Source organism: Phoenix dactylifera, chromosome 17, assembly GCF_009389715.1.
Source record: "Phoenix dactylifera cultivar Barhee BC4 chromosome 17, palm_55x_up_171113_PBpolish2nd_filt_p, whole genome shotgun sequence".
NCBI classification, from domain to species: domain Eukaryota; kingdom Viridiplantae; phylum Streptophyta; class Magnoliopsida; order Arecales; family Arecaceae; genus Phoenix; species Phoenix dactylifera.
The window spans coordinates 11096048-11221534 of record NC_052408.1 but is presented as its reverse complement, the minus strand read 5'-3'; the positions used below and the strand labels follow the sequence as shown (position 1 = coordinate 11221534).

Genomic DNA, 125487 nt, shown 5'->3' with positions numbered 1-125487 from the left:
ATTCATGAAAATTGAGAATATATAAAAATTCCTCTTAGCATATATTATAGGTATTTTTGGTATTATATTCTATGATCTTGGATTTCTATGGTATACTAAATAGGTCACTTATGGATACTTAAAAAATTTTAATCATTAAACCATGACATACCAAATATGGTGATCTTGGATCAGTGGAGATTAGATTACCTTCGGATGAGGATAGTTAGTGATCTCAGATCATTATGGTGATCCATTTAGATCACCAAAAACCCCCTAGAAATTATAACGGCCAGCAAGTATAACGGCCAGCAGCCGTCCGATCAAGACGTCAAATAAATGTCACATGCGGTCAGAAACCCCATGCCACCGAGCCCGGGTTTGAGGCTGGAACTCTGCGATCGGACGGACTAGATTTGGGCAATGTGTGCCGGTGGTCCTCTCTTGATTTGGGACTCGCATGGTGGAGGAAAGTTCGTGTAGTCTGGTCCATGGCGTGTCCTATCCCGACAAAGCCCTTCTTATACTCTGAAAATTACAAGAGGACCATTGCTCGAGGAGAAGTGGAGAACGCGGTTCCGATCCCGGCTAACGGGCTCAGGGAATTATAGCAAGAGCATAGGGGAAACGGGTCTCGTTTCCCACGCCTGGACTTTGAGAGTGGGGCAGAGGTATTTTGGTAATTATGCAAAGATCAACGGATACGGTTGCAAATGGGTCGGATCATGAGTGACCTCGACCGAATTCGATTCTTTATTCACGTTCTAATTTAGGACTTAGACCAAACTCAATAAAAAAAATCGAGTCGGGTCGGATCGGGTATACCACTTCAATTTTTGACGCAACGAATCATTCGGGTTGGGTCCATGTATAATCCGAACCTAACTCAAAAAATTCGGTTCCAGATCAAGTCAGCCCATCTATGGCTTCGGAACTTGTTTCCATTCTTGCGAGCTGCAACCCGCCGGACCAAATATTTTTATAGATTCGTGTCGGATCGTAGAATTGAAAATTCAAAATTATCCAAATTGCAAATGGATCGGATCGAGTCAGGTCTGAATTCAATAAACCCAAACCCGATCCGAAAAATGGAACATGTCTAATTTAGACCCAACCCAGGCCCTCGGGTCTTCCAAAACATGTCGGATTGGGTTGGGTCGAGTATTGAGTCAATCCGACCTATTTGCAGCCTTAGTGGCAGGCAAATAGACATTTTTGGTAGCCCTAGCGGAAAGGATACGGCGTGGGTCACGACTTCAGTTTCTATAGTTACAAATGGTTAGTTGCTCCATTAGTTTATCCAACACTAAATAAAAATTAATTATTGTTCTAAAATTAACTGTTGAAATTGTACCACTATTACATTAAATGCGTCTTTATTTAGCTATCTAATGGCTACTAGAGGACAACTGTCAATTTTCATTTCCATTTTTTAATGCTAATTGTTAGTTTTCTTTTTCTAATGTTGTAGGGATTGCTGCAAGCAGGCACTGAAGAAACCCTACAGAAATTGTGGAGATATGAGAAGGCGAGAACATCATCCGGGTACGACCAGAGAAGTTGAAGTCGTCAACTCGATGAAGACCATGGAGCACATGGCATGGGTAATGGTCTTTTGGTTTAAGTCCTTAATTAAGTAACACCTAAGACAACAAAATGAATTCTAAAAGACTGAAGTTAGAGCTTACAAAAAAGGGGGGCAGTCAAAAATTAGTTAAACATCAAATAGACATTCACTTTAGAAAAAGTTGGGAATTTTTTATAGAGTAAAAAGCACCCAACTTGCTGATGGACTTTCGAAGAAGGGGTTTCTTCTTTTTTTTTTAACGCTCAAGATGAGAAGAAAATGTGAAAAGACTGCAGGCAAAACTTAGAAAATGTGAGCCAGTCAAAAGGTGGCTGTTTCATCTAAAAAAGAGATTCTCTTTAGAAAAATTGCATGACTCTGTTTGCGATCCATCCATCTAAGTCAATGACTGAGATCACGGTCAATAATCCGACTACCAGGTCAGGCTGACATCATTCAACGCTGGTGCTTGGTGTGTTTTTTTTTGCTGAAAAAAAAAAAAGAGGGAGGTGAGGAGAACCTCACCCTCTAGCAACCTTTAGTGGGCTCCCTCTCCACTGGAGAGTGTTTGATGCACATAAAACATTTTTTACTTATACTCTCTCCATCCGTAGTAGAGCCCTACCGGCATGGCAGCCCTATTTTTGTGTGAGTACGTCACACCAGCACCACCTAAGTAACGTTGGTACTTGGTGCTTTTGCCACCTTTACATCTCAATGTTTTTTCGAAGATTAGGCTGTTCAAGCAACTCATGCTTGAAGACCAGCTGAATGGAATGAGCCATAAGGACGATTAGATCTTCTCTGGTGCAAATTCTCGGAGCTCCGCATCGAGCAACCTACCCTTCGAGCCAGGAAGAGCCTGAAGAGGCATAGGGCAAAGAACGATGCTTTTCCGTTCGATATGCTCCGGATCGGGAGATTGAAACTGAGCATGATGTATTTATTGCCTAGAAAATTGATGTTAATGTCTGGTTATCCTTGTTTTTTATTTTCCGTGAAGTGAGATTAGGTAGGAAGACCTACCCACAGCCAAGGGGTGGTAAATAGGTTAGGCTGGGTTTCGGAAATGGATCGGGACAACTATCTATCAACTCAAATCAGATTCATATATTAAATGAGTTAAAATCCAAAATCGAACCTGATTTCTTTATTAAACAAGTAATCCAAATTTGTTTGTAGAAGTAGAACCCCATTTAATAAACATGTTAGCTTAGATTAAACATATTTTAAACAAGCTAAATATATCTTAAACAAATTAAATAAATCTTAAATGAGTCAGGTTGCAATTGTAACGGCTGGATCCAACTATTAAATATACCACAATCGATTTAACCCATACAATAAATGAATTAACTCGAGTTAATCTGTTTATCATCTAGGCCTGGATATGCCAAGCCTGAACTTGCTTAACTTTGAGGAAGATGCTGGTCGAGTTGGCCAACTGAATCGTAAACTGCATCTCTACTTGTAAGAGAGAGAGAGAAAACATTAGACCAATCTGAGACGGGAATTAAGTTTTATATTTAAGAAGGCCCTAGAATAATTGACATGGGGTTAAAATCTTGAAGTTAATGTCATTATCATAAGCCTGGTTATCCATTAAATCCGAGGCACGATCGCTTTAACGTGTAGACAAAGCGATGGCAGCATGAGAAAACGTGTTCGGCGCTTCCTGGAAACATAAGGGCAAAGTACATTCAGTCCGATGTTTCCTACCTACAGTCCCAGACACGGACAAAACTGCTGAAAAACTGACGTCAAAGCGAGGCAGGTCGTCATAGACTGTCCGTTTCCAAAGCTTTTCACTTATATTTGACTCCTTTCCAATAAATCGTGAATCACGATAAGACTTGAGTCATGGGCGTTCATATTGACGGGCCAAACCGGGATCCACGGTCACCGGCAAGGAATGCGCTCGGTCTCAAAAACTGCATCGATGCACTTTTCCTCTCGCATACGATGATTAGAAAAGGAAGAAAAAATTTTCTTAACCCAAATATCTAATATATATATTAGAAAAAAAATTATAAAAATATGGCATCCATGATAGCCAATGTGATCCACATGGTTCACGTCGAGTCTGATAATTCTTCTAAATCACATAGACACATCTTTATATTCTAATGGAGCCATATATTTGGTGGTATGCTGGATAGCTTTAATGCAGATCACGATGTTAGTCCAATATACGCGTAAAACCCAATGGTAAGATGCATTTATAGGGTGTACGTACGGTTTCCAACTAATGTGTATGGATTACTCAAAATCTTGGATCCAGCACACGAATTAAGAGCTTAGAGACCATGCGTGGAAGTCAATTGAGTTAACAAAGTAGCTAGCACTGGGCGGGTGTGATGCATGCAGAAAAATGCGAAAGTGCTTGACCGAGAGGCAGCCATTGATATTTATGAATTTAATTATAGTTAACGGTGTAATTAAATATAATATTATAATATTTTAGTTGTAGTGAATAATGTCAAAACATAATATTTTATCTACCGTATTAATGAATTATAATATTATCTTCACATCCTTGGCGCATGATATTGTATGGCAAATTTTGTTATCATATCATGATTGTGTAAAAATTGTTTTCGAGTTAGAAATATAATGTGGATAATAAGCACGTCCATTTTCTGAAACATTAATCCTTATATGCAGATAATATTTTAATTGTACCGAGTAGGATCATGCATCAAATAGACATACATACAGAGGTCAAAAATTTTTGTATGTGCACATTGCTTTCTATCAAGATCACACATATTTACAAAAATAATAATAATAATGCAGATGATCGAATGGTGTCTTATATGGCCAGATATATCGGTCTATATTATAGAATTTTTCAATAAATTTTTTGTTCAATTATTAAATATTTTAATTTTTGGATTTTCCACACATAATTCATCTGATTTATCAAAAATAAAATTCTTCGTAAGCAGCATGAATAACAGCAGCCCGTCTTGACGTGGACCTTTTTATCTGATCCACGCCAGATCTAAAATTTAGTGGGTCGGGCATGATCCATGATATGAGCAGACTTCAACACGTTTAAGTTTAGCTGCTCGGGGTCGGTCGCTTCGACCAATGGAAGAAGACATGATGAGCGGCCAGTCTGCCTTCCGATCTCTCATTTTCCCAAATTGGTCATCTGCCTCATCAAAATAACAGAAACAAAAAGAGCAAAGATGCAGCGTACCATACAGTAAGACCACGTGTCCTTTACTTTTTCATGAAAAATAAAAAGGAAAATAAAAGCTAAAACCTTCTCGATCGCCCTCTCTTGATCACCCTTGTACTGTCACGGTCACAACAAAGCTTTTTTTCGTGCTCAAATGTCGTCCATCGTATTGATCATCTCCTTTCGCTATAACAATACAGGACAAGGTATTTATATATATATAATCAAAAACATAATAAATAAAATTTTACAAAAAAAAAAAAAAATCAAACTTGCGAGTAGAGAAAGAAACTCCATCACCCTTCTATATAAAATCAATCCACTCACGAGCATGCTGCTAGATCATTATGAACCCTACCGACCCTACTCACCATTTAGAAGAACATTTTAAGCGTGCATTATTGGCCCTGTGAACCTCCTTCACTATATTAAATATATATATATATATATATATGTATATATTTGTTTTTAAGTTGCGGTCTATGTTAGCTACGTGTAGATGTTGAGCCTCAACCTATTAACACGAGTTCTTGTCCTTTGTGGATTAGGAAACGCGGGATATGCGTCCTGGATGTCCATCGTTAACCGAGAGGTGGGGAGAAAGTGGGCTTTTTAACCAATTCCCCCCCCCCCCCCCCCCCCCCCTCTTATATTATTATGTTCTCCTCTCTCCCAAAATTTATCATCTCTCTGGTATTATTTATTCCTGCAATCCTTTCCTCTATCATTTATTGATACTCGTTCATGATAATTCTTAGCTGACTGGTCTTATTTTCTAAGTGATCGTACCGTTCCATACAAGACAATGTGTGGGTTTTTTTTTACATATTTTCATTGATATACATGCATCAATAAGGGTAAATATATGCGTTCATCTTAACAACTGGGAAACATGATCCATCAAAATTCATGGTCGACTGCTATTTGGGATAAAAATTTGCATTCGTTTTTGTAAATATAAATATAGAGTTCTTCTGCTTGGCTGTCGAAATAAAATTGTTTTTTTTTTAATATTAAAAATTTGAAGAACGAAAGCAAGCTATAAATGTCATGGAGAGGGGAACTGGAAAAATGTAGTCCTCAAATTTTACTGCTCTTTTTTTTTTTTGATGAAAAGGAAAGCTTTTGCCATCCGTTTATTAAAGATTGTGGGCATCTACCGTGAAAGAAAATTCGAATTTTACTACTCAATTTGAAAGAGCGAAAGTAAATCATTCAAAGTTGGACTGCAATTTTTTAGAAAAAGCGGATGAAGCAAATCATTACCAAGTCAATGAATGCTGAGACGGCCGAGAGGGGGCTCGTATCACTCGCACCAAAGAAGGGTTCACCTTCCTTCCCTAGAAATCACCGTTGGATCACCGACGGCACATATCTCGAAGCACGCCGGGCTGCGTAACTCGGGCGTGCACAGATCTCATAGAGACTAGCGGACGATGGATTCGCGCGAAGGAAGCCAATCGTTGTTTCGGCGATGTATACACCCCCGGCCCTTTGAGAAGCAAGTATGGTTTTCGCCAACTTAGAGGGAGCGGCAGATCCATGGTATGCGAGCGGCCCTTTTTTTTTTTTTTTTCCTGCCGTCCTACCTTTCAGGTTTCATTCAGCCATTCACGACGACTAATAGAGGACACGACAATGGTCAGAAACTCAAATAACGACACCCCAAGGTGAATGCTATTTTTTTACTCAAGAAATAAAGAATGGTATTTTATAGTTTCCGTCCCTGTATTTTTGGATTCTGGATTAAACTTTACCGGCCAAAGAGTAAAATTAGTACACAATCAAGTTAACATATCTGCAAGCACCACCAGTTAAAAAAATGTAGAACACGGAAGCCCGTGAAGCTCCTCTCTCTCTCTCTCTCTCTCTCTCTCTCTCTCTCTTCTAGAAAATAATAATAATAGCAGTGAGGAATGCCCCTGATTACATTCTCAAAAAATAATTTAAAATTTTCATGCGTCAAGTTTGCTGAAAACTACGATCGAAATGTCGCGATAATTAGAGTTTGAATATAACAGCTGTTTATTTGAAAGAGGATGCATGCCAACGAATGAACCCCAAGATCTATCATTATTGTCTGAAGTCTTTGGAAATATATTTTGCGAAATTAAAACACGAAGCCCTCTCCTTTTTGGGTCGTAGGCGGCGAGCCACAGCCATCGATCGTATCCAGCGTTTGGGTGCAATGCCACATGTTATCAAAGGCACAGCATTATTTACCAAAAAAAAAAAAAAAGGCACAGCATTAGCCGTCGGTTGACCTGTACTTTGTTTGCCTGCCAGCTCGTCTTCTCCAATGATTTGCTTCCAATCGCCGATGGCATGATGGACGGACGGTCCACGAATTGGCTCCAACTTGTTTCTTTTTTTTTTTTGACTCTTTCTTTCGATGCTTTCAGTACTCAAAGAAGAGCTATGCGATAGGCCTCTTTCTTTGACTCGTGCTTCTCGACACATCAAAAAAAATTGATATGCAGACGACTGCTCGAAATCCAGCGTGTGAACACAAATTGTCCACATCTTTGAACCAGTTTCCATCTGCTTGCGGTCTCTAAACCTCCTCTTTCCCCGGCCGTACCTCACGTTTTTCTGGCCACCCGGCCATGAGTTGACATAACCAGCACACGCGGTTCGGATAATCTTTTTTAATGACGTGTAGACCCCGTCTGAAATATTGCCACCTTTTGCATCACACAAGTTCACACATACAAAGTACATGCCCCGTTTCAGTGTTCCCACTCCATCACCCTCCAAATCATGGTCCGGCCGGCCCAACTCTTAGGCAATTGAGACGGTCATCTAAGGTTCTGGCCCAAAAAAAGTCCACCGCAGAAAATGTCTCAAAGACAAAATAAAAAGAAAAAAATCTTCTTGTGAGTTCATCTTAGGCTGGTCCACTGCAGGAAATGTCTTAAAGACAAAACGACCTTAAGCTCTCAAGTACATTGGGCCGCTCCGGCCAATATCCACCATGATATTGGATGATTCAGACCATTGCATGATATCATTGCAAGGGTCGCCAAAATCTTAACCAAGGCAGGCGGCTTGCTAGCCAGTAGTTAGGCAGCACTTTGAATCATGATTCTGGGGCTGGATGTAAAGTTAAAGATTATCATTTAGAGCATGCTTTTGCGGATCGTGGGACAGCAATGGCGACGTAGGATAAGGCAGCCTTATAAACAAAAAATGTTGGACTGCTGAAGCCAGCGTCGGAAAGGTTTAGAAGAAAATTTTAGCAGATCTTCCTTCATGATTGGGATCAAACCGACATGGACCCTGTCCTTGATCATGCCCATGTTCTTGATTTAAGCTAGCTGGTGTGCAATACTAGCTTGTGCTGTGCTCGCATTCATTTCACTCGCGCATCATGTCAAAATTTTCCAATTAAGACTGATAGCCTAGCTGGCAGCCATTGTTGACGCTGCTTGATGTCACCGGACTACCTAAAATCGACAAAAAGCTATTTCTTGTTAAATAAAATTCAACAGAGTATTGAAAAAATAAAAAGTACAGAAGAGATGCTCCATATAATATTAACCGCAAAATATGCTGTTTAAATATATGGTTTAGGAAATATTTTTGAGTGCATTAAATTATACTATCCTTGCATATGTGAGTGATGGGATTTTTTTTTTTTTTTTTTTTTGCCTCTTGTGAGCAAATGATGGTCGAGGATTGCCTATGGTGCATGCGCCGACCATGCAGCCTATCGCCCCTATTAGTTTTTATAGTAGTGCATCGGTATACGTGTGCGATATGTAGGACCTATAGAAATTAGTGGTCATGGTTGGCAGTAATTTTATTTTTGTTGAAAAATAATATTTATAAGCAACATGATATAAGAAATTATATCCTATGAGATATCATATGCACTATATGGCTAATCAAAGATGCTTGCTTCTACTGGATCCATCCATCAAACACTTCTCGATCTTGATGATCGACCTAGACCTACAAGTACGGACACCATATAATACATACGGTGCAGGATATAACTTGTACCGTAAAACTACAGGTTGGAGAACCCGCAAGCAAACCGCGTCTCACTCAGCACTTTCAAGTGTCGGTCTGCATCAAAGTTGCATGCTTTTATAAATCAAAGAAAGGTTTGGTTGGGTAAATGACCACGAAAATTATTATGGAGTGGGCATTTCCGAGAATTTCCTGGCCTGTGAATTTCCCCACATTGTCCCTTGGATTCCTAACATAAATAGCCTAGGGTGTCCCAGCGTCGTCTACAGCGGGCTTGCATCGGAGCGAGCGAGAGAGAGGTGGTGGGAGGCAAGAAGACGAGCTGGAGTGAGACTCCTCAAGGACACATAAAGATGGTGAGAGCTCCATGCTGCGAGAAGATGGGTCTGAAGAAGGGCCCCTGGACTCCGGAAGAAGACCGGATTCTGGTCTCCTACATCCAGAGATACGGCCATGGCAACTGGCGCGCTCTCCCCAGGCAAGCTGGTCAGTTACAAAGGGAATATATGGTCCGTTAAATGTGTAAATAGAGGGATCAAAGGGATTAAAGAGCCAAAATGTTTGAATTTGCTTAAAGATAATCTTGAACAGAGATTCTAAGGATCTAAGCTTCTTCTCTTTTTTTTTTTTTCTTTTGGGGGAGGGGGAGAAGAAAAGACACGGAAATTGAGTGTTTGATGTTTGTAATTGGAATCGATAATTAGCAGTCTAACGTAGCTGCTCTCCTCTGCTCTTCAGGTCTATTGAGGTGTGGGAAGAGTTGCAGGCTCCGATGGACGAACTACCTCCGACCAGACATTAAGCGAGGGAACTTCACCAAGGAAGAAGAAGAGATTATCATCAACCTGCATGAAATGCTTGGAAATAGGTAAGCCTCGGTCCATTTCAGATTCCTACAAGCAAATTTTTGCAGAGTCGTGCGAACATCATGGAGGAAAGGGTTGTTCCTCCTTGTCGCTCATTAAAAAGAAACAGAAATTAATAAAAGTCGGAAAACCAATTGGTTCCAGCTCCAGCCGAAATTCATTCATTCTCGAATCGAGCTCGAGGTACCGGGCTAAGAGGTGGAGATTTGTGTTGGAACTTTTCTCTTGGAATCTCGTCGCCTTTTCCATACTTTTCCTTTGCTCCCAACCTCCTTAATCCCTCTTTTCTTTCCTCACTCTCGGAAGACAGAACCTGACAAGTTCGCTTCCTTCAAAAAATAATTCGCTTCCTTCAATAATAAGACAGCAAGCAAAGACCTCCAAAAGATTCTTTGGCTTCAGGTACCGTTGTACTCTTCCCATCCGCCAGCCGGTCACACCGACCGAGATCCTGGAACCACTTTGTTTGTACCAAATGATTTCCGGGGCTGGGACTTCAAATCTCAAATCTAAATACAAGATACGGAGCTGATGGCTGTGAATTATTTCTTTTATATAATATTCGATATGATCGAAAATTTCAGTCGAAACACCTGATCTGATCGCAGACTAACATGCGTGCCTGCCTGCCTTCTTTCATCCAGATGGTCTGCGATCGCAGCGCAGCTGCATGGACGAACAGACAATGAGATCAAGAATGTGTGGCACACCCACTTGAAGAAGCGAGTGAGTCCGAACCAGTTGGTCCAAAATTCCAACAGGAAGCGAAAGGCCGGCCAAGGTGATGCCATGGCTGGGATGGAATTCGGACCCGCCAAGTTGCAAGCGATTGCCATGGTGCCCGACGGGAAGCCAGGAAAGCCGAGCCCTGTGCCCGTGTCCCCATCCCCATCGCAGTCTTGCAGCGACATCTCCTCCTCAGCCACCACCAATTCATCCGCCATCATAGGAGAAATCGGCATCAAAGAAGAGTGCACGGATTCTTCGGCTGAACTCCCGGAAATGGACGACAGTTTCTGGTCGGAGGCATTATCAATTGAGAACTGTGACGCGCCCATGGATTACAACATGATAGCCGGTCCTCCTCCTAATTCTCTTAGTGATGCCTTCTCCACGTTCAGTCCGTCCAATTACAATGATGATGACATGAATTTTTGGTTGAAGCTCTTAATGGAAGCAGGAGATTTTCAGGAATTGCCTGAGATCTGGCAAGCATGAGAGGGAGACAGGAGGGCCTTTGCAGCCCATATTATAATGATTTTCTGTTATATATATATATATATATATATATATATATATATATATATATATATATATATAAAAGAGAAACGAAATTAACATTTTCTTTTGTACTTTTTGCATGATGGGAGATTTGGGGCTAGAAGAAATTTGCAAACACTCTCTAGTCATATACCCAAGCAGGAGAAGTGATAGGTAGACTACAAGATTGTAAAAGTAGCCTCTGGAGATTAGATGGGGTAGAGACTAACAATGTAAAAGAAGCTTTTCCTTTGAGAGAGAGACATTTGTATGATCTTACAGAATCTTATTCTGATTGTATGAGATTTCATCACATAGATGTGTATGCATACGCTGTTTGCTAATGCATTATGGGCATCCGTTTTTTTCACAATCAAGATAGGCTCATTGTTGGGAGTCCATTGCTTGCCCTGGTTATAGCTAAAATTAATTTTATATAATAAAATAATGATTAGAGTACATCACAGTTTGAATGTAACTCGTGTTCGTCTAATATAATTTCTTTGATAGAGAACTTGAGATTGTTCATTATCGAACTACAAAATAGCCTCCTTGAAGAGAGAGCCTCTAAATGCTACATGGAAGTCCTCAATTTACTATGATATGGAATCGGACAGCTAACTTTAATTTTCATTTGAGTCAAGGTCTGCCACTCATTTAATTCGAGATTAGCTAACTTTTTTTGACAAAGAGAGGCCATAACTCCTTCATTTGTCAACCAGCCAAATCTTTGTGAGGAAAGCATGACATCATCGTGCGGTCATGCTTTGTATTAATAATTGTAAAAAAAACATAAAATAAAGGGGATGGTTTTCGAATTTTAATTTTAGAATCTAGTTTCAAATTTCTAAAAAATAATGGCAAAAAGATAATCTCATGCGACCGGTAAATAAACTTCCTAGTATATTACGTCGAAGGTTATGGCTTTTATTTTAGTTTATTTTATTTTTTCAAATTTAGTGAACTTCATGGTTATTTGACAAAGATGGAATTCAACTTAGGTAGCTGTTGGATTAATGTGAGTTGGGATCCTCTTTAGTCCCTGGTTGGACATGTTGCAAAATGGAAGCTTTTGTAGAACTTTCGCGGTCGTGGATATGCACCATATCTATTTAGTAATTATCCGAGATATTTGAAGAGTAAAAGGAAGCGTGTGGCCCTGTGCTGAATTCCACTATGTGCGGTGCTTTTGCAAGTTTCCGATCCAAATCTTTCCACTCCAAAATGTCCTCTTCGTTCAAAAAGTTTCCAAGTAATTACAGCGCCTAACCTGATGCAATAGTGCCAACCCAGTTGAAGATGGGAAAAAACTTTTCGAGGTATTCCACCTTTAATTAACTCCTAGTGGGACGCCATCCGATTGGTATGGGTTTTGTGGCTGCTCGACAAAAGGAAAGGCTTTTCGGTATCTCAAGATGTTCTAGTTTTATGAGAAGAATGCCGAAGAGGCTCTAGCTCAACATACCCTCGATTGTTCGCAGCATATAGGGCCTATGAAGGCAAGAAATCCGATGACTTTCCCAATATTATAAAGGTAGGAGTTTCAAAGTTCGAGAAAGGAAAGTTACATATTGCTGATGCATTCTACGCCTAATATGAAACCCCTTTTTTCTGTGTGTTTTTCTGTAAACGTGAAGCCATATTGTTGCATGAGCGAAACAAAAACACAGGCTTACCCTTCCATTTCAAACATGTCGCTGTCTCCACCACAGGGTAGTGGGTTGAGCTACAAAGCACTACACTCCATTTTTCTTTAGTAGTTCTATTTATAATATTTAATAACTGACATTATTCGCAGCTGAGACGTGAACACGGCTGCACAAAACATGAGAAGTCACTTCTTCACCAGTCATGCTCCTCTGGTCATTGTTTGCAGTTGAGCTCATTTCTTCATTTCTTTAATAGTTTGCATCTCCTCCCCCCCTTCTCTCTGATTGACACTGATATAGTTGGGATGATCTCACAAAAGGAATACATCCTGAACTCCAAGACCAGCACCTTCACGAAGCATATGAAATGTATGTAGTCATCGACCGAGCGTTCAAGGAAACAGATGGCTGAAAGCAAAAGCGCCACTAAATCAAAGGAGTACTTGATGTTTTCTACGGAGTTTTCGTGCAGACGTAGTGGCCAATTTGTGGTCTCTCTCGAGACACAACCCTGGTTCTTTTTGTTGATGGATGGTATTCAATTAGAACCAGCACGGCGGCTTCTGATTTGGAAATTGGCTAGGCGAAGTCAAAGTGCCAGAACTCTTTCATAAGAAATTGTATGAATAAATTTGTAATGTTAGTCAAAGCCAGTTAATTCCAGTGATTAGTCCAGAGAGGAAACTACAATCATTGTCGCCATCCCAGCTGCAGCTGTAGGGTACGATAGCACTGGAGTGTGGTACTCTAACACGAGATGTGCCAAGAATAAGACAGGCTGGTTGGTGATCGTGGGCTGGGTCTAGTAGAATTTTGACAGAGTGATTGCAGCAGAAGTGACCTACATGGAATCGTCGAACCCTATCGTACATGCATTTAAAATTTTTAGACTTATTTCATTTACAGAAAAAAAATTTTCTTATTGAAATTTTCTGAGAATATGATCCTAAAAAAAATAGTCTTAGCATGCTTGGTTGATCATTAGAAAATGACACATTCTAGAGGGGCTCATATTTGGTTAAGAATCTACTTTTCGAAAAAAATTGTATGAAATACCTATCATACTCTTAATAAAAAGAAAATTCTTACCCATAGATTTTGATGACTTAATGATACTTTTGAAAAAAAAAATTTCAATTTCCAACCGGCGGAAAGTAGCTTTTCTATGCCTTATATGGGTTTTTCTTTTTCATAAAACATAAAAATTTTATTCCTATTGGAATGCTACTTTTCTACCTCTCTTTTTTGAAAACTCCAACCAGAATAAGAAATATTTTTTTTATTTTTCTGTTGACCACCCCTTTTTCACTTCTTTTCCCGCGAACCAAAAGTGTCCTTCAAGTTTTGACTCCCATGAACAAAGTTCATGTTTGTGATGGAAGTGAGACCTGAAGAGGATAGCCACCAAGGTGGTAGCCTGGTGGTAAGGGGGCAATAATTTCGCCCAAGTTGTCCGAGTTCGAAACGCACGGACGTCGATTAAATGCGGAAATCGAATGCCCCAAGCCCGGACGGCTTGTTGATAGTTATGCTTTCCTTCCACCTGTACCTGGGTGGTGCCAGGTGTGACGTACTCACCTTCGGGTTGGGAGGGTATGAGTAAAACGGTATCTACCCGCATCGAACATTTTCCTGGCAGGAGAGGGGCAGTGGGGGCTGCTACGCGGGGTGGGCTGGTCCCTTCCTCCCCCCTACCCCTTTTTTTTAGCAAAAAAAAAGAGAGGATATAAACCATATGACCAAGAACAGCTTGGGCTCATCCATTAACAAGCTGATCCTGAAGACTTGAGTAGAACCTCGGCCAGGTTAAGAGGAGGACATGTTCAGGCCTTCCACGACACACTGCTAACCGAATGCACCCCTACCAGCATTCATACGATCACTGATATTTGCTATTTGAACGTCTTGTCCGCCTGGGAGCAGTAATAAACAATAAAAATAAAGCGTGATCGACCAAAAGGAAACGAATCCTTGCTTATCAGGTCAGTTTCTTTAGTACCAGGTCGTCTGAGATGATTCGATTTCCGGGTGTGATTAAGAGCAGCCAATCGAGACCCAGCCCACCAACGCTTTGGCAGGGAAGTTCTCAGCCCCGATCTCATCAGCAGAACAATTTTTCCCTGAATCTTCGGTGGCTATCGATGGCCAAATAGTCGTTTAGTTATTTATCAAGCATTCTTCAAGTATAAAATGAGATGGAATTCAGAACAGAAGGCAATCACTTGATTCTTAGACTCACCACTCCCGTGAGTTGAAAGATTAAAGCTCATAAAACCAGTACCCAATGAAGAGAGGAAAAAACATGCGTGCATAAAAATCCATATCAGGTTCCACACGCACAAGAAGAAGTCCATATCAGGTTGTTTTGGTTCCATACAAGATCAGAACGCAGCTTGACCTCCTGGGATGCTATCACTCATAAGAAGCAACTGACGGGACAACAAAGAATTTCTTGGGGAAGAGATGTGTTAGCAATTATTTAAATTCCTCAAAATACATCTAGCTTTGAGTGAGGGCTATACAGCACAGAGAATTTGTTCCATCGATTAATTGCTTGCACAAACCAAAATCAGATATAAAACAGCAATTAAAGTAACTGTTATGCCTTCATTTTTATCCCCACACCCACGCCACCGGTTATGATGAACTGGTAAAAACAGGCTGGTCAACGTAATAACAAAAGTAAAGTCAAATAGGATAATTTTGCTTCTCAATGTTTCCATTGTCTTCATTTTCATTTATGGTTTTTCAACAAAAAAGCAAGAAAACAAACATCTGATCTAAAGACCACTGATGTAACACCACTACCCCCAGGAAAATTGCAATATCGAGAGAAACAACACCTACATCAAAGTTCATACAGGAGCAAATTAATTTATTCAGAAATCATAAAGGCAGTTACCACTCCAACAACAGAAACCCTTATTAAGATGAGGTAACCTAAGAAAGGCATGAATATGCAAGAGCCTTCTCCTCTGTCAGTTCCTGAGCTGTCGCATCCAATTTCTTCCTTGAGAAATCATCAATTGGAAGTCCTGAGTAGAAAACTCATATTAGTGGCTAAAATTTTCTTTTCCTCACATATGTAGTTGCAGCTTTCCTCACAAGTTGTACCAAGAGAACTACCACAGAACAAATAGACATACCTTGGACTATGTTCCACTCGCCGTCACGACACGTAACGGGGAAAGAATAAATGAGCCCAGCAGGCACACCATAGGAGCCATCAGAGTAAACACCCATGGAAACCCAAGTTCCCTATAACAGAAAGTTTCTGACATTTTTTAAGCAAAAATCGCCATGTGAAAGCCACATGAATCCGCAATGAAGATTTTTACCTCAGCAGTCCCAAGGACCCAATCACGTATGTGATCACAAGCAGCACTTGCAGCAGAAAGCGCGCTTGAAAGCTTTCGTGCCTTGATAATTGCAGCACCACGTTGTTGGACGGTGGTGATGAATTCTCGGTTCAGCCTATGAAGATCAGAGTTATGCAATTAGATTGTGTTACCACATATGAAACATATGCAAATAGTGATGGAACTTTTGGATCCGTATTTATACCAATCATCATCAGCAACAAGTTGACGAACAGGTGTCTCTCCACCTTGTGTTTTCACAGTTGCATGATTGACATCAGGGTACTGAGTGGATGAATGATTTCCCCATATAATGACATTCTTTACATCACTGACTTGAATGCTTAGTCGCTCAGATATCTGACCTAGTGCCCTGTTGTGATCTAGCCGTGTCAAGCAAGTTATGTTTTTCGCAGGAATGGATGGGGCAAACTCTTTCAAAATTAGGGCATTGGTGTTTGCTGGGTTCGCTACTACCAACACCTGCAGATAAGCATGATTGATTGTTGAATGAAAGTACGTAGAGTAAGGATCTAGATCCTTAAAATTAAAAGAACGTACGCAGAGAGGACAATAAAACTGGGGCACCGAATCATCAATAGAACTCTCAACAAAAAAGACAATCGCTTAATTGTGGCATAAAAAAATTATTAAAAACAAAACACATACTGCACCCCCAATGTTGCATACCTTACAGTTTGCAGCTGCATGATTTTTAAGGGCAGAGGCCTGAGACTTGTAGATGGAGACATTCTTTGACATCACATCTTTCCTTTCCATGCCCTCTTTCCTTGGGAAACCACCAACCATGACAGCTATATTGACCCCAGTGCATGCCTCAACAACATCCGTTGTGGCAACAACACCTAATATATCATTTGAGATTGTAATGTACTTTAAGCTGATAATTGATGGAGAAAGTGAAGGAGAAGATAGCTAATAACATTGGATTGTATACTTAGCTTTGAAAGATATTACCTTTCAGAAGAGGAAATGCAGCATCAACCAGCTCCATCTTAACTCCATTTAGAGCTTCTGCAGCAGGTGGAATGTCAAGCATGTGCAAGATAACAGGCTGGTCTGGTCCCAGCATTACACCCCGTGCAATCATAGGTACAAGTGCATATCCAATTTGTCCTGCAAACACAACAGTTTTAACAAAATACATCACGACTCAAAATGTTAATGAAAGAGAATCAACAGACTTTCCCACAGTTCACAAACAGAGAATGATCATCCGAGAATCTGACTTCTCCTATTTCTGAGGAACAGAAGTTTTTGTTGTGCATGTTTGTGTTCTTATTTGGTATTAATGTTAAACATGCAGCCTGACTTAATAAAGAAATTATGTGAATGAAGAAAGCAAGAAAATTTGTCTAATGGGATGAAAGGCAGCTTCATATGACATATGTTTGGCAAGAAAAGCTGATTCCGATTGTCAGCTGGTCTGCTTTCTTATTCGATAATTGAAACTTATATCCAAATTTGTCTATTTTACTCAAAAAGACATTCAGCCAGCTCCTATCTGTTTGTATACATTATAAGCTTACAGCTAAAAAAGATGAAAAAAATGCCCAGGATTTTCTCACTTCATAAACAACAATCTTGTTTAATAACCTGTTATAAATTATCTTGATCTTCAACAGAAAACAGCAGATAGCAGGTAACAGTACCATTTTCCCAAAGGTATGATGAGGCATGTCGTGAACCCACAAATAAAGACAAATCAATACTACACATAACATATCAAATGCATCATATCAATTCAGATGATCTCAGAAATTTAACATATTACAAATTTCTCAAGTTAGAAAAATTAAACAATCCTAAAAAGGGATATCATCGAGAAATAACGTAATGAGAATAGGTATCAGCAAGATAATGGGAGGGCTAATAAAACAAAAACACAAAGAGGAAACGTGAAAATGACAAAATGAAAACATGCAGATGGGAAAAAAGGGGGAGGGGACATGTTATCTCCAGCGAAGACTCAAGATTCAAAGAATAATGTCTGAACAGCTATCCAGGAATCTGCAGATCTTGTAAGAATGTCTTTAATCTAGAAACCAACGAACAAAAAGACTCTGACCGAAAACCTTCAAGAGTTAGAGAGACCGAGTTAGAGAGACCGGGGGAACAAAAGAGCATGACCAGGAAGATTTTGAACAACCTGAAGAGGACAAATTAGGCATAACCTCAAAGAAAAGGAAGACAAAAAAATCCACGTGTGGTTTGTCCGCTGCATTTTCTGCTGCAAATTCGAAAGCTTATTCTGACCATCCCAAATTTTAACCCCCCCAAAAAAAAAATCAATCAAAACTGAATCCACCTAGACCAAGGTCGTTTTGAGGGCTTTGAGGTTGGGCTGTGCCCAAATGTATTATATGTCCTAACACTGGGTCAGATATAGATGACCCATTATGCAACACAACCCAGCTCCAATAGCAATAAGAACTTGTATTAGTTTGCCAGAGCTGGTAAGTCCTGACATATCATTAGACAGCAGAAATATATCATGTCTTAAGAGAATACATAGTTAACTGCATATTAATTTGATTGAGGCAAGCTTTAGCATGTATTAAAATACATAATTTTCTGTTGATTTAATGAAAGGACACCAAATAGAGAAGATGCCATAGAGACAATACCCAAAATTTCCCAATGTATCACAATCCACAACCAAATATATGGATTTAGCTTCAATCTAGCCACACAATGACCAACCCAGCAGCCATGATGGTCTGAAATTATATTTCCGGATCCTATACAGACCACACTAAGATAAACCGGCTATTTCCAATGCTATTGTAAACTGACTCACAGGGGAATAAAATAAAATTCTCGTCAAAACCCTGGCCAACCTTTCAGGCTTCCGAGAAGCTGGAGAAAAAATAAATGAAAAGAAGATACTTCATGAAAAACTAAAATTGAAACAAAATAAGCATAATGCAACGGAAGAAGCAGCTCAGTCTATCATTTAATGGGGGGGAAATCCAGTTAAAAACATGCTAACATCGTAATGAAATATGGCACTTGATCTCAGCCATAACCATCCGGTCCTGTCTCGGCTATTTAGGTTCAGCATTTTTTCGCTTTTCCTTTCGTTTTTGGAGCAACATGGTTTGGTTACTTTGCCACCACCAAGGATTGAACCCGGGACCTCTCGTATGGGGAAGAGGGTACCAACCAGGTAAGCTAACTGCTTTCGGTCTATTCGCCGACAATAACCATGCAGATCTACCTGTGATGTCATTTCGAGTTAGCTACAAACTAGAAAGCAACACCAGACAAACGAAAATGCGAGATTTTGACAAGATCTAGACTTCCAATGAAATCGCCTGCATCTCAAATAACATAAGCTTAAAAAAAAAACGACAGTCCAGAGATATAGAACTCCCAGTGTCAGAACAAATAAAACAGAGAGAAACGAAACCCAGTTAATACATCAAAGCAACCACCACCGGATATCATCTCATTTAACTTGTTCGATCTCTGGTCTCATCGGATCAGTAAATAGAGATGCCTAAAAACAAAAACAACAAATATTTGAAGCGGATAATCAGCTGATCCACCCATTTGACTTCACGAGATCGCTTCTAAGCGTCACGATGGAGATGGTAAAAATGGCCAGATCCGAGATCCGATTGGATCCGATCGAAGTGGATCCTAGTGGGAGATCGGAGGAAGAGAGAGATGTCACCGACCTGCGGCGCCGGTGACGAGAACTCGAACGGGATCCTTCGCCATTGGTGCGGAGCGGCGTGGAGCTGAAGAACTTTCTAGAAGGACGCGAGGAGGAGATTGCGGCAGAAGAGACGACCTAGACGATGGGGCGAGAAGATATTTATAGAGTCCAGGTGTGGAGGTACACGAACGACTCCCTCGGCGTCTTTCGTGTTTCAGAATAACCCCGGCAATGCAAATAATTGCCGATGAACCACAAGATAAAGGGCATTTTACAAATATTCCCGTGTATAATTTTTATATACCGACTTTCTTTACATATTTTCGTGGTAGGTTTTTTTTTTCTGACCATTTTTTACTAGTAAACCAAAATATTATTTTACATAAACCAAAGTAGATTTTAATTGATAAAATGCCTACAAATTGTAATGTACAATAACACTGAATGAGTCAAGCACACACAAACTTCAAAAGGCTTCAGAATGCATGGCGATGAATTTAAATAAAATAAAATAAAATCATAATGAGCCCTTTTCAATATATTCATAAATTACATTAACTTCGTAACTTTATTGTAAATAGCTTACATCTAGTTTAGAAGTCACACAAAAATAAAAAAAATAAATATCATATGATGTTATTATAAGTGGATGTTAAATAGAATTGGTTCAGAAAAATAAGACCCTTTTCACAGCCTCTCCTTTTTTGCAGTAAATAAAAAATTACACTAAGCATCACATCAACCTTTAAACTTGTTAAACTATATATATAATAGCAATGCTCAAAATTAATAATAACTAAACTCAATAATATAAAATATATAAAAACAGTTTTTTTATAGGTCGGATAGATCATATACTTCTAGTATACATTCAATATTAAAAAAAAAAAAGTTTACTAATCTTACCACGACAAATGCATTGTGTAACATAAAAAATGAACATCCATCAAAATTAAAAAAAATCATTATTGACAAAAAAAAGGGAGATGTATTGATCAAGGAAACAAATTAAAAGTACGTAACATTAAATCTTGATTAAAAAATAAGAACCAGGCATAGTGAGAACTTGAATCTTATTGTAGAACTAGAGATATGTAGATAGAGATGGAGGAAGAAGCAAATTGAATTTAGATTTGCAGAGGATGGTGAGGAAAACCCAAAGCCGGAGTCTATGGTTGGACAATTAAATAGATTCTTAATCTAGAGTTTCTACCCATAAATAATTTGTGTTCTCCTTGCTACAAGCAACATCGTGATGGTCATAGGTTTTCGCAAATGGATAGATGTTGACATCAAGGTTGGCTTGAGGGCATCCTCGTCCAACGCCCATAAAATTTTTTATTTCTTTCCTTAACAAAAGAATTTTTTATATATATTTTTTAATTATTTTTCTATGGCTTCTAGTCGCGTTGGAATTCCATCAAGAGGTGCACTTTACTCCCAGACTTCTTTTCAAAAAAAAAGGCAGCTTAATAATTTATTAAGAATAGCACTTCACTCCCATTCTTGCAATGAATAGCATTACTTATACAGCACATATAAATAGCCATTAAGAAATAAATTCTATATAAACTTATCACATAGATAGCTATTAAGAAATAACTGCTATATGAACTTTCTCGTAAAATATTACCCATATGAAAACATTGTAATGGTTATGTTATGAAGTATATAAATATTATTGCAAAAGCTGTATAAGTTTGAAAAATAAAATAAATTATTAAAGAAGAGTGAAATCTAAATGATTTTTGTAAAGCTAGGCTAGGAATGTATTTTAACCCAAATACCTCTCTAGTAGAAATCATTGATGCACTTTTTAAAATGGAAATCAGCACTTTTGATAATAATCTTTGATGTATAAAATGCTTAGAGATTAAAAATAATTTATTTTAGAGGTACGTTGCTTGTGCATTAAGTGAGTATAAGAAAAATGAATGGTAGCAATATAGTTATTGAGCTAAAATATATTATACGCTACATAATTTATAAATATAAATTATTGATCATCAAATTCAGCTAATTTGGATACGTATGTACTATAAATCAAATGGAGATACGATAATATATTGTTAAAATAAAATTTTTTTCATTGATTAGATGTATAAGTAAAAATATCAAAAATACGTAATATTTATCTGTAGATATTTTATATACTATAAATGGTATCGATTTTTATTTTGAAAAAATATATTTTGAATATTCAAATGCATGCTAGCCTCACTCAATTTTTATATATTTTTTTTGTAAATTTTTTTAGGTTTTTTACATGAATACCTAAAATTCAAATTTACGTGAATACTCTCTTTTTATGTTCATTTTTGTACCTTTATAAAATACTATTTTTTACAAATGCCCCTAATATAATAGTTCTCCTAATAATAAAAACCATATATTTTAATTAAAAATAAAGCAAAATTTTGAAATTATTTTTTTTGCTTTATATCGCTATCGTCTTATAAATATTTTCTTTTACACATCTACCATTAAGAATATTTTAATCATTTTAATTTAACATTATTAATTTTTTAATGACGATAGATGGCGTGGGTATATATACAAAACTTAAGGATAAAAAAAATATATAATCGCAAAACAAGTGTTTTAAAAGGATATACATGCAAATATAAATTTGGAGAGGATACTTGTACAAAACCTGATATTTATCCTATGCAAGAAGAGTACTGGGTGCTGAGCATATATGCCTCGAGGGTGACTCCTCTATGGTGATTGAGTGGGTTCGTAGAGTGGATTGTTATGGGGATGGTTACACTCTGATTCATGAGATTCGTAGACTGGCCCAGGAGATGAGCTATTTTCAGGTACTAACATATGTTTTGGAAGACGAACAGCGCAGCTAACTGGGTCGCTTCCTTCGTTGCTCGACATTCCGGAAAGATCATTTGGACATCCGTAAAAAATATACCTCCTCCGTTGTACTCTTTAGTTTCTTTTGATCTGACAGGATGTGTTCATACTAAAGTTATATGAATTGCTGTTAAAAAAAAAAAAAAAAAAAAAGAAAGAAAGAAAGAAAAAAGAGGAGGGTATTTACGCAAAATAAACCCTAAAATTTTTACATATTCTCTCTGAAACGGAATAGAATACCAATCGGCCCTCCAGCGAGCCTAGAATGGCAATGCCACAGGACGTGGAAGTCCGTAACAAAGGCTCGCTGGCATCTTCTTTAAGCCGGGAAGACCGAATCTCGCAGCCATTCACCAAACAATGAGCCATCGGCGACGACCGGACTTACCTCCGTCGAGAACGACGGATCGGACCCCAAACCCCAAACTCGGCCGAGGAGAAGAAGGGGACAGAAAGGGAAAGATATCGTCGTCGTGGTCTTCGAGAGGGATCGCCTCCGCTTTCTTCTCGTCGGAGAGGAGGGTATGGGGGTTGTCGCTTGCCTTCCGAGCCACCAATTCGCTGCTGGTCCAGACCTACTTCAACCCGGACGAGCACTGGCAGTCCCTCGAGGTCGCCCACCGCATCGTCTTCGGGTATCTCCCTCCCTCCCAAGCACAGCTCTTCACTTCGATTCAATTCGATATGATTTGATTCGTATACTGATATTAGGTATGGGCATCTGACATGGGAGTGGAAGAGGGGGATCCGCAGCTATCTCCATCCTCTGGTATTCGCTCTGCTCTACAAGATCATGGCTTTCCTTCGCTTGGACACCCCATGGTTCATGGTAACTACTCTCTGCCTCTATTCTTTCTTCTCCTCTCCTAAAACAGGCCGCTTTCTTTGACAGATGGGGTTAGAGAGAGGGTTTCTTGGATTCAAGAAAGGGGTTAGATTCTCAGGCCTTGTTTGTCTCGGGCAGCTCATTTTAAAAATTCTTGCTTTCTCTCTTGAAGCGGGTAGCACGAGCTCTATCCTTTTATTCTTGAAACAGGCGGAGTGAATTTTTCCTCTTTTCTGCTAATTCGCAGATAATTAATTCTCTTCGAACTCTTTGACGTGCTGTTATTTTTTAACATCTGCTCGACTTTTTCTTTAGGTCAAGGCCCCGCGGCTTCTGCAGTCCTTATTTTCCTCGTTTGGCGATTTATACATGTACAAACTCTCGAAGCTCTTATTCGATGAGCATGTGGCAAGATGGGCCGTATCCTTTTCTGATTATTCTCTACAAATCCAACTAATGCATTCCTTTTTCTCTCCCATACATTCCTTTTTCTCTCCCATGACATTAGATACTGCAGTAGATGCTGTGCTTATCTTATTTGGTAAGGATTGTATCCTTAATTCCGTTGCGCAGTTCTTTTGTCAATTAGTGAACTGGTTCATGTTCTTCTGTATTACGCGAACATTATCAAATAGCTTGGAAACAGTGCTGACCATAATGGGACTGTACTATTGGCTCTCTGCCAGCTGTTCTTTGGAGGATGTTTCTACTGCATCGAGGAAATTGGCATTGTTTATAGCAGCATTAGCTTGTGCCATTCGGCCAACAAGTGCTATTACATGGTTCTATGTAGGGATGCTGGATCTAGTTGGACTGCAGTCAAGATTGGGGTTCCTCTTTCTTGAGGTAATCCCGATAGGGTAGGTAATTATTTTCTGTTAGTGTATGTTTACATTACTTATCATATTAGTTCTTCAAAACTTGAAGAATTTTCTACTTAAAAGTGTATTCTTTCACTATGCTATAACACAAAGAAACTTGGTATGAAACTCAAATTGAAACTGTGCTTGTACTTTGTTGAGTAGCTCAGTTTTTTTAAAGGATCAGTTGCTCTATGGAGTTACATAATTCAAGTTCAGTTCCTGCTTCACCAAAAATAGAATGAAAAAGGAAACAAAATTAAAAGGGATGTAAACCCGTGCCCGTTAACTAAGTTTATGGTTCAATACCGTTTTTATGGTAGATCCATAATACAATTTTCAATAGAAGGTTAGGGAGACACTTACAAATTAGTAAAATGGGAGATGGAATGTAGAGCCCAAGTCACATAAGATGCATGCTGTGCACAGCATTCTAAGCACAGAACATGTGGTTGTCTTATAATGTTTGCCTCGACCACCATGTTCATCTCTGGAAAACAGCGCCTAAAGAGAGTATCTCCACTGCATATTGTTTATGTTTATTAAAAATTTTTCTTGTCTCTCTCTTGCCGTCACTAATGTGATAGGATTCATGCGTCAATCTTATGCCAATCCTCTATTCTTTTGTGTCAAGGATCCAGGTTGGTGTTGGCTGCATCTTTTATTGATCAATTGCTATTAAGTAGTCTTAGGAATAGGACCCACTCTCCAAGCAATATAATGCCATTAAAAGTAGTAATTACCAAAGTATAATGCTTTTAAGTTTACCCTCAAAGTCTGATTGGTTCAACAACTTGTAAAATGTATTAGAAGATGTAGAAAATAGGACGAGCTGGATTAATACTAGATAATGTTAGCAGGGTAGATACTAAATAATGGTACTGAGCTGTGCATGATTATGTAGACCATGAACTCATTTTGGTTTGACAAACTAGGAGTGAGCACAAACTGCTTGGAGGCTCTACTCTCGAGGGCAACCATTTTAAATTTTTTGCAAACCATTTGTTTCTGTCACAAATTTAGATCTTGACTAGTTATAGATTAATAACGTATTGACAGTTAAGCTTCATGATGAATATAACATGTGTAATATTGTGCTGGAATGCTGAAGATAATAGTAGAGAACAATGGTTCTAATCATCCAAAATGGTTTTTAGCCTTAAATTTGTGGAAATTTAATTGAATTTAAGGTCTTGATCACAACCTATTGTCATGATATGAAGAAGGTGACTATATTTGCTATCTTGGAGCTATTGCACAGAAAAATATATGTAAACGATGTCATGCTGAGTAGAACATTAGTGGGATGGTTGAATCTTGCATGGAGGTAATATGAAGGGGAAAGTATTCTACCACGATGTAATTCTGGTAAAAAGTTAAATAGTTAGAATGTCGCGGTAAATATGATGCAGGTACATAAAAATAATATCATATGTATAAAATGCCAAAAGTGGTAAAAAATAGAATTTGAGCATCACAAGCAGTTAATGTCACCACTTCAATTTTGAAGTGATGGTGAACTTATTGAGATGTGATGACCTTGATTTGTGATGACAGAGAAAAATTAGGCAAGAGGGGGAAAATAAGTATGGATTGGTTGGAAAGAGGAGTTGATGGACCTAAGATAACATGTATGCTAAGTAATGTATTTATAAAGTGGAAACCAGTAGAAGTAAAGCTATGAGTTTATAAGCAAACATTTAGAGGGTGTTTGCATACGGATGATTGACTTTAAATAACTGGATGACAGCTGACAGTCCCCTGTGTGTCAGTTTTTACATATGCTACTTTTTTCTTTATTATAATTTATTATTCTCTTCTACTAAGTTTTTGATGTTAACAGGGTTCTAGTGGTTGCGGTTACATGTTTGTTTGATCGGTGGATGTACGGGTCATGGATATTTGTGCCTCTAAATTTTCTTAAGTTTAATTTCCTTTCTTCTGGAGGGGACTACTATGGAACTCACAAATGGCATTGGTACTTTACTCAGGGATTTTCAGCTATGCTTTTGACTTTCTTACCTTTTTCAATATATGGCATCTTTAAATCAAAGAAATGGAGGCTTTCAGGTCTAATTGCTTGGGTTTTAGGGGTTTATAGTATGCTTGGTCACAAAGAATTCAGGTACTGTTAGTTTCATAATTTATTGTTCATGTTAATTTGTTACAACATTCTTAACCTTGTTTTACATTCTCATTCCTCAATTGATAAACAGGTTGTGCATTACAGGTTTGTCCTGCCAGTACTTCCTATAGCTTTGATGTTTGCTGGCTATTCATTAGCAGTGATGTCAAAACCAGATTTTCCAGATCCGAAAAGAAGAAACAAATATTGCAATAGATGGCCGTTAAGAGTGCATCTGGCTGTTCTCTTCCTCATAATGAGCAATGTTCCAATGGCATTATATATGAGCATAGTTCATCAGGTAACACAGTACTTGTTGACGTGGGATATCTTTGTTTACTTTTCTTTTTCCTGGTTTCCCATTCTCTAAAGTTCAGTACAAACAGATTCTCTTTCATCGTATCATAGAAGTTCTTATTGGTGTCTTGAATGCAGTATGTGTTTCGTTTTGTTGCTGTTGTTGGGTCAGTTGGGTTGGGTTGGGGTTGCAATGTTTGTTTGTTTATTCTTACATTGCAAATTTGCCAGCCAGAGAGGAAGTGAAGATGTTATGTTCTATCTATCTAAAGAGGCCCATGATGGAAAGGTGAAGAGCATTCTATTCCTTATGCCGTGCCATTCCACACCTTATTACTCTACCTTACATCATAATCTGCCAATGCGCTTTCTGGATTGCACTCCAAGGTTATTCTTTTGAGCAATTTCTCAACCTTAATTTTGGTCGGAAATGCTTGCATATTGAGTATGAAAGTTTATCACTGGCTTAAAATTTTCTTTGTCTGCAGTGACGGTAAAGAGATCCCAGATGAGTCGGATCGTTTTCTGATGGATCCTGCTGGCTTTGCGACTGACATGTTTGGGAATTCATCTTCACCCAGTCACATAGTATTGTTCAGTTCTGAAGAAGGATCTTTAAGGGAGTTTCTGATATCACATTCCTTTAGAGAGGTAAAGTTACCACATGGAGCATACATTTGTACTTAATTTTTTTCACTAAATGAGTTAATTGCTTTTGCTGCCAGCGCTTGTCAGTTGACTGGAACAGACTATGCTGCTATTTAATAATCAATTACAGACGTCCATTATATTGCAATTTATGGATTTTAATAAGGATGGTCAATTACCAATAGTTGTACTAAAGCTTAATCCAGTGCTGGACTGTTAATTAATCAGTTGCATCACAGGGTAGGCTGGAACCTTCTGATGACTATTTTGTAGCATGTTTCTTCTTGAATTATTTGCTTCATAAGGTTTCAAATGTTCTTCACATTTGCAAATTTTTGTTTCTCCCTGGACTTCTATGACGAAGATTATGTGAATATATGATTTCTTAAATTAGTAATGCTAACCAATCTTGAGGAGAAATTTTAAATATGTTCCTCAGAGTTGCGATATCCAGACAAATCTGAAATACCCTTGTTGGCAATTTTTTAAAGTCTTACAATAAAGATTTCGTCCTCTTATTTTTTTCCCCGCAAATAACTGTTAACCTAAGGCACTTTACTTTTGGGCAGTCTGGATCAACAATCAATGATGGTCAGCCTACTTGGTATTGCTATTTTTGTGCATTATTTGCTTGTATTCCATAACATTTGGTGGTTTCAACAATTTGATTGCTTATAATTTGCCATATTCTGTTAACCTGTTGCCATTGAAAAACTTTTATGATGATTACTGGTTGTGCTGTTGGGATTTTTTCCCGTATTTAACTACCATTTCAATTTTTTTCCCAAAATTACATTTTTTTTACTCTCTTTTGTTTATATAGTGGCTGATTACCATGAAATCAGATGATCTGTTAGCTGCCTTATTTGAGTGACAATAAGTGAAAAAAGGACAAGGATATAATGACAAACCCCAAGTTGAACATTGTTGGAACCTGGCCCAACTAGCCCGTAAGTCGTCCACATCAGGAACGTTAAGGGCCATTTGCTTGGGTGACACATCCGCTTACAGGCAGATTTTTCCTTGGAGGTAGAATGATTAGGTAGTAGGGTTTGTAACTTTTGTGCCTTCATGGATTAATTTTATATATTTTTGATAAATCTGGTCGATTAAATACAGTAATGGCAACCAGAAGTGAAGGGAAAAAACATTGTAGCTACGAGGATAAGCTAAAGTTGCTTGACATGTTGTCGAGTCGGTCTTCTTCTTCCTTGATATCTTATTATTCCTTTCTTTTCTTTCCTCTTTGTCATGGTTGACAGGTGAGGAGGTTTTTCCATGCTCATTTCAAAGTGGACCGTGATCTTCAAGCATCTGTTACTGTATATGCTCTCGCAGATCTTGCGGTGACTTGATCGGTTGGTTCTCCATCAGCAGGCTTTTCTCGACTCTTCTAACTTTTTATCGCTTCTATTCATCAATTGGTACTTAACTGAGCTGCTTTATTCATTTTGAAGTCAGACTATCTCGACTGACAACAGGATGCAGCATGTCCCAGGATTCCGATTTAAAAATCATCTTTTTGTGCCAGGAAAAGTTTAGAACTATATTCTCAACATTTTTGTGTGGTTTATTTTCTGGGTTATCATCATGCACGATAAAAGCTTGCTTCTACCATTTTGACGTGTTTATCATGTTTCTCATCTTTTTTGCTAGTACATGTTAAGATTGCTTATTGAAGGTAAAAGACTTGGCTTGTTATTCCTTTGTTGGCACCAGGTACAAATATATGTGCACAAACAAGCATAGAATGCCAAACTTCACTACCCAAATCTCAATCCTGTGCTCTCTACAGGGGCTTCAAAATTTGTGCCAAAACTATGTAGTTTCCATACCAAATTCTCATGGTAGTTTACCACGCAACCCTAGCATGACTACTGGAGCAGCCATGAGTTTCTCGACTCTTCAAGCTCAGAACTCTCGGAGGGACATGCTGGGGTTTATTCAAGAAGAGTACAGCCCCTGTAGGGCTATAGTGTTGGGCCCCTGTCACCCACTCTGGGTTAAAGGTATATGGACAGGCTCAAAGGCCCAGGCAGCGGTAGCGAGGCTGATACCTCAAATTGGATGGTCAAATTCCTCGAGCACTTTTGTCATGCTGCATGAGCCGCTCTAAGTCTTGTGTGTAGCCTCGCCCGGGGCTGAAGAATGTATTTTGGCCATAGTTGCTAGCGGGAAGGATTTCCGAAATTTTAAAGCGGTGCATGGTAAGCAAGAGGCATATATATTGTGTGGTCGATTACTTAGCTAATGCATAGCTGCAGATGCAGGGTAGATGCCAATTTGGACCAAAAAAAATATATCCTTCTTTTATGTCTACCTTTGCCCTGTCTGATGCTTATGGTATTACTAATATTCAAATAAAAGTGAAAAAAAGGGTAAGGAAACGAGACTGGAGTGCCTAACATCATAATCTACCGCAACTGAATCGAGGTCGGAATGAAGAGATCACTGCCCCCCCTCCCCCTTTTTTATTCTTTATGGAAAGAGATCACTGCCCTGTAAGACATAGGTGGAATTTTATGAAAAAATATTGGACACTTCGACCTTATGCTAGATCTACCATATTGACCTCAAACATGAACCGAAAATAACGGCTTCGGCACTAGCTTCGAGCATCTAACCAACCAAAGTGAGCGACTTTAGTCTCAAGCGAGCAGGAGCCATCAGTAGAGAAGAACGATTAACACATATGGACAAGAACTAACAATTATAACAACCAACAGCTCCAGCAGTCCGCAGTCATGGCAGCACCACGGCATGCGCCCCACCAGTATTGCCCACTACCCACGTGGACAAGCTTCCATGCTGCAGTAGTATTACTGGCTGTTACCTGACCATCAGTGCACGCTACGTCAGCTCAAATAACAACAAAATGAGCTCTCTTATATAAAAAGGATAGCTGATAGCTCAGTTGCTCAGGGGACCTTAGGTACGGCACATGCAATATTTATTACTCACAAAGTTACACTTTTCTGAAATCTCTCTTTTTAATATTATTGCCTCTTTATTCTGATTTAGGCATCAAAGAATTTCTTGCCAAAAACTCTCCACTTCTTGCAGGCCATCAGCAGAGGAGATTAGCACCCGACACTCCAACGGGCATGCTCAGCTCGTCTTCTGCCCCAGCTTGGCGTATGAGTGAGATGGGCGTCATGCGAGCCAGGGTTGCTCGAGGAAAGGCTGGGCCACAACCGAGAACGGCAGCTGAGTGGGGCAAAGGGATGGCTTGAAATAATCATGATAAAAAAAACAATAGTCTATGCAATGGCCTCGAGGAGAAGGGGAAAAGGGGGAGGCGAGCTCCTCCATCATTTCTCGAGGATATTTTGTTTTGCTAGCAGAGTAGCAGGTATGCTCGGTCCAGAGACCTAGCTCGAGCAATATTCAAGAATGATTTTCCCTTGGATGGATGATATAAAAATGGTAGCTGGTCTTCGACAATCCATCAATTCCTTTCCTAACATCGTAGTAGAACCTTCTCATGTGCTTTGCGGAAACCCGAACGTACCGTGGAAGTAATCAAGTAGCTCTATGCCTGCTCCATTTTGATTCCATTCACAACCGACGCTAGCAGAATAATAACCTTATTAGAATGCTTCATTATCTTTCACTGATAGCAACACTTCTTTTTTTTATTCGTGCAGAAACAGTGATAGCAACAATTTTAATGGATAGAACAGCCATCAGCTTCTGGCAGATCATGATGATCCCTCCTCTCCTTCTTTTCTTTCTTTTCTTTCTTTCTTTTTTCTTTTTTTTAAAAACGGCAATTCATATAGCTCTAATGTGAGTACATCCTACTAGATCAGAAAAAAATAAAAAGTACAATGAGGGCGGAAGCTCTACTGTGGACATCCATAGAAACTCTCCGAAATGCCGAACAACATATGAGGCGACCCAGTCTGCTCACTACAAGAAAATACACTTTCAGCGACCACTTTCGGCGACTAAATGAATAGTGGTCGCTGCAAATAAGGCTATCTGCGACCAACATCCTTGTTAGTTACTAAATGATTGTCCTACACCGACTAAATGCATATTTGGTCGTGGAAAATCAAAACCAAGTTGGCAGGGTGGATGTAAAACTTTTGGCCACTAAAGTTTGGTCGCTGAAAATTAGGCTATTTGCGACCAACATCCTTGTTAGTTACTGAATGATTGTCCTACACCGACTAAATGCATATTTGGTCATGGAAAATCAAAACTAAGTTGGCGGGGTGGAGGTAAAACGTTTGGCAACTAAAGTTTGGTCGCTGAAAATAAAGCTATCCGCGACCAACATTCTTGTTAGTTACTGAATGATTGTCCTACATCGACTAAATGCATATTTGGTCGCAGAAAATCAAAATCAAGTTGGCATGAGTCCAATATTTCGCGCGGGCTGGAGGTAAAACTTTTAGCGACTAAATTTTGTCCTTAAAGATTCACCTCCAGTGACTAACAAAAATTTAGTCCAGAAAAACTTTTACGAATGACGCCTTTTTTCGATAAAAAAATTGGGCAGAAAGTTTGAATTTTTTAGTGACCAAACTTTTGGTAGTGGAAGGTTTCCGTAAAACCGAACGATGTTGCACTAGCCCCTGTAAGATGCTAATTTCTAAGTTCAAAAAAAAAAACTACTTATTTTCAAACGGTGTCGTTTAACATCTTAATTCACTTAGGCATATCCTCGTCTCTTCGGTTGAATCTCAATCCCACAACTTTTCTTCATACTTAAATTCTTTTTTATTTTTATTATTATAATATAATTTTAAAAGCTCGAGCTCGATGCTTGACTCCTTGTCAAATAAATATACGGATCGACAGGATACGCGGCATGCGGACGTGGGAACGGGAATCCGCTTAGAAATATATAGAATTCTTGGACATCCTACGGGCATGATATTTTTGAGTAATTATAAATTAAAAAAAAAGGTAAAAAGAGAGAAATCTAAAATGAAACTAATTAAGTGTGCTTGCCGCCCCACCCAGATACCTTCGATAGCCCAAATCCTAATCGCTCTCCAACCATTTCTCTTCAAATTTTTCGGTCTAAAACTACTAACCCTATATTCAATCTACCATTGAAGTCAAAAGGAGCGTATTGTTCTGGATCTGCTGATAAACATGACCAAAAGCTTAGATCGGACCCCATTCTGCCAGTTAGTACCATTCAAATTTGAGAATTCATATTCCAATGATTTTTAAACACAACGCTACATAGCTACAATGGATGTGACCTTCAATGCTTACCATTAATGCTATTAATTATATCTATAGGAAGAGAATTTTGTTTTACATTCAAAGAATGATGGCTTTTCATATAACTTATTTTCAAATAACTAAAATTCGTAGAATTCATGCCTCTTGTTTTCCTCCCTTCTATATCTTTTAGTTAGTGGGCATTCTTCCATGGGTTTAACACTAATATGACCACAATTAAACCATTTGAAACAGGGCAAAGAGTTTGTAAAGGCTCTTTTTGGAAAGAAAAAGGTTTGGGACCTTTTGTTTTAGATTTTGATCCCAAATCTGTATAAATTCTCAGCAAGATTAGATAGATCTAGCAGAATTCAACTCCACTTTGACACCCCCCCCCCCCCCCCCCCCCCCAATGGCTTCTATCATGATTCCACTTAAATAGCTTATCATATCCTTTTTTTATTGTTATTGGATCTGGTTTAGATTTGGATCTAAAACTAGATAACCAATAACTATTGTTATTGGGGTATTGGATACTAAAATCTTAATCAGCTCCCATTATGATCCAATATAAAATTCCCATTGAACAAACTTGCCCCTAATTGACCTCCTTACATGGCCGAAGAAATTAGCAAATGGGAATGGCACCAGTTGGATTTCTTCCGCTAGGGTTCCAGATTCACCTCTCTCACCGTCGGTTGATCCAGATTTGGGTGGAAATGTCGACGATGGAGCACCTCTTCATGCAGATTTTCAAGCGGAAGAACTGGATCGAGGACCAGCAGGCAGCAGATCAAGTCCCACGTGCAATCTCTGGCCTACAACCTCCTCGCCGACGGCGCCCGTCCTCCTCCTTGGCTATGGGCCATGGAGTCGGCTGAACCTGGTTGCCCTAATATTGAAGGTATTCGATTTCTTTCTCCCTCGCGTTGGGGTTCCTAGGATTTTGAGCCAATCCGATTCTTTCTGGAGAAGTTTCTAAATTTCTTCGAGATTTCTTATTACTGAATCGAGAGTTTGGGATTTAGGGTTTTGTTGTGAATTTAAAGGAAAGGGGGCTTTCTGGTTTTTGATTTGAACTCATTGTAGCCTAAAGGTTTCTTGAATTGGTCATAGGGTTTTCATAGGTTCAATATACTACTACGAATTTAAAGCTCTGGCATTCTGGTTCTTTCTTGTGTTTTACTTGGTGTCTGGAACTATGGTATTGTGTGTTTCCGGTGTAGTATGTCTTCCTCCTCAGATTCTTGAAATATTGGCCATAATTAGCTTGAATTGTTTCCGATAGTTGCCCGAGAGTTCTGATTAATATGTATTTAGCGCTGATTATTGTAGAAAGCAATCCTTTTTCTTAGTTCCTTTTGTAGGGTAGGTTTTAGGTGCTTGATCCAGGAATGTTTTCTTTAAATCTTTAATTTTTTGCTCATGTTGCACGGTTTTATAGGACAACTTGTCCTCTGGGTTACCGGAAGCCACAAGTATCGTTAAGTACTCAACACTGCTTGATTTTGTTCAGCACTGGATTTGGACAGCCGTCTATACCTCTCTGAGTACCGCTAACAGTTACGGTCATTACTCTTCAAAACTTGTGGTGCTTTGGATTCATAGTTTTATTGTTTTTCAGAATAATGCAGGAATGCATCGTTGAGAGCTCTGCTGTGCTGTAGCACAGACCAGTGTACCACAGGATGTGCCTCTTTTTGGATTACCTTTTCCCTGGCATCAAGGTTTTAGGAAAATGCAACAGAGTTGTGACACCCATTCTTTAAGTTTGATGAGTGTGTAGCTATTGGTGGCCTGCTGCCTTGAGTGAATCAGCAACGGACGATGGAGCATGATAGAAATGTGATCTAAATGCATCTGTTAGCCTAAGCCTTTATCCAGGTGCAAGACACCCAGCTTTGTATTGAGCCACTTTGTCTCACCATCTGAGCTAATAGTATGAACCTTATCCTTTTCTGTGCATGGTGATCCGTGTCAGGGGTGAAGCCAGACTGACCAGGTTTGTGCCTTAACCATTCCATACCATCGAACGTGACAACCCCCGTAAAAGCCAGAATAGTGGGTTAGTTGTTGAAGGGGACCACGAAGGGCAACCGATTGACTTCTACGGTTACTTGCAGCAAGTATTCTATATTAATGACACTGCAGAGAGACGTGGCAATTGGAAAGTTGTTCAAAGATTCAAGCATCGAGGTATATGGGATGTGTCACAAATGAGTGATTTTAGAACCCAATGATGTTGATTTAGGTACTTGTACTAGTTGCATTGATCATACTACATAATGATTTTACTTATGTTTTTAGGACAAGTTCAAAATCTCGGATGATTATCATGGCAATCTAGTAGCTCAGCAAGCTGTCCACAGAAAATGCTACAATATTCACAGAAATTGGAGGCACAATATGAAATTGCATTACAAGCATCTTAAGAACGTCTTAAATGTGGACCCTTATAGTCATCCATACGAACATGTGACTCAAGAGGATTGGTGCCACTTAGTTGACGATGTGTGGAAAAGCAAAGAACATAAGGTAACTTACATATTTAGTGCTTCAGAGTTTATAAGTAAAATATTTGATCATAATGTTTTTTTTAGATTTTTAATTTGTATTTTTTTTGAAGGTGAGATCAAAAGCTGGCAAAAAGAATAGGAAAAAGCTTGAGTACAATCATTGTTCAGGATCTCGGTCATTTGTTGCAACAATGACTATACCGGTAATATGTTTTTGAGTATGTACTGGCTATATTTTTAGTGAACTGCCTGTGAAACAGTCTATGGGATAGTTTTGGCTATTGTAAAATAGACAATTTGCTGCAAATAAATTTTTTATTCTAGTTTGCTACAAGTATATTTTTGGAATCCTTTTATGCAAGTAGATCTGACAGTTATTCTAGTTTTCTTATTATGTAGTGGCTATATGCTAATCTAAATTACACTTTGCAGCCGGAGTTTAATGGTTGTGAAAATCTTGAATTTCCAGAATTTTATAAGAAAACTCATACCAAGAAGAACAAAGAGTGGATTGATCCTATTTGCGCCGTAAAACATGTAGGTATCTAAAATCTCAATAATCATTTAAATTAGTTTCTGCTTTTGCAAGTTTATATACATTTAATTCTGTTGTTACCTTTGCATTGACAGTCAAAGATGTTGAGCTTGCGAGAAGAATCTTCCCAATCCGGTGTGTGATTAACATCAGAGGAGATGTCTAGGCAGGCACTTGGAAAAAGGAAGAGATACATTTTTGGATTTGGGGTTGGGCCGAAGCCCTTTTTATCTTTTTCCACACCTAGTCGTGTGTCACAAGACCATATTGGGGAGTTGCAGAAACTTAAAGCTGAGATGGAGGAGATGAAGATGGAGCGTGAGGAGCTGCGGAGGCAATTGGAGTAGGAGAGGAGAGAGCGTGAGGAGGAAAGGAAAGAGCGAGAGGAAGAACAGAAGCAAATTGCACATTTTACAAGTTTGGTGACAGAGTTCTTAAAGGAAAAGACTCAAACGCACAAGTCATCTATCCATCATGATAGGGCCATGTATTCAACTGGTGGTACAAATACTCGGTATGTATTCTCATTTATATTACGTAGGTTATTTAGAGATTTTGACTAAATTAAGCGAAATGTCATTGTGAACTTATACTTGAATTTTAGTTTATTATTTTCCACATGTGGTTATTAATTGTGTATTCTTTTTTCCTTTCTCAGATACATGGTGGAGTTATGAGCATGTGAAATCTAGTTTTTGGTACATGGATAGCTTTTGTTCAGATGATCATGGTGGAGTTGTCTACAAGCAGAATCCAGTTTTTGGTATAAGAATATTTTTGTCTACATGATGGTTGTTTGGATGAATAGCAAGATCAGATATTTTGGAATTTTTAATTTACATTTTGATGTATTTGGTGATGATTATCACCTTAACATATGGTATGAATGAAACATTGTGATGTATGGTTAATAGGTATGCTTGACTTTAGACTTATAGATGATGATATTTATAATAAATGATTATGGATTCTCCAACATTGTGTATACTTCTATTTGGATGAGCAAATGTATTGTGCAATATGGATATTGGATAAGCTGTGGTGGTTGTACTCGATTTGGAACGAGCCCAAAAATAAATATTAAGCTTATAATTTGAATTATTAATTAATTACAGGTTAATACTTTCTACCACCAAAAAATGTTCGTTGCCAATGCATTCTAATACATTCTACGACCAAACTATTGGTGGGGGAAGATAGACATTCAGTGACCATTTTTTTTGGTAGCGGAAGATACATTCCACGACCAACTATTTGGTCGGCATTGAAATTAGCGACAATAGATTTGGTCGCTGAAAATTTTCTTCGGCAACCAAACGTTGGTCGTTGTTGGTGTACCTAAGGTGACCACACAATATTGGTCACCAAAACCTTTTAGTGACTAGGGTTCGGCGACGAAAGGTATGCTAGTCGCGAAAAGGTTTCGGCGACCAAATATGGTTATTCGGCGACTAGAATCTTAGTCGCTGAATATGTATTTTCTTGTAGTGGCTGCCAGCCATGTTCGCCTTCCAAAATAAATGTGTTATCTGGTACTCACCCAGCTCCACAACCAGCCTTCACTGAGCTAGCATTGGCTTTCTAGCGGTTCAAGCCAAGAAGAAAGGATTTAAGGAGCTTAAAAGCCACATCTCAACCCATCCAGAAGGCAAACGCGGAAAGGCTCCAGTAGTTGTAGACGAACGTGAAAGAAGCTTCCCTTGTTGTTCCCTAGTCTTTTCATCTTTGCCTTCTGTTGTACAGCACGTCAGACTTTGCGATATGGACAATCATCGCACTTGTATGCAACATTGCACGTTGTAAAAATTTACTAAGTGTTCGGTACCCTAAATAGGTGATCTTAAATCTTGAGATAATCTAATTTTTGATGATCTAAGATTATCATGTTTGGCATGCTATTTTTCAATGACTAAAGATTCCAAAAAATCCATGAGTAAATTGTTTGGTATTCCATAAAAATTCAAGATCACTGATCATATAATACCAAAAATACCCATGATATAGTCCATAAAATATATTTATTTATCATATAAATATATTATAATAAAATATTAATATATTTATTAATATATTAATTATTAATATATTCAATAAAATATATTTATTGGTCCTAGAAATTATTAATACTATAAAGATATATATAATAATTGTTATTATAGAATTATTATTTTTAATTAGACTTATAATATATTATTTTTAGTATTGATATTTGTTTTGATTTAAAAAATAACGCAAATGGAAGTAACATATTACATATATAATTTAATTATATAAATATAAAGGATAACAATATATTTCCACTATAATTTATAATTATCATTGAATAATAAATTAATAATATGACAACAATATGATTAATAATATATTATAATATAATATATATCATAAATATAATATATATTATCAATATAATATACATAAAATTGATATAATATATTAACGATATATTGATATATCAATTTTTTTTGCTGAATTGAAAGGTATTTTTATCCTCAAATTTCAGCCCAAGATCACTGTTCTAATTACAGCTTTCAGAGCAATGATTTGTTTGTTGATAGTTTTAAAGTTATTATTCAGTATGATTCCTAAGTTTCTATTAATTCATAGTACATGTGTACAAATGTATGGTCATTAATATGATTTGAAATTTAGATCATGAAGGTTGACTTCACTAACATCAACATGACCATTTTTACTACCTCTTGTCTACTCTTTAAGTTGAGAAACACCAATTATCCAATTTGAAAGTATATAATCAAATTATAGTTGATAGGATAAAATTCATGTGATATTTTAAAAAAATCAGAGATAATGCTAACAAATACTCTTAATAATAAGGTCGTAAGAAAGAGTAAGTTTTAAATTTTTAAAAAGGTGATGTAAATTCTCCGAGCTATGATGATTAAAGGGAATTCTTATATCTAGAATAAAAAAAAAGGTGAGAAAGCTTGAAGCATTCTTATGGATGTCCACTAAAATCTAAAAATGTGAGACATCAAAATATTTTTAAATAAAATTTAGCTGAAGAATTCATTTTGGTTCAAGACTTCCTGAAAGATTAAAATAGAATGCAAAACTTATTTAAAGATGAAAATTTGAAATACGAGAAGCTTGATAAATTAAAGATTATATTGAGTTTAGAAGAAATTCCTAAATATGGTAAGGTTGATCTGATGAATGATTAATTAAATCTAAAAAAATCTAGAATAAGAGGAACCTAATCAGATAGATATTATGGCAAATTCAGAAAAGATTTTGATTCAAGAACCAATTGATTTTAAAGTTATTCAAGAAACATTTAAAAAATAATATAATTGATCTAGTCGTAAAGATCATATTGAGAAATCCTGTGATTGATGAGTCAAAGCTTGTAGATGAAGCATAAATAATGTAAAAATTCTATTTTCATCAAAAAAAGGATATAGAACTTTTATTTGATTATTTATGAAATGGAAGAGCTAGCCGGCTCTGGAGCTGCTCCAGTGGAGGTACGAGGCATCCTCTCAGGAAGTGTCGGACATTGTGTTTGCGGTGTCGGCAACGAGAGAGCCAAATTTTCCTATTCAACTTCATTTTTTTTATTTAAATATTTTCTTTTCTATATTATTTTCTTTTTTTTATTAGATTCTCATTCGTATTTTTTTTATTTGAAAATTTTCTCTCCTATATATTTTTTATTTTTTTCTGGTTTTTTTATTGGATTAGATCTACATCCGAAAAAGGTACCACTATGTTCTCAGCATCGAGATCTGCTTCATGTTCCCCAGAAAATCTTTATTTTATATTTTCCATTTATTGTTTTCTCTTAAATTTGGGGCCGTTGCAGGTTGGAATGAATCTCTCGCTTTATTTTCTATTATTTAATCTTACTATTTTATTTTATGGGTTATAATATTTTCTAATTTCACTAAACCATCTGTCCCACCACTGAACCAAACACCAAAAGATCCATGTAGTTAAGCAGACAAATGCTCCAGCAACAAACAGGAGATTTAACATCTGATGTTATTTCCTGCTTCAGAGACAGAAGTTGCCATACATAAAACTGACATCTCACCTCCTTGCACACCGGGCTTTATTTACGTAACCTCGTCTATGTATGGTAACAAAACCCGCCACACCTCCCCGGTGGCAACGCTAGTTGCTACATCAAGCATCAGCTCCTCCCTCAGACCTAGGAGCTGAAAAGATGGCCATCTCATCTCCCCTGCTGAACTTGACCCTCCTGGCTTCATTCCTGTTGATGCGGTAAGAGTTCATCAGCACCTCCTCCGGCATGCCTCGGAGAGCCGAAGCCTTCCCCACGATCGTGCTCACCATCGCGTTGTCGATGGTCTTGATCGAGGTAAACTCGAAGCCCTCGTTCCCTGCCTGTTTAATGACGGCAAAGTTCTGTGGAATGACCAAGAGCTGGCCCTGGCGGAGCTCGCCATCAAAAACGGTCTTCCCATTGTTATCGACAACCTGGACCCGGCCTCGTCCTCCAGTACAATACATCACACTGTGTGCGTTGATGTTCCAGTGTGGTGCAAGCATGGCATTCTACGTACAAACAAGGGAAGAAACACTTGTTAAAAATAAAATAAAATTAAAAAAAAAAACCGGTTGCTTTAAAAGATGTTCAATCCAATATAGACCAATGTGGGAATCTGTTACCTTATAGAGCACCACCCTCTCGGCACTCAATTGGATGAAGCTAAGCATGGGGAGCTTCTGGCTGTTGAGGGTGGTAATCCTTCCACCCCGCGGAGTGTAGACATCTGCATGTCTCGGGGAATCGATGTTCTCCCTACTCCTCATGGAGCACATGACCTCCTCCAACCCATTTGTGCCCCTTCCCTTTTCCTCCCTCTCCTGCTTCTCACTTGAGGGCCTCAGCACCTCAAGAGCCTTCTCCACGCGGACAATCTCCCCCCTCCGGTCATCCTCACCCTGGAGCTTCCTCGCCACTTCCCTATCAACCCCGATGGCCGCCGCGAGTAGCTCGGTGTCGAATCCGCTAAGGATGTCGCCCTCTGAGCTCTCTTCTTGTTCTTTCCTGGATTGCTGCTGGCTACTCCTTTGTCTCCCAGCCAGTAGGAATTGCTGCATGCGTTCCATCCGACGGAGTAAAAAGCTCAATTAATGCACTCTTGCTTTAACATGATAAGAGGCGCGTCTTTTTGAACTCGACGAATTAATTGATAAATGTTGATGCCAGCTGACTTACCCTATGGTTTTCATCGAGCTGATTGGCACTGTTGCTGATGTCCGAAACGGTGAAAGCTATCACTGGAGTATCGCCATCGTTGTAGCACCAGTGAGCAACTCCAGCGGCGATGGCGATGACGTCTCCCTGTTTGAAGTGGTGAATCCTCTGGTGCTCGTCTCTGGACATCCGGCTTTGCCCTTCATGGCCTTGCTGCTCGGATTCAGCTTGCTGGAAGGATTGGAACGTCTCTGGGCAGCCCGGGATCACTGTGCCATAAATACCCCTTCCTGCATGCATGCGCCAAAACAGACCATGCAACGCAATAGGATCAGCTTGTAAGAACCAAGCATTGGAAGATATAGACGAGGCGAGGGCCGGCATTGGAGAAGGAAGGCGAGCGAGCGCGATATTTGGTGTTGCAGCTTGTTATGTATATGATGAAACAACAAAGCAAAGAATAATTCAGGAGGAAGAAACAAGCCTTGGATGATATAGACGAGGCGAGGGGCGTTGGAGAAGGAGGGCAAGAGAAGGCCTCTAGGCTCGATGGTACGGCGGAAGGCAGCCACGCCGGCGCACTCGAACTGCGCATTGTTCTGGTCGTAGTACTCGGTGACGCCGGCCTCGGACCGCACTTCCCTGGTGGGCTCGAGGGCATTTAGCTTCTCAACGCGGCACTCGCTTTGTTCGCCAGATTGTCGCACGCTCTGCCATGGGCTCCTCCCGAACCGGGCCAAGGACGCACGACAGAGGAGCAGCAAGCATAGAGAAAATGGGAGCAAGGTGGCGGCCGAGGTTGCCATGGCCTTCAGTTGGGAGCTGGCTCTACCCTTGGCTATGGCTGGTATATTGCAGAGGATGGTTGGATGTGGGTTAGTGTTTTATAGGCGGAAAAAAGTTATTTTGGTTCGGACGCATGCGAGGGTGGTGCCTGCGAACTCTCCGCCACCTTTCGCCCATGCAAGCCCTCTAAAACTGAGGCTCGAGCTCGTGCTGCCGCATATTCAAATGGTGGAGGCTACGTGCCCGAGTTCTGAACCAAGAAGACATGGAGTCGAGGCCACGTATCGATTCTTGGCAGGTAGCGTCACGGGAGAGATGCCCGTCGCAAAACCAGCGGAGACGCGTGAATGGATACATAGCTGCCTTAATTTATCGACTCTTCCTAGGAATATTAATCGAGATTAATGCCTTATCCACCATGTCAGTTCCAAAAATCTGATCAATCCCTCCCAGTTCTCCTCTTCGCTTCTTCTTAATCCCTGATGCTCCTCCCACACAATGTTTGCCCCTGGTTCAAGGTATTTGGCGTGTGTCATGCTATGAATTATTCATGGTGCCCCTTTGGTGCATTAATTAGTTTTTCATTAGTTATGAAAATTAGTATATATGAGTTGTGAGCTGACCACACATTAGGGGCTCGTTTGGTTCGCGGAAAAAGAAGGAGGGAAAGTATGGTCAACGAGAAAGTAATGAGATACCTCTTGTTTGGTTGGAGTTTTCAAAGAAGAGAGAAGTAAAAGTTGTATTCTCATAGAAATATGATTTGCACATTTCATGGGAAAATCTTTCCCATGAGGCGGGAATTACTCTATTTTTACTTTTTTTCCAAAAAGTTCCTTCAGCATTAAAGAAGCATTAAAAACCTAATTTTTATTAGGAGCATAATAGGAATTATACATAACTTTCTTAGAAAAGTGGATGGGCAACCAAACATAAACACTTTGAAAATTTGTTACTTTTCCATGATCAACCAAACATGCCAAAAGTACTTTCCTAGGCATTCGCTTCCTAGGAATTTGTTTCCTAAGAATCATATTCCTACAAGAAAAAATGCTTTCCGCAAACCAAACGAGCCCTAGATGATCAATGACTAGCATGCAATTTTAAAGAGCCAAGAAAATTCCATTGTTAAGTCACTATACGAGCATCAAAATAATTTTAGAATTTTGTATTCCTCATGCATTTCCATTTCTTTTTACTAGTCTTACAATGATCTAACTAATATTTGTCAACCAACGAGACTAGAGAAAAATGGCTTTCATCCAACACCGGAATTAATCGATCATCAACAATTCCTGGACTGTGCCCCTTTCGTATTATGTCCACGAGTCTCTCCGTTCTTATCGCACAATGGGCCAAATTTGGCCCAGCTTCTTATGAGAATGTCACCTCTGTAATTAGTAGAAAACTTCTCCAAAGCCTTGGATGGTTTTGAACTTTAACTGTTTATAACAAGGGAGGCTAACATTCTGACCAGGCATTGAGAAGGAATAAATGCCTTCGATGTAACGATTTTTCAGATTATCTCCACAAGCAAGTGCCCATCGTGTGGAACATGCCCGGCCCCTTTTAGAGCCATAATTACAGTTAGTGAAAAAAACCTTAAATTTTACCAAAAAAAAAAAAAAAACTTTGAGGGGCTTTGAGCTTATAAAAATTCTCCAAAACATGGAGTTTAACATTCACCCGGGCATTAAAAAAAATATCAGACTTGCAAATGTGGTTCTTTGTAAAATAAAAGATATGAAAATAAAACAAATAAAAAAAACATGAACAAGTTGTAAGTGAAAAAATTTTAATACTAGAAAAAGGGATGTTCTCGTGGAGTCGTCCAAATTTAGATATTAATTAAAGAAGCACCTTCTTAGACTGAAATAGAAACCTCCTCCACTTGGAGGGGAGCATTAATTAGGGTATATATTGATTGGTTCAAACTTTTACTTAATGTTGAATAACAAAGTCCAAAAAGTAGGTGCATCTGCAATCAAACATAACAATTATTAATTTGCTTAAGATGACATATTCATACCATCCAGCCAAGCAATTAAGTAACTATCTGAATAACTCGTTGCTTTTATAGCCATTGCTCCATGTACAGGTTCAAGAAATTGATACGCGAGAAAAAAAGTTTGGCACAATAGAAAAAAGGAAAAAAAAAAAAAACAACTTGATAACAAGCTAGATGCACTTGCTACAACAAATAATCCGAAATAGAAGCGTGTATATCAAATTATAACTAAATAGGATTACAACTATTTTTAGATAATTAAAATATTTATTTCGAGAACTATATCAGTACGATAATGCTTGAAGCCATGGTACAAAAGAAAAGAAATCTGTACCGTTATGTTGAATTATTTACCAAAAAAAAGTACAGGGAATAAGCAAGTTTGGGTCGCAGTATGGGTATTATACTGGGGTGATATGGTACTTTCCGTACAATCTGGTAGGCTGGGTTTTCGGCGTCAAATCTGTGCATACGTATACAACAAGATCAGTATATTTGTTTTATTTATTTTGGTAAAATGCGAAAGATACAGCCCGAATTCTTGTTGTCGTCAAGCCGCCGTTAGACGGCAAGTTAGATGTTTGTTTGGAGCAGACCTACTGTTTCGTGAGGTGAGGAGCAAGGAGAATTTCCAGGACCGACCAATCGCGGGCTGGCGTCTTCAACCCAAGGGATGATAGGATTAGTAGGCTCGGCGGCTAGCGAGAAGCTCCCCATCCTTTGGTTCATCAAAATGAGTGCTGAGAGGGTAGTTCTCTACAGGGTAAGAAGAGAAATTAAACGTACCATGACAATTACGGCAAATACATATGGATTTTTTAATTTTGTTAACTTAAGCTGCATAAGCGGCAATCCAATCGATAATATTATTCGTCTTTCGGTAAACATGAATAGTCGAAAAGAAACATACTATTTTAAGAGTCCACGCATGTCATGGAACTGCGTCATTCCGCCAGCAGCGCTGCGCCGACTTCAAATTCACTCGATCACCATAGCCGAGCCCTTTTCAAGAAAAATATGGTCTGCACTCAGAACAAATCTTATTTAAGTGATGCCCTTTTATATGACTCCAATCTTGACAGGAGTAGTCAGCATGATTGTTGGGAAGGCATCGAAGTGGCATGTCGGATGAGGTGCACCGCACCACCGGAGATGATGAGGCCAGGAGGTTCCAGTCCAACCTAGGGGGTGAGACGGCCACTAGTCTTGCTCCTAGGAGGCAGCCAAGATTCGGAGTTTGATTGCAATTATAGGGTGTTGCTGCCCGTCGAGTGAACAAAGCCTGTGATGAGCACAAGGACCGGCACGTGTAAAACTGATGATCGTAAGTCGAGGCGCAATAATAATAAAAATCTTCCTCCGGCCAAGATCAAAACCCCGTCGTAGATGATCGCACGGTTATATGAAGCTCTTCTTAAATGACTAGAGGTACTGGCATCCGCAACTACACACGTGGTACCAAGGTTGCTTGGACACGTTTGACCGGCTTATCAACTATCAAAACAAATAAAAAAAAGTTTTTTTTTGTTTATTATTGTGATTTTGATTTAATGTCTTTCCTCCCATCCGACTGCCCCTTTCCGGCTCGACACCTGTTCGTTCTTTACGGCTGGAGCGATCGATCTTTGTCGTGCTTCTAACCCAGTAGCGAGGTATGTTCTTTTCTCGACCCTGATTTGGATTAGGTTTTCTAATTTTGTGGTTTTTTGGGTATATTCTTTTCTCAACCCTGATTTGGATTAGGTTTTCTATTTGTTTTGTTTTGTTTGTTTCCCGGAATTACAACGATTATTTTAATCGTTCTTTGGTTTTATCGTAAATCTGTCGGGGTTGCGATGAGGAAGATGCAATTTTTCGGCGGGATTTCTAGAACTTTTCGATTTAATTTTGGTCTTCGGAGGGGTTCCGAAAGAAGAATCGTCCAGTGTTTGGTGAACTTTTATAGATTGATTCTTTTGTTGTAGTCCGGATGGGGCTTTTGGGTGGTGAAGAGTTGTTAGGTCAAGATGGGATGAAGATTGATCCGTATAGGGCTTCATCGTATCGGTTTCTTTGCTACCTAGATACAAGGCGACGGACGGATGGATGGGTACCGTATAGAATAGGATCTTTTTTTTTTAAACCAAATATTGACCTCGATTGAGTTGATTTTTCTCGAAGTGAACGCAAAAGAGTTGATTGTAAAATCCCCAATACAACTGACCGATATGTTAATTCCTAACTTGTTGGCTCAAAAAGAACTGAACAGAAATCCAAAATTATTCTGAAACCCATAATAGGTTTTAGTAATTATTTAGTATGATTTGAGAATCCCGTCAATAGAGATTTTGAGATTTATGTTTTTAAGAGAATCTTGCACTTGCTTGACATCAATTTTGTTTGTCTCCTGTGCTCCATTTTGAGGACATCTAGCTGAAAGACTTGATTTGCAGGAATATATTGGTTGCGGAAACATTTTCTTTTGTTTTGTCATCTGAGCTTTCTTACTTCCTGTGGTCTGTGGTAACTTTTTTTTTGTTTTTGCATTTATTTAAATCAATGCTACTGTTTGCTACATGTGAATGGGATAAGTTTTTCCTGGCAAAAGCTGTGTGAAAGTGAAAATTCCGGGATTAGCTATAACAGCATAAATAGGCAAATAAAGATAGTTAACTGAAGAAACGGGAAGCACTCAATCATGGAAAATCCTTCAAGAAAATTTATCATATTTGGCTATCATTGTTGTGATGCTGACTAACCAATTACTGGACCCAAACCCACTTGCCTGAGTATACAATTCACATAAAACCCACTTGTTACCCAGTTAAGACCCTCTCCCGAAAATCCTGATGTGGCACCAGGTCTTGTTTCAGGCTTCATGTCGTGCCACATCAGCAGAGACAAGTGCCCTACTCGAGATGATTGATGACCGCCTGATGGAGCTGGAAGGTAGCCATTTCATTGGTAGTTGTGTTGTCATGGGGATTTTGGTCAAATATTTAAACAAGGAAGCAGGGGCTTTGCACATAAAAAGATGTGATTATTTCTAATCCGAAATTCTGCTTCTAAAAAAACATTTCCAGGACAAGTCGAGAAGCATAGTATTAGACGTCAATCTTATAACGAATTGCTTGGCTTCATTCATTGCAACGGTTTGAATCTAAGGATGTTTTACCAGCTCCAGATTCCCAACCAAAATTTACTAATGGTGAAGGTCTTGTGATTATCAGTTTCTGCATTATATTCACCAATTTTAGGACACATAAATATCACCATGTTTCTTCTGATATCCCAATTTTCTAAATTTCGAGTTTGAACCATAAACGAGAATGCTAGATTCAGTGTTAAATTTGTGGAGTTGGGATTTCTTCATTTTTGATGATTGTTACAGTTTTGTCTACAGATTGCTGAACAAGAGCTGACGAAGATTGTGGAGTTTGACTGGGGTTCTAGGAGTTTGTCTGCTTGGATTCGCATATATATTTTGCATTCATCTGTTCAGAATGGATAGGCTTAAGTTAGCAGCCTTAGGAGAGCGGTTGAAGATTGGAGGTGAGCGCCTGAAAATGGGAGGTGCTGAAATGGGTAGAAAAGTTAGTGGGAAGATGAAAGAGATTCTCCAAGGCCAGTCACAAGAGGCAAAAATGGTTGATGAAGCAACATCAGATAGCTTGGAGGAGCCAAACTGGGGTCTAAATTTGAGGATCTGTGGGTTGCTTAATAGTGATGAGTTCAATGGGTCTGAAGTTGTGAGGGCAATAAAGAAGAAGATTGCTGGCAAGAACGCTATAAGCCAAAAGCTGAGTCTTGATCTGTTGGAGGCTTGTGCTATGAATTGTGATAAGGTTTTCTCTGAAGTGGCTTCTGAGAAGGTGTTGGATGACATGGTGAGGTTGATTGATAATCCACAGACACATTATGCTAATACACAGAGAGCTTTGCAGCTGATCGAGGCATGGGGTGAGTCTGATGATCTTGGATATCTACCTGTTTTCAAACAGACTTATATGGTAGGTACTTCTAGATCTTATTTATTTGCCACATCTTACGAATTTTTCATATTATTGCATAACAATATTCATGGATGTCTTATGAATACTTTCTAATTCTGTATCATTTTTTTTTTTAAAAAAAATGTATTTGTTCATAATGAGAAGTCACCCTGTCTTAGTATGTTACGTATAGGGGTGGCAAAATATGACCCGACCTGTGTTCGATCCGCTATAAACAGGTTTGGGTTTGGCCTAAACAGGTTCAGGTCGTAAACAGGTCGACCCGTTTAACTAGTTTATTAATTGGGTTGGATACGGATTTTAGATGTCTGACCCGTTTAAACCGTTTAACCTGTTTTGTTGGGCAGGTTAAACAGGTCTAAACAGGTTAAACGGTTAAACAGATCTAAACAAGTTAAACGGGTCTAAACAGGTTAAATAGGTCGGGTTGGGCAAACAGGTTAAACAGGTCGGGTCGGATTGGGCAAACAGGTTACCTGTTTATTAAACAGGTTAAACGGGTCGGGTTGGGTTACCTATTTATTAAACATGGTAGGTTCAGGTTGTAATTTCTGACCTGTTTAATAAACAGGTCGGGTTCGGGTTTATGATTTTCTGACCCAACCCGCATGTGATCCGACCCGCATGTGACCCGATCCGTTTATGACCAGACCCGACCCGATTGCCACCCCTAGTTACGTATCTCATTTGTTAGTTGAGCAAATTACTAAGAACGGAGATTATAAGATTTTTATTAGCATGCATTACATGGTATTTTGTGCATGCTTTGCTTATGTCTAAAAGGTTATGCTAGTTTTTTCTCATTCATGTTTTATTGGTTAACCAAGCAAATTATCAAAAACAAGTTTTGTAAAAATGCTGTTTGCTTGGATCATTTGGATGGTTATTCAAGTATGATTTCACTATGTTCGGATGGCCTATGTATATGTAATATGTCCTCATTTTGTCTTAGGGTTAGTTACATACATTGTTTGTTTCTTCATCACTACCTTTTTCCATCCATAACAAGTAAAAAAATTAACTCATTTGACTTTGGATTCACCAAAAATATGAAGTCTCACACAATGAGTTTATCTGCTTAACCATGTTAATTACACTCTGCTTGTTGTCCTTTCATATTCTTTTCCACATTCTTTTGAGTATGTTTGAACAGAAATATTGGCTCAGCTTATTCCATTACTTTATCATCTATATCGACCTTATGTAACCATTGCTTCCTATTCAAAGCAATCCTTTGAAATGGCAATTTTCTTATACTCATATCTCAAGTGCTACAATCCATGGCCTATTTGGCCTTACCCATTGTCCATGTAGTTGAGTATCGACCTCGTCAAGGTCTTCTCTAGCCTATGATACATATGCAAACAAAGCAAACATTTTTTTATTGCTTTATTCTTTATTGTTTCGTGCCATGCATAAGCTTCCCTTGATATTCTTTCTCCCCCCCTCTCTCTCTCTCTTAACGTTCTCTTGTATGCATCCTATACATCCACCTTGATATTCTTTCTTGGTCAGTGCTGAGATGTGGGCTTCTGTAACAATGATCTCAACAATCATTCATTCGTTTCCTTATTTCAACTTATTTTTTAACAGTTTATTTAATCATGTCTAAACATCATGTGTCTTACATAAACTTTCTAAAGTTTGATTTTCATAATCCCGTTTCCTTGTATTTTCCATCCTCTACTCTATCCTATATATTTTTTTATAAATATTCCTAAGCGTCCTGCATAATTCTCTCTTTTGTTAAAAGCATGAGGCATGGAAGAGAGTAGCCTTCTTTTCTCAGTTTCTTTTCCTTCTCTTCTAACCCAACATTTCCTTTTTTATTTCCCTTTTCTCCATCTATACACTCATCATCTGTCTTAAATCTAACCTTCCCCAATCAGAAAACATTTTTGTTTTGCTTATTTTATGTTTAGCGTAGACAACTGGTAACTGCTTTTTTCTAAAGCATTTTTGCAGCATCATTTATGCTGCCGAGCCATAATCCTTCTACGCGAGACACTTGTTTTGTATCCATTTTTGTGTAATTTGATGCTTTTGATGGATTCAACGAAGCCCGAGTAGTCGGTTTCATGTCATGAGGGTATCTGCTTTTCAATGTTTTATTACTTGCTGATTGTAATCTTATGTGAAAATATAACTTCAGAGGACCTTCGATCATGATTGCATGTTCTCCTCAAGTGTAGATTGATTAAGAGCAGCTCCAAGGTGCAAGGATCTTTAAATCCTTTCTTCTTCTTTTTTTTTTTTTGATGAAAACGGGCATTTCATACAACACGGGTACGAATACACCCAATAGAGTCAGAAAACAAAAAGCCCTGAAGTGCTCCGGGCAACTCACTCTCCCCAGACCATAGGGTGCCTCCTGAGTGGCTCGCAACATATGCCGCCACCCAGTCGGCCGCCCCATTGGCCTCGCGATATACATGCATGGCCTGGAACGTAACCTCCCTCGCCATATCCCAAATGTCACGGATCAGAGGGTGAACTCCCCCATAGCTGCACGAGCCCTTTCGGACCCAGCTGATCACAGTAGCAGAATCTCCCTCTAGCAGGACTGAAGTCGCCTGAAGCACTCGCCGCACATAGCACATACCCATCCAGGCTGCCCGCAGCTCTGCCCCAGGAACCGAGGTGTCAAAAATCTGACAGCCCCCTGCCACCACCACACCAGAGCTCGGCCCCCTGATAACGAAACCAGCCCCTCCTCTCCTACCTCCATCCAAGACTGAGCCATCAAAATTGACCTTGAGGAAACTCGGGGGTGGGGGCTCCCAGGTAAAAAATACCCTATGTGAAGCTGCCGAAGCAGTATGGGGGCCCCAGATGTCCCGAGCTGTCAAAGGTCTATGGGCTGAATCTACATGTATAGTCTCAGCTGCCTGAGCACTGGCCCGCTCCATCACAAACCGCGGTGACGGCCTACCCTCGTCAAAGACACGGGCGTTCCTGGCCAGCCATATCTGATAAGCTGTACAAGCTGCCTTCAGCATTGTAAAAATGAAGTAACATAGTTTTGACCTATCTCATGAAAAGTTGACATGTAGGCAGTCCTAGTTATACCACCTGAGATTTTAACATTTTGTAATATAGGCTTACCAGGTTATTCATGTTCCTGAACAACATTTTCTTTTCTTCATGTATATATATATAGTCATCTTTTGGTCCTCCCACAAATAGAATTCAAATCATTGTAGCATTTTCTATTGTGCTGATCTAATGGTTTGCATCTGTCCAGAGTTTGAAGGCAAGGAGAGCACCAGGTACTATGCAGGATGATAATTCGGCTTCATTATTTTCCTCCTCTGAACCAGGCTTTAATGATCATTCATTGATTGGTCCCGAACATTATCCCTATGCCCACATGGATCACCAGAAGAGGGAGGCAGGTGAACTTGCCTATCACAGTGTGGCCCTTTCCATGGAAGAAAAGAAGCAAATTCTTGTGGTAACTCGGAACAGCATTGAGATTCTTTCTTCAATATTTAACTCTGAAACACAAGAAAAAGCCACCAAGGTATATATATTATCTCGCCATAATTTTTAGTCACTTGTATTCTACTGAGCTGCAGATAAACTTTTGTGGAACTAAGTCCAATTTGCAAAGTTAAACTCCTCCAGTCCTCTCAATTGGAGAACCACAGCTAAGTTTGGTCTGAAAACTCTCATATCACCCAATTGCTTTAAAATTTTGGCTGGACCATCCCAAATCTAACATCGAAAATCCATATGCAAGCACCAGAACGAAAATCATGCACAAGACGTATGTAGGATGAGCATGCATTGTAACATGTGGTTTAGTGTACTACTTAAATTTTAGGAGAGATCTGTCTGTACATCTTGTTGTCTTAGCTAACCAAGATTTTATATTGTGTTGGTCCCTCAATGCAGGATGATCTGATGCTGAGTATGGTGGCGAAGTGCAAAGAATCGCAACCTGTTATACAAAGGATCATCGAGAGCATTGGTGATGACGAGTCGATGTTGTTCGAAGCTTTGAATGTTCATGATGAGCTCCAACAGGCCCTTTCCAAGTATGAGCAGCTCAAGCATGCTGTTCCGCCAGAGGATGGGCAGACCCATGATGATTTGAGCACTTCAGGTGGGAAAAGTGATGCTTCAGATGAAAAGCTTTCCAAGTATGAGCAGCTCGAGCATGCTGTTCCGCCGGAGCATGGGCAGACCCATGATGATTTAAGCAGTTCAGGTGGGCGGAAAAGTGATGGTTCAGATGAGAAGGCATAGAAAAGTGAAGGCAGCGGTGACAGTCGGATGCGGCGAAGGAATGAATTCAATTTCCCGATCGGTCAATGATGAAGAGCTTCTGTATTTTGTATATAAGAGATGAATGTTTCGCAGGACAAAAACCATTTGCTTTCTCTGCATACTCTGACTGATTGTGAAATGAGATATCTTGCTTTTGTACTGCTAAATTGTTCGGAAATAGATCTTATTATAAAACAATATCAGGCCATTTAAACTTTGTTATGGTAATAACTGGTATTAAAAAATGGAAAGGAAGTTGAAAAAGAAATTATAGATAGGTAAGTTAAAAATAAAGATCTTATTTATAGAACGGCGACGGGGCAATCTTTAGTTTGTTATGTTAATAACTGGTATTTGGAAATAGGGTTTGGTTTAAAAAATGGCAATCGATCACGGTGGGACTCGAACCCACAATCTCCCGCTCCGGAGGCGAGCGCCTTATCCATTAGGCCACGCGATCACAGGATAATGTAGGTATAGCAACATATCTTTCATTATATTGTTTGTGGAGGCGCACGAAATCGGAGGAGAGACTTGTGATTCCTCAGGGTGTTTTGCTGATGGTGGAGGATGTACATTAGATTCATGCAAGAGGCCTGCCTGCTGGATATCCGAAAGCTCAGGTGCCATGCATGGTGGTGTAACATGTTTTACCGTCAACCGAACCCGCGGGTAGGAGATAAATTTTCATAAGAAGGTCCTTTACATGACTTCTGTTACGCGTTCCCATATTTAACCATTTTGGTGTGTTTGCGACAAACATAAGTGAATGAGAAGTAGGAACACTTGCAGATCACCTGGAGGTACCAAGCAAAATGCATGCATGGTGGCAGCAGCTATCTGCATGCAAAAGTTCACAGACCTCCTGACCCCCAATCGAGCAGCAGCAGAACAAATTCGTCAAAGTCCTCATCGAGATTCGAGAGCCGATCCATATAACCCGCCAAAAAGGAAAAAAGAAAAAATCTGAAGACGAAACCAAGGTGTGAGTCTAAGCTGAGGAATGAGTCACCTAATCCTACATTGCTTCATATCTAAACCCATGCAACTTCCACACGCGTAAAGCAGCTAGGCTTTCCCAACTCTTTAATTACCAAGGACGATATGCGGTAACTGCCACCCTACAATTCCAGCAGCCTCATCACCAACGGTCTTGGTGTTTGAACGGTTCAAGCACCCCTCAGCCGACCATCCTGCCTCCCCCTAACCCAGGCCTGATCAGTTTGGAATTCCACCGTTGGGCTCCCTACCAACAAAACCGAAGGGGACTCGCCGTGCTCTCCTCCCCCTCCTCCACCAACCATTCCCGGCTCCACCCGGCCTTGGCTTCCAATCTATCACCGGAAGCCATGGCATCGGGCATCCCATGCGAGACCACGCCCGAGGCGCCTAGGTCGGTCGATCCCCCCGAAGATCTCAGGCCTTGCGAAAGGAGAGCTCTGCATGAGTTCCGGGCGAGACTCGAGGATGCCATTGTCAGCAACCAGCAGCTTGTCAAAGCATCCGGCCGCGAGAAGAGCAAGAGCCGAGTCGCGTGCTCGGCGGACCCGACGGAGGATCCGCGCGAGGAATCCTTGTGGGGCATTCCGCTCTTACCAAGCCAAGGCCACGAGGGGACCGACGTGATCCTCCTCAAGTTTCTACGAGCAAGGGAATTCAAGGTCTCCGACGCATTTGCGATGCTCCAGAAGACCTTACGATGGAGAAGGGAATTCGGGGCTGACAGCATCTTGGAGGAGGAGATGGGGCTGCCCGAGCTCGAAGACGCGGCCGACGTGAATGGCACGGATAGGGAGGGCCACCCCGTATGCTACAGCATCTGCGGGGCGTTCAAAGACAAGGATTTGTATCGCAGGACCTTCGGGAGCAAGGAGAGGCGCGAGAAATTTGTGCGGTGGAGGGTTCGGTTCGTGGAGAAGGGCATCCAGGAGCTCAGCTTCAAGCCCGGGGGAGCGGGATCCTTGCTTCAAGTCATAGACCTCAAGGACTCCTGCAGCCCCGACATGAAGGAGCTCCGCAGCGCCACCAAGAAGCTCGTCTCCGTTCTCCAGGACAACTATCCGGAATTTGTCGTCAAGAATGTAAGACTGCAATTAATTGCATGGCTTATATGTTCTTTTTTAAATCATCAGAGCTACCAAAATGTCGTCTTATCCGAAGATTTAATCTCAAATCATAAGTACCAACCTGAACGATCTTGAATTCATGATACCATTGCTTGCACCGGTTGTAAACTATGATGCATTAGGCCTTTTTGCTATTGTATTGAAACTGGACCGCTCTCTCTCTCTCTCTCTCTCTCTCTCTCTCTCTCTCTCTCTCTATATATATATATATATATATATATATATATATATATATATATATATATATAGATATAATAAGATTTACGAACTTAAATGATTATATATATTGAGAAGGTGCATGTGCTTCGCATTTCTTCTTTTCATGGCATTCAAACTTCTTTTACAAGAAGTCTATGTTTAACACTGTCCTGCATTTTATAAATATAAAAAAACCCATGGCAATCCTTCAAAATCAGAGTCTCATCCTTTCTTTGGTAATTAAGAATCATCAATTTTCTTGCATTCATATACTCTAAACTGATTACTACCCCGTCTGTGTCTTTGGTGCAGATATTCATTAATGTATCACTTCGGTATTATGTTTACTACGCATTATTTTCTAACCTCATCAGTCCAAGAAGCAAGAGCAAGTTTATATTGGTCAGACCCTCTAAAGTTCTTGAAACACTCCTCAAGTAAGACTCGCAATTAATTGATTTATCTAGTGTCTTTATGGTGGAAAATTCATATATCTAATGGTGTATACTGCTAAAGGTTTATAGCCCCAGAGGAAATACCAGTACAATATGGTGGCCTTAAAAGGGAGGATGATGATGAATTTTCACCAGAAAAACAAGTCTCCGAGTTGGTCATAAAGGGTGGTGGTATGGCAACCATTGAAATTCCCGTAGTTGAGGTAATATGTTCAGTTAAATTTAAATTTAATATCTTATTTTCCATTTGCTTAAATTTAACCATGACAGCATCAGAATTTTAAATCACTTAGGCCAGCTTTCACATATGGAGTGTGATTGTATATTCGTGCATTTAACTTCTTCCCGTCTTTCTTCTTATTGTACGAATACCATCACGGTCAAGAGAGTAGTTGCTCTGGGCGAAGCGGGCTATAGCCCAGCGGCTCCCACACTCGAAAGTTTCCTCGTTTCGTAGGAGGTCCTGGATTCGGATCTTGGTACGGGTGTCTGCATGTGTTTTAGCCATGTAATTCCCATTGAGTTGCTCCCCGTGTTAGTTTAATAATAAAATTAAAGGGGAGATTGTTCGAGTTCACTCTGAAAAAAGGAAAAATGTTCTCTAAAGAGAGTACTAAAGATTGCATGAACAATGATGTCGTAAGTAATTGAACAGATAGTCTTGTTAATTAGGCTGCCCACAACCAGATTCCTTATAATATTAATGATGTATTGATCTTTTCCTTTATTTATTTATTTTTTTTTAATTGAACAGCCAGGAGTGACTGTTGTTTGGGACATCACGGTGGTAGGATGGGAAGTCACCTACAAGGAGGAGTTCATCCCAGATGATGAAGGCTCATATAGAGTCTTGATTCAAAAGGAAAAGAAGATCGAAGAGAGCGTGAGGAATTCATTCTACATCAATGAACCTGGGAAGGTGGTGTTGACAATAGAAAATCGTACGTACAAGAAGAAGAGGGTCCTCCACAGATCCAAAAGCAAGCCCACCATCCCCTTGTACAATTTGTTAAACCAAACTAAACATCCCATTGCATAATTTGTAATGAAACGTAATATACTTCTAACACCTTTTTTTTCCTTCGGTTTCTGACGAACCCACAATCGCACCGTACAATCTTTATGATCATTGTTTCCATCAAAAGAAAACGATGAAAAGAATTATGATCACATAGTATATAGCTTCAAGAATTGGTCCATTTAAAGTAATCTTTAGGACGCATTTTGTGTAGTCAATGCAGAGTCATCGAACAATCTTTGTGCAGAAACTGGATTTCAATATTACTCTTTATTATATTTACAATATTCAAGTAACTAGACATCCATAGACATTAACAAAAGGATGAAGACAGCAGCCACAATCAGTATCTCTGAATCATACATAAATTACAGCACCATACGAAAACGTGACCTTGTTCCTAGGTATAACATACAAGTCTATCCAACATCATACTTCAAATAACAAAATAAAATCCATCAGTTCACAATATGGAAGATCCAAACACGAGAAAATCTTCCAAGCTGCTCATCTGGCTTATTATGACAATTAGCATGTACCATATCTACGACATACTAGTACTCTACATGTCGCAACCACAAGCCAGCTTGCAACCCTTCTAACAAGCTGGGAACCACCCTCTCAAGCAAGAAATGCGGCCTCAGAATTAAAATCAATTCAATGACCTCATCAAGATTGAGTCAATGATTTCAAGAAAAAGCTAAAAACAACAGTGGAATTGACAACATGATTTCTTTCTCACAAATCATTCTTGTGAAGAGCCACATCTGTCATTCCTGCAAGTGCTTCTAAATCATCTCAGAAGTCTGATGCATACTGTTAAAAAGAAACCTCCATTCAGAACAAAATTGTGCCCAGCTCCTTACAAATTTAAACCACCAATAATTTCCGCATAATAATAGATTATATCATTCAGAATGGATGCTGGAACTAAAATGCATGAAAATTTAGATTATATTATTCAATTTCAATTTAACATCCAATTGATTCCTTAACTCCTTATCCAGTTAGCATTTTATTTAAACAAACTAGAGCTAAAAAAGGTAAAGAACCAGCAATCTTACCCCAACCAATCATCTGTAGCTGTGTCCCGTAAATCACAGTACCACATCAAAGTGTAGGTTGAAACAATTCATCATCAATATGAAAGCTATGCGGTACTGGGAACAGTTGTTGCAAGCAGAAGGGTCCACCCAAAAGCCAGATTGAAAATATATAAGAAATACTGAGACTTCATAATCCATATGGATAGGTAATAACCACTACATGCTTTACAATGAACTCAAACTAGGTGCTCCAGCATCAATCATTTGAAGTATAGTTGGAAGTAACAACTCTTTCCTCCGACAAAAATATTCACAAAATCATATTTACAGGTAATCCAGCTGTCCTGTAGGTGAGCTAGTAATACATAAGCACACTGGAACAATTGAAAGTCTCACAAACCCACCATAAATCCATGGAGATCTTCATGACTCCCTATACTTCGTTAGATCGAACGTTAATGTTCTTGAGCAGCTGCAAATAGCAGTCACATGTCCAGGAAAAAAAAATTCAATAAAAGCTACGTGATTGGCGAAAGCACAGGAAATACACTTGAAGATTACCTTCTTTCCGAGTCCCTATATACTCCAACCAATGCCTCAGCTTTGTCATAGAAGCTGTCCTTCAGTGATATCACAATGCTCTGAAACCCACATCCTCCGTCAGCATCTTGGTTGCCCCTAGCTCCATCACATGATTTTGACCTAATGAATCCAGCTACCTTGGCAACATTCAAGTTATCCAAGGCTGCATCAACCTCATCCAGTATAAAGAATGGAGATGGCCTATAACTGAAACAATTGTTCAAGAAACAAAGAGTGATTTAACTGCAATAATATGTTTGCTTACCTTTTAGATATAATGCCCTTTACAAGAAAAATAAGCACTCAATTTAGTTCAAAGAAATCGATATACAAACATTAATATGGTTTAAGAGTCCTCTGAGCAAATCAAAAATGACTCAAGAAAATTGACATACTGCATTGATAACTTTAAAAGGGCATCCTGACAGCCTCTGAGTTGATTGACGTATCACTCGGTGATAAGAAAGGAGTTTGCGAAATATTTTAAATACAGCTGTGTAAGGCCTACCCTATGAGCTAACAAAATTAAGAAGAAAATGAATTGACAGCATAAAATAAATTTTATAGAAGATACTGAAAAAAGAAAAAAGTACGTTCTGTTCAACCTAAAACAATGTTACTATGACACATGAAACCAGGAGATCAGCTGCCCGGAAGAATCCACAGAAAACATGAAAAAAAAAAATCTAACATAAGAGGCATTTATATCTTAGAGATGCATGTGTAAATAAAAATTTATGTTTATAATGAACCATCAGTTAGAGAAGACTGCCCTTAATTTTATAAAAAATATAAAACCTTTGCTCAATGTCATGTTAGAATATTAGAATTGTCAAAAAGCATATAATAAGTTTATTATTGGATGATTTGAGACGTATTATTTTCACATACTAAAACCCACAAGTTTAGAAGATCAAAATAGAAATTGCTTTAGATATATTATTTAAGCAGGAGGCAATGTTTGCTAATATACATGGAACAACAATTGATAATTGGGCGGCAAGCATGACAGGTGAACGTGCGAGCCAGCAGAAGCAGAACTTTCAGAACAAGCACTGGACATGGCATGGGGAGGGGGGAGAAGAGAGTAATGTCAGGGCATGGCCCACTATAGTTGTACTTGTCATTTGGCAAAAAATTCCAGCGAATAAATCAAAGAAAGCTAAACCACAACCTAGCCTAAGAAAATATACCTGTGAATGGAGAAAAGCAATGCAAGTGCTGCAACAGTCTTCTCCCCACCGGATAACTGCTCCATATCTCTGAAGCGCTTTGTAGGGGGCATGGCTGTGTATTTGATGCCATGTAAGAAAGGTTCGTCCTCATTTTCTAAGTTGAGGTATGCTGTTCCTCCAAGTGGGTGTGTATGACTCTTTGTTAATTGTTTGTAAATTTTGTCAATACTTTTAGATATATGATCAAATGCCTCCATAAACAGCTCATACCTGTACCATTGGGGAAAACTTCAGTTCACAGTAATATATGGCTATCAAATTCAGAAACACCATTAAATGATTTAGCATGTATATTACCAACAAAATTCAACCTTGTAGTCAAATGCAATGTCACTTACTAATCATTGAGAAGTGCAAGGCATTAATCTGAAATTACTTTCACACTAAATTTTAAATGTTATGATAAATAATATTTAAATTGGAAAACCAAAAGTTGAACTAAATATTTTAGTTCTTAAACAATACAATTATGAAGAATCTTAAGTAATTGATATAACATATGTGAATAAGAGTGCTACTGTTTTAAATGAACCTTTATGATGAATTTGAGCATGAACCGTTGTTTTGGTTCTCTCCCTCCCAATCAGACTGTAATGAGCATAAAGCAATTACTTCAGAGCTTCGTGTGCATATACAATTTTTTTCTTATTTAACTTTTCAATTATTTATCTCATAGTGGCTAAACTTTTTTTCAAAAACAAAATTTTATTTTATTGCTGAAAATTGTTTTTAGTACAATATTTTTTATGTAATCTTTTAATATTCATTGGTAGATCTACAATAATAATATCATGGAAGAGTTTTGCATTAAGTTACTTTCATCCAGCTCAAGCAAAACTAAAATGAGCAAACTTGCTGGATGCATAGCTTATGAAAAAAAAAATCCCCCATCAAAGTAACTTTTCTCAGAGCAAACATATAGATGCTCCCGTTGTTTTAACAAATCCTTATAAGGTCATCTGCTAACATGTGTAAATATACGTGTACCTACATGACTAAATTTTCAAAGAGAGAAACTGACAAAGAAACATTATCAAAAGTCATAAAGAATTTGGTTTATATGAAGATGCTATAAGTATGCTATATAGCTACATGTCATACCTCCTCTGCTTAATGGAATTATATCTATCAGATATCTCTTTCTCTTCTTTCCTGGCTGCTTCAAATTTTTCAATCACCTCCTTTTCTTTCCCTTGTAGAGCTTCATACTGATCTAGTGCTTTCAGGTTGGGTGCTGTTTGTTCAATTTCAGCCATTAAAGTATCCATTTTTTGTTTGAAATCTAACTCAAGCTTTTGTCGCTCAGAAGGTCTCATATCCTGCAAATACATTCTGCTTAACTGACTGTAGTCAAAAACTGGTCTAGTCACAGATGATCCAGTTTCCATTGGGTCATCAACTGTAGGGAGCTTTAGCTGCTCCAATTCACATTTCTCCACTACCTCTTGCTTACGTGATCTTAGCTGCTCAAGTTGCGTCTCCTGTTACCAAAACAGATTCTTGATTATAACAACAATTTAAAATTAATTTATCACAAATTTGTCGCATTATAATAATAATCTCATGATGCCTTAACTTTATATCCTGACCAGAAAGAAAAAGGTCCAGATCTTTACACGAAAACCTAGAAATGATACCAGGAACAATGGGTACAACATAAACCAGGCGCATCACGCTACCATAATGATAAAAGTATGCTAACTTGGTAGGAGTTAACCTTCGAATTTATCTGGCGCTTCAGTTTTCCTATACCTCCTGTAACACTTGCACTCTGCTTCTTTAGTTCTTCAATGACCTTTTCACACTCATCCGACTTGGATTTCCACTCTACAAAGGAAAAGTGTTTGTTAAATGAACAAAAGATAAACAAAAGGGAACCTGCTTGATTCCGATGATCAGTTGGCACATTAGAAAAAGATCTCAGGAAACAATGCTGGAAATGTCATGAGTAAGACTGATATTTAAACTAAAGTACTATGTGCTCAAAAAGATAGAACCAGAAAAGAATCAAAGCATCATTCATGTTTGAATTATAAGACTTGCCACAAGCTACTGCATAGAATTCACAAATAATGTCTAACAAATGATATATGACCTCACAGATCAACAAGAACCGTATGACAAAGAAGCACACAGGCACATTTCTAATGTCATATAGAGGTTGCTTGGCTGTCCAACAGTGCACACCAAAGTGTTACTTAAAAAACATGTAAATAAAAGGATGAGAATCACAAATTAAGTATCAGCATTCGTGCAGTAGCATCTGCACCATAGTACTTATGAACAAGTTGTAGCAGTTGAAGCAGTCAGCTAGTTTGCCCCGATTTGCCTATCTACAAATCAGAGAGAACTACTTGATGAGAAACAGTAGCAAGCCCTAAATTGTAACATGAGCATAGATGCATCAACTACTGAAATTCAAGATGAGGCCCATTGGTGTGTGTTAGCCAGTAATTGCGGGCGCAATGTCTTCTACAAGATTGAATTGAGAAGCCTAAAAAGGCAAACCCTACTTTACATAAACCAACTCTCATAGAGAAATCTGATGCATCTTACTCAGAAACAAGAAGAAAAGCAAGAAGGATGAGAAATACATGTCCTATGGACAGAGAGAAATATGTGGTGCTAATACAGAAAAACATTGAAGAGATAGGAAGAGAGAGAATGATGACAATACGAGTCCTTAAAATCTCCACTTTAATGACCAAAAGATAAAGATGCCCTCAAAAACAAGAGGGGATTTGTTTACACTTTAAGGAAGCAATCTTGCTAGAGATGATAATAATCTGTCTGCCATCATAATCTTCTTCATCTCCCTTTACTCATACATCTCCGTGTACATCTAATTTTGAAATGGCAGTTACCTGATTGGCATAAGGAATTTCGGCAGCAACAATAGTTTTAAATGCTGATTGCCAATTTTAAACTCTGTATGAATTAATGCAAAAAAAAAAAGCCTTCAGAAACTAGATTTCAAAGTTACACCATATAACAGAAGATTGCTTGAAGTTCATTATAACTTGCAAAAAAGAAGTACAAAGAGGACAGGCAGCTTCAATAACCACTATTGCAGAATAAGTATCATCTTCAGAGAATATGAATTTCTTAAGATGGAATTGTTGCAGAAACGCAAGTATTACAAATCCAGAAGTTGATATAAAATGAGACGTAAGGTTTAACAGTACCATCAACTTCAGCTTTCAGTTCTTCCATCTGATTTGCAATTTTCTCGGCCTCCAGCTTGGCATCAGACTCCTTTCTCTGTACATCTTTCAAGTCTTTATCTAAATAATCAAGAGAGGATACCAGCTTTGCAATTGGTGTCTTCATGTCCCGCTTTTGCTCATACTCCAGCCTGAAACACAAGTAGCACTGAATCTTCTAACTCCAACAAAAGTTAGTTTTTAGGAAATGCTTCTTATATCTGCAATCAACTAGGGATATAGAAAATCAATATTATATTTTTGAATATAACAATTTCACCAAATGGTCAAAAGATCTAATCTAAACCTAATAACTGCAAGTATTCAGAATATTTCTGTTGACAAATTGACCACAGAACTGTACCACCAGATGTATCTCTTTGAAACATGGATCTACTGGCCACAAGTTTAAAAATAGCCAGTTCAGTAAAAAGATAGAAACATCCCTGTTTATTTGCCAATAGATGTAAAAACTGAAACAAAAACACAAGAACAACTAGATTTTAAAGGCTATTGGATCTGAAACAAGGATAGAAAAATTGCTAGTTCTGACCATTGGAAAGATTAGGTGATCATACACACTAGCATTTTCCTAGTTCCAAGCCTTGTTTGTGTGTTTTAACCTAGAAACTGTATTAAAACATAGAAAATAATTGCATAAAGCAAAAATACACATATTGCACTGTTACAGGAAGGCATGCCTCCAAGAACCCACATGATTCTGATTTGACAGGATATAACAGCTTTTTTAAAATGTGGTGCATACTACAGCATATGCGCCCGCATATGCATATGCAGTCCCGTTATTGCACCACATTGCCTATATGCACTATTGTATATTCTCATACCACATATGGACCAAAAAGATGGTCAACTTAGCACGGCACAGCTAAACTTCACTTGCTTGGTATCATATTGCTGCATATGTGAGCCCACTTAGCATTCTGGAGCTACATATACAGCCCACTCTTATGTCGGCTCATGTAGGTGAAGTGCGTTCGAGCGGATGGCTAGGTTTGACATGGATTTTAGGTCAGCCTGATTCTGGTCTTAATAGTGCTAAAATGTTGATTATGCTGTAATTATTGCTATCGAGTGTTAGATACTGAATTATAAGCATTTGTATTGCTATTATTCATCCATAAGAATTACTCATTGTTATTGTTTTGGTTGTACGTAATATATTATATTTATTTTTAAATAGTTAAAAATGTAACTGTATAAGCACCCACATATGCAGCCTGCATATGCACTATATGGTCCCTTGACCACCAGCATACCGCAATCACTTTTTAAAACACTGACAGATACTCTGAATTGGATTTTGCTGTGCTTTACATATATTGACACTGCTAAAGTGAAGATAGTGAAAGGATACCCTGTGAATAAAACTATCCTAAACAACTAAACTTGTTTCATATTTCGTGACAACTAATCCATAGACCTCTAGCTCATTATGTACTCTGATATGTTTGTATATTATCCTATCAAAAAATGGTTGATAAAACCTGAACGGATTGTGCATTTAAGATCTACATGTTATAAATTAAGCATTATGACAGGAAGGTACATTAGTCAGAATAAATAGATAATAGGTGACTTATCAATTAAGTTGGATAATTTTAATATTAAACTTGATAATAATTCTAGTTTAAAAGCCCACCAAGCTTATCATTGTAATCTACCATATGGCTTTGGACCAACCAAGATTTCTCCATGATTTGTCAAAGCAAGAAAAAAGCCTTCGCAGCTGACCTTCCAGCACAAAGTCATATTACTGTCGAGAGACTGTCATCTTCTTGATCTATCACCTACTCTCATGACATGTTAGAATATGTTGCAAGTTTTTTACACCGCAAATTCTGGCCATACTAAGGAAATATTATCCCTAACAACTTTAAAGGGATATGAGTGTTCTTTGCATATTTATCATATAGGCTTACAAATTAAATATCTGTGGCAGCTTTGCAATGTATGGTAGAATGCCTTAACAAGATGAATCCAAAGCACAACAAACATTTGGATCAGACAATGTTATCAGTGCCAGAGAATGTAGTACCTGGAGGGATAGGGGAAGGGAGAGCAGGGGGTTCTACAACTGCGAGCCTCTCTTGTTTCTGTTCCTCTGTATGTCTTATATGATAAGTTTATTATGCTACTTGATACATAAGTGCAGATTGAGTAAGCAAATAAGGGTTAAGTTTACAAAGTGTATTCCACAAACATCACTCCAAGTATAATCCTCCAAATGTTCAATACATAATCAAAAGTTCCAGCTTGATTCTCCTCTTGGTCAGACTAACTTTTTGCATTGCTAGCATTTATCTATTTTTAGCCCACCCACTTTCAGAAAGCCCATCTCCATAAGATCCACACTAAGATGCACATTACCATCATCCTATGCTCATGAAAAGAAGCAAAGCTAAATTTACTTAAGTTTGCAAAGTAGAATTAGACAAATTCAACAAATATCCAGATATTTTCTACAAACATATATGGAAAATTGAAGCCCCATTTTATGATTTGTTTTGTAGATCTAATTACTCCAATCCATCTTGTATTCATAATCATCCTCTTTGCATATCACATCTTCATCTTGTTTGAGAACAAACATATTCTTGTAGCAATATTGCCACATAGGAAAGGTATGAAAAAATTACACTATCTAATAGCATTTCAGGTATATATTTACTGAATGAGCTATCCATGATGAATACAAGCTGTTGCTGTCGCTTTTCTATACAGTAAGTAGATAGCACAGAGCCACAGTAAGACCCAACCAGCTCGACTGGATTGAACTGCCTAAACTGTGATCTGGAAGCCTACAACAACCCAGGTTGACCCAATATTTGACCCATGCAGGTCAGTTATTAAATTGAAAGAAAAAATGAAAACAATTTAGTCAAGGAGCTCTGTTTGACCGGGTCTTAAGCTTCCATCCAACCAACTTTACACAGTGGCCTTTACTCTTTAGGGCTAGCCCTAGATCTCTACTCCAAATCCTCTCCCATCCCAAGCCGCAGCAAACACCAGCCAGTCATCACCGACGTCTGAGATCGCCTTTCCCCTGTTGTTGCCAGCTGTGGAAAAGGAAGGGTGGTTGCTTGGAACTTAAAGGACATCGGCTCCTCCTCGGATTCTTCTTCCCCTCTTCTTCTTCTTTCTTAGTATTTTAAGTTACTCCCTACCTGCATCCTTCTATGCTACAGAGAATAGAACAGCAATAGGCAGGGTCCTTTAACATCCCCTCCAAAGCAAAGCCACCACTATAAAAATGGTAAGAATGAAGGTATGATATGATTATTAGGTACTAATTTGTATAGTTTTGTACTAATTTTTTTATTACAGAAGATGTGGGAATTGATAATACCTCATTTTGATGGCATAAATATGACATGTAAGGGGATTATTATTATAATATCTTATATTGTAACATATTTTTATATTTTTACATTTTTAAGCATTTTTATTTTTTTAGTATTTACTAAATTAATTTATTTAATGTATTCATTTATCTGGGTTAATGGATCACCCATGGTCGACACATGGTTGAACCACTAGTGCACAAGACCACAACCCAGAAACCAAAACGGTTGATGTTCAGGCTGGCTTTTAGAACATTGGATAGCACACTGATAATCCTCATACTTGTTACAAGCATACTATCAATCAGAACTCATTGATGTGCCTCCACTATATAATGCATTTGTCTGAGTGGAATACATCACCTAAGGGGTTTGATAACCAAACACACAGAGTTTTCTCAGTATAAGTAGCAGACTTATAAAAGGTAAACGTATACTGATATACAAGCAAAATGGATTAATAACATAATAAAAAAAATCAGTACAGCAAAAGATACCATCTATAACTTGAAGAAATGAGGACAGTTAAATACATACTGATATTTCAGTTTTGACATCTGGTTGCTCAAGCTTAGCTTTCTCTCATACATTTCCTGAGCAGCCTTGAGCTGACTTTCTTCATACTCACGTATGTTTTTCACTCCAACAGACTCACTGAAATCCTTGTAAATTCGGTCAACAATCTCATTTATTCTCTTCTCAAGCTTTCGACTGTCTTCAGTTCTTTTAGCAACAAGACTTTTTAACTACACAGACAGATAGCCAGCCATTAAAAAAATGAAAAGGTGTATGCCTACTATCAAATGGAGAGCCAAAACATTCATGTTGGCAACCACCTTCTGAAGCTCAGGCTTTAGACGACTAATCTCCTCTTTTATATTTCTCCCTTCTCCTTTTAGTTTTAAGAGCTTTTCCTGGATATTTTTCTGCACATAGACTCATTCAGGTAAACCCAATATCCTGAATTCAAGAATTTACAAGTAGATGACTGCAACAAACGTACTTAAAGGCAAATATTTGCATAAAAACCATAAAATGTAACTACAAGATCCAGCTTTCTGGCAAATTAACAAACGGAGACAAAACTCCAGAACATCAATGGTGTTTTTGTTCAGAAAATCAGTATTAAGATGACTTATAGCATTTAAGAAAACCTTATAACAGAATATCTTCCATAAATAGCGCTTGAACTCTTGCATTACAAGTAAAAATGGGCTTCATAACATGCTTACCAGAACATGGTAAGTCAAAGGTCATAAATGATTTTATCAGGAGAAACCAAGATCTCTCTAGCTTTAGAAACAATCACCTGCAGATGGGATGCTCCCCTCATAATTATAAGATTTCCAGCATCAATACTCACCCATCTATGCTAATATTAGCAGGATAGTAGGGATGATAGAAAGAACATAGGCATAAAATCAAAATGAACCCCCATCCCCAGGAGAAACCATAGTGCTCCATCATTATGACACCAGTACACAACCATCCATGTTGAAAGAAACAAAGGCCCTAAAAAGGATGATAAGCAAGGACAATAGCCAGATGATCATCTTGACCTCAACCTGCATTAGCTTGTAGAAGCTGACATGCCACTTCCAAATACCAATCACAGATTTAAATTGAAGTTTTCAAACTTTAAACTCAGTATTTCATATGAAACAAAAACAAACCGGAAACCCATTCACCAAGGGGTTAACCTGAACAAGTCGCTTATTACAGATCTTAAATCAAAAAAAAAAAACCTATCCAAGTGCAGTATTTAATTTGAATAAAGGCATCAGAACTAGAATAGTGCAGAAGACTAAAGAAGATTGAAAAATTGAGGTTGTCAAATATGATCAGATAAAATTTTCTATCATGGAGTAAAATGGCCTGGGATAGGAAATGATGGTGACATGAACAGTGCAGTCCAACCATATTTGATAAAATAAAAGTTCTTGTTCTTGTTTTGTTCATAAAGAATGCTACCTTGAAAAATTAAGTCAGAGACTGGTTGTACTCTACTAAATGCTGAGAAGAAAGTATTACAACTGTCTTAGACAAATGCACATTCATTTACACGCGCGTGCATGCATACATTTACACGTGCACGCATGCATGCATGCACAGAGAGAGAGACAGAGAGAGAGAACACAAAATGGAAATTTTGATTATTAAAAAATCAAATAGGTGAAACAGCTATACGGATAATTTCTTGTCAAAAATAGGAATCTGAACATAGTAAGTACAACATGTTATGAGAGCAAAAAGTTAGATCATAAGCCTCCATTAATTTTTCTGTAAATAAAGAATCATGCAAGAGCAACACAAAATCATAAAAACTAAACTTGAAAAGGAACCAAGTTACTCCTCCCTACTTAGCATGTTAACTGAGAGTTGTCATTCTAGCTACCTCCTCAATATTCGAATATTGAATTTTCCTTTCAAGCCAACTGATCCTTTCTGATGCTTCTGACTCTTTTATCTGTAACTCTCTAACTGATCCAAGCGCTTCCAATTCAGATTCCCATTGATCTTTTTTCTTTTTAAGAGCTGTAAATACCAATTAACACTCAATAAGAAAAGATAAAACGGCAAACATGCTAAAAATAATAGGAGGATAACACATAATACAAACCCTCAATGGTACTATCATCCCATTTGTTTGACCTGGCTTCCATTCCACCACTTATTCCACCCGTCATTGTACCAGACTTTGTCAGGAGAATCCCATCAACAGTAACCACTGAATACACAAAGATCGTATCCATCAATAATAAGATTTTCAAGCAACGTACATATGGACTACATTAAAAAAAAAAAATTAATAAAGCATATTGCTGAGCATTTACCTTTGTACCTCTCGCCACTCCAGCTAAGAATCTTAGCTTCTTCAAGACCATCACAGACAAGGGTATTCCCAACAGCATACAAGATAGCCTTCTCCAAGGATCGATCGAATGTGAAATTGTTAAGCAGACAAAGCATACAAAACACTGTGACTCTTTCAATATACAAAGTAACATATTTTCAGATGAGATAGAAGTTGAAAATTTTAGAGTAGTTAAGCTTCACAAACACTTCAGTAAATGTATATGCCTCGGCATACATTCATTTCCCCAACATACACAAACTGTACCATGCTGTTCAACATCATACATCCATAGTAAAACATGTGTATTTTGGCAATTGACAGTTCTACTGACTCCCTATGCCACAACCATGCATAGAATCATCAAGCACAATTGCTCATATTACCAATTTCAGACCACCTGAATACCATATGATGAGATAAATGAGAAAATCAGTGCAAAAATACAATACAAATCAGTCTGCATGCAGACTAATATTCTTCTTACTTATATGACTATGGTTGGGTTTGTGAATAACCTGGAAAAACCCCAGGAGGAGAACCTAAAAAGCACCTTTTTAGGCACTTATTTCTCTTCAACAGCCAAACAGTTCTGTCAATTAAAGAGAAATAAGTACCTCAAGTTATTGCATCTTTGAATATCTGGGATAAACTTGCGCATGGCATTGAAAAGCTTAACATAACAGATTAACATGCCAGAGCTTTTTATTACTTGAAAAACAAGTAACAGGAACAAAAACTGAGGGCCCAATTGAGCTTCATGACCATTAAAATATTTTTTCAAAAAAAAAAAAGCAGAGAGACAAGTGAAGGGATAGATAAGAGAGATGGAAAGATAATGTGAAGTGGTGCTTTCGAAACGGTATGTGGTCTCAGAATTCTTAAGAGGAAACAAATTGACATGCAACATATAAAGTAGTTCAAGATGTTCAGCAATGAAAAAAAAACAAAAATATGAGCATGGTTGGATAAGAATGTTAAGATGGAGGCTTGGTAAAGGCAGGTAGAGGAGCACAGCTAGTTTTGAAGTGATAAAAAATCAATTGGGATGTTATGCACACCACAGCCAAGAGAAGAGGCATCATTAAGGAAAGTTCTCATTTATATGTTTAAGATTCCAAACCAAGGTCCGCAGTACCAGAACCGGCACTCGTGCCGATAGGCCGACAATACATATAGTACTGTGCTTTCCCATCCCAGCGCATACCGAAAAAGAAAAACTAGAGGGCGAGAGGGAGGGAGGGAGAGGAAGAGAGGGGGGCTCAGAAGCCCTCCTCTTTTCCTCCAGTTATCCACAAGCACTGCTAGGCAGAGCCCTATTTTGAACGAAATAGAGGCTCGGACGGGGGAACGAAGAGATGCCGGAGAGAGAAAGAGAGAGAGAGAGAGAGAGAGAGAGAGAGAGAGAAGGCTCGGAAACCCTCCTCTCCTCCAGTCATCCGCAGGGGGTCGCTGGGCGGAGCCTTTATTTAGAATGAAATAAGGGATCAATCCCATTCTTTTTATATATTTTTTTGCTTTTTTAAGTGAAGTTGACATAGGGTGTGCCGACTTCACTTAAAGAAACGAAAAAAAAAAGAATGGGTTCAAGCCCTTGTTTCGTTTGAAGCAGGGTTCCACCCAACGGAGCTTGCGGACGACCGAACGAGGGCTTCCAAGCCTCTCTCTCTCTCCTGCCCTCCCTCTCTCTCTCTCCCTCCTGCACTTCCTCTCTCTCTTTTTTCTTCTCTTTCCTTCTTCCTCTCCCCCTTCATAGCCCGTTTCTCATTTTGCTTACTGAAACCATCCTGATCCGCCGCCGGTACAGCTCGGTACGCCCCGAATCGAGAGGTTCGGGATGGTTCTACCATCCTTGTTCTAGACGGAGGAGACAAGGCCTACTGTTGTACAGGTGGAACTAGTAAAAAAGAATTTGGAAACATCACAACATGATTAGCGAATGAGGATTCCAAAGCCGAATCCAAAAAGTCAGAACAAGGCTTGAGAGTCGTGTTTCCCATTACAGGCACGAAAAGCACATACAGAACTTTCTTCTACTAGTGCCCATGCATATAAGCATATTATAAATATTCAAGCTTCAATAATAACAGAAAAGATAGTTACATTATAGAGATTCTTTACATAGATTAAAAATTAAAATGACATATGCAAGCATGATCTTTTTCAAAAGAAAGACATATACAAACATGACACCACCTCACATGAATATAATTTCCAACTTACCTGTATCATTAACCAAATATCAATATGTTCCATCAAAAAAAGTCAATATGAAAACAGAAATATATGCACATGTAGTCTTTTTTTTTTATCTTTCGCAAAACTTGAATGGATTCCAATTTGTAGGATATTGAATCACATCAAACACCAACTGTGCAGTTCCACCTAAAGTACGCAACTTCTCAATTATCGGCTTCACACGAACCGACTGTAAAGGGATGAATGTCTGAGGGGGAAGACGTTGTTCCTTCAAATACTAAAACCAAACAACATAAACATTAAGAAAATGGACAGTAATTTGCATGTGATATATGATATATATATATATAAGAACTATAAGAAAGGACATTATTGCATGCTAAAATAAGTTCCTCAGGTGATTATACAGCAAACTTTGCAAGACAAATAGATGCTCACCAAGAGTACCAAAAAAAAAATTATACAAAATAAAGATCACAATAGTAGGTGAGAAATATCAACAATATTATAGAGAAACTGGAATAGGGGCAGTCTCCATATTGCTCATAAATTAGTCAGAAAGCTGTAATTTGATAATTTGAAAATATAAGCAATATCAGCAAGTAATTCAGCAGAATGTCAAATACTTTCAACTTAAAGGAGCAAAAAGGAACTGAAATTTAGCTACTTAATTCACCAAATAACCCCATATAGTAAATAAATCTGGTCTAAAATTGCTTGTACGTAAAGCATTGTAGGAATAACCGGTACATTTGTAAGAGAACATGCCACGGAGAAGAATAGCATATTTTAATGAAGTCAGCCTATAACATTACCTACAGACACGGTAAATAGGTCATAAATCTCTTCCATATATTCAAGAACCATGAAAAATATTGATCAAATTAAAATTCAGCAAAACCTTGAGATATGTTCCAAGGGGAGCACATAAAAGCATTTATCAAGTCAATAAGGCCATTAAAGGATCTATAATTCATGATCAATGGTCCAATACCGTAACATTGTCATCCATATCAAGTTGAGAGTAGAAGAAACATGAAGAGGACACAAAAAATTTAGGACACAGCAATGTCAAATATGCAATGCAAATAGAATTATATCATGTTAGTTTATAAAGGACTATGCTTTGGCGCAACAGTAAGGTTGCTCCATTGTGACATCGGTGTCATGGGTTTGAAACATAGAAGCAGCCTCTCTGCACGTAGGGGTAAGGCTGCGAATATCTAACCCTCCCCAAAAACCATAATGGCTGCAGCCTTGCGCACTGGGATGCCGTTTCATAAAGGACTCTCACATGTTAAAGCAGAATAAGTCAGTTGTACAATTCCTGTTAGGCAAACCATAAAAAAAACTGCAAGCAAAAAATAGGATCAAACTAACAAGTAACAGGTGCAGAACCAGATGAGTAAATTAACATGAAATCAGCTGTCTTAAGACAAGCAAAAGTATATCACTGTAGACCAGGTTAAAAGTAATGAGCAGAAAAAATACCTCGATGCATTCTTTTCCTGTGTTCTCATCTTCTACCACTATTGCATCCATAAATTTACCCATAGCAACAGTAACAGCAAGGTTATACTTCTTTTGTGATGGCCTGCAGAGTTCGGTCATACGACCATGAACTCCTGGAAAGAGTCGTTTGAGACTTTGAATTGTTTCAGAAAGCCGGGCATCTCGCTCACTTTCATGCTTATCAGCTTTCAGCTCACGTAATTGTAGATCTATTTCATCAACCTTTTGCTTTAAATTCTGGTATTTTGTCCTGAGAATTAAAAAAAAAGGTATTGACCAAATAGCATAAACAATACACTGACAGAGACTAAACTTGGAAGTACAGAAAGATAAGCAGGAGCAAACAAAGACCTGCATAACATTGGTATATAAATGGAAATAACTTGGCATAAAGTTTGTTCTAACCCAGAAGTTTGGCGCTTTTTTGAAATCTCGTTCAGTTCCTTCTTGACCCGTACAAGCTCATCCTTATATTTTGCAATTGTATCTTGATTCTTCTTCAATCTTGTTTGCATTTGGTCCTCCTGTGACGATAGCTCCTGCTCACGATTAGTCAACTGTTGAAGATTTTCTTCCAAATTCTTTTGAGCTTCTACATCAGCATGTAGTTGCCTATCAAGAACCTCTTTCTCATCTCTCAGTTTTGCAGTTTTCATTCCAGCATCTTCCTTACTGCAGTATCAAATATAAATATGTTTCAGGCAAATTTATGAATTAAAAATCTTTAGGTTGCTGTTAGCAAGACAGAAAAAGGACAGCACATGCTGGTCATTATATCATCTCTTACCAGCAACAAATAATGCAATATAACTACAAACTAATCTGCAGATGCATATTTTCTTGATAAACAAGTGACAGCCTTAAATAATTGGAAATTGTGGCTTTTTAGCTCCCCTGTCTTATATGTCATAATGATATTTGGCTTTTTAGTTTCTCCATCTTATATAGATATAAGCAAGGCTTACAATCTCGATACTAGATACCGAATAGGTACATCACCGGTTCAGCATGGTATGGTTGGTACAATATGGTTCGCACCCCATGTCGAGACAGCTTCCGATCCTTTTTCTCGGTTTTTTTATCATGGGACGCCTGAAACCAGTCGGTACGGTATCGTACACACCCCAGTTTCAAACGGTATGGGGTGGTTCCACTCAGTTTAAACTGGTACGGCCCGGTTAACTCATATACCCAACTGAACCTAGGTATAATACGATACCTTAGCGGTACAGTACAGTAGGGGCCATACGGGTTAGTACAGAAGGCCTTGGCTACATATGCTACCTCATAACAAGTTTATATACAATAACATTTTCCTCGCACTCTTAGTGCCATTTTTTAGCATAACATAAAAAAATATGAAAGTACAAACTGAAATTCAATGAGATAACTCAAGAACAAAGAAACACCCTCCCTCGGAGAAATCCCAAAGGGGGAAAAAAACTCCTCTCACGAGTCCCTTCAGTGCAAACTAAATAAATAAGTAAAATAGAACTAACAAAACCCTCGTAGCAAAGCAATCTTTCTTCCTATCACAAAACACAAATTTGTCTGTTTGTATTTGATTTGTGCAATATCATTTACAAGTAGCATGTATCTGCCAATAGGATCCAACAGTACACATGGCATCAGTCTGCATTGCCGTGGACCAGCATGATTCTGCCTCAGTCCATCAATAATCACATGATGCTGTTTGCAGGATGCTATGTATGGCTCACATATTATACAATTTGTGCATCCAGGCTTCCACTAGCCACAGCTTCATATCTCTAAGTAGTTGTGTTGTTCCTGTAATTTGTATAAGAAAACCCTAAAGCTTCTAATTTTTGTTTCTAATCTACCTTATTAATAAAATGTCATTTCCCATTAGCCTATATGTTAAAACTTCTTCAGAAAAGGTAAACCAAAATCTTAACTTTAAATATCAACGATCAGCAGTGATACATATATGATGTAAGATGCAATTAACGTTTGAAATTCAGAAAAAGTCTCTTCCAAAATAACATAGATGCAAGAAAATGGTATATTAGATATTTGGATCTCCAAAAGTGCCATTTACCTATCACAGCATGTCAAACATTGGCATGAAAGAAAGCAAATGAAGACGCCTGCACTAAATAATAAAACAATTGCTCAAAAATTTCAGTAATTTTTGCAGCTATCATATCACCACATAAGAACTTCAAGGGTTGTGTCTTCTTCTGTTTCTTTCCAGGCTCCTCAGTTTATAAGTCACATTACAGTTGCTGATTAAACAAGAAAAATTATTATTTGGTAATGAATGATAATTTGGTTAAATGTATGTGAGCTTCTACTGTGCTATGAAAGCAAAACAATTGCTCAAAAATTTCAATAATTTTTGCAGCTATCGCATCACCACCTAATAACCTCGAGGGTTGTGGCTTCCTCTGTTTCTTTGCAGGTTCCTTAGTTTATAAGTCACATTACAGTTGCTGATTAGACACAAGAAAAATTATTATTTGGTAATGAATAATAATTTGATTAAATGTGTGTAAGTTTCTACTGTGCTATTAAAGCAAAACAAAATATTTAAAAAAAACAATAACAAGATATTGATTACTTTATGTAATGATATGAGAAAAATTAAAAACTTTAAAGACAACTTACATTCTATGATATTCCATGAGCTCGTTGTCAGCTAACTGAAGTTTTTCAACACCATCCTGGCCACGCTCATTTAGCTCACGAATAGCTTCAGTGACATCATGTAAATCCTTTTGTAGCCTTTGTATTTCTTTTGCATGCTTTCTTTGATCCTCTTTCTTTTTCTCCAGCTCTTTCTTGCTACTTTTTATTTTAGAATTAATGCGAGAGATTTCTTCTTTAAGTTTAAGCAGCTCTGGTTGCTGAAAAAAGAGGAATACTTTTTCATAAAAACTATAATTTGTACATAGGTGTATCATACCAGTAAAGTAAAAAATATAAAAATTCACTTTTACATCATGCAGCAGATAGAAGCTTGCATTGTTACTCTAGCATACTCTTTTGAAATAGATGCAGCACCTTGATATTACAATGCATAAATTATGATTATACAACAAATAATGTACTTTTAGATGTGCTATAATAAGAGCAAACCAACTAAAATTTAAAAAAAAATAGAGAAAGACAGGAAAAGTACCTGTCCTGGATGCAATCAAGGATTTAAGTGTTAGCACTTGGCACATCATGCATGAACCAGTATGTACCGTGCCAATGGTCCAAACTGGCAAGCGAAACAGCTGTGTACCCAGTTGTATGCCAACACATTCATTCACATGCATGCCTTCCATGAAAATATATGCCAAGCACTGGCATGGCATGGAATATGTTATGCCAGTACCCAACCAACACAGAACTGGCACATGATACCTCACCCCTTGGAGGTAATAATCTCTAGAGAGCATAAGGGGAAATTAATAAAAAATACATGAATTCTTCATAGCAAGGTTCCTACAGAATCTCAACAGCATTAGAAAGTCAAACTTCGCATTGTATGTAGAGACTCAGACTATGTTCTGCAAATATGCATTGAATAAAAGACAAAACATGATTAATGAATAATAGTTAATTCTGCCAAAAAGGGAAAAAAAAGAAAAGGAAGAGAGAAGTGACCACCTGAACCTACAAAAACAGAAATAAAAGTTTCCTGCTTTTATAATGTTCTCTTTTAGGAGTCGTGTTAGTTTCAACTTGTTTAAAGAAAAAAATATCTTATGTTGCTCTACTTATCAAAACATGTTGGTTTTATAAGTAAATAAAATTGCTTGTTTTCACAATAAGTAAATAAAAACAACCAGATCTTTGAACCATATAGCATGTATTGAATGGCATGCATGCTTCATTATTTATCAATCGATATCCAAAGGCATGCAGCAATATTGTTAAACAAAGAAATGAACAATATTTTTATTGATAAGGCTAATGATGAACTGTTGGGTGATTTGTCATCAAATTTCAAAGGAAATAGAAAAAAGGCAGTACAAGTGTCAAAAATGAAAGGCAGTTGAATTGAGCTTGTCGCGATGGGTAGCCCTTTCTAGCTGTCCCCACCATTCCATGTCCCCATGAATGAAAACCACTGCATAGTCTCATTTCACCCTTCGACGATGATACACTTCTGATCATGTGAGAAGGCATTCTCAATATGGAAACATAGACAAACATACATAGTAATACAACCTAAAAGAGATGTGTACAATGTAATAAATCTTGAAAGCATGGAATAAAGGAAATAGTTCGAGAACGAGAAAGAACAATAAAGAAAGAAGATAAAAGAAAACTTGACAAGAAACCTGACCAAATTAACTCAAAGATTGCTTACCTTCTTATCAAGCTCAAGCTTCTTCTTTGCAATCTTCTTTTCACATAGCATCATCTCTTTCAAATATCCAGCTTGTTCCTTCTTTTTAATATTTTCTTCAAAGTCAAATTCCTCCTGTGCCTTGAGAACTTCCTCTAGACCTTTTTTATCTTCTTCAAGTTCACCATTTATCTTTTCCACATCCTTTTCGATGTTAAAAAGTTGCCACAGAAAGTATTCTTTCTTCAATGATTTCTGCAGATGTTTAGAACAAAAAGAAAATTATATGAATCATATGATCTCAATGTAACTAAAAACAAAAGTTTTCCACCATGAATTTGTTTTTGCTACATGCCATGCAACTGAGGATGTAGTCATCAATCCCTAATAATTGAAGCACTCAAAAAAAGTGCCATAGAGATGACATGTAAGAAATCAAGAAATGCAAGAGAGTAAGTGATTAAATTCAAGCTTAAAGAGATGCATACACACTTGTAGATATTAGCACTACCCCAAATCACAATATAAGCATCCATGTCAATAAGGGTCAATATCAGTAAGACAGTAACAAATGTGGTCATAACTTTATATATGAGTCCCTTCTGTTTTATTTATTTATTTTCTAGTTCATCTACATGCTAGCATAAAGAAACAGACTAGAAAGGGAGAAGTGAGTGTTGTTATAAGGTGATCTATGGGTTATGTGGCAACAAGATGTGAAGAGTAGTTTTATATAAAATTTTAGAATGCTAAATGGGCCAAAGTATTAGAGATAAGAAGGGTGCACGCATATGAGATGCTTACCAGAACAAAGGACATTGGAATGCAAGAGTCAGGCAGGATTAGAAAAAGCTAGCTTACAATTGCAATTGTCATGTATTGAAATGGTAGATAATTTAGTGTCAAGATGACCATGCTGCTAAGGCATACAAGGATGTTACACACATAAAGTAAATCTCCTTGGACAAGTTTTCTTCATAAGCAGGATACACATGGTTATCCATGAACTGATCATCTAAAACCATATGGAACTTGTACTTGTGTATCAAATATATACAGTTGATATGTAAAGCTAGTAGACTTATCTCACTTCCATAGGCATTGGGCTGTTACATCTGTCAACCTGTTGAAATATCATGCTATTTTGATTCTTTGTGACTAACAAAAAGGATAGGTAGCTACCATACCATATAGACATAACGCCATAGAGATATTATCAAGATCAATAATGATTAGAGGCATGTTCAACAGAAGTGTTAGCTTGTGATCATTATCTTGAAGGGACATACAATGTATTACAAAGGTCCTAGGTTTGTGCAATACATAACCAATTATTGTACCATTGTAGAACAAACAAACTAGCCAAAACATTCTTTGCAAACCTAACTAGACAACAACTAAAGCTGATAAAAGTAATCTAATATAAAAGGTTAAATGAATCCGAAAGCAGCAGTTTTGGCACTGGAATTAATAAACTTGTACATGACTAAGTTTGTAATCAATATGAACCTGCAGAATTATGCCAAGGTGCTAGCAGATATGGATAGCTACAATCATGATTCTTCAACGGACCCCATCAAATAGATCTTTCATGAAAATAACAAGTTGGAAGTTATAGAAAGCATGATGATGCACAGTAGTAACTTATACCAGTTGCTCTTGCAGGCGCAAATGTTTTTCAGCCTCTTCCTTTTGTGCCTTCTTTTGCTTTCTCTCCATGACTACTGTTCTCTTCTCCTGATAAACAAGTGCGGATTTTTCTTCCGCTCTCGCCTTTCGTTCCTCCAGATCCTCATAGTCTTTCTTAAGTTCATCTGATCCAGATATTTGCTCAAGAAGAGCTGTAAGTTCCTTGGGGTTTTTGGAGGCAATTGACTCTACATCACCCTAGTCCACAAATAAACAAGGTATAAGTAACAACAATGTTATATGATTTAAAATGTAAGATGAAAGAATGGGCCATGCTTATAGTTCCAGATCTTTTTTGATGCAGCCTCCTTGGACAATTTTGAGACATAAAGATTTCAAATGCATCAGATTTGCATTCCATGAGGCTGTGTAAATTCCCACAAGTAACAAGATAATGTGCAACTTATTGAGGAATGGAGAGATCAGGGAGAAAGATCGATCAATCTTTTAACTTTTTCTGCAATGCTTCTGGCATGAAACTGGCAAAATTGTTTCCTCTGATTAAATGAGAAGAAAACCAAAATTTCAAACATCGCAACAGTAACCTAGGTATCAAACGAAAAAGTTGCTTTGATGATTATACTAAGCAATCTTTTATTTCAAAAGCGTTTGCTTTTATTTTTCAGCATTCAGAACCCCTCTCCAATGGGCTTGTTAAATGAATCTACTAATCATGTTTTGTTCAGACTTTGCAATGAGTTTCTATTTTGATTTATAAAAAAATGAGCATAAAATTTAAAAAAAAAATGTAAGAAAAATTGCTCTGACGGTTTTTAGCACCTGCTCCAAATTCCTTGATGAGATGTGCTAACTCGGAGATGGCTAAAAAATGAAATTTAGTGATACTATAAAGATGAACGCAAGCAATGGATGAGAGATGTAAGATTAGTACCTGAAAAACAAGAAAATTCCGTGCCTTTACAAGAATGCCAAGAGACCTCAACTTGGCATTATACTCGTCCCACATCACAATCCTCCCGTCAATCCGATACTCGCTACCACCGGCACCCGTGATGGTTCTTGTGAACTGGATCTCGGAGCCATTCCCCATGTGGTACACGAGCCGGACAAACGCCCTCCTTCCCTTCTGCTCCTTCTCCCGGTCATCAAAGGCATAGATCAAATCCTTGAGCTGCGCCCCTCGAAGCTGGACTGACCGCACCCCAAGCACGAAGCTGATAGCGTCCATGAGATTGGACTTCCCCGCCCCATTAGGGCCAATAATCGCGGTGAAATCATGGAAAGGCCCAATCGTTTGGAATCCCTTGTACGATTTGAAGTTCTCGAGCTCCAGACGGTGAATCTTCCCCGGAGAGATCAGAGACGGCATGGTTCTTGGAACGTGAAAAGCTGGAGTTATAAAAAGATTTTCGCCTCTAGCGCTACCAAGGACATTAGGTTTACGGTTTTGAGAAGAAATCTAGGTTTCTTCATGGGTTTGGAGGTCGAAAACTAAGGTTCTTGCAGTTTCCATGGCACCTAGGGTTTTAAATAGATGAAGAGTCTAGGGTTTTTCCGTAGAGATTTTGGAGAAAGGTTTTTTTCTTTTTTTTTTGGGGGGGAGATGATACGGGGGAAGAGATGGCCCAAAACCTCGGGAAAGTGAGACGGGAGTGGAGGGAGGGAGGGAGGGAGGGTCGGAAGGAAGGGGTAATAGTGGTAGGTTTCGACGGGAATATTCGAGGCGTGGGAGATGAACGCACCGGCTGGGACACGGGTTAGGAGCGATAAACGACGGGAAAATTGACGCATGACAGCTTTTATGCGGGCGCCCAGTTACCCAATAAAATATTTGGTCCTCCGACAATGCCGAATTCAGGCCCCCGCGCTGCCGTATTTTTGACTGCCTGTTCCCGCCCAACTCCAGACCCGGCCGCATATAATATTTTAACGCGGGTTTGGGACTGAAGCTGAATCGGCAGGTGCCACCGCTGTGACACCGTGATTTTTTGACGCATTGCCATGCGGGCGCCAAACGGAACCAAAAAGAACTTGGGAATTGGGGGAAAGGCTCCGGGGTTTGTATTTTGAACGTACAAACACAAATTCTATGCGAGAACGGGTGCTGGACTAAAATCATGTGGAGCCGGTGGACTTCGTGTACGAACCGGCATATGACCTGACCCATACGATGATGCAGAGTTCTTTTTTTTTTTCAAATTTATTCTATTTTGTTTATCTATTCTATTATATTTTTTCTCTAGCATTTCAAAAATAGTTTGAAAAGATGAAAAAAATTACACTCCTGTGTGTCGCGCGCGTTATAAGCTTGGATCCACTCTTTACCTTTTTATTAGAAAAAATTGATATGTATGTATATATATCAAAATTTTATAATGTGATCGCATTAGTATATTATATATGAGATATACAAATAAATATTACAGTGAACCACTCTTCCTCCATTTATTATGTATCTTATTAATCTCTAAGTTTTTATTGAATAAATTAATCAAGAACGAAATACTTCCAAATCTCACTTATGTTTCTATCAATTCTGATTATTTTTCATATTTCATCTTTTTTTCATGGCCTCTTTTATATTAAATAATCTAATTTTATGAGTATAGTAAATATTACTATCCTTGGTAGAACCGCAATGGAATCCTAAATCATCTACATAATTTCTGTTGAGAAGCTTATCAAAATATTTTTTTTATTTTTCTTTGATCTTATTTTTCCTAACTAAAATCTTTTGATATTCATCTATAATGCATCTAACCTGAGTCGAATCTCTAATTTTCATGTATTTTATTTTTGTAAAATATCTTTCTCCAAATTCTTAGTTTCTGACTTGCGCCCTAACTCTTCATACATCTCTCATGCTACTTTTAACTTCATTCTCAATTGTCTTATAATTTTTGTATGCTTCTATGTTTCTGCATTTAGATGGTCTCTTACAACTCTTGCTTTTAATCTTGATGCCAATTGAACTTTCTTATTCCCTTGCCAACTTTTCTTTATGGATGGTTTTTTTTTTCCTTTTAATTATCCTAATACTCATCTAATCACTTTGTTAATTCTATCAATCATCTTGTCCACATGGAATTAGATTTTTATATAGTTTTTATTTTTCTTTTTCCAACATTTGATTCTTAAAAGCCCATTTATTTCTCTTGTTGCAAATTCTTCTATCAAATTTTTATTTAGGTTGCGTTCGGTATCGTTATTACTTCTTTTCTTTTTTAATATGGGGAGAGAATGTCTATTTCTATGTTTTTCGATTTTTTGATAAAAAATGTTTTGTTCACTCTTTTTTTTAATATAACAAGGGTCGGCAATGTGACCGACAACGGAAGAGAGGGGGAGGGGATGGGGCTGATGTCAAGGTCAATGACATAGAAAGCTTGATATTGGATAGAGAGAGTCGAGGGAGCGACGAAGAAAAAAAAAATGGGTCGGCACAATGATGCAGTAAAAAATGAGAGATAGCTTGGCATCTAGTAAAAAGATGATGTCGAGGGAGTTTGGATGGAAGAAAATGGGTTGGAAGAAGAAGGGTAAAAACCTACTTTTAAAATTATTAGAAGTGAAAATTTTTCACTTTTATTTTTTCAGAATAATGGAAGATGTTTAAAAAAACAAAAATGGGGCAACCAAATATAATTTTCTCCATTAAATTTCATATTTTTGTTAAAAAAAATAAAGAAAAATACCATATGGGCCCTTAGTTTTTTTCTTCCATTTTCTTATTCATACATCTATATTGGATGGTTATAATTTTTCAATCTTTAAACAAAACTCAGTAAAAAAATTATATACAATACCCACTTTTAAATTTTACCAGATAAAAGTTATTATTTTTTAAAAATAAGTATTAGATAATATTTGTTATAATTTACCGTGAACTTAGAAGTAGTATTTTCTTTCGCATTGTTATTTTTGAATCCTTCATGCATGCAAATTTTTCAAAACTACACTATATTTTTCAATATGCCAATTCAAATCACCTTCGGATTTTTTTTTTCTACTAAAATTTTCTTGAATCAATTTTCCATAATTTTTTTTAAAAAATATTTGGTTGTATAATCAGATACTACCTCAAAGCATAAGTAATAAAAATATTAATAGGCTCCTCTCCCAAATGGAAGGCGGATGGGCACTTATTAAAGCATAAAGGCCTTTATTAAATGGAGAAAAAAAAAGAAGAGAAAAGTGTTGGCTTCTGCGGCTCACGGAAATATATGCGGGCATCCGCACCTCATGTTCCAGTATTGGTAATGATACGAGGAGAGGAGATGAAAGATAAGCCTCCTCCGGGGGTGGCGTGGAAAATCGTCCCCACGGCTTGCAGTTGGAGCAGAAATGGCATCGGCGGCGGGGTCTATGCTGCCGTCCTGCACTCTTCTCCTCCGCCGTGGCTTCGATCTTTCTCCTGGCGTTGGACGGAAGCGCCTCTCTGCCGTCGATGGCGGGAGGAGGAGGAGGCCCATGGCGGGGTCGCCCATCAGAGCGAAGCAAGGGGAGAGCCCATTGCAGTACCGGAAGCTCGGCGATTCGGATCTCCGGATAAGCGAAATCATGCTGGGAACTGTACTGAGCCCTGGTCTTTTTTCGGTTAATTTGTTCTCTGCGATTTTCTTTTGATGCTTTGATGAGTCGAGATTGTCTTTTTATCTCTTCCTTCTTCCCAAGAAACGGTAGGAACATGTGATTTTCCTCTCTCTTTTTTTGCACCCTTTTTCTTCTCGGACAAAGAAGTGGGAAGTCCTGATTCTTATGGTGCGTCTTTGTGACTTCTTTTATTCGAGCGAAGAAACTTTTTTGAGTGCGTCAAGATCGTCTTTTCTTCTTCCGCGTTCCTTCCCAACAAACTGTTAAAACAATATGGGTGCCTCAACATTGTATTTTTCTTCTTCCTGTTATCCTGGAATTAGTAGAGAAGCATGACTCCTCCCGCGCCCCTTTCCCCTTCTTACCAGAAACGGTATAAAAATATCATTATATTTTACATGCGATGCTGTATTTTTAGGTTAAAACTGTAGGTATCAGACTGCTGATAAGTTATTTATTTATTGTAACTATTGGGTGTGCCAGAGTGTTTTTTTTCCTTGCCAAGAAGTGGTATAGGTTTGATTTTTGACGCATGAGTAGTTTTGAAGCTTCGGAGAAAGAAAAAAAATCCAATGCTTTTACCTAAGATTTTCTTTTGATATATATTCTTTCAATTCGTTCTTCCAAGAAGCATAAAGAAGCTGTGACTTTAACTATGCTACTAATTGGTTCAAATTCTGTGAATTGGATATTTGAAATTGTTTTTGATTGTAATGTTGTCAGAACTGTTCTCCCTTTTCAAGAAATGGTAGAAGATTTTGGATTTGGTATTTGGGGATTAGGGTTCTGAGTTTTAGGTGGGAAAAGAGAATCCTTTGACCTTGCAAAGCTTGCCCTTTCTTTGTCATGAATTGTTTTTTTTTCTTTTAAATTTTCAGATGACATTTGGACAACAGAATACAGAGAAGGAAGCCCATGACATTCTTAGCTACGCATCTTGAGCATGGTATTAATGCTTTGGATACAGCAGAAGCAGTGAGTTCTTTATAGTAATCAATCTATTTTAGGCTGACGAATGATATGCATTTTTGTCTTAGAAAAAAATTAAAAATCACGTTGGTTGGTGTAACATTACTACAATGGCCTTAAGTGTGCTACTTTCCTTTTTTCCTTTTTAATGCCAATATGTCAAATACTGTTAGAGCATTGCAATTTCATCCCAGCATTTAATTAACGCTATGTTGTTCTGAGTTCATGATAATTTTGCATCCATAATCACATGAGTGCCCTCAATCTCTTCAACCAGGTTCTTCATAACTCTTTCAAATCATAACTTGCACTCTCTAACTTGTGTACTTCGTTAATTTTTCTTTGGCAAGTTTGCATTGTAGGTGTCATATAGACATCCTTCTCTAGTAGCCTGTTTAAAGAGCAGATATGAGTCAAGCATATAGGTTACACACTGGGTGATTGTTGCAGAAAGGTTATTTAATGCAGCATATAACTCTGGTTTGAACATCTTGCATATGCCGATCTTAATGTTTAGGTACAAGAATTGCTGGTTGTTGTGCTTATTTTGTGCTTCTGGAGAAATTTTGGCATTTGGGGTGTAATCACTTCTGACTCACTATTCTAGGCTCTTCTCCTTCCGCATTGCCTCTTAACATTGAAACTAAGGGTCATTTCATCATGTGTGAATGTCTTTCCTTTGGGGGGGGAATAGTTCATGGATATCATGGATATTTGTGTCAACTATCTGACATTCCGATGTCTTAAGCTTTCTATGTTCTTACACCATATGGACTATGACAATTTTTTTAGCAAGACTATATAACAAGAACACAGTTAGTGTGCATTGTCCAATTTAATATATCTTGTTATATGTATGTAGGTTTTGTTGTGGCAAATACATAATATGTACACTGCTGGCATATATTAACACTGTGGATGCCTGTATCATTTTCTATTCTGTAGTACCCAGTCCCAATGAGCAAGGAGACACAGGGAAGGACAGATCTTTATATAGGTAGCTGGATGAAGTCTAAACCACGTGATAAGGTATGTGCATGCCAAAGCTCATTAATTTGCCTTTTATTAGTGTCCTTTCTAGGGAAATAATTTATGATCTGGCTTTGCATGAGAGTTTCTGATGGAGAAATAGTGGAAATTGTTTTTGCTATTCCAGTTGAATTAGCAAAACAGAGACTGTTAAAAAACACCAACTTGATATATTTAAGAACTTTAGGATAAGCACGCTCTCAACAGTTCAAGCCATTTGGTGATGTGTCATATAACTTGTAACTGAGACTTATCTGATCTCTAAGTTTTCTTCTGTTTGGATGCTCAATTAAAATGCTTTGCAAGGTCAATGGAAAATTAAGACAGTTTTGGTAGATGAAGAATACTCTTTGAAATTCTGTACTGGAAATAGGCATTCGTAATATCATCCTGAACCATCATTGGTCATAGCTCAATACATATTTGGTATCAATATTTTTCTAACTAAGCTCAATGGAGATATTTAAGACATGAAACTCTAATCTACATCAATGGCTAGGACGTTCCCCCCAAAAGTATTTTTTTTCCTGTTTTTTCACTACTTTACCTCTGTATTACAGATGGATGCTAACTGATGATAGTTCTAAAAAAATTGGATAATTACATTTATGAGTCCTTATAATTATTGCTTTGTTGTGTTATTATCATCGGATACCACTGAAACCTAATCATGCCAAGGTGTTGTTTGCTAATGAAACTCAAAAAAAGGTTGTCGCAGTGCAAGAGGCTCCCTGCCACTGTGGAGTTCAGGGAGAATCAAATGTACGCAGTCTTAATCCTGCATGCAGAGAGACTGTTTTTGTGTTTCGAACTCGTGACAACCAGATCATAACATAGCAACGTTATCATTGTGCTAAGCCCCACCCTCTCTTCAAATAAACTTTAAAGGAGGAAAAAATTATGATACAATCACTAACATTTTGAACAAATGAGGCTGCATGCACCTAAGAGCATAACAGAGGTAATACTTTGAAATGGCTATGTTTTAAAATGGACATTGGATGGTTAGTCATGGGCAAGCTAAAGAAGCTGAACTGTGCCTTTCTGGAGGATGAAGTTACAGAAAACTGAAATTTGCCAATTTGATCACTCTTGATGAAAATCAGAGTTGACTCTGGTAAAAACGGGCATGCTGACCAGTTTGAAAGTTCTGGGGAGAAAGAAGACTTTAAAGACCGTAATAGAGATTATACAGAAAGATATGAAGACGCTGAACAAGATTTGAAGATCAAGGACGTAGCCTTGCTCAGAAAACTGGCGGAACAGGGACTTGGTTTATTGGCTGTTGTCCTGGTTAAACTAGCTGCAATATATCTCATTTTGTAGTCTTCTTGTAACTTAGAAAAATGCCTTGATTGTGGATTCTAGGATCTAGTCATTGTGTAAAATACTGTTGTTCAACTTATCTTGTTTACATTTTGCAATTTAGAAATTAGCAAGAAATAAAACCATAAACTCAGGCAAAAAGTTTTCAACTTTTGAGGACTTTGGGCTTTCAGAGTTTTGAGGTGTCCCTTGCTATGTTTTGATAGGTGATTTTGGCTACAAAGTTTGTGGTTACTCGGAGCGGTCAAGTTATATTCGTGACAATGCAAAGGTTTTGCGGGTTGATGCTGCTAACATAAGAGAGAGTGTAGAAAAGAGCCTTAAGCGCCTGTCCACTGACTACATTGATTTACTGCAGATACACTGGTCAGTCTTTTTATACAAACACTAACCCCCTTTATTAAATTGTTTTTAGAATGATATGCAGTATATATGCATGTGAAGGTCATCTGCATGTCATGTCAGCCAGAGAATACCCCTTTCTTAGGGTCATATTGAGGTCTTTTGTTGTGATTCATCTACATGTCGGCAGTCCTTCCTGCACTAGCATTTAGGCTTAGCACTGCTCCCAAATGAATCTCACATTATTCAGGTCGGAAAAAGTATACCTTGTTTGATGATCATGATTTTCTGCAGTTTTAGCAACATCTATCTAAAACTCTATCCTAAATTTGTGCCACATCACATCAATTTTCAATTTCTAGCAGGTTTCTTGTTAATTAATGATAGGTTACTTATGTTTCCTGTAAGATACATTTTTTCAGGTCATATATGTACACTATAAAATTATAGTCAGGTCATGTATAAATTCCACTGTGAGCTGAATGGTGTTTAAGGTATGGCTTCTATGCCACAGATTTTTAAATAAATTAAGATAACTACACAAGAGAAAAGAGAGATTCCAGTGTGTGGGGACTTACAAATGAAATTTGATAACAATATGGAAATTCTTTAATTTATAAAATTGATTTCATAGTTTTTAAAATAAATTATCATGGGTTTTGTGGGATTTTTTTTGGCAGTGTGTGACTATATGTCTTCGTATTTGTACTGGACATGTCTGGTTTACTAGTCTTCCAGCAATAGAATCTATATCCATTGCAGGGTTGCCCAATGCCCCAATGTAATGGTGGATGATCTTAGTTTTTATAATATTTTACTCTTGAAATTATATTGATTATTTGTTATATTGAACAACTTTATGTGCTTTAAAGATGGGGACATCTCATGTTTTTATCTGGTAAAGGGAGTCAAAACACATCCTGATACTTCTTATTGTTTATATTAGTTCCCCGGTTTGTTATTTTGACGAACCTGTATTTTTGATATCTATTTATATTTCTTCAGGCCAGATCGATATGTGCCATTGTTTGGCGACTTTACATATGACCCTGCAAAATGGAGACCCAGTGTGCCATTTGCTGAACAACTTAGGGCCTTTCAGGAGCTCATTGATGAAGGGAAGGTAATATCCGCGGAGCAATTTATGCTCAACATGCAAAATTTGTGATTCAAAATACACGACTTTGGTCAACTTAAGATTTATATTTTGTAGGGCAACTTGAAATTGCTAAAAAGCAAATGGAAGTATGACTAATAAAATTGCCTCATCGAGGAGGCAATCTGACTGTTTATGATCTATGACTCGGACTTGTGGAGATGAAGCAAATTGCTAAGCACACTCCCCATTTGACAGATTTGTTTGGTTTCTCTGTTTGAAACCATGTGTAGAATAAGTAGGGCACCGGTGCAAGCTTATTTTAAGTCGAAACTGTGGTGTTCCTCTCTTTTGAAAACATAAATTTGAAAATATCCAAAGCTTATTTATTGTTACTCCATCAATTTTGTCTTATCCAATCAAAGTTGGAATGATTGATGGAGGAAATTAAGAAGGCTCTCGTAGGAGGATCGAGCAGATTAATCATTGTAAACCTCATATATTGTCCGTTCAACATTGGTGCCAAAATCTTAGTCAAAGCGACTTTTGGCAAGAAAGGAGCCTGTGAGGAGACTTCGAAATGATATTTAATGGGCAGTGAGCGCTATCTTAACCTCATGCAACTAGAAAACAATTCCCCAAGTCCCCTAGGCCTGGAAATAATATAGATGAAGCCCATTGTGAGTCAGAAAGAATGAAATCATACATCGTCATCATTCATCAAAGTCTTAAGCTATATAAACGTGATGTGTTGTAAAATTCTCGTCTTTTTTGTACTATCAACAATATACTGGATTATGGACTCACCATTTAACCCTTTCGCCAAAACCATCTTCTCTCATAGAAGATCAAGAACCCTCTATTGCTATACCAAAATCCTTTCTCTAATTTCATGATCACATATTTGGGTCACCTATCTGTGAATTTCATGAAGTCATCCCTAGTCTTAGCAAAATGTATTAACTGTTAAGCTTTGGAGGTACTAAAAGAATTCTATAATCTACACTCATCTGCATGTCTCTGCAGGCTATCTTTTTGATTAGACATTTTGGGTTCTTCTGATATAATTGACAGTATGCATTGCCTGTATGTGATCCATAAGTATATATTAGCATTTAAGCACCTCTGCATATTCAGTTCCTAGCATTCAGGACTCCACCAAACTTAAGACTGGGCTGTAGATAAGGCTATAACCCATTTCTGAAAGCGAACGATTTGCTGTAGCTGAGCAGTTTGTTACCAGCCGTAACTGCCACTTGTTTATTCCGTAGAGATTCCTCACAACCTGGCTGTACTCAAAACACCTGCACCTTCTAAATATGCCATCATGAAGATTGTATAGCTGTACAACTGCAATATATAGCTGGTACAAACTGCAATAAGCATCGAACTGGACTCCAAAATTTCTGACCAGAATATCTGAGAGTTGCTACTTTATCATTATGTCCATGTCTTTCAGGTACGCTACATAGGAGTCTCAAATGAAACATCATATGGTGTTATGGAGTTCGCACATGCTGCAGAGGTTCAGAAGCTTCCAAAGATTGCCAGCATCCAAAATAGCTATAGTCTGCTTGTCAGGTGCCGTTTTGAAGGCAAGTCCTGTAAAATATTGATCTATAAATTCATATTAATTTTATAAAAAGAGGCTAATTTGGTCACCATTTTGTTTCATCATTCATTAATTGCAAGCTCAAAAAGCTTGCTTTATCATTCATCAATTCCTTCAGTTTAGCTGTCTGCCTCCATTGTATGACACTTCTTTCCAGTTTTGTTTGTGCTATTTGAAAGATAATGGTTGATAAAGGGCATTAGACGAAATGGTTATTTGAAGGACTCCAGATCATGCAGACATCACACTAAACTTTTCTATTACATTTTACACCTGCAGTTGATCTTGTTGAAGTATGTCACCCCAATAACTGCAACATTGGGCTCCTAGCATACTCCCCACTGGGGTGGTGGAGTCTCAGTGGGAAGTATCTAGGATATCAACTCTGAAGCTGCCAAAAAGGGGCAGGCTAAGCTTTTTCCCCAGGTACATGGCTCAGATACAAAAGCTTCATTAGCAAAGGTATGTCTTATGATACAAATTTATATGGAATATTTGTTCAGTATGTCTTAAAAACCACTATGTACATATGCAGCATTTTCTCTTTTCAATTATGAACATCTATTGGCAAAACTGCATTTTTTTTAAGAATATATGATTCCTTTGATTTTAATATGGCTTTTTATTGCACATGGTTTGGTAAATGAGGAAATTTCTCATCCATTCCCACAATAGAGAGGTGAAAAACCTATATAGCTGTCAAAGGGAAAACTAATGCTGCTGACAATCTTCATTACATACTGAAATGTTCCATACATCTTCGGAGCACATTTGAGCATGCACAAAAATCAGAACCCTGAGAAAAATGAAAACTGTTCAATTTTGTGGTTCAGACCATTCTATGTTTCCAGGAAGCAACTGCACTATATGTCCAGCTGGCCAAGAAGCATGGCCTGACCCCAGTCCAACTTGCCCTTGGATTTGTGCGGCGACCGTCCGTTCACAAACAAGTTCACTCATTGGTGGCAACCTTTGTGGATCAGCTGAAAGAAGACATCGATGCATTCATTACAACCATGCGGCCATTGCCACCTGAAGTTGTAGCTGGCATTGAGGATATCTTTAAGAGATACAAAGACCCAACAATTCTTTGAATAGCTGATGTTCTAGATTTTTTTAGATTTTTTTTTTTTTAAAAAAAGTTCTTTGACATTAGCAAGCCGGTAATGATTTGTCCCCTTCAAGAACGAGTTGCAGCTGCAACAGAATAAGGCCCTGTTTGCGGGGAGCTGTTAGGCAGTAGACGCTGTTGGAAGTAGAGCTGTCTGAAATAGAGCTGTTATAAAAGCTGTTTGTTATTTGGTAACTATATTTTTAAGTGCTGTGCACTTTAACATATGTTTGGTAAACAAACTGAGAAAGTACTTTTATATGACAAAATTACCATAAAGGACATTGCATAGTATATACAATAGAGCATGATAAAACATAACATATATTAATACATAATATACGATATAGTATAATATTACTGTAATATAAAATATTATTATTATAATATAGTAATATATATTGCATAGCATAGCATAATGATATATAATTATTAGAGTAAATTAATTTTCTATTATATAACATAATATTAAATTATTTAACATAACATATTAATGTATTATGATATAATGTATATATATTATATTTATAGTATATACATAATAAAGATATAAAATATTATATTATTAGTATTAATAATTTCTCATAATATAACAAATATTAAATATTTAAATACATATTAATGTATTATGATATAAGTAAATAATATAATATGTATAGTATAATACAATAATCAAGGTATAAAATAATATATTATAGTATAATTAATTTCTCATAATTTAACATAATATTAATTATTTACATTACATATTAATTATTATGATATAATGTAATATAATAATATATTTATAGTATAATACAACATAAATAACTATTATCTGTTTAATAGATTATCTCTTTATTTAACTATTTGCAATGGCGACAAATTCACCATACTTATCAATATCATAAGGATCAGATTATTTGCCACTCACTCATTATTTTTCTTTTTATTTATTTATTTATACGTTCATTCGCATATATATTTTTATTATGCATTTATTTATTATTATTTTATCCATTGAAATGTATTTATTTATTATCTTATTTATTCATTCATTCATTCATTCATTTATATAAAATTTATTTATTTATTTATTTTTCTTTCTTTCTTTTCATTTATTTATTTTCTTTTCTTCTTTTTTTCCTTTTCTTTTTTCTTCTCTTCTTCTCCTTCCTTCCTCTGCCCCTTCTCCGTTCTTCTCCTCCGCGGCGGCGGCAGCACCGGAAGGGGGCCAGGCCACGGCGGCCGCGGGAGGGGGCCGGGCCGTGGCCGGCGGCAGTCTCGGTGGCCGACGACGCGGAGGGGGTGCGGCCCTACGCGGCGGGGGAGAGGGACGGGGTGCGGCGGCGGGGGAGGGAGGGGTGCGGCACTGCAGCGGGGAGACACTGCAGCGGCGGGGAGAGGGAGGGGGTGCGGCGGCGGGGGAGAGGGAGGGGGTGCGGCACTGCAGCGGCGGGGGAGAGGGAGGGGTGCGGCGGCGGGGCACTGCAGCGGCGGGGAAGAGGAGGGGTGCGCGGCGGGGGAGAGGGACGGGGTGTGGCGGCGGGGGAGAGGAGGCACAGCAGCGCAGCGCGGCGGTGATGCGGGGGGGAGGTGGTGGTGCGGGTGGGTTGGGAGGTGGTTGGGAGAGGAACAGGGCCGGGGGGGGGGGGGTCGGTTGGGAGAGGACAGGCGGGAGGAACCTTTTTTGGGGAGGAATTTTTTTTTACATGGGGGTATTTTGGTCAAAAATACAGCTTCCGAAAAAGCTGAAAAAGCATTTTCGGAAAGCTCCAAATTGGAGCTTCCTTCCAAAGCTGTTTTAGCTTCCCGCAAAGCGAACAGCTTTTCAAAAATTACCAACACCATTTTAGCTAAAAGTACTTTTGGAGGGCCAAAAAAGTGCTTTTGGCCCTCCAAAAAGCTCCCCCAACAGGCCTAAGCCAGCAACATGACCTAGTTCATGCAGCTCATGAAGTACATGTTTGGTAACCCTAGAAACTACACGAAACAAATAGGCTTGTCAGTAAATGGGTTATTGGAGCATAAATGTCTTGATTTCTGTCATGGACAGTTCATGCAAATCTCATGATTTCACTCTTGCCTGTTAGCTTGGGCATTCATATTTATGATATTAGAAATGCAACTGATGCTGTGGCAATCCTAGGATGCGCCTAAGCGAGTCAGGGACGATTGATGGTGGTCTTCCTCCTCTAGAAGACCTTGCCTCGTGTCAAGAATACCGCAAAGGCGTCATGTTGTGCCAAGGAAAAGAAAAAATATCTAATTTTATTTACATATTTTTTTAATACGAAATTTGCATGAATATTTTTTAAATTTAATCTTTGCATGAAAAAATATAGAATTTTTTTTTTTTGCGTGTACCAACTTTAGAAAAAATATCACATAAATTCTAATATTTAAAAGCTATGTATATTATAAAAAAAGCAAAAATATATATAAAAAACAATAACACTTCTCTGGCTTGGTAAAGCAATGCTGTCGTATCTACCATCTACCGAATACTTCTATGATATATAATGAGAACTCTGGATGTATGGAGTCGGGCTAAAGTCCGGATATGCGGAAGCCGCACGGAAAAAATGAGCCCTTCCATGTTAATTAATGTGCTAATAAAATGTTTCTGCTTTGCTCTTATTCGTGGGGCTGCTATATTAATATTTTATATATAATGAACTTCGGCAATGGGAAGCCGACTGGACAAAGTGAGACCTCGCACGTTAATTTCCACCATAAAATATTTCTACGTTTGCTTTTACTGCTTATGAGCCTACTATATTTAATTAGTTCACCTTTTTTTCCATGCTTATATATAATTCTGAATGTACGTGAGATAAGGTATAATAGTTTGTCACGAAGGGAGGAGGGAAAAACACAAGCTTCGATATTTAACCAGGTGTAAAGGATTTTATACTTTTCTATTATAATAATAGACTACACTTCTGGATGGTTATGGTCTTTCAGTCTCATGACAAAGTGCTAATGCTATACATGCACAAAACTGGGTGCTGCTCTAAGCGATCACTCCTTTATTTTTAAGAAGCCTGCTCAAAGAGGGATGCCGTCTCGAGTCCTACTACTTCAAACATTAGATCTCAGTAAATATGTGAGCACAATCATACATATCAACACACATATCTGATAGTTCTCTGGTACTCTGTGTCACGCCCCGGACCCGATCGTGACACGGCCGTGCTATTGCCGACTATCGCCCACAGTAGCACGCAGCCTCACAGGGGTAACAGGTAGCCAAAAGGATTCAAACTATATATATGTTAAAAGTTTTGCAGTACAACCTTGAAGTTTGAAACCAAAAATACAGAACTTCTATGCTATTCAAATGTACAAAGTATATAAGCTTCTCCAAAAATAACGAAGCTCTGTAACAAAATAAAAACATATCTGACTGGCGGATCACTGGTGAGGATCTGAAGAGAAAACGAGCATAAACAGATTGTTGATGCTACACGGCTCAGTAAGTAATCCTGCATAATGCCTGACCGGATCAATCAGTAGGCTAAAAATGTAAAATTAGGGTTTTGAGAAGCTGACATGCATGTTATCTAATAATCATCATGGCGATAACCTGTAATGCAATTTAAACAAAGCAGTAGTGCAAATCACAAAAATTTTCATTATTATATGCATTATGAAACCGTGCCCCCGGCATGCCGTGGTCCTCTTTTCTCTCGGATGCTACTGCGAAGTCAAGACTCGACCACTGGGCGGGGCAGGCTCAGTTACTATTCAGCCACTGGCGGGGCAGGCTCAGTTACTATTCAGCCACTGGCGGGGCCAGGCTCAGTTACTATTCAGCCACTGGCGGGGCAGGCTCAGTTACTATTCAGCCACTGGCGGGGCAGGCTTCAGTTACTATTCAGCGCACTGGCGGGGAGGCTCAGTTACTATTCAGCCACTGGCGGGGCCAAGCTCAGTTACTATTCAGTCACTGGCGGCTCAGTGCATTCTCAGTAGGCTCTTTGAGCCCATTATAGTGCCTCTGGGCTAGCTAAGACTTTATAAACTTACATGCATGATTAAATATCGTATCATCATGTCGCATAATAGCCATAGCTTCTGGGATCATGCAAGTTACTTATGCATGTGAACATATCATGCATGAAACATATCTTCTTAAAAAATAGCTTAGAAAACATTAATAACATGACATGATCCATAACAGGATTAGACAGGTTACTTACATTCTTCAACTATATGCGTTCTACAATTTAAATTGTATAAAAAAACACTGTTCATCTTATAAAACTAATACAAAGATCTACGATAGATTAAGACAGATTACTTACATCAATTCGCTTCCAAATTGCTCAAAGGTCCAGGTGACAAATCCTTAATCACCTAAAAACAACATCATAGAGTTTACATTATTTTCCCCATTATTTATTATAAAAATCTTCTTAGTTCATCATACTATGAACTACTTGCTTGGGTCCTATCCAAGGATTTAGCCCAAGTCCAATTTGAAGCCTTTAGGGTTCGATTTAAAACCAAATTGGGTCCACATGGGTTGATTGGGGTTTTTAATTAAAGGATTGGGCCTTGTTTATAATTGGGTCCAACCTTTTCTAGCCAATTGGATCCTCTGATTTGGTCAATGTGGCTCATTTGGGCCTGAGTCAGGATTAGCCCAAGGTCAATTCGACCTTCTGTCAGTTGAATTGGGCTTAAATTGGGCCTAATTTACAATCAATTAGGGTCTGCTGAGACCAACTCAGCTTAATTGGATTCGGACCCAATTTAATTTGGGCTTAATTCAGTTCAGATTTGACCCAATTTGCAGTTTGGGCTCGTCCAGACTTAGCCCAATCTGATTGGGCTCGGGTTCAGGTTCAATTGGCTAAACCAATTTTCTTATTATTGAGCTTAACGGGTTTCGGACCCGAACCCCGATCCGTCCCGTTAGGCCGGACCCGTTAAGGGGCTCTTCTCTCTTCTTTTTTTTTTTCTTCTTTTCTTTTCCTTTTCCCTTTTTTTTTTCTTTCTTTTTCTTTTTCTTTCTCCCTCTTTTCTTTTCTTTTTCTTCTCTTTTCTAGAACCTTCCTGACTCTTCACTCCCTCCTCTCTTCACCCTTTCTCCTCCTCTCTTCTCCGACGAAGGCAGGACGGCGAGCGGAGGAGAGGACGGCGAGCAGAGGGGGCCGGGCCACGACCGGCGGCGTCCGCGGCCAGGCCCCGCGGCGTCCCCGGCCGAGCCTACGGCGCTCTCGGCCGCGCCTGCGGTCGACGCTCGTGTCGACGGTGCTCGCAGCCGAAGCCGGCGGCCACCGCACACGACGCCGAGCTGATGAGTCCCCTCTCCCTCTTTTCTTCTTTCTTTCCTTCTTTCCTTCTTTCTTTTCTTCCCGTTTTCTTTTCTTCTCTGTTTCCCCTCTCTTCTTTCGTAACCATAGAGGGGGGCGACCCCATGCCGGGGCTCGGAGGGCCGGATTGAGGTCGGTCGGCGGCTCCCGTGGCGCCTGCAGCAGCCGCGGCCCGTGGTCGCCGACCCTCTCTCCTTCCCGTGGAGAAGAGAGACCTCGAGGGAGGAACAGCCCGCGGCCGGACCAACGGCGCTGACGACGCTCGCGGCCGCACACGGGAGTCCCCTCTTCCCTCTCTCCTTTTTCTTGTGGGAGTCTCGCCACCACCTCTCGGCCGGCGGAGAGGTGGGGTCGGCTGGGGCTGACGGCCTTGAGGCCGCGCGTTGGTCGCCGGCACGGCAGACCGCGGCGCCCTTGGCTGCCCCTCCTGCCCTAGGGCGGCAGCGGCCGGGGACTGTCACCCGTAGGCGAGTCCGGTTGGGCTCGGCCCGGGTGGCAGCCAGGCCTGGGCTTGGGTTTCCTTGGTCCGGCCCGCGGCCCGTGGGGTCCGGCCTAGGATTTTGTTGTTGTCTTCTCCTTGCCCGATCTTTCTCCTTGTGCTGGTGTGCTCCCCTCTGTTCCATGGATGGAACAGAGAGGAGAACACCCCGCACCGGAGGGGTTCCTCCCCTCTTTCTTGCTTTAGTCTACTGGCAGTGTGCTTACCTTGACTTGGCTGAGTGGAGTTGGGCAGTGACCCTTCTCGGCAAGTTCCCTCCTTCCTCCCTTGGGCTGCGGGGCACCTTCCACCTCCAGCTCCAGGATCTAGCTCTCTGGTACCGAATATCAGAGGGTTAGAAGCTTAAGAGGGTATATCCAAGATTAGGGTTAGCAGGACTTAGGTCTATAAAAACTAAGCTTGTGATTTGACCCACAAGGAGAGGTGGCATCCTCTCCTTGCTCAGGGCTTCGGGAGCCACCAGCTACCCCCCCCACCTTGCTACCGCCCAGACCCCTCTTCAGGCCAGCTCGAGGCCCAGCTGCCGAGGAGGAGGGAGGTGGCGGGCTCCGGTTGTGCATGCCTGTGGGGGTCTCTCCGTTGGCCATCTGTGATCCTGTCTTTTCAGCCCTCGGGAAGATGGGAGCCTATTCTTTCTGGGCCTGCTAACCCTGCATCCTGGCCCAATACCCTCAAACTGGGCCCTACAGTATTGGGCTCGGACATTACACTCTGATACCTTCCTAGAATCTATAAAGCATGTCAAACGATACTAGAAATCTATCAAGATCTTACCTAGTCCTTTTCTTTCCCTTTAATTAAGAGGAGTTAATCCTCATGTTTTCTACTCAATATCCACTCCATCCTCGAGGGCTAACTCTAACTAGAATTGATTCCCTGCTTGCCCAAGCGGCAAGAAGAGAGCAAGCGCTTGATGGTGAGATAAGCTGCAGTTGGATGCCAAATGTCAAACTAGGGGAATGGGTAGACTTAACCACTCGTCGCCAATCCCTGACTAGCTAACCAACGGATATAATAATTAGTTTGGTTGGTGAATAGTAGCATGGTGAAAGGGAGAAGTAAGATGGTAATAGTATGTTAAAAACAAACAAACAAACAAAAAAAACCCCACGGATAAAGATGAAATCCCTTAACATACTTCTTGATGACAAATGTATGGCCAAAGAATTTGATTTTGGAGCGTCAATACCTACAGATGAGAGTGTATTTATTTTATTATGCTTGTCCAATGGACCATAAGGTTACTTGACTGGATCCTGAATGCCTACAGACCTGCCATTTAACATAAAAAAAGTGATCCTACAGCTTTGGGTACTTATCTTGGAGCTTATCACTGGAAAGAAAGCAATCATTCTGATGGATCTGAAGAATAGAAAAGCCCTGCACCATGATGAAAGAGAATAAACTTAGAGGCATGTTGGACCATCAACTCGTAGAGGAAGAATGATGAAGCCGCTTAAGAAATCTCTCAAACCTGCGGTGCAACGCCTCAATCTTAAGGGAGAAGAAGTCACAGACGCTGCAACTGCTACGAAATAACAAGTCCTAGAGAGAGAGAGAGAGAGAGAGAGAAGAGAGAGAGAGAGCTCGCCCGATGGAACTACAAGGACATCTGACAACTGATGCTATTGATAACATAGTCCATAGAAAAGAATGTATCCAATCTCTCTAACTTCATCTGTAGGCTTATATATGAAAAGCTTTCTGAAGCAATAAACAGATAGCACCCATATGCAAGAGTCTTGCAGCGTGTTTGCTCTACATATCATTTCGTTTCTGAGACGTACTATTTTGAACATGCGTTCGCTTTAGTGCAGCACATCCAATATGCAAATGTCTGTATGCAGTATGCTGTTTGCATAATTACATGCATATACTAGCATTTGGCTAGAAAAGCAAGGTACTTGTATCGCCCATCATTACACAACAAAGATGAACAGCAATCTCAATTCTACAAGCATTAACCATGCCGTACGAGATGCAAAATGAAACAGAAGCAGCAGGTTCTGGAGCTAAAAGCCTAGGAGGGAGGGATACCACTTCCACCAGCCAAAATAATCTGGCAGAATACTTATAAGTTGGTTCTTGCAACCTATCACACTACCATTCTGCTAGATCTGCTAGTACACCTATCCTCAAAGTAAGATTGTCATGTAATTCTAACCAAAATATTCCTTGTCTGTAAAATGCAAATGCGAAACAACAAACGATACTAAAAGAAAGATGGGGAGTATAGACTGGTAAATCTAATGATCCTAAATAATAGAGAAAGTAACTCTACATTAGAAACATTCTTCAAATGGAAAACATATCAAATCCATGAATAGACAAAACACTAAAGGAATTGACAAGAAAAGGCATACTAAGCAAAAGCCAGTACCTACCATGCAATTTGAAGGTGAGTCAAAAATGAGGTGTGCAGAACCATGCTGAGGGCGCAAAAAAGAGTTGAAAGGGGGGAAATGAAAGATACATCTGTCCTAGAAACAGTAACCTTCTGGCAGAATCCAAGGGAGGAAGAACTTCAGCTAGATTTAGCTATGCATGCATTTCTTGGACATTCATTACCCATATCAATTACCACTTGAACACGAATTATAATCTAAGATTAAGCAATAACAAATCGAATTATCCATCTCCATGATGTTTAATCTAAGATTAAACATCATGATGGTTTCTCTACAGAACAATTGATCCATTCTGTATGCATGATATGATGGTTTTCAGAAAAAAAATGTTGTCATGCCAAAATAAACTAGAAGAATGTCACAACAAAAAGGAGAAAACGCTTTAAACTTTGAACTATATTCAGTAGTAGGGACTGCAATCCATTCTACTAATCAACAATTTCGACATATCTCCCACCAGGAAGCCATCACTTCAACAGTTTAATTGATTCATCAAATCCATCAGAAAGCCATTTGACTGCAACAAAACCCATTATTCTTGGCCAAATCAGCATTATCTATAGAATATCAACAGGTATTGCAGTTTCAACCAGTAAAAGCAAAGGCAAACCAAAGCAGAACTTCACATGTACAACAGGATGGACGTCAGAGAGAAAATATGCAAAAGCAATCCAATTATTTGTTGATTTTGCCACCAAGTGATCAACTTCAAATCACAAGAAGCCATAACAGTGACTGAAACAAAACAGAAGGAGGATTCTCTCCCCAGCTGGAATTCCCGTGATTACCTCAAAAGTCAACATATAATGTTCTCTCCTCTCACTTTTTTGGTGCAGCGGCTCTCTCCCTCTCACTCGATGAAGCACCAATTGCACCATCCTTGGCCATCTTTGCCCAACCGCAGCTTCTGCCAAGTTGGTGATTTGTTTCCCAGATCTTTTGCAATAATACCACAGCAAAAACCGAACGCGTCAATAAGCAACAGGACCGAGACCCTGAGACGTTCACTATATTCAGTAATAGGTGATAAATTATGAGAGATTCCTGAACATCAGATCAACAAACTCAACATTTTTCATCACAAATAGGTGTCACAGAACCAGTTATGAATTCATCAAGTTCAACAGATAGCCGTCCATTTTCATTCCATAAAAACCACATCAATCCCACTCTAAATCATTATCCCAAATCTAGGAAAACAACAGCAATTAATCAAGCAACAGAGAACCGAACTCGCCATTGCTTCATCGAATCATCAAATTTCCGATGTTATATTGAGTCAAACAGCAAACATAATAAAATCGAGCCCTAAAATTCTCCAGAATGTTCACGAGATTACCTCAAGATTCGACCTTCTCTCTCCCGACGAAGAAGAAGCACCAGAGCCGGGCCGCCCTCGAGTCCCCAGAGCAACATCCCGTCGCCATGGTGGTGGTGGCGTCCCTTGAATTGCTTCCTCATGTCGTAGGCGTCCTCGCCGTCGGCGTAGTACTTGGCCTCGATGTCGTGGATCTTGAAGCCCAAGGTGGAGGTGTAGAGATTGAAGGCAGCGCGGTTGCTGCGGCGTACGTGGAGGGAGACGTACTCGGCACCAAAGACGGACTCCATAGCGTTCTGAGCGGCGGTCATGAGCTTGGTGGCGATGCCGAGCTTGCGGTGAGAGCGGAGGACGGCGAGAGAGGTGAATATGGCCGTGGCAGGGCTCGGAGGAGTCCTCCTCCATCTTGGCGAGGACGTATCCTACGATCCGCCCGCCGTAGTCCTCGGCGACGAAGAGGAGCTGCGGCCACGAGAGGAATGTGGTAGAGATAGTAACTTCATCTGGTAATTCTCCGGCAGGCCACATCAGGTTGCATGCCTGCAATCGCCAGAAGGTCCCTCGATCGTAGCTCGACGGATGCACACCATGGCCGCCTCTCGTCGGATTCCAGCAGTGTTAGGGTTCTCAATGGATCGAGTTCTCCGGTTAGGGTTTCGGCGCCGCGGAATAAGAAAGGGAAGGGGTTAGATTTGGGAATTTCTTCTAGTTAGGAGGAGGCCAACTTCGAGTTTATTCCGACCCCCGGCTTGAACCGGGTTTGGGTCAAGAATCTTCATTCGGCTTGGGTTGGGATAAGAGTAGAACCATTGATCTAAGATTTTCCCTTTTTCGGTAAAAGCCCATGAATAAATTCATTGCTAATAAATATAATGAACTACTAAGAAACTATGGCAATGTAAGAAAATTTAGGAGGATACCTGTAGGATTTTAAATAATTTTTGATCAGAAGCATATCTAACCCATAAAAAATGAAAAAAATTTAGAATGAGAAAAGCATATACTTCCAATTCAAACAGTTCTCCCAAGATGAAATGTGCCATGAAATTGGATGCTTGAGGAAATAACAAGCTCTTTACAATGCAATGCCGATATTAGGTTTCATATTATAATCAATTTAAAGATGCTAAGGTAGCTTAAATTGTACAATTTTAAGCATTCCTTTATGCATTTTTTTATGAATATTTATTTTTTTAATAATTAGATCATCAACATTTTAAGCCTGCACTGAGAAAAAATTAAAAATAATCCTAGATAACCAAGATTCAACCTTTAGAGACCATGTGTTAGTGGCTAGCTCTTCTTTTTAAAGTGACAATTAGCATATTGAGTACATAATAGGAGGTCTTAATTAAAGATTGAATATACTATTGGACACAATTTTGATATGTATCATTCTATTGGGCTCAAGCTCCTCATTTCGTATTTACATCTAATTTCAAATTTTATATTGCTTAAGATATTCAATTGTTCTGTTGAATATTTATCTTTCCATGAGTGCTGATCTTTTTATTAGTAAATTTTGAAAATCAAAATAACCAATAATTATTAAAATACCTTATACTTATAATATATGTTTATTTAATTTTTTAAAATAATTATTATTCTTTATTATATAAAATTATAATTATTTTTTATCATCTGCCTCCGCACATCGTGCAGTATCATTTTTGTTACAATTAAATCGATAGATACTAAAAGTGTCTACCAAGAAAGAATACTTCAAACAGCAAGTGCTTTCTCCTCCAACAACATCCTCATAAGAAATCCTGAAGGTATTGCAATAAACGAGCCATCCACAAGCTAACTAAGAATAAGCCTCTTACTCCTCTGCCCTCATTAATGGATTATGCAACATCAACCCAATAATAAATCAACATCCAAAAGGGTGTTGCATATGCACCGAACTATGAGATGAAGTTGTTGAATTTTGATCCAAATGATATTGCCATGAAACCGAATGCAAAGAGAAAACATCATTAGTGACTTCCATAGCATCTAGCTTGAACCTGCATAGGTCGGAATTTTACAAGAGTAATAAGCTTCTATTATTACTGTATTGATGTCACTTTGTGCAAGTAACTAAGATGGAAAGCTGGATAATAGCATCAATTATATTTTTATTGAGACCAATGGTGCGGCTTTTTCGCGTGGAATGGAGCAAGCAGATGCGAGCTTTCTCCGCCACTGCCGCCAAAGGCAACAGCCAAAGTACTACTTTCTATTTGAAAGTATCACCTAAAAAAATTTTAATATTCTTTTCTTCTAACCATCTGTTATTTTAAATAAAATATCATAAATCCTAATCGCATGTGCTCGAATGATGCGACGCGAGGTGAGCAAAATTAAGAGAAATAAAATTTTGAAAGCTAATAGTGCAACTGATTGGATGCAATCTTATATAGCTAACTATATTGACGACTGCATATTTCTATGTATCCCTAGACTTGCTTGTTATTGAATAAAGGTGATCAGTTTGTTCTTCGCGGCGCCCTGAAGGATAAATTCACATCGGCGGCCTTTTCAGCTGATAAATGAGTTACTTTCTAGAATGGGGTTCGGAGTACTCCGTGTGTGTATTTGGAATAAGCCTCTGATGTGATGCGAGAGGCGGGAGCGAGTGTAATTGACTTGATGACTCGACTTGCATTCCTACTCCACATCTTCTTCGACTTTTCTCTTGACTCGCTTGTGAGGTATAGTGTCTGCTCCTGGCTCCAGCCGAGAGAGGGCATCGTAAAGTAGCATGCGGAGGAGCTAAGATACGGGTAAAGCACCGTATCCATATAACTGCTTGCCACCTACGCTCCGCCATCCATTCCAAGTTGAGGGACCTAGGTTATAGTATCCTATCAAACAGCTGACGAAGGGGATGAGCGGAAGCAAAAAATCTATATCTCGGCCCTCGTCCTGGTCATCCCCGAGCACTGCAAATCCGGTTTTAAGTTACTTTTTTTTATGCCCCCATCTTTCTTTTTTCCTCCTCAGCTGCTCTTCTTTGACTCCTTCTACTCAAGCTCCTACTACAGCTCCGATTCCGGAACCCGTTGGATAGTTTTGGCTGCTCGGTCAGCTCATCTCGTTCGACTCTTCGTTTTGCTCCGACAGGCCCTTCTTGTGGCTTGAAAATGATTCCCTGTTGCTAATGGGGGAGAGATCTTTCATTAGGGTTTGATGCATAGGTGGCAGGAACTAACTAGGGTTTAGGTACCGAATTCGAAGAGCATTCGTTTACCGGGGTCGAGAGCAGCCAGCCCTAGAGGTACCACACTAACAGCGGCAATCCCGACCTGATAGGCCTTGGCTACATGACTACTATGTGGTACCTTCCACACTTCACCAATGCATGAGTAATATCAAATTTCGTGAAGATAGGAGAATAGATGGCGACATTCGCCCTTTCGATGTGCACGAGGTCGGGTATCCTGATGCAGGTACTACATCGACCCAGCTGCAATAGCTGAACAAGCTTTCAGGGTCAGGAGGCACTCCCGCCGTAGTTTCTCGTACGGAATCGACCCACTGCAGGTTGAGGCCAGAGTGAGCTCAGCGGTCAGCCCCTGACGTTAGGGGGTCTTTCACCTTTGCCAGAATCTATAGAGATATTATGAGTCCTCCGTCCCAGATTCCCTCGCCGCGGCCATCTGGTGCGTAGAAGCGGTAGCTTCCCCCGACCTACTACAATACAACAGTCGCGACCATGAAAAAAAAAAGGCCCAACGCTTCTAGAGTTCGCTGCTTTTCCCAGGCCGGAGAAGGGCAAGGGTTGGCATTTCGAATCTTCCAGTGAGTAACAGTGGACTCAACATATTCCTTTCCTAGTCTTTCTATGTCGCAGGGTTGAAACCAAGAAATATTTGTTATTTTCCTGATGTTTTCCGAACATTTTCAATAAAACCTTCTCGTATTGAATGGGAGGACGAAAAGCAAGGGAACGAGTACCTTTTCTATCTATCCTTAGAAGTAGGGCGAGTAATAAGCTCGATCTGGATCCGAAATGGACTATGGATCTCGATCTATTGGTCTATGCGGGATTCGCCCTCTTCTCTGCTTACGCTCTAGTTGTCGCGGGGCTAGCTGGCTTGCTGCTTTCTTTCTCTCCTTACCGCGTGAAGATTAGTTCAATAGCCAAAGCGGACCAGAGAAGGTTAGTTTAGTGACCCGCGGAGATAGACCAAAGAAAAGCTGACCGGGGCAGGAAACAAAAGAAGAAAAAGTAAGGCTTGATTGGCTAAGGGACATAGGTAAGGAAAAGCTCTTCAAGAGGTTCCACTCTTACATATACTTATCATACGAATAAGAGAAGAGCAAATTCGTATATTGCATCTACTTTACTTTATGGAATTTATGGAAAAGAAAAATTCTTGAACCTCAAGTAAAACAAAATCTGTATTGTATAAAATAAAAAGTTTTATTAATAATTTATTTTTTTCCGGGATTGCAAATCTATTAATATTAAAGGTTCTTCTTTTGAGGTTTATAGTTTATTTGTTCGAGAAAAATGGATCCTTCATGATTGATCGTCCCGAACAATCTTTTAGAGGAACGACGTTTCATTTTGCAAGTTATTTCTCCCTCGATTCTTTCATGAGCTGGTCCTCGCCTTTCAAAGCCGGGATAAGGGCCTTGCTCGACTGGAAAGGACAGGATTGGTTTCAAACCGGAGGAAAGATTTTGTAACAAATATTTTATAAACCTTTTTAAATATTATGTAGGTTTATTTTCATAAATATATTTACATATGGATGGCAATAATAAGTTTATTTTACCCAAAAAAAAGAAAAAAAAAAAAAGAAAAAGAGAGGAGTCTTGTAGCTGACTCGACCTGATAATCTACAGATGGGGCTTTGACTGGCGCTCATTCACACGGTCGACGCCAAGTCCCCGCCCATCTGTAAGCCTGCCGTTTCGCCCAGTCGAGTCTTGCAAGGGTCATCTAGGTGGGCGCCCATAACTTCGCTCTTCCCTATCGTGCACTCCTCCGACATTTGGCAAAACGAAAGAAAAAAAGAAGAAATGGGAATATAATAAATTCACGGCTTAATTCCTGTTCCCCCCCCCCCCCCCAACTTTTCCTTTTCTTTTTCTTTGTTTTGTTGTTTTTCATGGATAAACTCAACAGATACCCATCTGGTCCATGACCCATTCTTCCTCGCTTCCAAGTCTTTTTATTATTATAGTTAAAGCATAAGGAGTGGCCTGGGGCGAGGAGGGCGGTTGATCTTGGGAAATTACCGCCCGTGGTTTCCTGGGCAGCCCACAAAACCACTTTCCCTTCTACCACCTTCAAGAACTGATCCGGTTAGGGTTAGGGTTTGATTTTGATAGGAATCCTTCAAGAACCGGGAAATCCCACTTTTTGGCAACTCTCTTTCTCGAATCGGAATTCTTGGGTCTTTGTCTATAATTCATCTGTTTTTGGCAAACAGAAGATATGGGCTCCTCAAGAATTTGTAAGTTATGATCTGAAAATAATATGCATCTATCATATATTTTCATTTGTTGTTGTTGGGTTTTCCTGTTTCCTTGTTTCTTGTGTTTAATATGCATAGTTCTGTTGCTCAAATAAAAAGTGTGAAACATGTGAGTTATAGAATCTTGTGTGTGGAAATCATGTTATGGAGGATTAATCATGTTAATCTAACTAAACATATGCAACTGCCTGTCTATGGATTTTTTTTTTCTTCTTCACCCCCCCCCCCCCCCCCCCCCCAAAAGGCCAAAATGATGGTTCATCTTCTCGTATCTGTGCAAGATCAGAGTTTGATAAGGTTTCCCCTGGCAGTCGGTGAATTAATACGGGCAGTCTAGACCATAAAAGATGAATTGCAATTTGATTGCTTAGACTCATCTAGGTTTCTTGTTTATGAGTGTTTATAATTATTTTTAATATGTTTCATTCATGTTTATTTAAGAATATTAAGATCATCTAGGATGTGCCTGAAAAAAATTACAAAGTCCTTCTTTGAACTTGAAACATCTTGATTGGATATGAACGAAGATACAAAGAAATGGTGCATTCTTGTCGCAAACTTCTGTTTTTGCATAACCAAATCTGCAAATTACGATTGCTGGTTGTAGGAACCTGTAGTGCAACAGATCTAGCTAGATGAAGTAAAGCCCCCCTAAAAAGGAGAAAAAAAATTGTTAAGAAAGTGCTGTGAAAGTTGATGTTCTTTCGTAGCTGACTGTCAAAGCTTAAAATAATAATAAAACATAATTCACTGTCTTGAATTTCAGTTTTTGAATCTAAGGCATTTGGAACATCTGAAATGAAATAGAATACTTTGTGCAAAGTTTGTTTCAGCATCAGGTGGTGTAAATTTGAACTTTGAGTCTGGCTCAGGATGCTTTGCTAAGCCACTTCTTGAGTTCTTGTATAAAATTACGACAGTTTTTCCTATGCATATACAGCTTATAATAATATCACTAGGTTGCAGTCTGTAGAGCTTTGAGATCAGACTGGAGGTTGGTAATAAAAAATTTGATGTGAATCTTTGACTTATTGAGGTGTAGAACTACTACATTTACTATGTCTGTTGTTATACAGTCTACACCATGATTTTTTTAATATGCTGTAGTATCATAATCATCAATCTTTTTTCCAACTATTTGGGGTTGGCTTTATGGATCCTCATACACCAAGTATTCCTATCTAAGGCCACCTTTGATATTATTCCCAGTTTCTCCATATCCTTCCTCATGACCTCCATCCATTGTAATTTAGGTCTTCCTCTTCTTATCATACTATAACTACCAATTTAGTTGTAATATACCGTTTCATATGTAAATGAGAACATTATGAAAAAGCAAAATCAAGTTATCACAGAATGGAGTGGGTGTGAGTTTACAATTTTATGTTAGACATTATGAAGAAACAAAATTAAGGGAGAGTATTTACCAGAATGAAACCATAGCTCATTGATGTCTTCCGGGTATTTGTTTGTTTTTCTCTTGCTGTTCTCAATGCATGCAAGTGATAGATAATCTGGGCGTCCATCAAATGCGTTCATGTCCAAAAAAGAATACTTCTATGCTTCTTTTGCAGATTCAGTATCCATGGTCTACGGAAGATCTTTAGAAATTTTAGATCTGCAGGAGAGTTTCAGCAGTATCCATGGCCTACTGAAGATCTTTAGAAATTTTAGATCTGCAGGAAAGTTTCAGCAAAGCTGAAATCTGGTTTGCCTTTCATAAAACATCACCAATATATAATCAAATCAGAGATATGTATTCCCTATTTTTAGTCCTTCACACTCACCAGAGAAATCTTATTATACAACCACTGCCTAGTTTATTCTAATCTAAAATTCAAACCATATTGGTGCCTCTAGGAATCTATATTTTCCCAATCTTGTCCTGCAAGAACGTACTTCATTCCTGCCTATCTGTGTTTCTTTCCCTCAGACCTTTGGACATTGTTGATTGCATGTCTTCACTCTCTTGGAAAACCTAAAATTTTAGGTGACATCTGGCAATGAATTTCTTGCTTTACATATGATTCTTTACATCTTTCTCAGAAGACTTATCTTTCAAGTAAATATTTTGAAGTATTAATTGATGGGCAGCTCTTAATTTAATTGCATTTTGTAACTTTCATTACATGGAAAGCCTATGCTTCATTCAACTCTAACACGTGTACTATTTGATCAACTTTCACTTGTCTGTTTATTCCAGCACAGTTCTTGGTGAGATTTATGTTTCTGATGCAACCGTCATATCCCCCCCTAATTTTAGCATTCATATGTGTTTTGATATTGCTAATGGAGATAATTTATTTAAGAACCTCCTGAACATGTCTAAACAATATAATATTCTTTCTTTCAGGATTGATGGGGACAAAATACATAGAAGCTGATGTTACAGATGATCCTGATGTAATACCCTCCAGTTCCACCAGGTTTTACATCACTTGCGTCATTCACTTTGCAAAGGGTCCAGGATGATGTTATGGTTTCGACAGGTGCTTCTGATTCAATATTACAGAGGGAAACTGATTGCAGCATCTTGGGTGATAAGAAGTTGAGGAAGTCACTTCGGCATAAGCCATGGGTGAACTACAGTCAGTATGATAATAGCTCAGAAGAAGAATCTGACGCTGAGCTGTATGAACAGGTCAGTACTTTCTGACAGAAATCTTTTTTATCGGTCTCTCTCTCTCTCTCTCTGTGTGTGTGTGTGTGCGTGTCTTTATTTGTTTTTTTTTTTCCGATGGTGACATTGAAGACAATTTGATGACTATGATACATTCATAACTGAGTGCTATTTAGCACTTCATATGTTGCACAGGGTGCTTCTTGATTTTTTGACAATCATGTTATGGTGATGTCATATGGGAGACCTACATGTGATTCGATCATATTGTAAAAAATATAATCACCTACTCTTGTGCAGAATGCGCCCGCAATCTGCTGCTTACCAAAAGGGGTTATTCGAGGATGTGCTGAGTGTAGGAACTGTCAGAAGGTTGCTAAACAGCATGCTTTTCCCACTTGCTTCATTCTTTGACCAGTTTGAGATTTGTATTTTTATTTGTTAAAGTGATAGCCCCATCTTGTTTCAGGTTACAGCAAGATGGCGTCCACAAGATGCATGCAGACCTGTCCTTGATGAAGCCCCCATATTTTATCCATCTGAAGAGGTTTACGTTATATATATAGGAATCTTTAAAATCCAAGCTAATGGTCGAGTCCCTTGCAGTAGCAAGGAATTCTATTCATGAGTTTTGTTATATTTTCAGGAATTTGAAGATACTCTGAAATATATTGCAAGTATATGCCCAAGGGCGGAACCATATGGAATTTGTCGTATTGTTCCCCCTCCTTCTTGGAACCCCCCATTCCTTCTCAAAGAGAAAGGCGTATGGGAAAATTCAAAATTTGCAACTCGCATCCAACAGGTGGATAAGCTTCAAAATCGTGACTCTATGAAGAAAATCTGCAGAAACCATTGTATTATGGGGAGGAAAAGGCGAAAGCTTTCGAAAATGGGGGGCACCAACAATGAAAATCTGATGGAAGCTAATCAACTTGGATGTCTAAATAGCATTGAGAGGTTTGGGTTTCAACCTGGTCCGGAGTTCACCCTGGAATCATTTCAGAAGTATGCAAATGACTTCAAGGATCAATATTTTTGCAAGGACATGGATTTTGATTTGAGGTCTGGGAATTGGGAACCATCACTGGAGAATATTGAAGGTGAATATTGGCGGATAGTTGAGAGGCCAAGTGAAGAGATCGAGGTATTATAAAAGATTGAAATAAGTGCGAACATTTGCATGGATACATGCATGCACACAAATGTTTCATTTCTTGTATAGCTTATATATTGATGCCACTAACACTCAGCATGAGCAAATGCACATGATTCTTCAATTAAAAATCCTGAGATGTTCTGGGCCTTCTTGTTGATAGTGATCTATACACTTTCTTTTTAGTAGATGTTCACTCATAGTGGGTCTAGCTCTTGAGACTGTGAGAGAGAGAGAACATCTCACTTAATTAGATTGCTTTTTATCAGTTCACTCTAATTGAAAATTCACATGCATGTCCTTTATGGATTTTGTATTTTACATTTTATATAATAAAATATAAAGTGTTTGCTGCATTCGTTGGTCGCAGCTAGTGACCATGCCAGCTGCACATGCTTGCCTCCCTCTTAAGTTTGATATGGTAGAGATGCTCTTGCAGGTGCTCTATGGTGCTGATTTGGATACTGGAGTTTTTGGCAGTGGTTTTGCCAAAGCATCTTCTTCTATGACAAATTCTGAATTCAAGGATCGATATGAGAAGTCAGGTTGGAACTTAAACAACTTTCCTCGGCTTCCAGGTTCTGTGCTCTCCTTCGAAAGCGAGGACATTTCTGGTGTTCTGGTTCCATGGTTATATATAGGAATGTGCTTTTCATCGTTTTGTTGGGTGAGATGCTTATAGCCAGATTGACATTAACACTGCATAAATGCTTTGGTTGCAAGTTACAAGCATATTTTATATATATGTATGTGTGTATATATACATTCATACATCTTGAGAGACCGTATGTTATTTAACTAGTGACATCTTTTGATCATATAATATTTTAGATTTGCTGTCTAACTGATTTAGTTGAATGATGTAAGGTTTTTCTGTAGTCCAATTGATGCTATAATTATAAAAATGGGTTGTTTTGCCTACAGCATGTTGAAGACCACCATCTATATTCATTAAATTACCTGCACTGTGGTGCTCCAAAAATGTGGTATGGAGTGCCAGGAAAAGATGCCCAAAAGTTGGAGGCAGCCATGAAGAAACATCTACCAGATTTATTTGAAGAACAACCGGACTTGCTTCACAATCTTGTGAGTAATGATATCATTATGCAATTCTTTTTTGGCAGTTAGATACATGACTGTCTGTTGCAGGATCAAGGATCACATATTGCATGCGGCTCTGACAAAGTGCCTCAGCTACCTAAACGTCTACCAAGTTTATAAGAAAAAATTGTCTTATCTGCTAGAGATCTCATGTTTTCTCTGCTCCTTCTTTTGTAGGTGACTCAATTTTCTCCATCATTGTTAAGATCAGAGGGAGTGCCTGTTTACCGCTGTGTTCAGCATGCAGGAGAGTTTGTTATCACTTTTCCTCGAGCATATCATTCAGGTTTCAATTGCGGATTCAATTGTGTGGAAGCTGTAAATGTGGCTCCTATTGACTGGCTGCCTTGTGGGCAGAATGCTGTTGAGCTTTATCGCGAGCAAGGACACAAAATTTCGATATCCCATGACAAATTGCTACTGGGAGCTGCCAGGGAAGCAGTTAGAGCTCAGTGGAATATCTTATTTCTGAGGAAGAACACATTAGATAGCATAAGATGGAAAGACGTCTGTGGATTGGATGGCATCCTAGCAAAGGCACTAAAGGTGAACTTTGTATGTAGAGTGCTTGGGATTATATTATGTTTTTCTTATGCAACAACTAATATCTTTCTTGGTTAGGCACGTATTGAGATGGAACGTGTAAGGAGAGACTTCCTTTGCTGTTCTTCTCGGTCGAGAAAAATGGACACTGGTTTTGATGCTAATAGTGAGAGAGAATGTGTTGTCTGCCACTATGATTTGCATCTCTCTGCTGCTGGATGTCCATGTTCTCCAGACAAGTTTGCATGTCTGATCCATGCAAGGCAGCTGTGCTCATGTGCTTGGAGCACAAGGTTCTTTCTGTTCCGCTATGAAATCAGTGAACTCAACACTCTACTCGATGCTTTGGGAGGGAAGTTGAGTTCAGTTCATAAGTGGGGGCTCTCAGATCTTGGGTTGAGTTTGAGTTCTTATCTCTCAAAAGACAAAGCACGAGAATCCAAACCCATGCATAAAGCTAATGATAAAGAAACTAAAGAACAGGGGCTGCTAAATCAGAGTTGTTCTAATGATGATGCAAGGACCGAAGTACCAAAGGAAGGAGAAAAGATAGCGCTTGACAAAGTTGATTCAATACATACAGTTGTGGATCACTCATTAACCAAACCCACAATCCTATCGGTTTCTAAGGATCTATGTCCAACAGAGAGGTGCTTAACTGAGGATCAAAACATACATTCTGGAGAAGGATACAGAAGATCAAATTCAAGATCATCTGACTATTCAGGACAGATACATTCTTCCAATGGTACAGTAAGCACCAATCTGATGCAGAATAATTATAGTGAAGCAGCCAATGTAAAACAATTTAGCAGCTCAAATATGACATTATTGAAGCCAGGAGAAAAAACATCTTCTGGTGATGCAAATGTTATATCAAGGGATGGTGAACATAAAGAAGCATGCAAGTTGTCAAGTAAACCAATGGTGGATCTCTCTGTAGGAAACTTGAAAACTTTTGCCAGGCTGTCAAACTGTGATGATAAAGTGACTTCCTGCAATTTTCACAAGGATCAGGTTCTTGTAGCACCGGATACATATGCATCCATTATTAATGACAAAGATGTCAATTTGCTACCTGTTCTGGAAGAGTCTATTAATTTCTCAAATTCAGCATCTGTTCAGGTGAAAGACCAGGAAGAAGGAACATGCAGAAAGGATTTCTCAAGTTTACCAAATCAACAAGCTTTGAGATCCTTCACTCAAAATAGACTTGAATGTGCAATGTCTACCACTGGGCCCATTGCAATAGCAATTTCAGATTTTCTAGCTGTAAAAGAAGTATGTGGTAGTAGTTCTACAGATATTGGTAATCATCTTCAGCATCCTGAGATTTCTGGAAATAAAAACCAAATGATGAAAGCAAAGCAAGGAAACCTGAATCAAATTCTCATCTGAACCTGATGGATAGAGGAAAACCAGTTACAAGCCCATCCTGTTCATTAAATAGTGTTGATAGATGCAGCAGTCTTCAGAGTGGCCCTCGCATGGCTAAAGTGGTGCAGAGAATTAATTGCACTGTCGAGCCTTTAGACTATGGTGTTGTGTTCTGTGGAAAATTATGGTCTACCAGTCAGGCCATATTTCCAAAAGGTATCAGCGATAACATGTTTAATGTGCTTTGACTGTGATGAATCTTGGAAGATTCTATCACTTATTGATTTTTTTACGACCTTTGCTTCTTGCTTGCTCGCTCTTGGCTCATGCAAAACATCAAGTGCCATCAATATAGTTTGCTCTCTATTGTTCAATCAGGAAACAAACAGAATATAATTTTAATGTTCTATTATTTAGTTATTTAATTTTTTACTTTGTTCAGTGGTTCTCTGAATTTCTTTAAATACAGGATACAGAAGTCGAGTTAGATACATAAGCATTCTAGATCCAACAGAAATGTGCTACTACATATCCAAAATTCTAGATGCTGGACTGCTTGGACCTCTATTTATGGTGAGTAATTTTTTCCTTCCACATATTTCGCAATTATATGTGATGTAGTCATGCTTTACATTTATTTTCCTGTATAATGTAGTGAGTAGTGATTGTCTGTGAAAATGTCAAAATCTGCATTTGGTTAGTCATCTTACCCCTAAATTTAGACAAACTACTGTATCGACAGATCCAAGAATGTAACTGAGCAACACTACGCTCCATGGAAGACAAAAGGAGGCAATGTAGTCATTGACAATCTAATATCTACTATTTTAACACCATCAAAAGGTATTTGTTCAACATTTTACCCATTGGAATATGTAAAGAAATGGAGGGGAATCTGATCAACAGTTTATTTTGCCCTAATGTTTCTTGACATCTCTCTCTCTCTCTCTCTCTCTCTCTCTCTCTCTCTCTGAGGCAGTGTTCTGGTTCTTTCTGCAGGAGTATGGCACCTAATGTCAGTTTAACATTGTTAGCTTGTGTCAATCTCTGTTCACATTCATTATACTTATTTGTTTCTCTAGAATATTACTGATTGATATTTCCAATTGGCTCCTTTCTTGCATGCCTTTCTCCTCAAATCTGGGCAATGCTTCTTGTTACTAGTCTCATCGTGATCATGACAGCGGGAAACTTTTTATGCTAATATCAATTTGATCACTTACTTGTGTTAAAAACTCCATAACTAACAAGGTCACTTGATCCTTTGCAGTATCTCAGATCATCTCTGTCAGATATTAAAAATTTTACGGCAATTTTGATTTCTTATCATGGCAAAATGAAGAGCAGACAAACGTATGTTTGAAAGGATTTGATAAATTTATCTTATCCATACAAAAGTGTGTTAGCCTTCTTTGAATAATATCAAGCTTTTGGAAAAACTTATCAAGCAAACCCAGAGTGATCTATTTGAAGTTTGAAGCATTATACATCAAATTGATGTTAGTCTGGCATAACAGATTGCATTTTATACTGCTTGACGATTATACAGATGTCATTATATCTTTCTGCCTTCCTTGAGTTGCAGGTTGCGGTAGAGCATCATCCAAGTGAAGTATTTATTCACATGTCTGCCACCAGATGCTGGGACATGGTGAGAGAGAGGGTGAACCTGGAAATTATGAAGCAGCACAAGATGGGAAGGATCAACCTTCCATGTTTGCAGCCCCAAGAATCTGTTGATGGCCTCGAAATGTTTGGTTTATCATCACCAGCAGTTGTGCAGGTGAGTGTAATATCTTTTACTGGTTGGACACTCCTTTCTCCTATCAACTGTTTGACATGGATCTCACCTAATGCTTTCAGTATCCGATGCTTTTTATCCTGTGAATAAGTAAATTGTGTAACCTCCTCTTCCTGGTGATATTGATGCTGGGGTAAACCTAGGGGCCACCCTTGTCTGTGAGTAATATTATTTGTTTTAGTTCTAAATGTGTCTGGCAACAGCAATTTCTCACCAGTGTCAACTCTATTTGTAATGGGTATTCGTGTCCTGTGAAATTTGACAAAGTAAATCCTTTGGGTTATGGATCTTTAATTTCCTATAAAGACTCAGCTATAGACTGTGCCTTCATCTTCTACTCTTTCTCAAAAACCATGCAAAATTAAACTTCCTCAGTTTCTGTGAATGATAATGTATGTTGACATTGTAATTTTGCCCAAGTGTAGCGAAGAATGTAGCGCAACTTTCCAAAGGTATTTTTGCATTCGAATTTTTTGTTGCTTGCAGCAAGGGATATTTTTTTCCTTTTCCAGTGGAAACTAGGGGCAGGCAGGTGTAACCATGCTTGTGAATATTTTTCTTGACTTTGGGTTTGCTTTCAAGATAATATATACTTGTAATCTCAGGGCATGGCTTAAACTGTTCATCAATACCCATCATTACATTACAAAAAAAAAAAAAAAAGTGTTAGGTAGTTCAGGAGAATGAAGGTCTATTTGATTTTATTAATCCATCAAGGAGATCTGCTACTCCACTGCATCATCTACTATATCCATTTTTCTTGCTATACGAGAGAAATTGGTTCAAAGTTTAAGCTTACATATAAGGCTCTTGATCCTCACAGGTCATGGAGGCACTTGATCCAAGTCATGTTTGTACAGAGTACTGGAGATCCAGGCCCCAAGCTCAGGCCCCATCCCTTCCAGCTACCTCGATCAAAGACAATGGGTCAAGTCTTATGAAGGACCAAGGCAGTGAAGAAGGGCCGTTGCCTGTTGGCTCCGTTGTGACACTTGGGATTAGGAGCCTTTTCAAGAAGGCCAACCCAGAGGAGCTGCATGCTTTGCAGAGCATACTTGGCCATGATGCGCCCAGCAACTCTAAGCATCAAGTCATCCAGCTTCTAGATGAGGAGTTGGAGAGCAGGAATTCTAAGTAGAAGATATTTCAGTCGCTGTTGCCATGAGTTATACCAGGAGTCTAACAGCCAACTACCGGAGTCTCTGCTGTGTCATTATGCAGGCACGAATTGGTTTTGAGCTGAAAGTATATATGAACATTTTCGTTATCCTTCTTTTTAACCTGTAGATCGGTCACACATACAGAACTTGCAGAGTGTAGGCAAAAGCATTGTATCTATAATTCGCCCATTCATTCTAATAAGATCCCATTAGCTTTCTTTGACATGTTGTTTGTCAAAAAAAATGTTCTTTTCCTTTGAGTATTACTCGGAACAGCACAAGGTTTCTTCTAATTGTTAATGACAGAACTCGCAGGGTGTAGGCGAAAGCATTGTATCTATAATTCTCCCATTCATTCTAATAAGATCCCATTAGCTTTCTTAGACATGTCATTTGTCAAAAAATTGTTCTTTTTCTTTCAGTATTGCTCCGAACAGCACAAGGTTTCTTCTAATTGCTAATGATAGGACCCTCCAGGCAACGGAAGTCCATGTGCGTCGATTGGCCTGATTCGTTCGATGAAACTTTGCCTGGTATGCAGTTCCCGAGCCATGTAACTTATCCCGTCCCAATGTTGAGCTTTGATTCCTTGCTTCTGTTCTTAAAATCTAGGCTATTCTTAGAAGATTTTAAGGAGATTCCAGTATCCATTCCAGGCTTGCTAGTGGGGCTGCTAACAGGCTCCCTTGGGACTCTCAGCCGATATAAATTGTGCTCACAGGCTGGCCCAACTCGGTAACTTCCACTGGAGTATTTCGAAAACGTTTCAAGTTGAAAAAGAATGAAAACATAAGCATTTTGAAGTATGACTATAAATTACTTTTAGGAGAGAAGGAAATGCATCGATGATGCTTTAATCTCACACGTGCATTCGGGTGAATAAGACGCTCACATGGCACGTACTACATAGTCGTCAAGCACAGTGTAGATCCTGTATGGTCTTGTAGGTGAGTTGCCTGAAAGGCCGGTTAAGTCTGCAGTGCATTCCCTATGTAGGTGCTATTGATCCAGTACACAAGAGATGGAGATGGACATCATGTGAGATTTGGTCTATTTACCAGCTGCCCGGTCACATTAGAACAGGAAACAGAGGCATGTGGGACCGCATTGTTTTATTACAGTGCTGCTACCGAACCGTGGTTAATTAATTTCTTGTCTTATGTGGTAGTTGGAAATTAGAGACGAGGGTTGGTGAGTGCCATGTGAGGATGGGGCTAATCATTAAACGCAGCGGTACAAGGCAACAGAGTCGTGTATTTTGGTATATATCCTTCCTCTCCCACCCCCGTCTCTTCTCCTTTTTTTTTTTTTTTTTTTTCTTTGCTCGAAGGATGAGAGATTCAAGTTTTTGCTCTATACTAAAATGAAGAATTTTCTTGCGTGTAAATAATTATACTCGCCCAGGTCACAGGGCAATGCGAAGGGGAGGCCTGTTTCTGTTTCTTTCCCACTATATAGTCCCATTTTTATGAATTCAGCGGGTTGTGCGAACAGCGGATGAAAGCAAAAAAGAAAATCCAGACTAGCTGTCGGCGACCAAGCTATCGGACGGTCCTGACACCATTTGTCACACCGTACTTGGCCATCCGGGACCATCATCATGGAGATGACTCGTGGACATAAATGGAACGCCGATGGTAGAGGGGCCGAGGGCTGAGGGTCGAGGGATGGGCTGACCGTACGGTCAGGTCAAAAGCACGAAGCATCATTTACATGCCCTCTCAATATTAATTTTATTAATATTGGATGGGAATGGGTCCCACTGAAGCCTAGAACCCTAGGCATGCCAAAAATTTAAAATATCAACATGCTGACAAAATAATTTGATACTACCACTCCCTGCTAGGCCTTGTGTTCTCAATGATTGAGCCCTAATAAACCACATGTAATCTACAATACTGCCATCAGCCAATTAATTACATGCTCTGCCTCTACCCCCAATATTCATTTCTGATGGGAAATGGGTCCCACTGAAGCCCAGAGCCCTATACATGGCAAAATTTTCCATTTTTCTTCTTCTTTCTTTTCCCCTCCTTTTTCATAAGATCCTAGTTAGAGTTTAAATACAACAGTTACGTCTCCTTTTTCGTTTTTTTGAACAGTAATTACGTAATATGTGTATATACTATAATTGAATACCTTCCAATACCATCTTCTTAAAAAAAAAAAAAAAGACCTGAGAACCGAACATCACCTTAACCTAATAGCCTAGTTGTTGTTAGTGCTATGGAGCATTAGCATACCTCAACTAACCACAAACTTCACTCAACATTGCTGCCTATACACAGTATTTCTAATGTTACTAGGTCAATCAACCGACCCAAAAGTTACTAGAACGAGCTACATGTAATTTAGGCAGTTTCTGGCTGCCGAACAACTCAGTTACGAGTAGTTAACACTATATATGCTTCTAAATTGATAAAAGATATTACTTGACAGAAAAAATGCTGACGAGATCGATGACTAGGATTTACTTGCATCAAAGCTTTCGCCAATGCATTGAGGACCATACCTCGAACAAAGTGTGGAAGAATATGCAACGCACCACTCTTCTTATCTGGCAAGTATAGAGATCCTATAAAAAAATAGATTGTGGAGAATCCATGCTGTTATCTTGTTTGGTGAATCGTACCAAATCTACCATGTAGGCATAATTAATGCATTACGAGTTGAGTCAGCAGTGTCTCCAGGCAAACATTATATATTAATGTAAAACTCTTGAGCTTATTGAGATAGGCCAATGAAAGTAAAGTAATTTATCAAGTTTCTCAGGTGATTGAGAGAGATCAAGTCCTATGTACGCTGCCACAACGGTTGAATCGATATAGAATTTAGATCAAAGGTGATGACTTGATGGAGCAAAGTGTTTGTTATGGGTCTTTATGATAAAAACTTTAGGCTAAACTTTAGGAACCTCACCTGAAATATGATAAGATGAATATGAATTACATACCCCCCCCCCCCCCCCCCCCCCCTCTTTTCCCTCAAAAAAAAAAGTGAAAATAAAAATAAGATTCTAAAAGCTTTATCGCTCATCATTTTTTTTACTCTAATTATATCATATTTGCATTAGAGCTTCAATCCTCTAATCAGTAGGGGCCTAGTTTGACTCGTGAGCAATACCACCAAATGAGAGGACAATTATTAGCGTTCGAAGTACATCAAAGAAAAAAAAGCGAGAATGATGGTGTGAAGGGATGTTTCACTCAACTAGAAAAGATTTCCAAGCTATTATAAGCTCTCCAACACCAAGTGCGGAGGCCAAAGCTCTCTCCAAGATAAAATACGCCGACTGAGTAATTTTTTCAAAAATTCAGATATTTTAGACTAGCTAAATATGGTAAGCAATATAGACAGCTCTAATGACAATGGGTTGAGATGAGATATCCTTCTCTTCAAAAGAAATATTCTTTAGCAGTAACTGATAACCTTTTCCTCCCCATCTCTCTAGCAAGTGGACATATCAATCTCTTGAACCCACTATCTCCTCCTCCAACTATTCCTCTTAATCTGTCTCTCTAAACTTTGTATCACCTTCATTCTTTTAATGAAGTGGGTGGAATCTAACTCCTCCCTCTTCGAAAATAAAGTCTCGAAGTGAAAGAAAGTGAGGAGTGAGAGTATCGAATCCCCACGAGGGCACGACGAGCACTGGTGTGGGGCTCCGAGCTCAGTCACGCGGTGCCTTGACGCGACGTAAAGCTTTTCCGTACATACTGCGCGGCCTCTCAGACGACGCGACGTGGCCAGATAGTACGCCGGGCACGTTGGACCGCACCACCGGCGGGCCCCGTCCGTTGTGGGACGGGCCCCGCATTGGGATAAGGTGGCTTCCCATCACCGGCTGTCCTGTCCGGCCATGTCCGGAGGGAGAGAGGGAGAGTTACAGTCCAATCCCTCAACCTTGCCCGAGTTTCAAACACACCCCGCTGGCCTCAGAAAATTTTTAATTGGATCCTTTCTCAAGTGACCATCCTTTGCCCCATCCACCACTCGATGCCCTTATACTGCAGAATCAGCAAAAAAAATCTTGTCGAAAGGCCAAAATAGTCGGGAGAAAAAATAATCACTGCTGTAGAGCCATTTTATCGAATACTTGGTAGATAAAACCATTTCACACTATCCTTCAGCATAACCAGTGGCTTCAAATTCTCTTTTCTGTCGAAAAGCACGAGCATAATTAGATTGAGGGAGGCAACATTGACGACGAGGCTAATAGATCGATGAATGCACGACCGATGACAAAGTAGGCAGAGGAGGGACCGACTGCCAGCGATGGTGTGCTTATGGCGGGCTAGAGAAGATGAGAATCATGAGAAAGCTCGAAGGCATGGGATTCAAACCTCATATGTCCGCATGGTCGAATTAAGGAGCGGGGGAAGAGAACGGGGCTGAGGCCGGAGCTTCTCATTGGAGGAGAGACGAGGTTATCAAGAATATTTTAGTTCTAAAAAATATTTAGTATGTTATGTTTGATGCATTTTTTTTAGATTATGTTAATAGAGGCGGACAAAAGGTTCCTTACGAACTTGCAAAAAAAAGAAAGAAAAAAAAGCCTAACTTAAGGACTTAATTAAAATTTGTAAAATGACAGGAGTTTGCTTGAAAGTCGTACAAAGATGAGGGGTTAAACTGAAATTGTTTAAAAATATAAAAAGTGAAAAGACGGAAGGACTGGACTTAATGGCAAAATGGGACCGGGGGACGCGGGATTCTCGTACGGAGCTTAGAGATTCTCAATGGCACCAATGGAAGAAAGAGAGAGAGGAGTGCGTTTCCTCTTCTCTCTCATTACCCGGCAAAAAAAAAGGGAGAAAAATCTGATTGGCGGGAAGAATGTGACTTCGAGCGCCCACTTGCTTCCTGCTTCATTGACAAAAATGTTAAATATTTAATAAATTAAAAAAAGCTATAACATTGTTGGATCAACATGGCACGGATGCGACCAACAAATATTAATTCGGCTGGTACTATCTCTTATCCTCTAAATGGCCTCTTATCCTCTAATTTAATGCGATGAGCCAGCTAGAGGATCATACACGGCAAAGTTGATATCTGGGAAGAAATTTTCCCTTCAAAGTTGATAATAAAATATTCTTCTATAAATTATTATATAATTAAATAAAATATAAATAATTATGTAGAGTTAAATTTGTTTCCACTCGAGTGGATTTTTATTTAGATACGACTACATTTATATATTGGACAATGAGATTTCTAAAACGATAATATAGATTGTTGGATACGATATATTATCTCTAAATTACTTACACACAAAAAATCATATAGTTTAAAGATCCTTAGAGATGGGGGACAAAATAGATCGTCTAGCCCACATTAAAAGGGCCACCCAATTTCGGCCCAACAGATACTAACATTAACCGGACGTGTCCTTGGTCCGATCCAAAACTAGCCCGACCTCAGACCCCGCCAAAAGCTTCTTCAACCTTGGATATTCGCCGATGCATCCTGACTAAGTTTGAGGCACCCTCCTTATTCGCCTACGCGCCCCGGCCAAGCTCGGGGCGCCCTCCTTATTCGCCGACCCGCTTGACCTAGCTCGGGCATCCTCTCCAGTAATGCACCCCGACCCTCGCGTTCGGGGTGCTCCACCAAGCACATCTCGAAACACAGGATGCTAGGCTGGCCTCAGCATCTGTCTAGCCGGCTCCGTCGAGTACTTGGTGCGACCTCCCTACGAGTTCGACCTCGCCGAGTACTTGGTGCGACCTCCCTACGAGTTCGACCTCGCCAACCACCGCACCACGTACATGCCTTCGCCCTCCTACGTAGCCGTGCATTGTGACGCTACCCACGTCGTGCCTCACTTACTGGTCCACGATAGCCAAGGGCAACACCTTACCGTTTCCAAGAACGGACTCTATCGTGCGCCACAAGCAAACTTAAGCTGTGCGCTACTCCTACTCATGATGAGAATAGGCCATACCCTCTACGGTTGTCAACATCTCACCATTCCCAAGGGTAGACTCCATCGTGCGCCATAAGTAAGCTCAGGTTGCACGCCACTCCTTCTTATGATAGAAACGGGCCATACCTCCGCCACCTAAACACTCCTATCAGGACTATAAGGAACCCCAACAGATAACGCCTAAGGGACTTTTTGGCTGGACATACTAAGCTCTACTTTAACTTAAGCGTTAGAGGGGCCTTACCAGAAACACCGGTAAGACTTTTTGCAGGTACACCGTCGGTCGTAGAAGATGACTCTCTTCATCTTTCTCTGTACTCCGGCGGCTCCTCCGACTCCTCCGGCGTGGTCACCCTCGGGCCAGATTTGAACCACAACACTTTGTTTATAAATCAAGCTGTCAAAAATCAGTTTAGTGAGATTTTTGTTATGTAAGTAGTTTAGAAGTAATAGGTCATATTCGACCATTCGGATTATTAATTTGAAACTTTTATTATCTAATATAAATATGATTAAATTTAAGTAGAGAACTATTTGAGTGTAGCTGAATCCAATGCGTTTTCTTCTTTTATGTATGTTAAAGAGAGGGCCAGCCCTTTTCCTTTTTTTTTCTTTTTTTTTTAGCTACGGGACCAAGTCAAACAAATCGGCAGGTATATTGGAGAGTTTAAACGTCTTCGGTAATAGGAAGGATCACCATCGATCCTCCAGCCGGATAAAAAAAAGCGAAAGGCGATAAAAGAAGTTGCCGATGGAGGGTTCTACCAAACAGCACAGTTTGTTTAGTCAACAGTTGGACATATTTAAATTTCTTCCCCGCTGCTTATTGAGCAATCTTCCACGGGAAACACAATTTCCTCGACACCTTTAGCAAGCATCCTGAAAAATATAGCTCTACTAATTTTCTTTATATGCCCAAAGCTCTGGCAACATTGTCAAACATTAATGGCACTTCAAGGGATTGCTTCTGTTTTGGCTATTGGGTTGGAATGCCCTTATCAATCATAGAGCAAATTAAGCTGTCAAACTCCTAATCATGAGAAATGGAGCATGCGGTCCAATAAGAACACTAATAATATCCATGACAATTGCCAACAGCCAAGACGATGGATCGGAAGTCGCATCCCCCCTCCAAAAAAAAAAAGTACTACTATCCGGAGGTTGGCATAGTTTTCACAAGAGAGAGACGGACTATCAACTCTCTCTCTCTCTCTCTCCCTCCCCCAGCACCATCAATATCCTAGTCCACCACAGAAAGGGCACTCTACCTGAATGAAACGAATGGGCAGCTTCTAAATGGGTGATGGCAAGTCTTATGGACTACCACTTTAGTCTATGCGGTAGAAAGTTCATTTGATTTGGAAAAGCTTCCAATAAACTGGAAGCTAATAAATGAGGATTCGTAGATGTAGTTATTTTGGAGCGAAGATATCTTTCATGAGTTGGATGGATGAGCCAATCAACTCCCAAGGGCGACAGTTCCCTGTTTACTTGGATTTGATAGATCAGTCATCTATTATCTATCCGGAAAAAGGACAAGTGGGTTTCTTAATTCTTCAAGTTCTCACTTTGATGAGTTCTCCAGTGAATTTTTGACTACATTTCAAGGACCAGTCTCTCGACAGCTCGACTCCAGTTTTAGCACCCGTGTGTTCATGTTTCAGGCTGTCATCCACAGTGCAAGAGCAGCACCACAGTAAGTTTGGAAAGAATTGAACGGCGACACTCCAATGCTGCAAAAAGGATACATTAATAAAACAAGCCTAAACTAATATTCTTGAGTACGCTGAATTTTCTCTTCTTTTATTTTTCTTTAGAGAAATCCATCCGTGCCAGGACGGGGCTTCATCGGACTCTCATGTGATCTCGAACAAGTCAAAAAGGTACTTGAACTCTACATTGTTACCGATCACTTTCAAAGTGTAGAAAAATCCCGAAGCCAATAGGCAATTATATAATGATTGATTCCATACTAGATAGAGGTAAGTAATATTAGTCTTACCTTTCCTATTGTTAGCATAATTTTAGAGGTCAAGTAAAAATTTGTATCAATCTATATTATTTTTTTTGTTAGCATGATCTTGTATCGATTAGTATTATTTTTCTTTATTAGCATGATCTTATTAGAGTGATTTTAAGAATCACAACAATTTGTATTAGCGAGTATTATTTTTCTTTATTAGTATGATTTTATATATATTAACCTGTATTATTTTTCTTGTATGGAGCATGAATACAAGTATTTATAACTCTTGAGATGTACCAAATATGTTGGAACAGAGAAATAAAATCATTTTCCTCTTTTCTCCTTCTGCAAATATTTTAACATGGTATCAGAGCCATTAATCACCTAACCTGCTGCCAGCGTCTTTGTTGTGGCCGTCGTCGCCATGTCTAGAAGCTTTGCAAATCTATCGATCTCTATTTTTGGGTGAATCAACACCTAAATATCTTCTATTTTTGTGGATCCGCAGATCCTTTGTTTCCTTACATATTCTCTATTTCTGATAAATTAATACCATCATCACTTTTCTTCTCAGTTTTAGATTTTCTGTCATCTTTTTTCACCATGGCTCGGTCCCTTTCTCTCCATCTCTAATTTCATTTGCTGCCTCCGACTCCTTCACCATCCAGTTCAAAGTTTCTTCCTCATCTTTTTAGTGTATCCGTTTACGAGAATCATCGACTTTTGGTTGTTTTCTCTCGGAGCTCTGTTCTCGCTGCAATTGTTATCCTTTATGTATCTTCTTGCTGCCACATTATCAAGACCAGTCAATCAACCAATGCCCCTTTTCCATGGTGCCTCCGTTTACGAGGATTGCCAACTTTCGATTGCCTTCTCTCTGAGTTCCGTCTTCGCCGCAACTATAATGTTCTATGTGTGTTCTCGTTGCCACATTATTAAACAAGTCAATCAGCCACATTGACAGATATGTCAGTATGTTATGTCCGTCAGATACATCAGTTTGCTATATCGGCTATTGAGTTATTATGTCAACTTCTAATCTACTACATCAGCTTTTGAGTTGCTATAACAGCTCATGTTCTATTACATCAGGATCTATGCTACCACATTAGTTCTTAATCTACCACCACGTAAGACTCCGAGTTGTTATGTGAGCTTCTAGTCTATCACGTCAATTTCTGAGCTACTACTTCACCTCTTGTCCTAATATATCAGTTTCTAGGTATATTCGTGATCCAGTTTCTAAACTCAAGTTGGCATTTATAATACTATCTGAAATTTGAGAAAAATATTAGCATAATTTTAAGGATCATACGCAGAAAAACTTGTATCAGCCCATATTATTTTTCTTTGTTAATGTGTTCTTGTATATCTTCATTTACTAGCATGATCTTGTTAGAGTGATTTTAGGAATCACAAACAATTTGTATTAGTGAGTATTATTTTTCTTTATTAATATGATCTTATATTAGTCCATATTATTTTCTTTATATAGAGTTTATATACGAGTATTTTATAACTCCTGAGATATACCAAATATATAGAAATAGAAAAATAAAATCGCTTTTTTTTTTTCCTCGCTTTGGAGGTAATCATTGTGCAGTGAAGCATGATAAAAAGAAGTCCCTTTAGTTAATTTCTGGGTCCCTCGTAACAAGATTTCCCGCGTGCTAAATTGTACAAACGTTTTACTCATTTGCTAGGATTTTCCTTGGTTAATTAGGAGTCATTTGGCGTGGGGCAAAGAAAGCCAGGTGCCTCTAGTTATTTTTTTTCCTTTTGTTTTTTTTTTATCACAGTTATTAGATCCATGATCAATAACTGTAATTGTTCATCTGGTGCTTGGTTCCCCTCAACGTCTATGACATCGATGTCACCAAGGACAAAAGCAAGGGGAATAACTGCATCAATATGATCTGCCATCTATAATAACTATGGAGAGATGACCTTCATGACTTCGATCATCCATACAAATTAAGATCTCTCAGTAGGAATGCCCTTGGAGTTTGCAACATATTGGACACCGGTCGCAACAAAACTATTAGAAGAAAGTATTAATCATGTATAAAGAACTGATATAGTGTGATTCTCCTTCCAGTAAGCAACATGTCAAGTAGCATTTATTCTGTTAGAATCAGATACATGTCGGAGTGGAGCAATTAAGAATCATACAATTAACTGCATGCTTGCCTTGTTATTGGCGAACCCCTAATCCAATGAAAGCTCCTGCTTCAGAGAGTACCATGAAATGCACCTCACTTCACTGTTTACAATTTCCTATATGTTCTTTGCTTTGCTTCCCTCCTAATGCTAAAAGCTGATCCTTTATACAAGTTCATTTGGTGAATTTTACCGAGTTTGGACTTGGCTTGCGGTCATGTTTTTGCTTTCAAGGCAATTTAGGATGATGTGGTAGGGACTATGCTAAACAAAACAAAATTAAAGTTAGAATCACAAAGGTAAAGCTGTGTTTTGTACAAAAATTGTACATTTATTTTAGAAAAGGTTGATGTTAGTACTATATTTTATTTTGCAACACCTAACCCTACTATTGCATGCAGATTCCAGGACACTTTTCTCCGATGCACAGCGATGGTGGCACCTAGATTTTACCGGATCCTTGAGCATAAAAAAGTAGTCAAAACAAAAAAGTAACAAAAGTGAAATCGCATCAAATTTTTAAAACCCAAAATCTTGTGACATGATGACACAACAAGACTAATAAAAGAGAGAACCATATTTCTGAAAAAAAAACGTACTTGAATCGGCCCTATAATAATTAAATTTCTGCATATCTAATGAACTTTATAAATTTAAGATGGGTTATTAACTTATTATATTACTTTGTACCAGAACTCCACTGGTCACCCAATTTTATTTGGTTTTCTATTCAAAGCTTTTTTTAACTCTCAATTAACGCATTATGGTGCCGACCGGACTTCCGGTACTTCTCTCCACATCGGAGAGGCCACAGTATTAAATCTGGCCGATGCCATCCTCATCTTATTTCTTTAAAAGAAAGCATGCATGTTATATCCTGCACCGTATGCGTTACGCAATTGTGTTTCCTAAAAAAAGCTCGACAAATTTTCATTAGAGACACGCAGAAAGAAAAAAAAAAATTATGATCAACAGAAAAATAAAAAAAATAATATTTTAATAAAAATAAAAATTTTATATTTTATAAAAATAATAGAGGATATCGAAAAACTATTTTTTATCGGTTGAAAATTGCGGCCTTTTTTTTCAAAAGAATCTTTAAATCATCTAAATTTATGGATAAAATTTTGAAGATAGATATTCATACAGCTTTTTTTTTTAAAAAAAATAGATATTCAACCAAATAATAAGCCACTATAAAATGTACCATTTTCCTATG

The 125487-nt window shown here is 38.7% G+C and overlaps 10 protein-coding genes, 1 non-coding gene and 1 pseudogene across 18 annotated transcripts; 7 read left to right on the top strand and 5 right to left on the bottom strand.

Annotated features, from left to right (window-relative positions):
* The first annotated feature begins 8959 nt into the window (after positions 1–8959).
* On the top strand, positions 8960–11207 carry LOC103718266 (transcription factor MYB30). Its single transcript, XM_008806997.4, has 3 exons — positions 8960–9194; positions 9447–9576; positions 10219–11207. Exons 1-3 carry the CDS (start codon positions 9062–9064, stop codon positions 10790–10792), a joined length of 837 nt encoding a protein of 278 aa, XP_008805219.1. The 5' UTR covers positions 8960–9061; the 3' UTR covers positions 10793–11207.
* A 3947-nt stretch (positions 11208–15154) lies between these two features.
* Positions 15155–19702, bottom strand: LOC103718268 (malate dehydrogenase-like). The gene is made up of 7 exons (XM_039115024.1): positions 19547–19702; positions 16821–16979; positions 16533–16708; positions 16048–16325; positions 15822–15957; positions 15630–15741; positions 15155–15518 (listed from the first exon to the last, which is right to left on the bottom strand). The coding sequence occupies exons 1-7, from the start codon at positions 19587–19589 to the stop codon at positions 15424–15426; spliced, it is 999 nt and encodes a 332-aa protein (XP_038970952.1). The 5' UTR covers positions 19590–19702; the 3' UTR covers positions 15155–15423.
* Positions 19703–22640: 2938 nt separating this feature from the next.
* On the top strand, positions 22641–28849 carry LOC103718269 (GPI mannosyltransferase 3). 2 transcript variants are annotated; one of them, XM_039115023.1, is made up of 9 exons: positions 22641–23027; positions 23104–23221; positions 23534–23638; positions 23792–24064; positions 26070–26203; positions 26309–26504; positions 26736–26887; positions 26989–27151; positions 28411–28849. In XM_039115023.1, the coding sequence occupies exons 1-9, from the start codon at positions 22753–22755 to the stop codon at positions 28501–28503; spliced, it is 1509 nt and encodes a 502-aa protein (XP_038970951.1). In that variant the 5' UTR covers positions 22641–22752; the 3' UTR covers positions 28504–28849. The 2 variants fall into 2 exon arrangements, with proteins under 2 accessions (XP_038970951.1, XP_008805223.2); XM_008807001.3 differs by having other exon boundaries at positions 23792–24078; positions 25922–26203.
* A 3892-nt stretch (positions 28850–32741) lies between these two features.
* Positions 32742–36359, top strand: LOC103718272. 5 transcript variants are annotated; one of them, XM_039115021.1, is made up of 8 exons: positions 32742–33236; positions 33957–34216; positions 34314–34528; positions 34640–34867; positions 34959–35051; positions 35281–35389; positions 35479–35897; positions 36042–36359. In XM_039115021.1, the coding sequence occupies exons 3-7, from the start codon at positions 34472–34474 to the stop codon at positions 35547–35549; spliced, it is 558 nt and encodes a 185-aa protein (XP_038970949.1). In that variant the 5' UTR covers positions 32742–33236; positions 33957–34216; positions 34314–34471; the 3' UTR covers positions 35550–35897; positions 36042–36359. The 5 variants fall into 5 exon arrangements, 3 of the variants coding, with proteins under 3 accessions (XP_038970949.1, XP_038970948.1, XP_038970950.1); XM_039115020.1 differs by having other exon boundaries at positions 33777–34528; XR_003387727.2 differs by having other exon boundaries at positions 32742–34528; positions 35318–35385.
* A 3014-nt stretch (positions 36360–39373) lies between these two features.
* LOC103718271 (cocosin 1-like) lies at positions 39374–41413 on the bottom strand. Its single transcript, XM_008807008.3, has 4 exons — positions 41056–41413; positions 40593–40861; positions 40040–40468; positions 39374–39925 (listed from the first exon to the last, which is right to left on the bottom strand). Exons 1-4 carry the CDS (start codon positions 41375–41377, stop codon positions 39533–39535), a joined length of 1413 nt encoding a protein of 470 aa, XP_008805230.2. The 5' UTR covers positions 41378–41413; the 3' UTR covers positions 39374–39532.
* A 3384-nt stretch (positions 41414–44797) lies between these two features.
* LOC103718270 (TOM1-like protein 2) lies at positions 44798–51827 on the top strand. Of its 3 annotated transcripts, none has more exons than XM_008807004.4 (4): positions 44798–45017; positions 46748–47354; positions 50602–50880; positions 51255–51827. In XM_008807004.4, the coding sequence occupies exons 2-4, from the start codon at positions 46848–46850 to the stop codon at positions 51606–51608; spliced, it is 1140 nt and encodes a 379-aa protein (XP_008805226.2). In that variant the 5' UTR covers positions 44798–45017; positions 46748–46847; the 3' UTR covers positions 51609–51827. The 3 variants fall into 3 exon arrangements, with proteins under 3 accessions (XP_008805226.2, XP_008805228.2, XP_017701002.2); XM_008807006.4 differs by having other exon boundaries at positions 44834–45017; positions 46736–47354; XM_017845513.3 differs by lacking the exon at positions 44798–45017 and adding an exon at positions 46534–46552.
* Positions 51828–52016: 189 nt separating this feature from the next.
* TRNAR-CCG lies at positions 52017–52089 on the bottom strand. Its single transcript has one exon. It is a non-coding gene; the product is annotated as a tRNA-Arg (tRNA).
* An 818-nt stretch (positions 52090–52907) lies between these two features.
* Positions 52908–55537, top strand: LOC103718273 (patellin-4-like). The gene is made up of 4 exons (XM_008807015.3): positions 52908–53710; positions 54266–54390; positions 54470–54611; positions 55163–55537. The coding sequence occupies exons 1-4, from the start codon at positions 52979–52981 to the stop codon at positions 55445–55447; spliced, it is 1284 nt and encodes a 427-aa protein (XP_008805237.1). The 5' UTR covers positions 52908–52978; the 3' UTR covers positions 55448–55537.
* Positions 55538–56612: 1075 nt separating this feature from the next.
* Positions 56613–79109, bottom strand: LOC103718274 (structural maintenance of chromosomes protein 1). The gene is made up of 18 exons (XM_008807016.4): positions 78307–79109; positions 77376–77612; positions 75747–75980; positions 74051–74289; positions 71828–72094; positions 71402–71672; positions 70063–70187; positions 67692–67801; positions 67478–67585; positions 67253–67392; positions 65694–65783; positions 65395–65603; positions 61475–61644; positions 60007–60116; positions 59391–59770; positions 58248–58499; positions 57034–57261; positions 56613–56944 (listed from the first exon to the last, which is right to left on the bottom strand). Exons 1-18 carry the CDS (start codon positions 78742–78744, stop codon positions 56896–56898), a joined length of 3657 nt encoding a protein of 1218 aa, XP_008805238.1. The 5' UTR covers positions 78745–79109; the 3' UTR covers positions 56613–56895.
* Positions 79110–81621: 2512 nt separating this feature from the next.
* Positions 81622–89640, top strand: LOC103718275 (protein tas). Its single transcript, XM_039115017.1, is given in 10 exon segments — positions 81622–81947; positions 82847–82903; positions 82905–82943; positions 83883–83970; positions 85499–85658; positions 86640–86757; positions 88190–88325; positions 88622–88716; positions 88718–88804; positions 89194–89640. Coding segments are annotated over 10 exon segments (1251 nt in total). The 5' UTR covers positions 81622–81719; the 3' UTR covers positions 89437–89640.
* Positions 89641–98183: 8543 nt separating this feature from the next.
* LOC120104294 lies at positions 98184–99508 on the bottom strand (annotated as a pseudogene).
* Positions 99509–104048: 4540 nt separating this feature from the next.
* Positions 104049–114442, top strand: LOC103721953 (lysine-specific demethylase JMJ18-like). The gene is given in 14 exon segments (XM_039115016.1): positions 104049–104434; positions 106809–106864; positions 106866–107096; positions 107376–107447; positions 107545–107622; positions 107722–108222; positions 108671–108898; positions 109156–109317; positions 109510–109878; positions 109954–111274; positions 111277–111468; positions 111722–111825; positions 112838–113035; positions 113877–114442. Coding segments are annotated over 13 exon segments (3822 nt in total). The 5' UTR covers positions 104049–104434; positions 106809–106813; the 3' UTR covers positions 114192–114442.
* Positions 114443–125487: the final 11045 nt, after the last annotated feature.

Excerpts from the sequence above, each read along its gene's own strand:
- LOC103718270 (XM_008807004.4), top strand. The coding sequence starts at position 46,848 with ATGGATAGGCTTAAGTTAGCAGCCTTAGGAGAGCGGTTGAAGATTGGA. Across the intron at positions 47,355-50,601 it reads TTTTCAAACAGACTTATATG|AGTTTGAAGGCAAGGAGAGC; the intron begins GTAGGTACTTCT and ends GCATCTGTCCAG. Across the intron at positions 50,881-51,254 it reads CACAAGAAAAAGCCACCAAG|GATGATCTGATGCTGAGTAT; the intron begins GTATATATATTA and ends CCCTCAATGCAG.
- LOC103718273 (XM_008807015.3), top strand. The coding sequence starts at position 52,979 with ATGGCATCGGGCATCCCATGCGAGACCACGCCCGAGGCGCCTAGGTCG. Across the intron at positions 53,711-54,265 it reads CGGAATTTGTCGTCAAGAAT|ATATTCATTAATGTATCACT; the intron begins GTAAGACTGCAA and ends TCTTTGGTGCAG. Across the intron at positions 54,612-55,162 it reads TTGAAATTCCCGTAGTTGAG|CCAGGAGTGACTGTTGTTTG; the intron begins GTAATATGTTCA and ends TTAATTGAACAG.
- LOC103718274 (XM_008807016.4), bottom strand. The coding sequence starts at position 78,744 with ATGCCGTCTCTGATCTCTCCGGGGAAGATTCACCGTCTGGAGCTCGAG. Across the intron at positions 72,095-74,050 it reads CTCATGGAATATCATAGAAT|TAAGGAAGATGCTGGAATGA; the intron begins GTAAGTTGTCTT and ends TTGATACTGCAG. Across the intron at positions 71,673-71,827 it reads AAAAAGCGCCAAACTTCTGG|GACAAAATACCAGAATTTAA; the intron begins GTTAGAACAAAC and ends TTTAATTCTCAG.
- LOC103718268 (XM_039115024.1), bottom strand. The coding sequence starts at position 19,589 with ATGGCGAAGGATCCCGTTCGAGTTCTCGTCACCGGCGCCGCAG. Across the intron at positions 15,742-15,821 it reads GGGTCCTTGGGACTGCTGAG|GGAACTTGGGTTTCCATGGG; the intron begins GTAAAAATCTTC and ends TTTCTGTTATAG. Across the intron at positions 15,519-15,629 it reads CGAGTGGAACATAGTCCAAG|GACTTCCAATTGATGATTTC; the intron begins GTATGTCTATTT and ends TTTTCTACTCAG.
- LOC103718266 (XM_008806997.4), top strand. The coding sequence starts at position 9,062 with ATGGTGAGAGCTCCATGCTGCGAGAAGATGGGTCTGAAGAAGGGCCCC. Across the intron at positions 9,195-9,446 it reads CGCTCTCCCCAGGCAAGCTG|GTCTATTGAGGTGTGGGAAG; the intron begins GTCAGTTACAAA and ends TCTGCTCTTCAG. Across the intron at positions 9,577-10,218 it reads CATGAAATGCTTGGAAATAG|ATGGTCTGCGATCGCAGCGC; the intron begins GTAAGCCTCGGT and ends TCTTTCATCCAG.
- LOC103718271 (XM_008807008.3), bottom strand. The coding sequence starts at position 41,377 with ATGGCAACCTCGGCCGCCACCTTGCTCCCATTTTCTCTATGCTTGCTG. Across the intron at positions 40,862-41,055 it reads CCTCGTCTATATCATCCAAG|GAAGGGGTATTTATGGCACA; the intron begins GCTTGTTTCTTC and ends GCATGCATGCAG. Across the intron at positions 39,926-40,039 it reads AGAGGGTGGTGCTCTATAAG|AATGCCATGCTTGCACCACA; the intron begins GTAACAGATTCC and ends GTTTGTACGTAG.
- LOC103718269 (XM_008807001.3), top strand. The coding sequence starts at position 22,753 with ATGAGCCATCGGCGACGACCGGACTTACCTCCGTCGAGAACGACGGAT. Across the intron at positions 23,028-23,103 it reads GCCCACCGCATCGTCTTCGG|GTATGGGCATCTGACATGGG; the intron begins GTATCTCCCTCC and ends TACTGATATTAG. Across the intron at positions 26,505-26,735 it reads ATATGAGCATAGTTCATCAG|AGAGGAAGTGAAGATGTTAT; the intron begins GTAACACAGTAC and ends TTTGCCAGCCAG.
- LOC103718272 (XM_039115021.1), top strand. The coding sequence starts at position 34,472 with ATGACACTGCAGAGAGACGTGGCAATTGGAAAGTTGTTCAAAGATTCA. Across the intron at positions 34,529-34,639 it reads TCAAAGATTCAAGCATCGAG|GACAAGTTCAAAATCTCGGA; the intron begins GTATATGGGATG and ends TTATGTTTTTAG. Across the intron at positions 35,052-35,280 it reads TTGCAACAATGACTATACCG|CCGGAGTTTAATGGTTGTGA; the intron begins GTAATATGTTTT and ends TACACTTTGCAG.